A 144,179-nucleotide genomic window follows, 5' to 3' on the forward strand; every position below is an offset into this window, starting at 1 on the left:
ATATCCATGGTCAAGCAGGGAATTTATCTGGAGAAGTGTTTTCTTGGAATTCTTCCCCTCAAACCCTGAAGCCTCTCAAGATCTTGATGTCACATATAGCTGCAATATAAAGATAAACTTGTTTGGGACTCAGGAGTTTTTCACAGAAAAGTTAAAATTACACAGATGTACAGTTGAAAATTCTGTCTTGTTTAATTGTGTGCCTGGAGATGGATTTTTTGGGTACTGACATTTGAAAATGTTGGCCTTTGCCTAGAAATTATTCCATGATAAATCTGTTCAACTAACAAAATTTCATGTCCAAATATCTGTCATAGTTAACAGAACCAGCATTAATGCCCTGTCTTATATTCAAGTGATTTCTTATATTTTGTGAGTTTCTTTGTGTTTGGATTTTCTTTGCCAGTAATCAAGGTGGGTAGAACTGTACAAGAGGGGTTTTTTCCAGTACTCTTGACCAAATGAATTGGCAAAAGTTTTTAGAGCTTCAGGCAATTCTGCAGATGCAAGAAATTTCTTGCATAAGAAAAACTAAATATGTTAGGCTAGAACTTACAACTTTTTCCACTTAATAAGTTTATTAGTGATGAAAAGTGTGAGCTATATTGGAATTGAAAAACAACAAATATGTAAAAGATGCTTTGAAGCTGTTTTAATATTTCAACTGAAAATTCTAAACTTTTGAGATATTTTTATTTATTTTATTTATTTTATTTTATTTATTTTCATTTCTTTCTTTATTTTCATTTCTTCACTTCCTGTTTATTTCTTTTCTTTCGGTGAGAGGGTTGTAAAGATGGAAAAGCAATGTATGAGAGGTGGGAATGGAAACAACGGAACAGTGGGTTGGTTAATTTTTCTATTAGTTTTATTAAATGAAACTGCTTGCAAGAATCTGCAATTTAAAAGCATATTTTTTGTACTTTCATTGGAAGTGATTCACTTTAGTGCAACCATATTGTCAGTGCTGGAAAACAATATTCTGCTTATTTTTTAATGTTTTCCTGAGCATGCAGGAAAACGTGTATGTCCTGGGAGACAACAAGAGACAACAGTTCAAACTTTATTCAAGGAAAGCCTTTTCAACTTTAGGGCATTGGAGTAGTGGAACCAATTTTCCAAAACAATTGTATATTCTCCATCTTTGGAGATTTTTCAAGACATGACTGGTTGAAGTCTGGAGCAACTGTGCCTCATCATCTGGCTGGCTCTGTTCTGAGCAGAAGTTTGCACTAGATGAACTGCCAGCATCTCTTCCAATCAGGGTTATTCCACTTCTTGTTCCTGTGTTCAAGCTTTTGTTGTCTGAATATCCACAATTCTTTTAAGGCCCCTTTTTTTTCCCCCTCAAATTATCGAATAATACATAAATTACAGTGTATATATCCAAGAATTGAAATTCCTGCTGTCTACAAAATCAGAATGCAGGTCTTAGAGCACAGGTTGTGATGTGTTTTGGAAATGGACTGAATCCCTGAACCTGTGTTCTGGGAGCATGGTGATCCATGTGCTTGGTGTGTTCCCACTTTCCTGAACCATACAGGGACAGCAAATATTTAGAAAGGAAAATTTAGCTAAAAGATGGTCATCCCTCATTCCATCTGCTGTCAACAAAAGGAAAGAAAGAGTCCTGCTTTCTGTCAGAGATGAGAGAACTAGTTAGCTGTGTTAACCTAGAGCTAATCTTTATGATTAGGCCTCAAGTCTCTACCTTTGAACTTATTTTTTACTTGGACATCTATAAGGCCCTCGTCTCTTTGATCTCATTCTTTGTTTTCCTTGTAGACCAAGCTGTATGTGGAATGGCACTATGTGCAGGTAAAAACACAATTACACAGATGTAAATAGTTTACACTGAAGTGACAAGTTTGATTTGAGCCTTCATGAATATTTAACAGAGGTAAAATGTGCCAGATAAATACAACTCAGGTCTGAGAGTCGAAAAAAAATTATTTTTTCAACTCTCCATGGGAAAAGTATCGGTTGATTTTTGTCCACCTATTAAACTGACTTCTGATAAAATACAGAGATGTTTTCAAGAAATCCAAGAAGAAACTTCCAGAAGCAAAATATATTGAGATGACAGGTCAATGAAAGCGATTCTGTTTCCACAGATAAAGTCATAATTTTGGCTGTCAGAACTATGAAATGTCTCTGTGACTGTATGCACAAAAGTGAATAAAGAAAGTTAAGTCTTTACACTTCTGATAAATCCTTATATTTGTGGCGTTCTGTAAATAAAACTCCTGCAGAACTTATATTCAGACAGTAGCTGATTTTATGCCAACATTTTTAATCTATTTCTTCTGTGAACTTTTGCAGAGTTACTGTAGTTATTTTCTTTTAAATGAAAAGAGGATCCCATATTTAATTTCCTTCTGTCTACAGATCAATAATTTGATATTCTTTATGACATTGGGTAGAGTGGATTCTTTTTATACCTCCCACACTTAAAATTAAGTCACTTTCATTGTAATGAAAGAAAATTTAAAAGCATAAAATAGTGCATTTTGAACATAAATGTGTGAAAAATATTATTAAATGGTTAACCACCTGTTCTGGTCAGGTATAGAAGTACTCAAATTAGAAGTGAAGTTGAACACATTAAATTTTTTTCGTATTGCAAAGTTCAGTTCTGTATCCCAAAACCAAAGTAAGACACCTACTCTTGTATCTGTTTGTATTGCACTACACAACTTTAAAAATAGAGAAATTTAATTATGTGGGTATTTGTTATGGAAATGTAGGTTTGATTCTTATCTTTTGGGGCTCTAAATCCTCTGGGAAATATCCTTTCTATTTGGTGATAGATGGGAGAATTCTATTAATAGAAATAAGATTTAGCCAAGTTATTAAAATTCTCAGAATCTAAAGTAAGGCCTAGAAATAATGCAGCAAGGCCTCTTTCCACTTCAAGTCCATAGTAATTTCCCAAACTTTGAGGAAATATTTCCCTGGGAAGGCGGGGAGAGGCTGAGGGTTAAATATTCTGTTTATTCTTTATTTGTGTTTTGAATGTTTTATCAATTCTAAAAGGAACTAATTGTCTTGTTTTGTTTTGTTTCTCTCTCCTTCAAGTTACATCTATCTTTAAAGTCCTATTATATTTATGAGTAAGTATTACAGATGTCTTATTGAGGTTTGTGGTAAGTTTAGTTAATTTAGTGATTCCACTGTAAAGACATAAATTGGACTTTACAAGTGGGAGACAGTTTCCCATTACCAAAAAAAAACCCCTGAAGAAATCGAGTTCACGTCATCAGAGCTGTAGAACAACACACATCTTATTTTTGCTCTTATTCAGTACTCCTCCCAGTCCTGACTGCTCTTTGCATGGGGAATGTTTCTCATCTCCATGCATGAAAAAGGCTGTTGTTCTTCTTGGAGTCTGAATCACGAGCTTTTACAAGCAAATGATCACTGCTGTTGGGTAAGCAGGGATTTATGCTCTGCAATTAGCAATCCACTTCAAGTGCATTGGCCCTCCCTCAGCTTCAGGTTTTTTCCCCAGTAGGTTTCATTATGGCCAGGAAAGCACAGCCAAAATAATTAATTGATTTATGCATGGAGTAGCTGAAGGATTTCTACCTTAGCCTGCTACTTCTGTCATATATGACAAGATTCAGGTTTGGCTGCTTCTTGAAGCATTTTATTTGGGTAGGTTTGGATGTGCTTCACATGGTTTGCTTGCTTCCCCATCATCCTAATGTTTTCAAAATAAATTTTAGATGAGCCTGTAGATAATAAATTGCTGAAGTCATCCTGTGCAGATGATAGCAGCATGGCATGCCCCATGCAAGAAATCTTTGATATTGTGATCTCATATTTGACATTTCCAGAGGTAGAAGTAATCTCCATCCTGTCCTTGGACACAGAGGATTCTAAACGAAATGGAACTCAGAATTCTGTAACTCAGAGAACTGATTCCTGGGGAACTTCCCAGTTCTGTTCTTTCCTGATGGGAGGTGAAAATATAGCTAAAATGAATCAGACATAAAGGGAAGCTTCACTGTCTATTTATTCTTTCCCTTTTCACCTCCTAAGTGAGTGAAAACGATGAAAATCTACGACCTCTTGTCATTCTGTTGTAGAAGTTTATTCTTTCCTGAATCACATCTGTCACGGCCTGACTTTTGTTTCTTTAAATCCAAGCTTTGGTGACATCTCTGTGTAATGAAATATCTTTGTGGTGGACACCAGCTTCTCACCTAAACAGAGGTATCCTGCATGAGATGGTCAGAGGGAAGGAACTGTGGAGCCAAGGCCAGAACTGGAACAAAGTATTGTGAAAGATCTAGGGCCATCAAATTCAAATTATTCTTATTGTAGATGCCTGCATCATCTACCTCCGGTAAGTTAATGAAACCTTATCTTATAATAAATATTTTTGCTCCCACTGAGGATCTTTTCTGGACCCTCAACTCTTCTTTTAAACTTATTTATGGACAGCTCAGGCATACTTGTCCTGTTGACACATTGACCTTTCACAAAACCCTTTTTGTCACTGCTTTCTGCTCTCTGGCATGTTTCTAGGGAACAAATTTATCTCCTTCATTTGCCTCTCACTCTTCTCAAAGTTTTTATTCTGTTTGGAAAACTGAACCATTTTGGTCTCATTTTTCTCTTAATTATTCTATCAATTCTTCCATTTCTTTGCTCTGTTGAAGTTGTTCTTATTAATGATGGATAAATGCCTTATTAATGATGGATAAATGGAGAATTCCAGGTAAGACTTTCTCTTTTGAGAATCTCATGTTTAAAATTCAGCCAGTGCTGCTATGAATGTGCCAGATTTCCTTCTTTTTTTTTTTTTTTTCAGAGAGACCTGACCAAACATCAGTGGATATTTAGCAAATAAAAGGTTTGCTTTTGCAAACACCGATGCTTAAGGTGGCATACATAATTATATCCTCTGTTGTCAGTCAAAATTATTTTTACTCCTTAAAATAATGTTTTTACATCTTTACTTGGGGGGGAATGTCTTGACCCTGGTACTTGGTCATCTTCAGCAACTTGTGTACAAACAGATATTATATCTGTATATAAACAGGTATTCATTCTTTTAAGCCCAAAACTATGGGCCTGATTCTGCCTAGAAACCAAGCACAAAACCATGCATAAAATGCTTCCAATCCTGGAAGCATTCAAGAGGAGAGTCAGTCCACTTGCATCAGCTGATCCAGAATTTGAATGCTATGTATATTGTTATTTGGGTAGCAAGTTGTATTTTTCCATGAATTACTTCATGGACATAAAATTATATGTTCAAAATCTCTTCATAGGCCATATCCCTGTTCTTTTGCTTGCCTCACAGGTATTATCTGGGTTTTTAGGGTTCATCTCAAGAAGGATTTTATAAAGGAGGAAATAATCTTATACTAGTAAGGCAGACTGTGAAGTTTCTCAATATCTGTGTTAACACATATAAAATTCTGTAACCAGGACCCAAGGTAATTGTTAAAGAAGAGTGGCCTGAAAGAGGATGCCAAGTCTACAAAAAGTTTGAAGGAGTTAACTCATGACATAAAAAAAGGCAAAATTTGATGCTTGACAGTGGGCAATTTAACCTGTTTAAAAAGGTTTTGAGTCTTAGCTCTAATTATTTCCTCTTCCTTCTTTCCAGATACCAAAGCCAGGAGAACTCCAGAAGTAGACTGTAAAGTGCAGTGGTAAAAAGGAGGTGTTGGACTTACAGACAGCAGCTTCATCAAATGTAGATAAAATTAAAAAGAAATGTAAAGGGAGCAATGCTATTCACACACCAGGATTTAATCTAGCCTTTTGTCTTTCCTGAGGCAAACCTGATGCAGAACTATTAGAAAGTAAATGTTTCTGTTGAGACTTGTGGAAATAATCTAACAGTCAAATAATTCATGTCCTTGGAAATCAAATGCTGTCACTTTGCTTAATATGCTGTTTGGACATGGCAGTTCACAGCATCTCCTACAAGACTTCACTGGAAAGCAACAACATTCTGTCTGTGAATTTTACCTGCTCTGTCTAGACATTATATTTCCCTTTCTCTCAGGTATTTTCAACTGCTGATGTTGTAATGCAATCAGTAGTACTCCATGAACCGAGGGCAGCAGTTGCATTATAGCTGATGCTCACCAGAAATAGAAGAAAGTCTGACTGAAGTTCATGCACCCACGTCATCCACTGAGACTTAACGAGCTAAGGGAGAATATTTTTATCTGGAATGAAATTTAAGGCCTCTTAATGCATTACTTATCATTCCCTTGAAGAGCATTGCTGATTTAGAAGTCATTGCTAAGGATTCAATGGTTTTGGGATCAACAGGCTTTTTTCAACAGCGTCCTTAAAACCTGGTCAAAAAGAGCTTAGTTTAGGACCTCACTTTCAACAAATATAGGTCTAAAGAAATAACATTTTCACATCTATCTAGCTATAATGTATCCTAGTGAAGGCCAAGACTATCACCTCAGCTAACACAGGTTAGCAAACCTCTGCTGATTCCACTTGCTTTTATGATGCTGTTGCAGGATATGATCTGTCAGCTGCAGAAAATAATGTGGAACAGACTGGGGCAGACACACAGTGAACACAGCTTTTCAGGGGAGCATAAGGACAACAGTTTTCACTTCTGAGCAGTTCTGTTTAGAAAATGTCAGGAGAATGGATTATTTATGTGATAAAATTTTGAAGGATTAGGCAGAAAATTAATTGCCAGTATAGCATCAAAGCCAACATTTATTTCTTTGAGGTGCTTTTATTTCATTTGTGTAGGTCTGTATGCAGGATGTATTATTCACTGATAAACTGTTTGGTCTTTCTTGCAATGAAAATTTAATACTTTACTAATTTTATTGTGATTAATTTGTAATAATTGCTTTTAGAAGATGTTACCATTGATATTTGAAAAAAAAGTAAAATTCCATTTTGGTGACTTAATGTATCATCCTCTTCACCTTCAGACTTCTTAGATGCTGTCCCATCCTAAAAGTCAATTTATTAAAATAATAATATGAATTTTATGTGTTAGGCATCACTTTGTACCTGTGTAATGGACTGAAGTGACATGACAGCACTGGGAAGGTACACTGTATTTCCTGCCTGTTGGCTCTGTTTCTGCAATACCCCAGCTGGCATTAAGACAAGCAGCTCCTTATACATTTTTAGAGTTATGTTGGAATAATTTTGGTCAGAAAGGAAAAAACGAAAGAAGAAACCCTGTGGGTTTTGTCCTTCTCAGTCTGAGGTCAAAGGTTTTGTCGTTACAGCTTTCTAAAGGCAGGCACCCTGTGAAAATGTAGATATTTTGCAAGATGTGTATTGGGTGAAGGATTATTTTGACTTCCACTAAACTGAATGTTCAGCAAGAAGTTTAGGCAAGGCTTCTGTGTCAGAGGTGTTCACCTTCAGTGGTCTGCTCATGGTCCTGTCTGCTACCCATAACATGGGATTTGGCTGTTGGACATAACAGCAAGACATAAGAGAAGAGTTTATTGGGCTGGATCCAGCTACCTGAAGAAAGTAATTTTATGACTGCTGAAGTACCCATTTTCAGGTGAGTGTTTTTATCTTGAACATATTTCTAAGATGAGACAACAGTCCTGATTTTTACAGTTTGCTGAGTCCTAGAAACTAAAACAGTCACTGGGCCTTCCTTACTCTGGGTGTTTGTGTGATGTTTGTCAACTCTGAACAAAAAAACTGTGTTTCTTTCTTTCTTTTATGAATTATATTGTCTTTCCTCATTAGAATACATTAATATGTAAATGAGCGTCTCAATTTCACTGACATTCTTGTATCAAAAGTCAGATGCACCATGGAACATTTTATTTCCCTTTTCTCCTGTAGCCTAATCTTCATTAATCTCATTCTACAATCCTATCTCCCTGCAGTGCCTCTAAAGAACATCTTATTAGCAGTGTTTCCAGATGATATTTGATCTCTTGCTAGAGGACTATTAGAAGATTACGAGATTAATTTTCCACAGTTAAAATTGGTCCTTAGTCACAGCCTTCTATCTGCTGCACCTCTGTCAGGAATGGTAACTTTTATGCAGCAAAACACCCCAGAAATCCTGATTTGCTGGAGTTGTTCTTCCTTCTTGAGAAGCCTGCAGTGTTAAGCTCCTCTACCAAGGCAGTTAAGATGGAAATACAGGTTCTAGTCTGGCTCAGTCTCCACTGGAAGCCTTTTTTGAATATTAGAAAGATCAGAACACTGTCAGAGTATTCAATTGTAAGATCAACTTTAAAGATCATATTAGTTCTGTGATGGGAGCATTTTGACCACAGAATCACAAGACAGATTAAATAAATTGTTCTGGTTTCAATTTATTGAATTATTTTGATTGTTTTGAAAAATTAAGAGGATTTTATCTTCTGTCGAACCTTTTCTCAGCAAATACATTACCTCTAAAGTTAATACATTTAAAATTTATATATAAAAATAATTAATCAATTCATTCATTACTTTATAAGGCAAAATAATAAATACTACTATCCCCAACAGAATATTCAGAAGAAAAGTTTAAAATATTGGTGGCATATGTTGCCTTTGGGATAATTTCTTCTAGTATGTCAAATTTGTTCTTATAGTATTCCTTTTTGGGAACCTCAATTTGAATTTATTACAATTATCTTTCTCTTCTTTTTTTGCAGCAATACTGTATGCAGGCATGTTATTTTTAGAACATTTTGTCCTTAAATCAAATCTGATGCCTGTTCCTTTTATGACCCCTTTTTGAGATCTTTTTTCAGCAGCAGTAGTCATTCTGCAATCTGTAGTACATGTGCTGATATTTAGCAAAGAGATATGAGCAATATCTCCTCTGAATGCTTAAAAGAGCCTTTCCTCAAAGTATGCATTGCTACTTTAAAAAACTCTGACTTAGATTCTCCAACTAAATTTAACTAGTTTCTCTGAGATCTAAATGTGCTCAGTTTATTGACATCCTAAATATATTTTAAATTGTAAAAGAATACATTTTATTTCTATCATCTATCTCATTGTTAAGGTTTGTGTGGAGGTAGTTTTTGGTGGGGTGAGGTAGTTCTTATTCTGTCTAATTAAAAAAATAATAATAATTTGCCCTTTTCAACAGCATTCCATGAAATATTATTGTCATGAGAACAATACTGTACTCCTTCAAAACAGTAATGCATACAAAGCAGCTTTATTTCCTTCTGTGGAATTAATTAAGTTCTTAATTGTACATGTGTTCAAGGACTCTGAGATAATATCTCACAAATCAGACTGGCACTGCAGAATCTTGGAAAAAAAAATGGTTTTTCTGTTGTTCCAGTCTCATTTTCCTGTCTCCTGAACTTTACTGTGAGAACTGGCAACGATCTCCTACAAGAAAGCGAGGGAAGTAGATGTACATCCCCTGTCATGACCACAGTTGCTAAAAACAGATTATAGTGATTATTCAGGATTATGCACTGCAGTGATAACGTGAATAGAAATTCACATCACACGCCTGGCATTTGCAGAGTGGTGGCAGTCACAAAGAAGTGCCTCCAGACCACAAAACCCACATTTGCCACACGGGCTCTGTGATGTCCTGTGCTGCACAGGGAACTTGACTGTGTCACTGGGAGTTAAGCTTTACTGACACTTCCAGCTGCCAGAGCCTTTTCATTCGCTTTATTGTGCTCCCTTCCCAAAGCCGATATTTTTAACTTGAGACGAGTTGCCCGAAGCTGACGTTTTTTGGGGAGTTTAGGATGAAACGTTTCAGCCATACCTGAGAGCAAATACTGGCATAAACCTGAATATTTTTTTTCTTAAAATAAAATAAAAAGTCCTTCTGGACATTTCGTTGACATCAGCTCCATACTCAGGAACAAAGATTAAAAATTAATTAAAAGGCTCTGAAAACCTTGTTCAGCATTCTCTGACATGGGTTTTTGAAGTGCATGGTCTGCGTGGTACTGAAGTGGCACAGTAGTAAAACTCAGAAGCTGATGAGGATCCATTACTGCAGTGATTTTACTTTATTCAGATGTAATAGTTCATTTTAATATCAATTAGTTTTAATACAGTTGGTGCCATGACACAGTAGCGAGCTGTGAGCAAGTCACCTTAACTTCCACAACAAAAAATCTGTAAATTGGAGAAGAATAGCGTTTAGTGTTTACAGAATTTTGTCAAATAATTGTCTTGGTGAACCGGTAAATGTGAATTAGCATTACATCATGTTAAGTCATATAAGGTATACAGATAGGACATATATATCTATAGAGAGAGAGGTAAAGAATATATAGGTTTTTTTAAGTTTAATGATTTTGCACCGTTCTTTTGCATAAGTGCCACATTACTTTCTATGAGTGGTTCTCCAACACTGAATGCAGTTCATCAAATATAATGAGTATCATACACAGAAGTTTGTCTTTAGCTGAGACAAGTATTGCCTTGGCAACTCCAACTCTCCAGTTGTCTTTCCTGTCATTTTTTGATAAGTGAAGTATGTCACTGAGGTCCATCAGTGGGAAAAGCACAACTGTTGCCTCAGAATTAGAAAAAGGACTGTTCAGCAGTTTTTAACATATTGCTGAAAAACCTGGTCTAGACAATTTAGAAGGCATTAAGATATAGAATGAAAATCCAACGTAAAGTGCCTTAACAGATCTTTACAATAATCACAGGAGAACTCATGATGCAGTTCTTGGTATAAATAAGGTACAGCACAGATTTAACTGAGAAATAGCCAAAGACTGAGGTTTGTTGTCCATGACTTAATTTTTTGCAGTTAATTTTTATGGCGGTAGCTCCTTGTTTTTTGCGATGACAAATAGACAAAGCTTTCAAATATTTTTCGTTTTGTTTCTGTCTGATCTGGGTTATCCCTGGGAGAAAGAACTTGCAAGAGTGGCAAAGCTCCAAGTGGAGATGTATTATGCACTGTGTGAGAGAAGGTATTGCACAAACTAAGAGGAGGACGAAAGACAAGGACAAAAACCTTTTTTTTTTTTCGATCTTGACCTTGAGTAGTCTTTATTACAAGAATGTGGGATTATTTTTATTTTTTTTTAAAGGGTGCAAAATAAGAACATTTGCTGCTGACCTGAACAAACGTGTAGAAAATGCTTTGCACTGAGAGGTATGACGGGTAAGTTTGGTTTGTGAAATGTCAGTGTGGGTGGACCTGAGATGATTGAAAGGCGGGATGTCATGAATTCTTTTTAAAGATAAACTTACCCCAAACTCCATAACATTTGTGAGAGTTGTTCATGGATGGTATGAATAATTATCTTTGGAGTTGGTATCATCTGTGGTAATGTCTTATTATCATTTCCCTGCAAACTCAGAGAGAAATGAATGTTCCATTTCTCTTGGAGAGATGTCTTTGTTAAGCACTGGCATGGCTGTTGAGCTTTGGAGTTCTCTCTTTCTTGCAGGTTCTTTGTGGTGCAGAGGAAAGGAAATACTCCTGTATGGATTGAAATTCTTTTTGAAATGTTCTTTTACCAGAAATTGAGCCATAAGGAAATATTAGGAGTAAAGAAATGAAGGAATCTGCAGTTCTAAGAATATTGTCAAGGGAAAAAAAAAAAAAAAAAAAGATTCTGTGCAAGGAGAAAACTGCCACTAAACAGGTATGAGAAACGTGTGGTCTGTCCTTCCTAGCACATTGAAAGCACTGCCCAAAGTAAGTGAAAAGGGTAGCTGGCTGAAAACAAACCAAAACAGAAACAGGGAACAAACTAAGACTGAATGCTTCGTACTGAATATATATTAAAATAAGGTTCAGGAAAAAAAACCCTGAGTTTTGCACCAATGTAACGTTCCAGACTGGGTTTAAAATGGTAGCTGGGAGCAGTAGCTGTGATAGTGAGTTAAGTTTCAGTTCTCATGATGTATTGCATATTTTTGTCAGCTCGGCATCACTATGGAAATATGACTTTCAGAAGGCACCAAAAATACTTGCTCTTTTAGTGAGTAACAATTTGAAGCACAACTATATATAGGACAAACAGCTCCTTTAAAAAAAAAAAAAGAAAAAAAAAAAAAAGTAAAACTCATATTACATGTCCTAGGAGATAGTACATGCCAGAAAGGAGAGCAGAGATAATTTTCAATTCACTAGCTCTGGGATCAGTTAAGGACCTGAGTTAAAGCCACGTTTTTAACAGTTAGCAGAATGTTTTATTTTCCAAGATAAGAGTATGCTGATATAAGGTGTGACAGCACGGATGGAGGTTGCATGCTGAAGTATGATGGAAATCAGTGACTTCAGGAGCCAGCAGGACTGGCAAATGTTACTGTGGGTTTTGTATAGGCCTCAGGGTCCAGCTTTTTAGCACTGGTTGGCTGAGTCCTTCAGGTTTCTATAGAAACCTTTTGTATGAGACTTTAAATAGAGGCTCTGCATGTACCCAGAAAGTAAGAATTCTCTGGTGTCTTTGGTTGCAAGTGTCCTTTCACCCAAAAGTCAACTCTGATAATACTGAGAAGATCAGAGCTACTCTGGAAGGAGCAGTGCTATAGAGATAACAAATTTCTGTATTATTGATAGCATTCTGTGATTTTAGTTTATCTTATACTGTATATACACAAACTGCCCAAAGCATATAATCCTCCCAAAAGTTTGTATGCCTTATTTCATAATGCATTAACTAATTTGTCATTTCTTTAGGAAACACAGCTATTTCTTACAGTTCTGAATGTTCATTATGCTTAGAGACCATGAGGCAAATTCTGCCATCATCTGGGAAGATAAGACATGAAGACTCACAGTGAAGACAGACACTTGTGTTTGTTACATGGAATCACAGAACATGCTGAGTTGGAAGGGACTCATCAGGATCATCGAGCCCCAAGAATCCCACCCTGTGCCTGGGAGTGTTGTCCAAAGGCTTCTTGAACTCAGGCAGGCTCTGTCGTCTGAATATTTTTGACCAGGAGGATGTAACTGTGCTGCTAAACACAACCTCACCAAACAAGCTCATTCTAATAAAAATTGGGTAAGTCAAAATACTGAGCCGTGGTTCTTTGATCCCAGACCCAGATTCCTTTCGTAAGTGTCTCCATCCAAGGAAGTTCAATCATCTCCAGTTCAACAAAATATTTAATCTCAAAAATAGCTGTGCCTTCTACGGTTCTTCTCATTTGTGAAATTTTTCTCTAGAGATGTTTTTTACTTGGATGGTCCATTTTTCATGCAACAGCTGAGGATAGTTTTTTTCTCTTGCCTTTGCTAAAAGGTAAGTTCAATTAAATTTATTCCCCACCCCCCCACCCCGAACAGGTGCTTTGAAGCTTCACTTTTAAAAAATACCCTAAAAATTGAAACTTTTATTTTCTGATAGGTATTTTACATTTCCACTCTTTTTCAGGGAAAAAAATTAAATAAATAAAAGGCATACAAACTTCTTTTGAGAAACAGACAGGAGAGGCCACAGAGACAATGAAAAGTGATTATTTTTGGTTGAGTAACTCACTACACCAGCTTTTGGAGGCACAATTGCTGTCTTCTAGAAATTGGTTTTGAAAGGACTAGTTGGTTTTGAAAGGATTAATTATTTATCAATCAATAAACTCTATTTTTTCCTTTATTTCCTATAGAACAGTGAGATTATATTTGGGGTCTTGGGGTGGAGTTTTTTTTGTTGTTTTTTTGATTGGTTGGTTGGTTTTGGTTTTGTGTTTTTGTTTGTTAGTTTTGGTTTTTGTTTGGTTTGGTTTTTTTTTTTTCTCTGTGGTAAATTGTTTGTCTGTTTGGGTGATGGATAAAATACAGTTATAATAACAGGACATGGATTTTAGAGGAATGTTATGCTGTTTAGATGTCCTAAACTAAACCTAGGCTCTTCATTCACTTTGGTATTATTCTTCTAGAAAGTCCAGTTTGTTCAAACAGGCAATTTTCTTGTTGCAGCATGGGAAGTCCTTAGTGATGAAGATGAATGCAGTTGTACTTGGAGTTGGGAACTTCATGTACCTACCACAAATTAAAACCCAATGCAAAGAAAACTTTCTCAACAGGACAGGTACAGTATTCATGAAACTGGTCCAAATATTTATCTTTCTAGATATAGGCACGTCAGTTATTTCCTACAACTCCACAAGTCATTTAAAGGACAGAGTGGAAGAGAATAGAGTTGAAGAGTTCCAATCAGAAGGGACCTTCAGCAACCATGTAGTCCAAATGCAAGTAGTGGTGAACAGATGAATCTGTAAGGGTTATTTGGATGAAGAAGTTGGCTGTGTGCTTTTCTACGAGTGTAGTAACAAAAGGGGGAAAAAAAAATCACTGACATCTGCCTAGTGGAAAAACAGACTCAAAAGCAAAACAGCTGCTGTCAGATAACTTATCAGCTGAGCCCTCTGGAGCAAATTTGGAACTACTTGTAAACTAGAACTACTTGTAGACTCTGATAAGTTAATAATAAGTGTATTTACATAACTCATGATGCTTTACAGATGTAAAATCACAATGACTGTACAAGTGAGGGGCCTGCTGCTGGAACAATTCCATAGTCCATGGATTTATAATTCATGATTCCGTGGATGAGGTCTGTTTAAAATAAAAGCACCGAATAATACTAAGATTATCCACTTAATAACCATGTGTGTTAGAGAGATGTTGTGCTGGTGATGTTGTGCCTGATGCCCCCTGGGTTTTAAAAAAAACTTCTGAGAGGTAAAATATTTTGTAGTTGTACATGGAAACAGCTAATAAAACACTTCTAAACCACTAACATTTTCAAATATTAATTACTTGATCAGTGCTGTGCATGACTTTGCATGCCTCTCAGCTCAAAAATCCATGAGGATGAATCTTTCAAACCTTGTCTTGCTCATTCTCATTTAAAGACAAGATTGTATCTTGTCAAAATGCAGGGAATTATAGATGAAGGGTTCATGACAGTGTCAAAGAAAGGTGCAAGTTAATTTGGATGAAGTTTCAACAGCATGTCCTGAGACAGGACAGAGGAGTAATGGCACTGTGCTGAATTACACAAGTAAATCAATTTGTATGTCATCTTACATTCAAAATGATTTTCAGCTCCATGATTCAGGTGGTTCTGTCCCTGTATGACTGTACTTCCTTTTTCATCATCTCAGTAAGATTTTTGCCTTAATATGGCATTTGCCAAATTCCTCACACATCCTTTGGTAGATCTTTCTCCTGTCCTTTGTGTAAATTGAGCACTGCTCGGGTAGAAGAATGTGTATGAGTGTGCTAGAAATGCCACACTCCCAGAAAGATGCAGTAACTCTTCCATGTCGTGTTCTTTCTTGGGAGCTGAGTACCTAGAGGGGGACGTATATCTGAGATTTTAAAACAGGAGTTTGGCACATTTCACAAGAAAGCCCCTGGTACACAGTTCTGATTACAGCTCTGATAGCTTCCTAGCTAGTGTAATAGTCACTTCCCAGAAAACTGATTTCCCTGTGGTTAAGTCTATGTGGCATATTTTAGATGAAAACACTGAACTAAGTTCAGTGTTCAGAAAAAAACCCTTACCAGCAGTACTTACTTTCTATTTAAGCTCCTGTGGACTTGCTTAATATGGAATTTTTTAAACTTTATATTTTCTTGTTCGGCACAGGTAGAATGTTTGCCCCTGTAAATTTTCAGATTCTGTTGGAAAGATACATGCAAAGACTGACAATTCCTTCTTCTATTTGACCTTCAGGATAAACCTTCGTCGTGACTGGAAAAAAAATGTCAGGCTTTGAAACAGCGCTTGCCACCTCTAAAAACCGTGTGTGCATTTCTGCGAGAGAAAACTGCACACAATTCTGATAGAAAGTTCCGAGACTTTGTCTGCCATTCACGTTTCCTAATTAGTAAATGTTACATTCCCAGGGAACTCTAATTGAGTTAGGAAGAGCAGTTCTCCGTGGAATCAGAGTACAGGACACCAGAGCCAGGCAATTACAAGCTTTCCAGACGTGTCAAGCAGAAGCCCTGTCAGCAAGGGGCTCCACAGGTAAGAAATCTTAGGTCTTGAAGGAAGTTTTTCGTTGCTGTTCTCTCCACACAGAGTCACATTCTGGGATGTTTCCTGCGTCTTTCGTGACACAGATCAACTTTCTGCAGTCACTAGAGAGAGTAGATTGGAAATGACTCAAACCATTACATATTCCTTCTAAAAATGGTATTAATAGTTCATCTAAGAATAATATGAACAGAAAATTTTAACTGAGTTGGCTTTGCAGTGCTAATGTTTTTTTCTTTTGCTGTAGAATTTCCTCCAACATTTTTTTTCTTTTTTCTTTATTTTTTTTTTTTTAACTGTCATGGCCTATTCACTGCCTACTGACTTGGCATCTATTAAAATGATTCATAATAATATTTTATTTATTGCTGATTGCCTCATGGTTTGTAATACTGAGCAATTCACAGAAAGAATAATCTTATCACTGTGACCTTAATAACTTTGTCCACCGGGGAAAGAATTACATGTATGAAAGCAGTTACAGAACTAATTTCCCAGTAGATTGTTTTGTTAACTGTATCCTATTTGAATTTACTTCTTTGAAAAAGGGAAAGGAAGTTTTTTTTCCAAGTACTGTTTAAGTTCTGTTATAAGCTTCTTTATTAGGCTACATAATTATTTTTCAAAATGGATGCAAAGATGGGCCAAGCACCAAAGCTACATAATATATTCATTTACTGAATGATTCATAATTCCAAACCTTGCCAAAAAGCCGAAAACTGCACTATATATTTAGAAAGCATTAGAAAGATTATGCTGCAAACATGCAGGTGTTGCACATGAATGGCCAGTGGCAAATGTGACGATGTAAACAAGGTAATAACGCAACAGTCTAGATCAAAAAGTCTGGAAAATAAATAAAACTTCAATTAATGAGGTCTCAAGCTATGTATTATTTAAAAATTGCATAAGCAGCTGGCCTATAACGAGCCATGCTTTTAATCAAATTAATGAGTCTACAGTTCAGCACTGCTCATGACTCAGAATAAAGTCTTTCCCTACAGCACAACTTCCTAACAACCCTTCATGTATCATTCATTACACACAGCCTGGTAACACCATGTAAAGCATGAGGACTTGGAGGGCAAGAGATTTTGAAAACTTAACAATACACAACTTTGGGAAGCCCAGCTTTGTATCAAGTCCTTTAAGAAAAGTTACTTGGAATGCTTGCTATAAAAAAATCAACCCTATGTATTCACCCATTCTGTGACAATTGCATGTGTCTTCAGGTTTCTTTCTATGTGAAATACTAATGTAGTCAGACAGTGAGTGAAATATTCTTAATATCTGTTTGAAACGTGACAATTTTGCAAATATTATTGCAGAACTTCTTTTTTGTTTTTAACTAGGTTCAGTATTGACAAAAACCATCATAAATCTGAGTCAGCATCTACCCCAAGAAGACACACCTTTATGAAGTCTGCCTGGAAGGAAGTGATAGCAATTGCATCATCACTATGACAAAAGCTTCCCTGGAAGGGTAATAATAGTTGCAGAAAGAGGTAAATGATTTATGTTGAATTCAGATTTTTTTTTTTTGCCACCTTGTGCTTTCTCCTGCTTCTGAGAGGAGTTTAATTACTGAAGTTGTCATATTGACTCCTCCTATCACATGGTTAGACTTCCAAATGGAAGGCACAGTTACAGGGGTGCAGGTTTCTAGAAGAAGGTAGAAGAGATGAGTATGTGCCTTTAAGTTCAAAAAAGGTCTCAGAACTATCATCAGAGTGCTGAAAATAAAGCTATTTATCGTTAGCCCTTCTCCAGTAAACAGGTTGGTGTTCGATTTTCATTTCCAATAACCAATATTTGGTATGAAATTACCTTTAATCAAAAAGTGCAAATAACTTTGAATCCGGAGCCAGGTTTAAACCATCCAGAGCATCACTTTGGTTTGTGCAGCCCTTGTTTTGCTTACCAACCTAAATGGCTGTTTCTCTTCAGAAAGTCAGCAAGACAGCACACAGGAATGGCTTTGAGAACATCCCTGTGCTAAAACAGGGACTGCAGCAAGCTGGAGTTTGGATCTGACACTTGATGTACCCCCTCCCAAAGCCACTCTTCGTGGGGACGGTGAGCAGCATTTACAACTTTGCAGCATTACATTCCCCAAAGTGCCGCCTGACTCACTCATGTTCATTTGAAAGAGTTTCCAGCTCTGGGGAGAATTACAGAATGTACTCAATTGTTGTACAGGAACTCTGCTAACAATGTCAGTGTACAGCCGAAGATGATAGTATTTTTTTACAGAATATTACAGAAATACAACATTTTCTATACAGTGAGATTTGCAGGAGTGTATGGGACTTTTCCATAGACCTGTGATATGCCATAGTCTCCATAAATATGGAGGTATAAAATAAAAAAAAGCTAATGAATCTTTATTATATAAATCTAATGGCAGAGTTTATAGGAAAAGAAGCTTTTTAAGGTGGTATAAATTGTAAGTCTCTTTTCGTCATCTTCTGCAAGCAAGAAATTTAATGTATGTTTTGATTTTTAGTAGCATTGCAATGGTATTAAAATGATGCTTTCATTATTTCATTCTGTTTGGTTTTTTTGGGTTTTTTAACTATAAAATTTATGTTATTTGAATGTGTCAGGTAACACTTCTTTAATTTTGAAAAAAATAAATATTCCTTAAAGGGGAATGGAATGCTCTTCACAGGGACAAAAATACCAGTTTGTAATTCTTAGTAGTTTTGTGTTACTCTGGAAAAATACTTTCATTTTATATATGTTCTGAACATATTAGAATTAGAACATGTTAGAATGTAGAAGTCAGTTCTTTGATTTCATTTCCAGCTCCTTCACCATAAAAAGGTAAATTTGTTTCTTTGCTTTTAAAAGAAAAAGAAACAAAAAACCCCCTTTTTTTTTCCCATTTCATCAAAATTTGTCTGTTTAAGTTTTTGTTTGTTGTCTTGAACTCAAGTTAATAGAATTCATTAGCTACACAGCATCAGGCTCTGAATTCTGAATGCATAAATAACTGTTTAATAAACAATAAATTATTGTTAAATAATTTTTCTTTTCCTGGCAAGCTAAGAGACACCTTCCTTAATACAGGAATGCTTGGGTGATGTAAGTACAGATAAGGAGTATGTTTTCAGATGTTCCAGTGTTAATTCCAGTGGAAGACAATGGAGCAAGCCACCATAAGGAAGAGAACAATAACAACAATTCTTCCATCTCTTCATTCAGTATGTTCCCTTAATAATCAAAGAACTGAAAACTGTGGTTAGAATGACAGAAAAAAGCAAAGTACTATACTTTCATAGGTCAAGATCCTACTCTGTAATGGAAAAAATATAGGAGTTCCCCTCTCTTACAGGTAAATAGATTCTTTCTTTGAGTTGCAGATATCTTTATTCTTGGCTAGCAACTTTTTTTCCTGTATGTTAAGAAGGGATGTGGGAGAGAACCCCTGTCACCTTCAGGAAAGGAACAATTACTTTCTGATCCCAAATTCTAATTGTGAAATGTAATGATTGTAGGTGGAATAATGATAGCTGATCAGGGAGCAGTATACAGCTCAGAGAAAACACTGTTTTGAAATGCTCTTGTGATGAAAATAAATAAGTCATTCTGTATTTAATGAAGAAATTTCTGAGAACTGAGTCTCCCCTTTTTTTATGGCAAGGAAGGAAAATGGTCTTAAACTTTCAGTATAATTTTATTTTTTATGTTTCTGAATGAAAAAAGTGAGTGTAAGTCTCTGTGTCTCACACCTCTATGCTGTTATGTTGTGGTGTTGTGGGCTCTTCTTTCATTTTTCTTTTTTTTTTTCTTTTTTCTTAATTGTCTAAAATACATTATGTTCTTCTATTTCTTATTATGAATAATCTCTGCTGAAGGGAACTTCATCCTAATTCAAGTGCCACTAAAATAAAGCTTAGATTCTCTGTGTACAACTTCAATGGAAAAGCTTTTATAAATTACTTTATTGTTTCACAGGCCTTGGAGAGTGTTGTTGTGGATGGCAATGAGTGTGACTCATCTGGCTATAGAGCTGGAAGTGTAATATTAAAGAAAATAAATAACAAGACTGAAAAGAGCATTAAATGAGGAAATGAGGCATGAATGCGTGAGACAGAGGTTAGTCTACTGCATGTAAGTAGACACCACCTAATTACTTGGGAAACGCAACTTAGTGAGGAAAGTGCAGGATCATGAATGATCTAGAAGCCCTCTAGGATATGCTTGACTTCTCAAATGTAGTAATTTCCCTTCCAGCAGCAGGTGGCTGCCTTACTGCCATTCTGCAGTGTATGGAGGAATAGTCTGAAAATCCCAGTCTTGAAAGGAAATGCATTAGGATTGTTGAAGGAGAGATTCACACTGCCTTTTTTTTTTTTTTCCAATTGATTTTACTGCTTTTCTTATGTCTGCTACATCTGCTATTATAAGGAATATTTGTGAGTTGCTCATAAACAACTCATCATACTCAGTTTTCAAAAAATCATGGGGGTATTATTATTTAAAAAAAAAGGGGGAAAATGCCCCAAATCATGCCCTTAGTTTAAGGTTTTACTATGCAAACTTTTAAGGCACTAGAGCTGGACACTGCAATGCAAATTTTGTTGCATGAAGAACTGAGCTGTAGGCTATCAATGCAAATGGTGCATTTTTGGTAGAGTTCAGATATCCCCTTCTTAGCTAGGGAGGGCACCACCATTCTCATTTTTACCCTAATTTTTTGCATTACTTATAAGGAGCCCTTGCTGTTACCATGCTTTTTCCCCCACCCTAAAACCTTTATATTTTTAGAGAAGTGAAAAATAACTCTTCCTGGTCTGTAAAGGCACATTCAGTTCCCAAACTTGCCTTTTTCCTTTTTATCAGTTGACAATTGACTGTGGGTGGAAACATTTTTGTTTTCCTATATCACTCAAATGTGTTTATGTTATTAGGTTAAAGACCACCAACACCACCCCCCTATTTGATGCAAAAATTGCTTGGACAGCCTGAGTGTATCAAACTATACTTCCAGTAAATGTATTGTTCTATACTTACAAATGTATTATTCTATACCTATAAATGTGTTGTTCTATACCTGTAGTAAACAAATAATTAGGTCATTGGGGCATTTTATTGATGTGTGGTTGTGCTAATCTTGATGAAAGCACTGGCATGGCCAAACCTGTAAGAGATGTCCCATAAATAAGACTTAAATAAGTGGCATTTATGTCTTTCAAAATTCAGTGCTTATATACCTGTGAAAGCCAAGGACATAAACGAAGCTGCTTAATAATTTTCCTGTGAGACTTTATGAACAAGTTGTGTCTACAAAAGACACAGAGATTAATAGGGTGTGCTCATTAAAATTTTGCTGTTTGAGTAAATAGTTTTTACTCATAGAACCAAATGAAATTGTTGCAGTCCTTTTTTTTTTTTTTTTTTTTTGGAGACTGTAAAAGAGTCACTGCCAAAGCCTGCTGGGAAAACTAAGAATTAAAATTATGTGACAAGATGATTGATTGAAAATACTGTATTAAATACACCGAGTCTAATTATTTCTTATCAAAATGGATTAGAGGAAGAAGTTTTCATTCTGCAAATTGGACTTTGGATTTGGAAATAAGTGAGAATGATATGAGTCTAAGTCTTATGAGAATCTTTATTTCATCTAAATATTACATCTCAGATTTTAGCACAGTCTTCAGGCAAGGCAGAGGCCTGTAGGTCATTCCACAGCTGAAGACTAATATCTTACAGCGTTTGTTATTTGTCTTATACAAGCTGCATAATTTCCTATACATCTAAATATAAACAAAGCAAAATATTGGTTAGGTTCAACACTTTCTAAAGGAAATGGACCATTTGCAAAGAACTAAATACATCTATGCCTGTCAAGCACTGTAAATTAGAAACTAAATTTAGAGACACCAGTGGAGAAGACATTTTATACTAAAGTATTGGTAGTGGTTTATAAAACAGCTTCATTTGTAAAGAAGTGCTGGGTCCTGACTCTTGTTCGTGTTTGAAGTCTCCTCCCCCAGCAGACATTCACCAAACACAGAAAATTTTCTTCCTTGTGTTTAGTAAGAAAAAAGTCTGTCTAACCGAGGTAAACAAACCTGACAGAAATTAACGTGTGCAAGCCAAAACTGATCCAAATATCCAATTTGAGAGTTGCAGTTAGTCTCTTCCAACAAAAGATGGCAGTGCTCAATTTTCTTCAGAACTGATGTCCATTCACTGAAATTAAGTGCTCCTAAAAAAGTTCATCTTGTCTTTGCCTGGAATCTCCACACTTGAGATCAATATTTGTTATTACTGGTGAGTGAACAAGCTGGCCCTAGATATTTAAAAAAAATATGTATGCTTCCACAAGAAGCCCCAAGTGGAAAAAAATTAAGTGCCAATAATTCACAAAATACTCTTGCAACCTCTTGGAGTCCAATTTAGAATTAATCATTGTCTTATGGAAGCAGTTTTTCTACAATTAGGAAATGAAAGGAAAACAGTTTCCAAGATTCTCTCAGATCCATCTTTTTATATGCAATATACATTAACCATTTAGATACTAATTCAAATGCCTGTTGATCAAAATATGTCTTTTCCTTGAAAGTTTCTGCTTATTTTATGCCTGTACCTGAAAGCAGAGATTTTACATAAATTTGAAGTTCTCCAGTGCATCCTCCTCTCCAGTTAGTTAACACTGTGTTTTAGGGCTTTGCTAAATTTAAGTAATGACTATCATAAATTAAAAATTAGGAAGACAATAAGAAATAAATAGAATTTATTTAGTGTAAAAGACAATCTAGTCCCCACAGAAAAAGTATAAAATAAATTTGAAATAAATCTCTGACCCAGATTAGAACTTCTACCCATTACCATGACTAAAATGTAAAAAAAAACCCAACAAACAAACAAAAAAACCCTCCCAAACAAAACCCAAACCCAAAACATTAATAATCATTGTAATAATAATATATAAATTTCAGAAAGCAACTGAGGTAATAATTAGGGGAAAAAACTTGAAATACCTCAGCATAATGTAAAAATACACAAAATAATGTGATTTTTTTGTCACAGTCTTATTTTAATACAATCTAATGTGTTAAATACATAAAGGTAACTTGAAATTTCCCAAGGTATTTAAGTGCTTTATGTTAAGTGAAATCAAAGATGTTTGGAAGGGTTTGGACAAAGAGTACAATTTACTTCCTGTCTTTTTATTTTTATTTTTTTTCTTGAGAATCAGTGGTGGGGAAATTTCTGTATCTCAGGAGCTTTATTTTACATATTTTTTTCAGCTTTCCTACTGGGTTTGCTTTCTAAAAATACTGCCATGCTGTGCTTTGGGAACACCTTTCCTGCTCTTTTTCAATCCTTTCCATACTTCCCTCAAAAACCAAGAGTTGGGTTTTTTTAAATAGAAATAAAATTGCTATATTTTCTAAGAAGCTTCTTCAACATGACATCAAAGCTTTGTCAGAGAGGAAGATTTTGTTCCAACTATGAGAAACTATTCAGAGCACAGTCAAACCCAAAGTGATGGGCATCAATTTGAATGGGATCAGCAGCAGTAACTGGGAAACCTAAATTAAAAAAAATAAAATCATGATAGCTGTAATTCAAAGAAGACTGTGGAAATGTATGATAATGACTTTTTAGCAATTCAAACAGTGCTGTTTCAGAAGGGCAGTACTGAATTTTTTTCTTGGCAGAGTACCTAGCTCTTGGATGTAGCTCACTGGGTCATCCTTACCAGGAAATAGGACAATGATGCATTGATAAATACTCATCATTATCCTCATTGGGCAGGAAGAAAATGGTGTTTTTACAGGTCTAGGCACATTTGCACAGCAAGAAATCACCTTACCTCATTAAAAATACATTAGTGCTTTGTTTATCTGTTCAGAAAGAGGGGTTTTAATGAGATTCCTCCTAAATTACTGTTTTGAGAGAAACAGCATATTAGACAGTACACACATATTTCAGTATATATGCAGTAAATAAAAATAAAGCTTCAGCCAAAGGGAAAAAAACCCCACATAATACACTAAAAATTAATATTTAAAAATCACTGCCTTGTGGCTTTTATTGCTCATTGGGCATCTAGAACTTGTTCTAATATGCCAGTCTTGGAATTGGGAATATCTCCGAATGTGCACACTTAAATAAATTTTGGTTTGTCTTATGTTCCAGGGCAAACTCCTTGCTCGTGGAGAACTCTGCTGACTCCTGTCACAACCCCAACTGCCAGCTCCTGCCCAGAGACACAGCCAAAACAGGGGCTCAACTCGGGAAATTCCTGTAATTTTATTATATTTCAAGTGCTGAAAACATTCGTTTTACTGCCAAGGTTCCTCTGGAAGAAAAGCCAAAGTAGCACAGAGTAAGAGAACCCCGAGGAAGAGATTGAATGTGATGATCAAGATTAATGCAAAACTTTAACAAAAAGTCAGTCCTGTTTTGACAGTGAACAGTAGAAAACTGAAATGAAAACTTGGCCACAATGGCTTAAAAATGCATTTAATTCTTTACTAGGGGGATGTGATTTTTGCGGTGTACTGGTCTATCGTGATCCTACATCAGCAAGTGAAATGATACGGCAATTTTATGAGATTCATGGGTTGCAGATGTTTTCTCAAAAGTTTACATTCTTTCACAAATGGTATCACAACAGACAGTGATAAGCAGATTTTTAAAAATCAAACTTTGCCCCAAGCCATCTCTTTTTTTTTTTTTTTTTTTTAAATATGCCAGTTTAGATGTACTGAAAATAAAGAACTACTGTTAAATTTTCATTCACGAGGGAGATATTTTTAACACCATTAAGATATTTCAGGTAAAGGATATTCTGATTTTACACGGTCCACGAAAATAAATGTACATTAGATTTTGTGAAAATCTTTGAGACCATCTTAATTTCAGCATATCCAATTAACAACAAAAGTTACCTCACCGTATGTCTAAAACTATAATAATTATGTGTTCCTTAAGATCTGACCAAAATCCATATGCTAAACGGCCAAGGACAGTACAATGTAATAGAAAGCAGATTTCAGAGTATAGAATCACTGTTTTGAGGCCAAATTCCTTGAATAAAACTGTGATCTCTTATCTTCAGTCATATGTTATGGTACTGGTTGCAGAGCCTACTGCAGATAATTAAGAATGCTGAATAAGTGATAGAAACTCTCATTTGGGCATTTTAAAGACTGCTACTGCTTATCACAATATGCACCACTCTGTTAAATGAAAAATTACAGATTTGAACACAAGCAATACCTTCTTTTGTGCTGAAATAGCATCAAGCATCTGGGCAGAATAGGATAATTATTCCTAAGAATCACTGAGCAGGGTGTTCTCCCAATAAATCCCTTCACTCTGAGAAAAATCTATCATAAATATTTGTCAGATCATCAGAGGAAAAGTCATTTTAGTTCTTATCCCATCTACTGGTGCTCCCCTAAATTCAGGAGTGGTGCCTCTTTATATCTGGCTTGGCAAGCAGTGCCTCCTCTTCCTCACATCATATGTTTTGGCTTAAATACAATAGTTTCTTGTTCTATCAGGAAAGATCTTGGTCCAGTAATCTGCCCTGCCCCTGATGCTTCCTGACCCTGGCACTGGCATGAATTTCTGTTGGTTTTCCTCTGCTCTGTCTCCCAGCCCTGTTAAATTCAAACTTCACACACATGATCCAGGTATTTAGGGAAAAATTTGGTAAAGGGCTTACCAGTTTAGCACATAAATGAGATTTTAGATGCCCATGCCTAAAACCATCGCTTATGTGTAGATACCTACTGCTGGAAGTCCCTGAACTCATAAGGATCAAAGATCACAAGATGTCCATTGTATGCCAGCAAATCTGGAAGGAAATAAACTTTATACTCTTTATATATTCCTAAGTTTGTGTGTGCATTTTGCACAGAATCGCTGGAGAAAATATGAAAGCAAGGATAAAAAATTCAAGACTCCCACTGCCAGGAGAATGTCCCCAACCACTGACTATCACAATATTGTTAAATAAATGAGTAAATCCCACGCCAAGCCTCTGATCAATCAAAGCTGAAGGCACTTGACTGCACCTGAACACATAAGGTTTGGACCACACTGTGAAAAAGTTGAGTCTAAAAAGAGACCATAAAAAGAAAAAGAAGTTTTCTAAGGTCAAGGAGAAACTGCAATTTGTTTTGTCCAAAATGAGATGTATGAGACCATTTTCTCCAAGAGTATTTGACAACTCTGTATTTCTACTAGAAATAGAAAAAAAGAAATATCTAGAAAATTTCTGAAGCAAAATGTTTTCCTTTTCCATTCAACTTATATAATGAAACGAAAATTTTCCTTGGTTACTAAAATTCTAAGTCAACACTGTTTAATTTCAAACATATTAGTATTGTATTAAAGCTTTTTTTCCACTACAAGGCTCCTGAGCACTCAAGACTGTTCATACATAGAGGAAAACAGGACATTCTTTCAAGTTCAGGTTAATTTAATGGAGTTAAGAGTTTCTTTGGTAAAACAATTTTAATTGCTTCTCATTTATTTCAAACAGTATGCTTTCTAACACTTGGACTAAAATCAGAAATGTTAATAGTTAATTTAAAATAGTATGAAAAAATAAGTATATTCTTCTTGATCCTATAAAAATATTTTTTTTAATGAATGGTAATAAAAGTAATATAGAAGTACACTAATTGCAATACGCACAAAAAAAAAATATTTTAAATTCTGGTGTTCACTTGCAACAGGGGCAATTAGGAGTCAGTCTCAATTTCCATTAAATGCAATTTCCATGTGGTAAATTCATAAATTTTTCTTGTAAAATAAGGCAACTTTATGAGCTTGGGAGTCTCAGAAAATCACATGATTCTGATTTCTATGAGGTCAAAGAGAATAATGACTTTAATTCTCACATTTTCTCAAGAAAATTATTATAATTTAAAAATCAACACCTCGAAGTTTTCAAATGTTTTAAAACCTGTCTTCATTTATTTAGTTTTATGTTATGATTTCTCTCATATCCCTAAATTTGAGGTGTTGACTTCTTTCACCTGAAAGAAAGGATAAAGGAAACCTCAAGTTCCCATGTTGGGGTTTCACAAAATTATTCCTGTACTTTTGAAGCCGTTTGGAGCCAGACTGCGACTTTCAAATTCTATGAGTGTAAAAAATTCATTGTAAAGCAAAATAACTGTCAAATGCTCTATTAGTTGTTATTTCTGCTTTGACAGTATCATTTCCCCTAACACTGGGGCTATAAAACTGGCTCTTTCCTAGCATGACCAAAAAAAAAAAATAAGGTTTTATTATTCCAGCACAGCCTTAAAATGAATGACATGCTCTGTAGATTGTCTCCTACCCAACCTGTCTTTTTGGAGCCTTTTAGGAGAAAGGAACTGGATTCTATTCTATTTTATTTTATTTTATCTATTTATATATATTTAGCTATTATTTATCTATTTATCTCTATATTTATCTATTTATCTATTCTGTTTTCTCTATATTCATGTTTTTGTGGGGGTTTTTTTGTTGGTTTTTTTTTTGTGTGTGTGTTTTGCTTTGTTTTTTAACTTGGGTTCCTTGACTCTCTGACTGTATGACTTGAAATAAATTTTTTTCTCCTCTTTCTTAGCCTTCCCTCACCATATGGAAAACATATTGTGTAGGGTTTTTTACATTGCCTTTTCATTTAACTGGCACCTGTTTCTCATTTGAGTGCTGGGGGTTATAAGCTGCTAAAAAAACTTAAGCAGATGTGAATTTCATTTTCGTGGTGAGAAGGCAAACCTGGTCCAGACATGCAATAATAAAATTTCAAGTGGCAATGGCCATTCTGTTCTTTCTGGTCTGTCTGATGCTTAAAAGGGTTTTTTTTTTTTGTGGTGTTGTTTGCATATTCTCTTTAAAACTCATTCAAAGTACACATTTTTGAAGACTAATTTGTTCCAATCCATCCAAGAAAGATGTTTCTTTCTATAGGGATAGGTAATGAATGAAATTTGAAAAAATAATTTAGTTGATGGCACATACAGGATATTTGGGCAATTTTTTTTCCCCCCTGACTACAGGATAGCTAAAGGGACACAAAAATTCTATGCATTTAAGGACAAAGAATTAAATAGCTTGTTCAGTAATAGACATTTTATCTAGTACACTTAAAAGTCATGTTTATAAAGAAAATCAGGCCTAATATTTTTAGTGAGATTTCAATTTTATAATTGTGTCCTTGGGGTTGTCCTATGGATGTTCTGGAAATTAAAGGGACAGTCTAACCACTGACTCTGATCTGCATTCAAGTTCAAATTGTGTCTTTTCCATAGAATTCCTGTGACTGACAGACTTCAGACAAACCTTTCTATTTAATTTAGAACTCTCCATCTAAAAATAACAAAAATTTTTTTTTTTTTTTTAACATATCTGAGTTTGGTTTGGGTTTTTTTGTGGTGCCATACTGATCACTGGGAATGTTTTGTACTGGAATGGTGACAGTTTTCTCTCCTGGTCATTAGTCTTTAATGGTAAGACATATTTTCATATATTTTGGGGTAATTACATGAAAGAATGGGTTTAAGGTTTGTTTGCCTTCCTCATCATCCCCAACTCCAAAAAAAAAAAAAAAAAAAAAAATCCAAGAGATACCAGTTGGTAAATACAGAGTTACTCAGTTTCATAATTCTATCTTCCATCCTTTTTCTGGTTCTTCTCTCTACCTTGCCATTATTCATCTCCATATACATCAAAATGCTGAAGAGTGCTCACTATACAGACTTTCTTGCTGCCTTTAAACATTATTCCTGCTCACACCTGCAGTGCTGCAATGATCAGCCAGTAGAGTTAAAAATTCTTGATGGGGGAGACCCCTTTTCATGAACAAAATACAAACGTCAGGATAGGAATTTTGCCCATCTCAAGATGTTACATTATTCATCCTCAAACTTGTGATTTAAATCAAAAGAAGTACCTTTTATAGTTCATAGCAACCTTTTTTTTTCAAAGTATACACCTATTTCACAAGCTAACAGTCTAATTCTGATTTCAGCTTCCTCTTCTGGGGGGTGGGGGTAGGCACATAGCCCTAAAGACCAGCATTTGCTTCAAAAAGGCACATCTAAAGCTGACAACATCAATTCCATCTTATGACTGGAGTTTTATAAATAAAATTAATCGTAAGAAATCCCTTTGTTTCAAATAAGCAAAGTTTCTTCCTGTTATTACAAATAACACTGTTATGAGTAAGGAAAGAGGTGGAACAAAGAGACACAGCAGAAATGAGGACTCTCTCTTGCTGCCTGCTTCAATTCTCCATGTCAAACTACTGCCCATGACAAATTGTACTTGAGGGTATTCTGTATAACTTCATAGAGGTGTTTGAGCTGAAGGTCATCAGCAGAAAAAGGAAGAACTTTCTCAATTTAATTTTTTATAAGACTGTGTTGGAACTTCAGGGACTGTAGATATACCACCTTTGGTAGAGTCTAAACACACTTGAAAATTAGAAATATACCTGCATCTGTACAAGCCCTCTCTCTCTCTCTCTGTTTATTCAGACTATGCCTCAAATCTGTGTAGTTTACCTAAGGCTGTAAGGGCGCCTCTTGAACCCTTCTATATAAAGAAAAAGTGCACTAGAGCTCAGATTTTCTTGAGCAATACTCACTGCAGGCTATACATAAAACATAAGATGTTCCTATAGAATTCATGTATTTTTTAATTAATGGTCACTTATTAGAGATCTCTGTAAGTCAGAAAGTCAGTGGTAACATCTTGCTGGCCAGTAACTTTTAATGACAGCAGAAGTAGCTGTAGAAAACATGTTTAGATCTATTAATCATTAGGCAGTAAGCCTGTGTGTACCAAATAAAGGCACATGTATGAAGCAATGTGGGATTAGGTCCCTTTCTCCTGTCACACAGTAAAAGAAAATTCTCTAAGGCGATAAAATCTCAGTGAATATTTTTTTTAAGGGGGCTTGTGTCACTGTAAAATACACTGCAAAGTTACTTATTGACAAATCCACCAACTTGCCAGTATTTACTTACATTCTTTCAAGGTCTTATACAGGCAATATAGTGTCAACAGCTGATTTCAACAGCAGTGAGGAAATGCTGTCAGAAATCTGATGTGTCTTTGACAAACTCTTTGTCTGAAGTAATCTCCGTGACATATCTCAAGAACAACCCTCTACATGATCACAAGTGACCTTTTTTTCTTTTAGAAGAGAAAATTAAATTTAATCTCTTTGGTAAATAGTTAGTAATCCCTGAAAGATGGTGGTTTATTTGGTTATACAAAGAGTCACTCTCCATGTGTGGAATAACTCCATGTGTGGTTAGAGAGTCTTGGAGTTTGACAGAGTTAAAATGGCTATTTGCCTCGTTGATAGTAATACTTAAGAACATCTATTACCTAAAAATGAGCGGGTTTTTTTGCTTAAACGTGATTAATTCCACAGAGGACTCTTTTGTTCTCCTTTTTGATTAATTGCTACCGTACTGATCTCTGTTTAGCTGGAATTAGCCTTCAAGTTGTGTGTAGAAGACAGGCAGACCATGCTAAGTGCCACATGAATCACAGTCCTTCATTTGATCTCAACACTTCTAGGCATACTATTAAAAAATGTCAGATTTAGAAACCTTTCATTTGACATTTATCTGAAAAACCATAACGTAACTGTATTTAAATGTCAAATGAGAATAAAGCTGTATTCTTATCTGTATAAATATCAAATGAATGGTTGTTTTACCTCTGATATTTAAGGTTCTGAATGGGCAGAGGTCAAGTGAGGTGGATCCCCTGACAAAGGTTGATACTGCAGAATTCTGAAGCAATACCTCACACCTGTACCCTGGGGTTTGTTGCCCCAGGTCCTCAAGGCAGTGACAGGAACAGAACTTTTCTGAGGCAAGCTCTACCCTTAGCCAACATAACACTTTATTCTTATTTCCTTCCCCAAATTCTGCTTGTACACAACATGATTTGGAGAAGGAAGATGAACTCAGGTTTACCACTTTCCAGGAGAGCACTTAAATCACTAAATTATTCTTTGTTTTATAGGGTGCCTCATTAACTGTGCAAAACACAGTTAAAAATGAAGTATATTTGAATAGGGCCAGTAGAGAGATAAATTAATATATCCACATTGTGTATGCCGCTCAGACTAATGGGTCTGCTTTCTCTCAGGTATCAGCAGAATAGAATTACTACCCAAGTAAATCTTTTGTTAGCCACACCATATCTAAGAACACTGACTGCATTTTGAGTAATCTAAAATGATTACATTAACTATGAGGATCTCAAAAAAATTTAAGATGTGTACTTTGACACCTAAACAGGTCCAAAAGTCAGTTTGCCCATGAATAACAGAATCAGTGAATCACAGAATCATTTAGCTTGGAAAAGACCTATGAGATAATTGACTCTAACCTTTGACTGATCACCACCTTGTCAACCAGAACATGGCACTAAATGCCACATCCAGTCTTTTCTCGAACACCTTCAGGGATGATGACTACACCAACACCCTGGGCAGTCCCTTCCAATGTTTAACAACACTTTCTGTGAAGAAATTCCTCCTGATGTCAAGTCTGAACCTGCCCTGGTGTAAACTGAGACTATGTCCTCTTATCCTGTTGTCTGGAAGAAGAGATCAACTCCTCACCTGGCTACATCCTCCTTTCAGGTTGTTGTAGAGAGTGGTGAGGTCTCCCCTGAGCCTCCTTGTTTCTGGGCTAAACATCCTGTCCACACCCATAACTAAACTGCTAAGTAGAAAATAAATCAAAAGGACCATTTTCTATAAATGTGTATAGTATTCCCATGTGATATCCTAAATATACTGGTGGAATGCCTAATGCTATTATAAAACTGGAACTGTTCAATTCACAGTTCCAGTTGGTGATTCTCCTATTCACTCTAAGTGGAGACCGTAAAATTTAAACATTATAAGGATTTCTATTTTACAACAACTTTCTGTTTCAAGTACATTAACATTCTGTAATTATATAATCATAGTATTCAAAGAAAGTGGAGTTCAGGAAAAGGGCTGTTATATCATCTCATTCCCAAAATCCCTTCCTCACCTACCTGGCAGGTAAATGACATTATGCCTTCCCCCTACCTCAAAAAAAAAAAACAAACAAAGCAAACACAACAACAAACCAAACAAACAAAACCCAAACCAAACCAACAAACAACAACCAAAAAACCACCAAATACCAGACTTTAGAAGACTTCCAGGAAAAAAACCCTTAACATTCCAGCAGACCATCTGTTGTGTGCCCTATGTAGCAGTCCTTTCACCTATCCAGAGCAGGATGCTAGAAGAATGCTTGAAACATGAAAACCCCTCCAGAGTCAGTCCTTAGCAGTATCTTGGGAGATTCAGAGTTGAGAAGAGCCACCTCAAACCTTTTGTTTCTGTACTGTCTTCTTTTCCATTCACTCATCACAAAGCAGGATTCTTTTTATATTGCTGGGACTGCATCACCCGGAAAACCACAACACACTCTTTGGAGTCTAAAATGTATGTTCAGGTGTGTCAAGACACATCCAGAGCTAAAGCAGGGCTGTCCCTGCGTGCAGCAAGTTGTGCCAGGAAGCTGGCTCTGAAAATCACCCCTCAGACCCCTCCCCAGGACAACCCAGGCATTAAACCAAGCAAAATATTCCACTCAGTGACAGGGAATCTAAAACTCAACCATGTAATGCTGCCTAGGGATACTTTACATATGGCTTTGCATAAAACAATAGTTTTTCTTAATTTCACCGAAATTCTACTCCTGTACAAGCAAGGGAGTTTAGGTTGGATTCAGACAGTCAGTAAATACCTTATGGCATATTTTTCAAGTAACCAGTGAGTAAGGATGACGTAGAAGGGCCTAGATAGGAGCTGGAGTCTCTTCTTCCCCAGAAGATATATAGTCAATTCAACTTCTCTCCCTATTCCACTCTGCAAACATAGGAAGATGTGTGAAATGAACAAAGTATGTGTATATAAGCATGACGGGTAAAGAGTGTTGATGTTGAACCTGAAATCAAACTAAGGAAAGCATATGAAGTGTGAAACATATGGCAATGCATATGTATGAAGTTTGGATCAGGATATGCATCACAAAATAGTAATAGGTTTTTATTCTGGGAGAAGAGAGTGATAAATCAAAGGGGAATAAGAACCTCACACTAAAAACAAGAGAAGTTGGAATCTCCTTCCTCTTAGCTGTTTGGCATTTCCTCTTGAAAGAAGCGGAGGAAGTATTTAAATATTTTATAACCTTCATTATTGGAACATACATCTCTTTATTACATTTTTGGAAGCATGTGTTCTATTTGAAATCAGTATGGATGTATAAATATTTTTAGGAGATGATTATTCTCTGTATGTAGGTGGAGAAGAACATCGAATTAGTGAGATCTTGCTTTCATGAGTAACAGAGCAGCTGGCATTATCCTTCCTTTCCCTCCGCCTCCTGGCCAAGGGAAAACACCTCATATCCTCAACTTTAATTCCCAATATAAAATAAGAAATGGTTTTGGCTTCCCTCTTTCCATCTGCTTCTCCAGGTAATATTGAAATTGTGTCTGCTATGTTTGCAGTTCTTTTACCAGGTCACTGCTGAAGTGTAGGGAAGATGAAAAGGAATGGCATAAGGCTATCACAGAGCTGCAGAAAACAGAGGAAGAAAAGATCTTTTAGTCTACTTCCCTGCCTAAATATCTGGTTTGTTATCAAAGACATTTAGTTGTAGGGACTCAAAAGTGTTGCCTAATCTTCGGTATCCTTTACACATAAGCACGTAGGTTCAGATGCTTAACAGGAGGAGCAGCTCCTTTTTATCTAACATGACCACACAACCATGCTTAGACCACACAATTATGAAGATTAGGTAGAACTGCCAACCTGTGGCAATTCAGTTTTCCCCTTCTGTATTTAGGCAGTGCTAGTGAAAATGAAAATGTCTGCTGGGGGTGCTGAGAAAAAGAATATACTCCACCAGTACTGGTAGAACATAAACTTTGGAAGGGCTCAAGTCCCTGAAAGGTACTCAAGATTATTATTTGGAAAAGTCTCCAAAGATTTCTTTATCCCTACTCTGTATCAAGATGTGACAACAGAACAGTAGACTCAAGAGATACTATGCCTCAAGTTTATCCAGCTGAAGTCTTAATATCTTTAAATCTCTTTTTTTTCATATATTTATTTTTAGACACTCAACAAAGTCCAAAGTTCATACGGCTCAGAGACCTATTCTGTTCAACTCTCCTGTGTACTGTCTTCCTGACTGCATATTTTGTTTGCTTGTATTAAAAGAACCAGATTTGATGAGTTGTTGCACCTGAAAACCCAGCCCAGTGTCTTCTCTAAGAAACCACTGCAGAAACACAACAACTTCAGCTTTTTAGAAAGGCATGAGCTCCTTCTCTCATTGTTGCTCATGGACAATTGTATAAATCTCACCAGAAAAAAAAAAAAAAAGATATAGTCATGATTCATAAAAGGTTTGAGACAGGATGAAAGTTAAACTAGAATATAACCAAGCAATAAAAGAAATATCATTCTATTATTTTCAGCCAATTATTTCTACTGGAAGACTATGACTACTGAAGTCTCCCTTCTAAAACTGACCATGGTTGACACTGCAGAGTATTTTCTAATTGCTTATATTATCACATAATTCAAAATATTTGGATATTCTTCTGAAGGCTAACTCAACATAATTCAGGCAAATAGAGATAGCCATGAAGTCCTCAGGATAGTTGAGTATTTCATTTGAAATCAGGCAAATAGATTTAGCTGTAATTTAACAGACTGGAAACGATTTTGCTGTCTTCTTACTTGTTTGACATCAAAGCCTTAACATTAAATATAAAAATAAATGAAATTCAAAACTGGATTCAATCATTAGAAAAATGTGTAATATAAAATTTCTCCTTTACTCATCTATTTTGTTTTCAGAAAGACGGTGATCAGCTTCATAGACACTGATGAATCTCAATTTTGAATGGCCTGTATGCTTTGGAGTTCTGGTGCAGTTTTTGCTTTGGCTCCTTACAAACATTTGGGTAATAAAAAACATTTTTAATCTAGAACAATGTTTGGAATTTTGAATGATGTCATATTCACTGCTCTTTGAACTACATGCTTGGATGGTAGCCATGGAAATCTGCAGATAGTGAGCTGCTTCAACAAGCACTCTGAAAAGTCCCTAACACTTATGTGCCTTATTCTCAGTTAGCAAACAATAAAACCGAGGGGCTTAGATTAAATAATCATTTCAGACTTCTTTACTTTTCTCAGCAATTTACTTTAGCCCTCACTTTTTACGCCTTTCCAGGATTTTTGCGGTCACTGCTCTGGCCATTCCTACTGCCTGTGCTTTCTGTTATATCTCCTCCCAGATAAAAAAACAACATACAAAACCTAAAACCCCAGTCACAATACATAACTAAAAAAAGTTATATCGATTGTACTTTTTTTTCCTTTCCTTTTGTTTGCACGATGCCAAGCCTATTATTTGCATTTGTGATCTTAAGACATCTGGAGATAAGGAACATGTATTTTATATTCATACAGCTCAGCACACAACAGACATTAGACACTGATTAAACCCTAATGTCATATATCTACTTCATCACTGTCATCCATACTAAACACATACATTTGCTTGAAACTTAAGCATGTTGAATGAGCAACAGCATTTAACAGAACCTTTTACTTCGCCACTAACAGGCGTGTTAAACAAATGACACTGATGTAAATCTGGAATGATCCTATTATTTTTAGTGGAGTTAATCCAGACCGATATAAATGTTAACTGAGAACAAAAAAGGTCAGAATCCACAGGGAAACAATAGAATAAATGTGTTTTAGATATGTATATTTATTTTGCCCAGGTTGTGGAACAGACTCAGGGCAATTCTCTAGAATGTGAAGCTCTCTGATAATGTTGTACCACAATTTACTTCAATTTTAGAATAGTTATTTACTGCCTTTCTGCAGATGCACATGTTAATTAAGTTGATTTTGATTAATATATTATTTATAAACCCACAGTACTAAAAGGTCACAAACTGCAAAGTCTTAATTTCTTGCAATTTTGATTCCAAACTATTTATTAGATATGGCTACAAGAAAGAGCTGGCTGCTTGTGGGAGAAGTGTCACCTTCTGGTCATTTGAATCCAATTATGAAGTATGTACAAGCAGAACATTCCAAAATAGTATCACTGTCGCTCTGACTGCATTTCCCTTTAGTCTCCACATTGTTACATTACCCAAAATGAATTGCATCGAGCTTTTGTTCCTTTTTCTATCCTTTTTGAAGGCAGCCTAGGAATCTCCTGATGGAGTTGAAACAGAGCAATAAGTACAGATTTTCCTGAGTGTCCCACAGACACGTAAGTCATTTGGTTCATATGTGGGTGGTCTTTGACTTATTCAGTGAGCTCTGTTATAGACTCTCAAACACATCCAACCCAATTAGATAGATGCACAGTATGGTCTTTACAAAATATCATTCAGCCATGTATCCTGCAACAAGCAATTACAAGTCATCTTCAGGGCATTGATTTATTTCTCACTGCCCTACCAATTTAAAGACCTTATGATTTATACTGATTATGGAAGTCTCTCCTTGGCAAGCAAAGTAATTATCCATCAATCTCAAATTCTTTAAGGGAAGAAAAATGTTTATTTTCTCCCTGCATAATCAGTTTTATGTCATTTCTAATGTCATGACTCCCACATGCACTGAAGATGTATGTAGTAACTTCTAATGTCTCACAGAATGTCAATTGTAAATGCAATTTGACAACAGGCTTAACTTCCATTGTCTGATTGTTTGGCATCGTGTAATGAAGGTGGTTAAGTTCCCCTCTGCTTGGAAACGCATGCATTGTCCTAGGATAAAACAATGGACAAATTCTGGAGTCCAGCCATGAAGCCTAACAGTAAGAAAATTAGTAGATTTTAAGTACATTTAAATATCACCTGTACAAACAGAGGTTGAGGAGCAACAGGATGGACCATGCCTCAGAAGAAAAAGAGTGAAGCACAAGACCTCTCAGTGCCCCTTCTGCTACTGTTTTCCTATAATTGTTTGATTTAGAATAGGGATTCCAGCCTACTGTGTGTGAGTCTATTTTGAAAGAAAACAGGTTTTATTTGGGTTTTAGTAGGAAAAATCTAAAAAGCATTGCATTAGTTGCCAGACTAATATGTTCTATGTGGGCTTCTGGAAAGCTTATATTATTTGGTTGGGCATTTTTTGGTTTGGATTTTTGGTTGGTTGGTTGGTTTGTTTTGTAGAAAACAAAAGGTTCTTAAAACCTGAAGACCAAGGAGAGGTTAACATCCAAGGAAACGGAGTTTTACAGATGTGCCAGCGAGTTTCCCAAATTTTACTCCTTCTAAGCCTTGCTCCTCAAAGATTATTCACACACAGTAGGCCAAATCACTGCTGAAGCCACCTTATCCTTTTCATTCTCTCCTCCCAGTCACTGGAGATTGATTGGCATGTCTCCTGTATTAATAACCTTTACAAATTAAAAACCACAGTAAGATGATGAAGTCCCTTCCGCATATTTTGAGTCTGATGGCAAGATTCACTCTTCACAAGAGTTAGATGGATGATAGTGATGGTTCAAGGTGGGTACAGAAATGAAGGAACAGAGGTTCCAACATGTCCAACATCAGTGATACAAGCAAGATTCTAGAATTATTCCTGTCCATGCACTCAAGTAACTTGAAACAAAACTCTTCCACTGTATGCCAACAGATTTTTGATTTTACAGCTAAGCTGCTGCTCTTTACCCATTCTACTCTTATATTGAAGCTGAGAAAGAAAATCTAGGCAAATTAACAAACCCTCTTTCTCCCTCAAATACGAAATCACAATTTTTTCTTAAAGTTAATGTCACCAGGAATGACGCACCACATACAACTTTTAAACCCTGAAAACGAAAAACTTCATACTTTTTTAAAGCAACACTACCTGTCATTTGACTGGCCTGGTACAGACATGACACATGAGTGGCTCCTACTACACCTTTCATCACACACAAAAACCTATTTTTCTTCCTAAGATCTTTAGAACAGACTATTTTTTTTAATTAAGGCAAGCAAACACAAACAAACAAACAAACCCCCCAAAAACCCCTAACCAACCAACAACAAAAAAACCCACTAATACTTAACTAGGAATGAGACCAAAATTTCTGCTTTAAACTACTTACTTCCCCCCCATGCAAAATGATTTAGGTAGAGCAGAAGATCAACCTTGAATGCTTCTTTTCTTCCCATTCTCAACACTACCAACACCTAAACAAATCCAACACCAAGTGGAGTGGATATGGTAAATATCCACACCCACTTATGGTAGACTGCCCACATCAGGTAGATTGCTTTTGGATTTCCCCATGTTCTGGGCCCCAGGGGGTGCTCTGTTTTCATAATACATTATTATTATTATTATTATTGCACACTTTTCAAATTTCAAAGTGTCTGTAATAATGCAATGGCTCCATTGCAACCTACCAGACAGGCTGATTATATAGCACAAAACTGAGGTGACAGAAAGGCCTGAGGGAGTGCCATGAGGGGGCATGTGAGGGTGCTAAACATTTCAAGATAGTTTTTTTTTAAAAGACTGTGTAGGTAGAGGAAGCTAAATTTGATGCACTGATTTGATTCATCCTGCTTTTTTTTGGGAGGACTCCAATTCCAGCTTTTGCATGATCCACAGTAAACCAAGGAACTGAGTGAATGATCAGGGATCCAGTGCTTCAGCCTGATCCCTGGTCATCATTAACAGTTTACGTAATCTCTGTGTAACAGGATCTAAAACACATACAGGACACAGTTCAGAAATGTTAACTTCCTATTTATATCCTTAACATGTGCTGTGAAAGGATGTCCAGCTCTGAGAAAATACTGCAGTATTAAGAATGACAGTTTTGAATCAGGCCCAAAGAAGCTCAGAAAGAGGACAAAACCACAAAAAAACCCCACAGAGACTGAAACACAAAGAATAGATGCATAACAAATCAGTCTCAATTTCACCGAGTTAAATATCATCAACCAAACTATGTAGAAGTTTTGAGCAGATTAGTTTGTTCACATAAAATTTCTCAAGCTTAGGCATTTCATTTATTACCGAGGAATATGCCTGGAAAAATCAATACAGAACAGAGGATGCTGCAAGCCACTGTGTTAATGGGCAATCTTATGAATTGAAGTTTTTCCAGTGGAGTCAGATGACTTCATTTCTACGTTCATCCCACTGGGCCAGTTTGAAATGGAAAACATCCATGGCTTTTTAACAAACTTGCATTTTAACACAGCTAGATGCAAGGGGATGCATGCAGGAACTACTGCTGTGCACTTTATTTACAGAATGCTTGCAGATAGATGTCTTTTCAAGGCATGGATCTGTATATAAACACACCTGGGGTTATCATTGCTCCCAAAGTGATGCTTTGCCAAGGTATTTCATTTAATTCTGGGATTCATAATTTGAAGACAACAGATTAGGATCAATGGTGTAGTATCTTGTGAGATAAGGAAAGGTATTCTATTGTGATACTCTAGAAAGAGCATTTTATCAGCAAAGTCTATTGTAGGTTTGTGAAAATAACTGCCAGGGAGACTGGAATTAGTTGGAATTGTCCATTTTTGCATGCAAGGCAGCAATCTTCTTGGGAAGCGTGTCATGCAAAAATTCCATTCTGAAGTTTCTTTTTTCTAGATTCCAAATATTTTTTTACTCCTTCTAAATTAAATTAAGGCACATTTTATAACAAACCACTAAGTTATTATGTTTAGACTGTATATAAAAAAATATTTCAACTGTATTTTTGTATTTTTTCAGATCAGAGTATTTGTGGAATACTTATAAATTTATATTTATAAATATATTTATAAATATTTTTTGACAGTGAGAAATCAGTTATTTCCCAAGCATTTTAATACATCTTTAACAGTTAGTAAATTCTAATATGAGACTTAAAATAATGAAATGTCTTTGTGGTTCATGAATTATCCGAGTGCATTTGGGGAAGTTGGGTGTTACAGCTCATTGTGAATCTCCACAGCCTAGAGATTTGTAAAATTTCATCAACACAGCTAATAACATATGTACCATTGCATATAATGCATAAATAGCAGTCTAACCATTTTTACATTCATTATTAAAATGCACCAGACATCTGAATTCCACATTTAACGCATACCACATCTTGAAATACAAGAATATAACACCATTTACAGCACCCTGAAACAGTTATTTCCATTTACATTTCTGCATTTGTCATCATCCTTCAAAAATTGTTTCCTACACCACTGACAAATTGCACTGAACATTACTGAGGTCCTGATTTTAAGTAACTTTTTCTAAAAGACAAACACATAACCATATTTACAAGACTATCCTGCCTCCTTACCTTTCCCACTCAGCTTCCTACCTGCCCCATATTATGTATTTCTAGATGTTCAAGCATCACTTGATATCTGGAAGCAAACACAGTTTTTCAGGACACTGAATTTCACTACAAAACAAGTCTTTGCTCTTTAGGATCTTTTTCCTTTTTCTGTGATTCACTCAGGCCTCCCATACAGCACATGGACTTCTGCAGATTCCCTCACCCTTTATCACAGAAGTACTTCATACCCCAAGCATACAAAGACCTAAAAATGGATTGTTTTGCAGATGCACTGAACAGAGAAAGGAAAAAAACACAACAGAATTTAAAAACATACTTGAGATCTGAACAGTGATTCACTAGTTATTTTTATATTGGAAGTAGAATTTATACAAAAGTTAAGTATGTCTCATGAAGCACAGGTATGTGTTCCTTCATGAAGGAACATTCATGAAAACAGGAGACAAGGACAAAAATAATACCGAATTCCTAATCTACTATTTCTCCCATCCTTTATCTCTGCAAATTGTACAGTATGATATAGAAAACTATGAGAACAACTGTGCAATGTTTTTCTTGTGGATCTTGTTTTTGGGGTTTGGCTGCAGTTTTTATGTGGGTTTTGGTGGGGGTTTTAATTTTTGTTTGTTTGTTTTGTTCTGTTTTGTTTTTTAATACTAATGAGATTCCTCCTATTGACAGCTTCAAGCTGTTTTATCATGAAAAATGTAAGAAGGTTTGGTTATGTTGGAAATATCAGGGCTTTTGGGAAGAACACGAGGAAAACAAATGTTTGTTGTTTGAGGTTACAATGTAAGTAAGTCAATGGGACTAATATTACTGTTATTACTTAAGAAGCATGTTCGTGCATGACAGGTTCATGTTGTTTCACATGAGCTCACAATAGTTCCCTAAATGTGAATTTAGCACTAGTGGCATCCAAACTAAGTTACAGGCTAGCAATTCCGGAAAATCTGCGAGGAGCACGTACAGACTCCATACCTTGAGAAGGACCGGACAAAACAGAGCATCTGCATAGGTATCAGTAGCATCAGGGGAAGGGCAGTGGCCTAGCAGTGTTTATGCTTCTTGGACTAGGCCAGCTTGAGGAACACAAAGACCACCAAACTGCACCCAATTTATCGCCTACCAAGTACAGATTCGTAATTGTTACAACCACCAACATATGATAAATGCAAATCCCACGCTATAAGAAATTTATGTTGTCTTTATAGTTTTTTTTCTCCCTGTGAAATCCTGGACTTGTTTACAGAGGGAAATTTATGTGGAATAACCCATAGTGGAATGATTAAGCAAGCTGCTTATCACTCTTACACAATATTATGATACAAACAGTTATAACAGTGTCTTACTTTAGGGAATTACTGTATTGTTGCTAGCTCATAACAAGTTCTGTTCTTTGCATTCTGTGAACCAGTTTGCCTTTGTGGAGCAGCCCAAAGCCTATTCTACAATTTCATATAAAAATGGGTGGTCTCATTAACCATTAAGGAGCTGGCATTTTTTGGTTGCCAAGAAGTTCATGGTCTGTGTTAACTCACAATATAGAGGCTGTTTAATATCTGTACAAGCCTCTAGCAGGGTGATTAGTTAAGACATAAGGTATTTTTATTACCTTAAAACTCTAATCATATAATGACGGGAGTTCTTCAGCTTGAGTCTAAAAATGGATTGAATAAAAGCTGTGAATCTTTGTGTCCTCCATTGTTTTGTTTGCTATTACTGTACCCCTTCTTAGTCATCACTTATCAAAGACACCCAGCATTTTCTGTTTCTCTGCATGTTGACCATTTTGATGTTTACATTTGCTTTTACTGTTAAGATCTGAACTATTCTTCTCAGTGCCATTATCGACTCCTATTTGAAGACACCCCTGCAAATAAGTATCTAAACACTGTGTGTAAAAAATATTGTCCTGTGATTAATCTTTCTATAGTTAAAATTATTATATGCAACTAGCAAGTTGGTCAGCTCAAGCTGTACACCTGACTATTCCAACCATCAGATTTAGAAAACTTAGGTTACAAATTAATTGAATGCATGCAATGATTGTCTACAAAGACAATACTGAAAGGCAAGAAAACAAACTGGTTTAATTGCTTGTGGTTGTAATAGTAGGAAAACTTCTTACCAAAAGAGTTTGGTATTTTGTTCTAGTATCTGTATGGTTACTTTTCAGCAGTGAAGTAAAATAATCTAATGTTATTACAACAGTAACTAACACTGTTACACATATCCCAAAACAAACAAAAACATCCTTTTTCCTGGTGACAGGATTTTGTAAGTGACTAAGGAGAGCAGTATGCACATTTGTAGGGTGCTTTTTAAGGAGACTCCAAGTAATCTAAATTAATAAATTTCTAAATTAATTACTGACAGAATTGGTCCACGTTTAAAAACAAATGTTTTGATATATATATATATAAATGCTTAGATGGGGCTGCATGTATATTATGTGGGGGGAGGAATATTAAAAGAAAATTATAAGCTTTTAATGCAACATGACACTGATCATACAGTGCTATCATCTGCCATGGCATTAGCAGGCAAAATATTTGAAGTACCTGAATCCAAATTCTAATATGTATTTAGGCCCTGTTGTGTCTTTGGCCTTTAAAATTTCATCCTTTTTGGATCTTTTCTCTGGATTTTTAAAGCAGGTACCATGTCTGTTGACTTACTACCAAATTAGTCCATCAGCCTAAAAAGACGTAGCAAGTTAGAGCCCCTTTTTACCTTAATTATACAACTGGTCTGTAGAACAGGAATTTAATTTCTAAGGCAAATTAAATCTTGTTGTTAACATAAACCATCCCTCTAAGTGTATGAGCAAAGCCACTCTAAAATGGCCTAATTTTTTTACCTCTTTGATGAACGGAGTGTAAAAGTGTTTTAACAGAGATTCTATTCTTCTTGTAAAGTGAAGAGATGCCACTAATATTAAAGCAGAGTTTTGATACCTGGGCTGCAAATTAAGAAGATGTTTATAGTCATCTGAGTTTCTGGAAAAAGATTTACTAAAAGTCCTGGGGTCCAAAAATGCCTGATGCTGGTGAATCTTGAGCAGGGTACACAACAGACTGTATGGAAGAGCTGCTGGCTGCACTAGAGGACTGGGCACAGGGATCTCAGAGAAGTTCCTTCATTTGCTGCTATGGAGACACACTTGAAACTAGGGCTGTTTCATCCCTTGAAAAGTGAACCAAGAACAATTCAGAGCTATTTGATTAATTACAGATAAAGTCTACTTACGATTCTTACAGGTTTGACTTCCATATTATGAAGTATATAAAGACAGTGCATCTAAAAAGTTAGAAAGTGGACTACAAGTACAGCCAAAATTTCCCTTATCAGTTGATAGAGAGTTCTGGCTTTTTGGTATAAGGGACAGACTCATAGAATCACAGAATCATCAGGTTGAAAAAGACCTTTAGGATCATCATCCAACCACAAACCCAGCACACGGCCCTAAGTGCCACATCTGCACAGCTTTTAAACATCCACAGGGATGTGACTGAATCAGCACTGGAAAAGTTGCAGAGCATTGGTTACCTCAAGTTTGTGTTTGAGTTACATGCTAATAATATGAGATAATTCTTCACACAGGGGAAGCTACTCTATCAGAAAATGTTATCACCATGCTGAATAGAGGGTAATGGAGTTGCAGGTGAGGTCAGGACCAGTACTCAGAATACAAATTTTCTGAAGAAACTGCAGACAGTTCACATGTAAATGCTTTGAATTCGCAAGCACAGTCTGTTCTTTCAATTCATTATCTCATATTTTATGCTCTGCCAAATTGCCAATTATAATACTCAAAAAAAAAATCAAATCTTAAGCAAATTGTAGAGAACAGTGACATTCATAACAATAGATTAATGCCAAGTATTTTAATATCTGCTGAAGGATACGTGCAGTTTGGGTTGAAGGAGGTAATGACTCAGATCTGGGGTTATCCATTTTGGTACTACTTTTTTTTGGTTTAGTTTAATTTTTAGTTTGTATTACATTTACTGCTACAAACCAGAGTATTTTCAATGGAGATTCTGCACTATGTGAAAGGCACTCAAGTTCCATTCAGGGGACTCCAATTTTTATCAGCAGCCCGAGGCACTTAACACATGTTTTGCAAACATACTGAGGGCCCTTGATTTTTCCCGTGGTTTCAGTGAAAGAATCAGGTTTCTCCATTTCTTTTGTGCTTTTTTTCAGATCAACAAGAAGTTGAGTGTGTACCCTCATATCTCATTAAAGTAAAACTGAAGATGCATTGCACTATTTGAAACTGGACTACAAAAAAATAAACACTCAGCCACAGAACTACAGGCTTATCTCAAGCTTTCATTCAGCTGCAAAACACTCACTGACCTCAGTATTCCTTTGGCTACTGAATCCTGAATTTTTGTTTTGTTAAAAATAAGGGAGATGCAACACCGGTTTTGCAACATTAGAAAACATATTTATGTTTGGTTCACGTTAAAGCAGTCCTTTGTTATACAGACTACTGTTAGTGCTTGGCAAGAATTTGCTCTGTGAGTACTTTGTAGGCATTTATATCAGTATGTTTATTTATGTTCATGCACGTACAGAGGCTTTACAATCTCATCAAAACACAATCAAACCACCTCAGCTGCAAAATTCTACTCGAGTTAACAAAGCTAGATGTGTTTATACTTGCTACAGACCCAGCCTAAGGATTTTTGTCAGTAAGGCCTGATGCAATGCCCACTGAAGATAGCTGAGGTGACCTGAAGAAAATACCTGGAATGCATAACTACACAAAATAAATACAAGGAAAAGGGTATTTTCCTTTCCAAGTATCAGGAAAACACTGGATGAGAGATATCCCCAGTTGTGTGAAAAGGTTTGGAGAAATTTCTGTTTAAACCACAACACAGAATAACCATTATGTCAGGCTTCATCTGTAGAATTCTTACTCATGTAAATATTATAGGGCTTCATGTTTTCTTTAATGACTTTTAAACTTCTGCATTTCTTTTGAAGCAGAAGATAAAAAGGAGCCTGCTTTTTTCTATTTTTCCCAGGATGGAAAGGGGCAGGGGTAAAAGGAGAATATTTTTTAAGTGAAAGAAAATGTAAGGTTGTGAGCTGACATGAATTTCAGATGTTATCAATAAAACGACATGTTTAGTATTGAACATCTGTGAAGTCATGCTTTTCATATGAATATTGGATACCCAAGAGATTGGTCAAATTTATAATAATTTGACTGCCATAAATGAGACCATTCTTAAAAACCTTATAAGTTAATAAGTCTATTGGAATAATGGATCTGTTTTCCATGAAAATTCCTCCTATTTGAAGCAAAACATCTGTCTGCTCATTTGTGCAGAGAGACAAAAACTACAGAAGGCAGTAACTGATGCCACATAATCAAGTAGGCAAGAAACAGTTATTGAAATAGAGAAAATTCAGAATGATGTGCAATATTTGTATTGCACTTTGACAACTTTCATATTATCAAAAAGCCTGAACGGTCACTGTAGGCACAAAGACAACGGCATGTGGAAGGACAGAAGGAAGGGAAAGACAGTAACAAAATGTTTGGAAGTGGTGGTTGCACTGGATGGGGACTGGTTTGAGATCCTGTGCTCAGAGATCCTAAATCCTAGCACATGGATTTAGGTTTCCACTTCATTTAAATTCTGATCAAATTTCAAATTCCTTTTTATTTTAAATCTTACCAGAAAAGATCTGCTTCTAGAATATATATCCCACAAAACCTTTCCATCTCCTCACAGTCTCTGCAGTTCATAGTTGGGGATTGAATAGTTAAGCCATACAAATAGTTGGATTTCATTATATAGGAAAACATGAATGACACAAAAATATGCTACTGGGAAGCCAAAGAATTTTTTTTAAATTCTGACTATGTCAAATTAAAAGATATTAAAGAAAAAACATCAAACTCAGAAATAAAAATGACCAGTGATGAGTAGGAAAGCTATCCCATGAGTACATTAATAATCTATGTGACTGAAAACAAAACTATACTTGACTGAAAACAAAACTAGAGGAAGATGGCTGAGATTACATAATAGAAAGTGAATTAATGAGAGGTAAACTTGCTACCCTCCCAAAAGGTAGGGGTGGAAGCTAAAGACATAGCTAGTTATTTTAAGTGTGGGATAATAGGCACTGGAATTTTTAAGGGTGTGAAGAGAATGTTCTTACATGAAAACAAGTTTTGGGGAAAAGATTACTGAAAATACTAAAGCAAGCTATTTTGTGGCTACGAAAATCAAGACTAAAAAAAGTTTGTCCTGATGTCAAAGTGTAAAGAGCAGTGGCCTGCAGGGATTTACGACTAGCAATCCCACACAGAGCAAAATGAAACATGAAAAATGTAGACCTTTTTGGGAAAAGAGAAGGGATTGGTGTGGAGAAAGTCACTGATTCTAGCAGGTCCATGTGTGGAATTTTCTATAGCAAAAAGTCTATCTCTGTCCAGTACACAAATAGGACTGCAGCTCTCCTCTAAGTGATGTCATCCTTCCTCTTTCTATTCATCACAGGTTATTTCATCATCTTTTGCCAATATCAGTTTGATTAATTGGTAATTAATTTGGTAATTTTCTTAATTTGGTAATTTTCATCAGTGGATGGAGGAAGGATGAACCAGCAGCTTCACATTATTTTGTAGATAAAGAAAATCCCAGATTATTTCCAGACATTCTACAGATTTTTCTTTATGATTTTGAAAGACTTATCCTTTCTATACTCCAGTTTGCCACTTTTTAGGCAGAAAAAAGTTTCTCACTTCACAGATCTGCAGATGAAGAATGATTATGATGCTGTGATGATAAAAGGCATATGCACACTCAAGATAGATACTAATCCAAATGTCTTCAAGCATGAATTCATAACCTTCAGGGGGTTCCACATGTGGAAGTCGTGGTGAACTGAAATATTAGTTATTTAATTTTTAAAGAGCTATTTCAGGTGAGTGTTATTTATGTGAAATAAGTTTTTTGGTGATTGAACTTCTTCTAAACCCTCTATTTTACATGTCTTATCTGCTGGGGTGTGATTATTATTATTACAATGACCAAATTCATGATCTGTAGAAAGAGAGAATAATGCAATGGAAATTATGACCCAGGCCATTAAGACCAGAAAAACAAACTTTTCCAGATAAAATCATTAAAAGCTAAAAAAAAAACAAAGTGATAGAGTGAAGAAGTGAACCTGAACAGGTGTTGCATTTCTACATGCAACAGAAATACCAGGAATAAAATTATTAAGAGCATGTCTAAAATGTGTAGTGCTGAGAAATAGGACCAACGACTAAAAAAAAATAATTTTCTGACTTTTACAAAACACAGTTTAATATCCTCAAGAAAATACATAATTTGATGAAAAATATCCTATCAATCTTAATCTATCTCACAAAACACCCTCCTGCTTTTCATACGTCACCCTTCACTCTTGTCAATGTTTCCTGCCCTTGTGACAAAAGTATTGTCAACTGAGTTGTGGCAATTCAAAGCATTTATGGAAATATGCTGTGGAATCATTCAGTTGAATTTTTCAGATTAAATAACAAACCAAAAAACACTGAAAGATTTTTTTTCTAACTCAGGTAACTCTATTTGCAGAAGCTGGCACGACCAAATCTGCAGCACAGGGTCAGGAACAAGTGCCTAGAAACAGAAAACTCTTAAAGCTGTTTGGTTTAAAAGAAGAAAGAATCCTATCAGAGCATGCAGGTAGGAAGGCTGTATAAAACAGAGATGTTGAAAAAGCACTGTGATACTTATACTCTAATACAATCTGTAAGTGGGCCTAAAATGACATCATAACTCACTCAACTGAAATAAAAGTGTCTCTGGCATCTCACAGAAATACTCATGATTAAAAGGAAAAAAAAAATCTTCTTTTATAATGTTAACCATGAACATCTTATTGTGGCTCTTAAAATCCCATTCTTATGCATAGAAGTGAATAAACAAAAGAAAGAATGCCCTTCAATTTATTTGCCTTGAACACCCCTCAGAGAGCAGAGATAATAGACTTTTTTCACCTTCACAACCTTTTCCTTTTTGTGTGTGTGACCAAGGACATATATACAGAAAAAAACAATGCACTACATAAAGGAAAAACCTCTCTGTAAGGAGCCAGTGGGACCCCAGCGTGGCTTGGTCTGTTGAGGTGGGTGTGGTACCCAACCCTGTAGATGTTTCCATGTGCACTGTGACCATGACAGTGCCCTTTTCTCAGGGCAGGAGGAGATCAGTGTTGCTGTGCTGATGTACTGTGGGGTATCAGTTTGTGACATAATAACATCAGGGGCAGTGAGGGTAATTTGGGATGTGTATTCAGAGTTACTCTCCTACCCTCACCTTGGGCGCTGCCTTTGAGGGTCCATTAATAATCATCCCCAGTCTGTGGGGGGAACAGGGGAGGATGATTTTACCCAGTTTTTCACCCCCTTTTGTCCTTCAGGCCTATTACAACAGCTTTTGAGAATCTGAAATTCCCCTTGGATGGGGGGGTCCTCCTCAGTGCAGTCCACACCATATTTAGAGTCACAAAAGAAATTTTTAGGCAGGTCTTTTAGAGATCTGACCCAAGGGTGGAGAGTCATGAGTGGCATGGAATGTGGGAGAAAATGGGCCAGATTTTGAAGGACCTTTCTGTTCCAGTGGTTTGGAAGTTCACCCCTGAACAACTACAGGACCCTGATGAAGTGGCAGAATATTTAAAAGAAAAATGCTGTGCAATTCCAGAGAGGTACAGAGAATACTATTCCCAAACCACAGCAGCCTGGTTTGTTTAGTCCACTCCTTCACAATATTTTTATAAATATATCAACCTATACATATATATTAAAAAAAAAAAGAAGTTCTTGATGTACATGTAAGGGTAAAATATGGATTATTTGATCTTGACCAACATGGGAAGGTGTGAAAGGTTTCTTTACTGTCTCTAAAGCTTTCAACAACCTTTGGCCAGTTAAAGCATCCTGGCCTCTCATCCCTGCCATTTTATTCTCTCTTCTGTGCTCCTGCTATAAGTGTTTACTCATCCACCCTGTGAACCAAGGCAGGGAGCTGATCTCGCTGACAGGTATCCAGCAGAGAAAATAATAGGTTTGAGTTGGTCCAGCTTCTCAGCTGCACAACCAGCTGCCCCAGCACACTGAAAGGGAAGGGGAGGAATTAAAAGCTGGAGGGGCAGCCTAATTAAACCAGCACTGCTGTTGCTGTGTACATTCCAGAGCAGCCTCAGTCATCTTGAATATTGATTTAATGTTAGACAATACCAGAATGCTGTGGTTTACTTTGATGATTTAATTATTTTTTTCTAGCAGATACCTTGATTCCAACGTACATCTTTTAACCCTGGTTTCAGTGGTGAACTTTGTAATTTTTTTTAAGTATTGTGGCATTTGTCACAGGCCTTCATTGAATTAATAGCTGAGATGTCGATGTTTTAACAGGCATATCATTTAAATGTCTGCATGGTTTAAACACAACTGGGTTGTTCTGGGGTTTTTTTTCTGTGCAGCTGCTCAGTAAACTGAGAAAGAGAAAGTAAAAGGAGTATATTTAACAGGCACCCAAAACCTGTGTACTCCTTTGATGACATGTGGAACTGATAACTGGACTGAGGATAAAGCTGGAAATGCCTCAGGATCTTGAAAGACGAGCCAAGGAAGTGAACTATATAATCCATGTGAAAAAATAAATAAATAAATGGCCTAACAAGAATGCACAATGTTCTGATTTGACCAAAGGAAACTAAAAGTTTACTTTTGCAGGGATTTAGGGCAAAACCATTAGAACTGCTTTCCCTGTTGGTGCTGGGACTCGTGATGCTTTCATGAGACCTCATGTGTTTTACAACATGAAATGCCTTGATGCAGAGTTATTACATTTTTTAACCTTTTCCTTTTAAAGCTCAAAGGCAAGATGCAATAAATCTTACAGACTACTTGGCCCCAGAGTGATATGTATGTGTGGTGTGCATGCCCTGAACCAAGAACCACAGTTATACTAATCAAGGTTAGCAAGTAATGGTACCTATTAACTACTAAATAATGGGACACACTCTTCCTTCACTGACCCTTTATTTGTCTTTAAGAAATCTGCATAAAAGGAAGCTCAAACATCCTGCTTATTTATTTATTGTCTCATTGTACATTTGTTGAAAATAATAAAGTGCTTTATGCAACTTTATAACGGATATTTTTATAAAACCTACCAACATCGTAGCTTTCTACGTAAAGTTAAAATTAATATTGCTATTTGATACCATAATACTTAACTAATTAACATTTGAACGGATTAACTGCTGGGACATTGGATGTTATACAAACCTTAGGTTACACAGGTAATTGGAGGTTGAACAGGGCACAAATAAGAACAGCTATGCCAGGTTTCTGCTCTATACTGCCCTTTGGAGAAGTTCCTCTCTCTTCGTTGACTGCTGTGAGAAGTTAGGGAGATTTGGCCTAAGCTACAATTAGCTGATGTTTATTCTCCCTAAGTACCAATGCAGAGATATCCATCAACATCAGTCAAATTTTTACTCCGTCCTTTGTTTATACAGTGCAATTTGTGAAACTCTCTCATCTTAAGTATTCTGTTACATTGCCTGTTTGGTAGGGGAAAAAAAAAAAAGATTCATAGTCTCAATTGATAATTCCCATTTAAACTTTGATTTTTAATATTAAATATGTAAATCTGCTACCCATAAATAATTCCTAAATGATAGTAAAATAAGTTTGAACACTGCTTTCAGGTACATGGAGTGATTTTTTGGAGTGGTCCTGTGCAGGGCTGGGAGCTGGACACTGATGATCCTTGAGGGTCCCTTTCAGCTCAGGATATTCTGTGATTCTAATTTAATCTTCAAGTAAAACAGAGAAATAAAATGTGTTCATATCTGGGTCTGGAGGGTGAAATCTGTTTGAATAACTGCAACATCCATATACAACAGTGTATCATTACAATTCCAGACAACCTGGGAAAACATGTAACTGGCCACAACGAAGTATTGAAACATTAGACAAGAAAAATCAATACACAGAAGTAAATTAAAGAAAACAGTCTAAAATGTTTCCTATGAAGCAAAACAAATCAGTGCAACCATCTAAATCTGAAAGGGAACTATTAAGAACTCTTGGAGAACCAGGTGAGACGAGAAATCAATATTGAATACAGGCTGTCAAACAGAGGACACAGAGCCCATGTGTAGCAAAATGCCAGAGCTGAATTCCAAGATAAACCTTTTTATGTGGACACACTGTGAGTCTTGGATAGGAGGCAGCAGGCTCATCCTAGCAAGGACAGTTTGGAAGTCCTGATTCCACAGATGTCCCTCTGAGTTCTGCACCAACTTTTCACACAGGCCCTTTCCCTTCTCCTCTTGTGGCTCTCAAGCAGCTGCTTATGAAGTCATGTAAACTGCATCAGGGAACTCGCTCAGCCTGAAAATAAGCCTGGGGAAAATAACTACACGGAGCAGGAATGAACTGTTGACTCTGTGGCAAGAACAGCCTGACCTGGCACTCTTACTGAGAGCAGCAGACTAAACAATGTGTCCTAAACGAGCAAATCATCGCTAATTGTGCTAATCAAATATAAGTCCTCAGTCCACAATAAACAGTTTCCATACAAAGCAAACAGAAAGAGCCTGTTTAGTTTCCTTGGAAGAGATCTCACTGATCGGACTACAAACGTGGTGTTTACTTAACACCTCTTGTTGTAGAAGAGGAAATGCTGGGTTTGTGCCAATGCTGTATTGCTTCCTACTTTTTTTCAACAGGGAAACTAATGTTTTTGCATGGGTCTTTCAAGCCTGTAATAAGCTGGGCTGGCACAAAAGAGATGTTTGAAATGGATGAGTACTTTCTTCTGAGCTAAATCTGAATGGTAACAGAAACAAAACAGGTTGATTCTGGTACTTAAATCGCACACCTATTAGTTCTTCAACCCTGAGGGAAAACACAGGGTGAAACTAGAATGAAAACTATTCAGCTTTGAAGGCTGATCCTCAGACCCTGTAGAAACCAGTCTTTTAACCTACCTTGTGGCAATTAAAGTCTGAAGAGTAAGTGCAGGTGAAAACGATCAATAAGCACCACAGATTCTCCAGACAGATATCAGAAAAGTTTGTGTTTACCTGAAATAGATTTGTAATTCATAAATATAGAGCTCAAAATTGCCTGTCAGTGAACCTTCCTTCCCTTTTCCCCCAGGATGCTCAATATTTTTCCTTTATACGGAATGTTTGAGTATTCCTCTTGTCTTCTACTTATCAGGGGAAGGGGGAGAAAACAAATGAGGCACATTTTTACTATATTTATTTTTCCTTATCCTTTCCTAAATTAAAATTTTTTTCAAGGAAGTATTTATGTGAAAGTAATACTAACAAAGATGAAGACAGGAAAAGCCTAAGAGGTAATTCAGATATCTGTGCTACAGAAATTGTATAGGGAAAAAGAGAGAATCTTTGTCAGCAATCTTTACCCATCTCATCTGGACAGTGAAGAATGACAAAAAGCACATTAATTCCACTTTTATTCCATCACAGATTTTCCCATATACTAAGCTGATAATGTGTTAATACAAGGAACTACCCAGATGTACCATCATTCAGTATCTTACATTGCTGTGATAACTGAAACTCCAACACTGAAGAAATGTCCTTTATCTCTAAGTGTCAGCACATGCTTATTTGAGTTTAGAGCAAATAATTACAACCACTGTATGCATTCCAAGCTTATGTAAATGTATTTCCACAAAACTAAGCTATCAATTAAGAAAAAGGACTTTTAAAGCTTCTCAGGATTTTCAGGCAGAAGAGGAAATAAACAAACAAAATTATTCAGTTAATGGCAGCTTGTGAGGCCCCAGTCCCTGTCTTGGAAGGCTGGGGATGAGACCATAAGCCACATGTTTTATAGCTTTTAGGATTTTGTCATCCTTTATGCAAAGGATAAGACAACCAAGAAAGATATCCCTGCTGATACTTAGCCTGAAGCAATACTACTGCCAGACAAGCACTACCTGAAACGGAGGTTTATGCAGCAGAGTTGTACACCAGGACAGAGATCAAGAGCACATTGTGTGTCAAATGCTCTGCAGCCATATATGCTACATATTTATTTTCCCAGGAACACATTTTTAGCCACTGCAGCATGACAGTACCTCTCATGATGGCTGGTCCCTTGTTGCCACTGGTGTGGTGAAGGGAGAGAGCTCTCTGCCAACAAAGAAATTCTCACACCAGAGGGATTCCCCAGTGTCAAAAGTCAGTTGTTTTACCAGCTCATGCAGCTAAACAGAACAGCTGAACAAAAGTAAAAACTGAGAATGTACAAATAAGGCCCTAGTTTGGCTCTTTGAAAACAAGCAGCAGGTCTGTATGATGCCCTGTATCACTGCCAGCACGCATGGAACAGCAAAGGCAGCAGAAAAATTGAGGCAGTAACACCTCAGCAAGAAGTGGGTTGGAGGGCCACTCTCCTGTACCAGACATCAGCTCAAAACCTGCCTGTTTTCACCATTCTGAAGGGGTGGGACCTGAGGATGTCCTCCTGTATTACGTCTTGGCAGCCAAAAAGCTGCCCTTTGAAGTGGTTGCCGCTGAGCTAATTAATTGAGTTGCTAAATGTTTGGAGTAAAAGTTATAACTATTTGTGTTTTGATAAATGTATTAGTTATCAATTAAAAAAAAAGGTCTCAGAAAATCTTTTTCTCAGGAGTTACTGTACACTGGTTTGTGAGGGTGTGAGGAAGACAAGCAGCTCCCCGTATGATCATATAGTTTTAAGTTACTCAAAGGCAATGAGATGTATGCAAGCAATCACAGAGGAGATACACCTTTGCACTATATTTGGGACAGGACTGAGATTATCAAAGGAAACTTGCAATTACAACAAATCACAGGAGCTAGGTATAATCTCTCAACGTCCTGGGCAGGCAGGAGGAAAAAAATCTCACCTAAGGGCCCTGGAAAACAGGCTCACCCACGTCCAGGTTGCTCCCTCACAGCACAGCTCTTCCCCTTGTCACACGAGGATGGAAATTCGGCTTCATTCCACTGGGGTGATGCTTGAAGTCAGAAGCAGTTCATTCTCCCCATGTCTGTGCAACAGAGCTGACCCAACCCTGTCCCCAGCAAACTTTGAGGCGTGTACACGTAAGACGTTTTACGTGTGAGCTCAATAAACGGATTTCCATCAAACACAAACTACCCAACAGAGGAACAGCTTGTGTAGAGCTATGCACACATCTGCCGTCATCACAGACCACTCGGGCTTTGCTCTCATGGTTACCATGATATCATCACAATCCCTCAGAGTGCGCACTGCCTTCTGTCTCACCACAAATGTCAATTATTAATGCCTGCTCATCATAACAGCGCATCATCCAGAAACGCTTCTTCTTTCTCCCCACGTATCTTAAAAAAAAAAATAAAAATTTTCTCTCATGATTTCTTATTAAAAAAAGCACATGTAGGGGAAAAAAAAAGTTGTTTGCAGATGTCCGAAAGAATTTGCCTCTCCTGGGTTATCTGGCCTGCTAATTACCCACAAGAAGTATGGTGTGTATTTATCACCAGAGGAGAGATAAGCAAGGCAGGTGGGAAATGTTTACACAGGCGAGACAACTAACTGTTCCTGGTGCCAAAACAAACAGGTGCAGGTTTTATTGATGCAACAAACATGGAAACAAACCCAAACAAATACACAGCTGATGGGGGGGGGATATTTCTGTATCACAAAAACAGTACCTACAAAGTTAAGCAAAAGATGTCCTGTTTCCTGGTGGTAACACTTTTGAAGTTGGGACTTCACCCTCTGAATTCCAACATGAAGGTTTACACCTGGGGGGGTTTAAGAACATTATCCCACAACAGCTGTTCCAGTATACCTGAAGAAAATTAACTGGCATATTCAGATCACCCTCTTTCTTGGTGGTCTGATCTTAGATAGCAGCCAGAGATGCATACCAGTAGCACAGCCAATGGAAAAGCTACTTTAACAGCCTCTTCCCACTCATCCAACGGATAAAATACACTGGATCACTGAGGATTTTATTGGGTATCCCTCCATCACATCCAGAATCACATCAAACTGAAATGCTAATGTAAATGCAACCTGGAAGCTTTTTTGTGTGAATCCTTTCAACTGTCCCCACGTAACCAGTGTGGTTCACACAGCAGAGCTCACACATAGAGCTCATCCAGAGGCACTCCCAAAACAGGCACATAGTGAATTCTAGATCATCAGCTCCAACTGTTTTACTTAACAAACTCATTTTATTAAATAATAACTCCTACTGACTCCACTGACAAACTCTAACCTCAGTTTTCACCATCTGTTTTGGACCAAATTAATTTTCTCTCTTTTCACTGCTTTCAGACAACTTAGATTAGTAATTTACCTTCTTGCTAAACAGTTTGTTCCATATAGGTCAATGTAAAATATTTGGGGTTTAAGCTTATTTTTAAGAAGGAAATACAGCTAAGAGTAATGAGAGCTATGAGGGTTGTGTGGCAAAACATGCATGCTTACTAAAAAAGAGGTGCAATAAAAACTTTTTAAGACTGTACAAAGACCTGAGCTGCTTTCCAAAAGCAGAGGTTTGATATGTCTCATCAGAGCAGCTTGAAATTGGTGCCTATAAAAATCATTGAGTAACATTCCATGTTCAAGGCTTATGCATGTTTTAAGAAGTCTTGTAAGCTTGAAGGAAGATGTATTTCAGCAATTCTTCTGGCTGAAAGCCTGAAGGGGATGGAGAGGGGCAGCTGTTTCACACCTGAATAATGATGAGATGTGACAGGGTTGTGTCACTTCTGGGGAGCTGGAGGTTATGGTATTTCATTGTAAATCACTGTCCAGTTGCATTTCCTGGCCAAAGACAGACAATGGTATTATCCCACACATCCAGCCTCAGAGCTGACACTCAGCCTGATGAGCCCACTAATAAATGAACAATTAATGGAGACAGCTGAAGCAATATCTTCCCCTACACCTGTGAGACCCCAGGTCCAAGCTGCAAGCTCACAGAAAGAGTTTTACTTTAAAAATATACAAGGTTCCAAAAATTCACCCACTGAATTTTTAGAAGAGGTGTCAGTTCTTTTAACATCTCAAGAGAGAGCACAAAGGAGAAAAAGCTGCACATGTTTTCTCAGGGGTTCTTTTACTGGTAAGCCTTAGAAAATAAGAGAAGTTGACAAAAGTTTTAAAGGGTACCACCCTTCAACCAAAATAAAGCATTCCACAAAGCACTGACTTAGCGCACACTAACACATACAGCTTAGCAAAATCCAGCCCACCCCGTCCCAAGTTACCCAAAAAGGTCAAGAAAAGAGATCAGGGGGAGAGCAGAGAGGGAAGAAAAAGAGAAAATTATACCTACCGGAGTTCTGGGAGAGTCATGTGCTCAGGTTGGCGGGGTTTGATAACCACAGGGAGCGCCTGTTGCTGTTTTTACTTGCCCCTGTGCCAGGTGAGACTTGTGTGTGCCAGCCTTTCTGGGGCTGGGTGTGGTGTAGGCAGTGCTCTCACAGCCCAGGGATTTACAGCTGCTCTGGGAGGAGCCAAGGGCTTGGATTGGGATGGGGCACAACCTCACCTACATGAAATTTGACCTGCTCCTTCTCCCTCAAACATACACTGATTTGAGTTGGTCCGAGCCAATAATTAATATAATAATCCATCATCTCACAATACCTATTCTCCAGTGATTATTACTCACAGCATATCTACTGGGCACTTTATTTCACCAGTCTGGGATATGGAGAGGCCCAGACTGAGGAAGCTGGGGCAATCTGCTTATGCTACTGTGAAACTTTGGACATCCACTCATCAAGAGACCCTTTATGGTATTTGGCTCTAGAGAAGGTCAGATGGGACAACCAGCTTCCACTTCTGCCAGAGGAGGAACATGCCAATTACCTTTAAACAGCAGAATCACTTTTGAGAGCAGTCAGAGCTCCCTTTTGCATCCCAAAAGCACGTGGCTGTAGATGTAACATGGGGTAACTGGTGCATTGTATTTTAACTCCCTGGCTGCCTCTTCACTCACATCTGCAGTCAATCCTTGAAACCATTACCTGACCTGAACTGCAAAACAGTCTTTGTTTCTGATCTCCCCTGCTGCCCAGAAATGCTTCCCACCCCTAGAGAAGGGAAGGCAGAAAACAGAACAGCATAAAGACTACTGCTTCATTAAACAATGTCAGGGTCTTGAAAGGATTTCCTGCAGTACTGCAGCATCTGGCTGTGGAAAATCAGAATAAAAGGTAGGTGCTGTCTTAGCCACCATACCCTATCCCTTAAAACATTTTCTAAGTTATTCAAATAGAATATTTTCTTCCCCTCTTTCGTATGTAACTGTGGCCTGTAAAATAATTCTCAAAAACATTCCCAGCTTCTCTTTCTTGTTATTGTCTCAGGAGTCCATTTTAGTGATTAGTACATGACAACTTTTAGTGTATTAGTCTGTGTGGACTCAGTCTATTCAAACCATTTACCATAATTGCTCATTTCACACATATTTTGAGCAACCATCTAAAAACAAAAATGAAAAATCCATATTTCAGAGCATGCTACCAGCGTACACCAGTAGTCTTGCAAGTGTTAGTTTCTCTAAGTAAAACAAGAAACTGTTACATTAAAAAGAAAATAAGAATACTTATACATCACATACTTCATTCATAGCAGCCAGCTCCTTTTCTTATCAGTAGTGCTTAGAAAATGCTTCCTTATGACACCTTTAATTTCTTTAGGTGGAACAGAAAAATCTGTACCTCTGAATATTCTTTCAGATTTCTGTCTAATGCTACAGGAGGAATTCCTTTCTTGTCCTGGGACAACTAGTGACTACGACAATGCTAACTGTTCAAAGAACAGACAATTAGCAGATTAACTAAAGAATTAGTAGACACTTGAGCATGCAGAATAATAATTTGCACTTTCTTAGGAAATATTTTGCTGAAGTCAATCCACAGAAAGTTTGGGGAGATCTGCACTGCTATTTAAAACAAAGGCATGACTCATTTGTTAAACAGTCAGGAAGAATCAGATTGATCTTCCTATAGTGAAATAACTCAAAGTACTCTGCCTGCAAGCTGAGTCAAAGTTCTTCCCTATACTTCAATTCCCTGCCTGAAAGATGTGTGATATTTAGCTCAAACTCTAGGTAAAGGCACTGTAACTCCTCGAAACTTCTCCTTTGATACTCCTGGAGAGCCTTTTCAACCTAACTATCGTGTCTACAAAAATCTTACCAGAGTACCTGCAACAACAGCCTACAAAGCCAAAGTCCTGGTCTGTGTGTGGCTGTCCTGCAGCAGAAGCACTTGAGGACATGGTTGAACACCTCAGCAGGAAAAGCTGTTATCTGCACAGAAAACCATCTTTTTCATAGACACGTTTAAAAGTTTCATCTGCTTTTCATGAGATGCCCTGGGGAATAGAGTTTCTATCTGGACTGAGAGAGACAAAAAAAGAGATAAATACTCTGTAGGGGAATATAATACTCTGTGAAGAGGCACTTTCTCCCTTGATGAGGCAGATATGTTCACAGACTGTACAGTTCTTCACTCATGGGAAACGTGGCTGAGACGATACCCAAGGTAATCCTAATTACTCACCACAGTGTGGCTGGAGACATTCACACTTGCACTCCTGTTAGCAAATGGACAGCATCTGCCAGTTTGATCTGGGTGGTTACAAGTCCTAAAACACTTGTAGGCAGGTAGGCAGAGTGACCAACCCGATTATCAGGCTGACTGACACTCAGGAATCAAAAAGTTGTGGCATCCACTGAAGTTGTTTGTTGGCAGGCAGGTTGGATAAAACTAAGATCCTATGGAGATAACTCAGGAGCATCTTATTATGTGAAGATAGTCCTAGCTGGATTGCCATCACAGGAACAAATTTTGGGAATTCTGTTGGGGGGCAGAAGTGAAATTTCCCTCTGTTATGCCTGTTATGGAAATGAAATGTCGAGATTTTAATCTAAAGCCTTCAAAATGCATTTTGTAAGAAGTACTGCTGGCTTCAGGGGAATATCTTTGCATGTTATGCCACACATTCCAACATGTCTGTCAGATCAAGGGTTCTGTAAGCATTTTCACTTGCAACCAGAATGTGGGTTCAGGCACTTAGGGTTTTATTGTGGTTTTTTTTTTTTGTTCTACACTTTCCAATTCCAATCAGAGCTCAAGATTGTTTAAAAACAATATCATAGGTGCCTTTTCTATTTTCTCTCCCTTCCTTCCTTCCTTCCTTCCTTCTGGTTATCTTTGTAGAGAAAAAAAAAAGACAAAAAATTAGAATCACAGAAACATTAAAGTTGGGAATGACCTCTCAGATCATCGACTCCAACCTTTTGACCAAACACCACCACAGCAACTAAACCAGAGCACTAAGCCCTTCAAATGGAACCATCCAGACAATTCCTTATCCACCAAGTGATCCATCCATCCATCAGATCCTTGTCTCTCCAGTTTAGAGACAAGGATGTCATGCAGGACAGCGTCAGATGCTTTGCACAAGTCCAGACAGGTGATGTCAGTTGTTCTTCCCTAATTATAGAAGGGCACCAAATTTTTCAGGCACAATTTGCTCTTAGTGAAACCATGTGGGCTGTCACCAATCACCTTCTTATTTTTCATGGTTTAGGCACAGAGGTGAGACTAACTGGCCTATAGTTCCCTGGGTTTTTCCTTTTTTTCCCCTTTTAAAAATGATTTTGCCTCCACTTTTCCAGTCAGTAGGAACTTTGCTGGACTTCCACGACTCCTCAAGCATGAGAAGCTACCCTACAATTTTGGAAGACATTCAGCTGCTGCAGTTAATAGGCTATTGCAGGAATCTCTTGCTATTTGAAAGCCACAGAAAGCTGAAAAACAGTCTTGCAGGCTGCAATTCCAAAAACACGGCAGATGTTCCCTGTCCTGAAGCCTCAGTTGCCCAATAGAGATCTCCGTGGAGTGTAAGAATTCACTCTAGATGTGTAAACATGCAATAATACACAAGTTAATTTCAACAAGTATCACAGAAGTCAACATCAGAGTTCCTCAACATATCATCTTTACCCGATTAAAAAGTGTTATGATCTTTTCACACACAACACACACAGAGCAAATCACCTAATTTAGTCTTATAAAAAAAAAAGAGAACTGATATCTTGATGGCTTGTTCCATTCACTAACCAACTTTACAAGTAAATCCTTTTGTATATTATCTGAATTTAACTTACTTTCTTCATAATGGGTTTTTTTGTACCTTATATTGCTTAATCCTACCAAGTTTATTGCCATTCCTTGAAAAGGTTAACTGTAATGTAAAATTTAGAATCTCAAAAAGTTTTCAACTGGTTAGTTAGCTCCTAGCAAACAGATGCATGCCTGCAATCATTTTACTTTATACTGGTAGAAATACTAAGGCTTAAATATGAAGTTGTATATGCTTTTTATGGTGCTTGTTTCTTGAAGACTAAAAATGGTTGCCAAACTGAAACAGTGACAACATATTTATTCTATTGTTAGATCAGAGCTTCCCACTGCAACTTTGAAAGCATAATGCAGCATGACAGAGCTTTAATATTTCATATGTAAGGATGAACCAGCATACTTTGTATACACACAATTATTTGTTGCCACGTATGATAACAGGAGACAGTGACTATTTTTTAAAATCACAATTTTAAGCTTTGCCATTTAACATTTTGTCTGTATACCAGAGAGAATTATGGCTGGTATGGCTGGTACTTCAAAACTATAATACTTCAAAATTTGTAAATGATTGCTGTAAATTTCAAAAAAAAAAAAAAAAATCAACACAGAGCTTCAACAAAATTCTTAAAATACAGTTTACGTAGCTGATTTCAATTCTTGATAGCTATTTCAGATTTGGATAGTAACAAAAAATAACAAATCACAACAGCACAAGTGTAGGCTTTTGGTTGGTAACAGCAGTGATTCTCCTGGAAAATATTCACAAACTGCTCAGAGCCATGAACTCTCCTTGTCATGAAATCCTGAGATAAAGTATGAGCTTTGCTAATAAGGAGACAGAATTGCATAAAATTTGTAGGCATACATTTCTAAAGAAGAGAGTATTGGCCTCATTGTATTCCTGAAAACGAGAAGATCAGGGTCTGGCAGCACTGAAAACTTCAGAGAAATCTATTCAAAATAATCTAATAGAAATCTGATAATCTAGTGATCGTGCTGGGACTGTTACTGATGCTATTTTTTTCATTTTTTTCATTTACACTATAGGTATTTTTACTTCATGGAAACTGAAATACTCTTCACCCTCTATTTCTTTATTAAAGGAAGAGTGACTTTTAAACATCTCATTAGTTTTCAAGATATATCTTTAATTTCTTCTATAATCAATCCTTTGTCAAAAACTATTCCCAGCAGAAAACATTATCTGATGTTGAACAAAGCCACTTAAAAAACAGACTTATTTTGTATCTTTGTGTCTTCACTTTTTCAATAGCTCTGTATTTATCTTTTGAGGAGTTTGAAGGGGAGAATATATTTGGGATTTTATTTTCTTCAAAAATAGGTACAATCTGAATTTTTAATCACTATCTGCACCAATAACAGCTCAGGTGCTAGGAAAGGTTGTGTTTATGTGTTGTATCACAATGTTTGTGGGCATATTTGCTCCCGTGGTCTTTCCTAGAAAACTTGACCGACAGTTACAAAATAAAACACATCTCGGTAAGGTCTTCAGTCTATTCACATTTTCTCCCATGTAATTTGTCTGCTTTTCTGCTTCTTCAACCATTGTCTTACCAGTTTAAAGAAATATTCAGGATGCAATATTGCATCACCTTTGCTGCAGCTTTACATTTATGTGGTCAGCTTCACTGGCTATTTAAATATCTGTTATCTATATATATTTACATGTATATATATGTGGTATATCTCACTAGGATTCCATTTTGCACAGACAAAACCAAGAATAACAGTTCTGGCTGCTTTCTGTAATGCTCTTCACAATACAGCCAGTTTTCACTAAAAGACAGTACTACATGTGTATGCCTTGGGGGCAACACTGCTCTTAACACCTCTAATGCTACCAGTGCATTAAAGTAAGGCTGGCTCTATTTTCTGAGGTATGCTGTGTCTTTTACTCTAGTCATACCATCTCTGCAGTTGCAAGCCTACCTGCATTGTTTCATTCAATGAGGAGCTGGCATTTTCCCTGATTACTGTCAGTCTGTAGCATTGACTTTTTCTTAGTGCTTTAATTAATGTGTGCATTGCAAACTCTGATCCCCTAAAATATTGGTAGAGACACATAAAATAGCAGTGCTCAACAGCCAGCCTTGCTGCCACTCCCATTTTCTGCAAAGGTGCAGGGGAAAGTTCCTCTCGTATACAAAGCACAGGTGAATAATTAAATGTTGGCAAATTCCTGGTCTGCACCTGAAAGTGAACACAGTTGGCTGTGTTATAAACTCTAAAAGAGTCAAATCAGACTTACTAGCAAAGTCAACTGGTCTTACACATAGATTCAGTCTTAAATTTGGAGAGGTGAGCAAAACTAAATCCAATCTAAGTTCAGAATAGTGACTTCCACAACTTCAGGATAACTAAAATTGAATCTAAGTTCTGTTCTCAGAGTCTTGAAGAGCAGCCAGAAGAACACACAGTTTAATAATAAAGCCAGAAGAACACGCAGTTTCCCCCAGACTCTTCCCCTGCAAAATATCTGCCAGTCAGATTCATTGATGTGAGAGCAGAACGGATTGATCCGTGGGTGAGAAAATTACTTTTATGGGGAGTCCAAGACAGAATGTTGAAGACTTCAAAAGAGATTCAAACCCATAGGTTTTACAGAGTTCCCTGGCCACTGTGACAAGTCTTTCCACATAAAGGTCAAATGTGTTCCACATGATTCTTCCTACCAGCTGTGTAACAGCTGAGTAAGATTGTGAACATGACCCCAGGGGCTGGTGAGTAGGATGTTTTCAGAGAAAAAATGTAATCTGTTTTGGAAACAATATCCTCCAATATACATAAGAGAAGGACTTGAGATTATTTGCTAACTCACAGCTCAGGACCATCTATTTTCGCCCTCCTTTGGCACAAAGTCACTGAGAAGTAAGGAAGCAATTACTGTGGGATAAAAGTAATCTGAAGGAGAGAAGACTACAGAGGACTTGGTGCGGCACTGTACATTTTGGAGAGTTCCTGAAGGCTTCACGCTGGGACAGCTCAGCTTTGCAACAACAAAACAGACACGTCTTCCAGTTTAAAACTATGAAAGAAAAGTTTAATTTTCTTTGGAGCATTTTAGAATTTCTCTCAGTTGTCTGCACTCCCCCAGGCCATGTCAGGTAAGAGGAGTGTGTGGGGGGAGAAGAGTATCCACTTGCTGGAATCTGGGCAGAGTGAGAGCAAAAGCAAAATATACCAATTACAATGCAATTACTCCTCAGGCATGACTGTACTGGAGCGCTACCCACTCACCAACTGCCCATGTCTGTGGGTTGTCTCTAGTTTAGTTTTACTATAGTTAAGGAAATATTGCATCACCGGTTGTTCAGATAGATGGCATGACTTTAACTATGTTTTCTCCTTGTTATTTTAAAAGACATGTTGTTTTTAAGCTCTTTTTTTTTTTTCTTGGAAGACAGACAAGTACAGCTAGTTTGACAGCACAAGACAAATTTATCACTATAGACGCATTTGTTTTGTTATTTTTATACCTAAATAGCTGTGCAGATAATTCCAACATGGATAATATGCCACTTTACAAAGCAGGTTACACTAGGGCAAAATTAATCCAGAACTTCCTCCCACCTTCAATTATGTTTAAGAAGACTCATCCATGAGTTGTTTAAATTGGAATAAGCTCAGCCTAAATGGCAGAGCTTTGCAGAATAAAACATACATTTTTTAGAGAGTGCTGGAAACACAGTAAAAGCCAAAGGGTCACTCTTAGGCAACTGAGCTAGATTTTGAGCTAGGAAACATAGGAGTTTCTCTGATATTGAGGAGCATTAGAGCACAAGAATAGAAGGGAGAGCATTAAAGACCACTACATTTTCAAACCTTGTCTCAGACACAGAGATAAAAAATAGACACTGTTAAAAACAAACAAACAGCCAAAACCAAAAGCACAGTAAAAAGAAACCAGTGGCTGATCATGTTGTTCCAGGAACAGAGAAAGGCAGGAGACTACAGCCCTTCATTTGTGATCATTGCCGTGGTTTAGCTCCAGCTGGCAATGAAGTACCGTGCAGCTGCTTGACCACCCTCTCCATCCACCCAGTGGGATGTGGAGGAGAACTGGGAAAAAAAGTAAAGCCTTGAGTGGGTTGAGAAAGAGACGGTTTAATAATTGAAATAAAATGAAATTTAATAACAATCAGAGTAATGAAGAAGGAGACAACAAAGTGACAGAGAGAAATAAAGCCCAAGAGAAACAATTGATGCATGGCAATACCATTGCTCACCACCCACCCACCGATGCCCAGCCCATCCCCTAGCAGTGATCTGTGGCTCCTGGCCAACTCCCCCCAGTTTATGGACTGGGCATGACCTTCTCTGACATGGAACATCCCTTTGGACACTTCAGGTCAGCTTTACTGGCCATGCTCCCTCCCAGCTCCTTGTGCACCTGCTCGCTGGCAGAGCAGGAGACCCTGAAAGGTCCTTGACTTAAGTCAGCCCTCCTTGGGAACAGCCAAAACATCAGTGTGTTATCAGCATTATTCTACTAGATTCAAAACACAGCACTGTACCAGCTACTAGGAAGAACATTAACTCTATTCCAGCTGAAACCAGGGCATTAATTCATCTGCATGATCATCAGTCTGTGGGAAAAACAGCACCCGTTCCTTCTTCTCTATTTTGTACTCAAGAAATCCTGTGGATTTTTTTCTTTTTTAATCCCTTATCACTTCATAAGAAGAAGTTCCACTAGGCTTCCAGAAGACCTGTAAAAGATACTTCTACCAGTGTCTTACAAGGACAGCATCCACTGGACAACAGCGTAATCTGCTTAGGTGGGAGGATTAAAAAAAAAATCAGTCTGCTACAAACATAATGAGCAGGCATTTATTTCAGGAGGACTCAGTGACGTCAGATATGGTCTATTGAAGGTCAGCAGTTGAGATGATCTACATTGTTACAAGTTTAGAAAAGGACCAAAAGTTCTTTTATCTTTTATCTTTTTTAACCTTTGCAAATAATTAATTTTAAAATGCTATATGTTTTGGTGACCTCCCTAAAAGGAAAGAGAGGTTCACAATCCAGCAGAAGGATGCAGCCATTATTCTGTGTTCTAATTATTTATAACTGTAGATCTACAACTGGTCCTAAGGGTGGGGAATGTTATTATGACAGGCACGTTTTGAGATTTTCAGCTTTTGGCATAACAAGCACATATGATGCAAAACAGGTTTGGAGCAGAGATGCTATAACAGACCTAGAAATAAGTATGAAATCTCTGAGGGTTTCTTGATATGGAGGTGATGCATTTTCACTTCTCCAAAAAGCAAGGAGAAGATAGGTCAAGTGGGGAGGAAAAAAAAAAGAGAGATAAATTACAAAATGTCTACATACATTAATAGGAAATAAAACCAGAACAGAGTATAAAATGGAAGCTAACACAGAAATTGCTAAGAAATAAAGAGGAGGTACATGATTTTGTGAAGAGAAGAGAGAGGAAAACGGTTGGAAATGGAGAACAAAAGAGAAAAAATGTCACAATGGGTTGACTTGATTCCCTCTTAATCAACATACTGAAATCAGACTTACAGCTGACCAGAGGGGAGATTTGTCATAATTAAAAAAGTTTTGCTTTTTATCTTAAAAAGCAAAACTGAATCACTTTTGTTTCCATTTAATTATGTATATTAAAAAAAAAAAAATAAAAAGTGTGCACCGTGACAGAATTCATTTCAGACTAAGCAAGGGGAAGAAGTGATACTGGTATGTCAGCGTGTCTAGTTCATACAGCAAAAAGGTTATATTTTGGTACTAGTGCTGAACTTCTCAACTGCTCTTTCCATCATATGAGTCATATTAGTGACATAGATCTGGTTTTTTAAAGAGTTATAGAAACATATTTGCAAAATGACCGTCTTTGAATGATCGTCGTACCTATCGACGGTGACATTCAGACGTGATTAATGTCCTAACCTGGGAGAGTTATTAGTCACATGCTGAAATACAACTTAAAAAATGTGTAATTATTTCTCAAAGATTATTCATGCGCTTGAACTTAAACAAGTGCTTCTCCACAGAGAAACCTAAACCCCTCTGTATTTCTCATCTTCACATCACTCTGTTTGTGCACGCTGCAAAGCATCAGCCACTTTGCTATTGATATTTTGGCTACTTGGTGTAACTCATCGGGTCCTTTGTTGACAATGCTCCTTCGTCCTGAGAGTTTAGGGAAATAATTTTGACTTGTACTTCCCCATGCTCTGGGGGAAGGTGGCAAAGAAGGGTTGGCTAGAAAAACCCTGACTGAACACTACTCTGGAGGCAAAACTAATAAAATCTGAAATGCTGAATCTACCATCTGCAAAACCTCTCCTGAAGGTGGGTACTCACAGTGTCTGCTCTTCAGGACACACAAAAGGAACCAAGGAGCATCGCAGTGCATCTCTCATTTTTCGGATAGTATGATAGTTAGGAACCTCACCCACTATTTAACACATCCAGGTTCACCTTCCTTCATGAACAGTTCCACCAAGACAATAACAGACTTTAGGTTTCAATGACGCAGCAATTATTCCCTGAGATGTTACCTGTGCCTGGTGAGACAAACAGCAGGTAGTTACTTGCACAGGTAATTGTTGAGAAGCATCTAGGCAATGACTGTGGCCAAGCTCTTGTTAGCAGAGAAAAACATTGACAAAACAGTGCCTTTACTGTTATTCATTGTTATTGAATAAAGACATTTTTGAATCAATAGCCATTTTGACATGTACTAATCAGCAAAAAAAAAAAAAAATTTAGGAAGAAACATATTTCCTGACGAACATCTTTGCTGCCCAGAGGCTGATACTCTGAGGAAACATGAGAGTCCTCCAGTTATTTTCTGAAAGGGTTGATTTATGAAGAGTGAACTGTAATGAGCTAAAATATCAATTTTCATAATTTACTGGTTTTATGAGCTTTAAAACTATACAATTATGCATATTGTAGTAGCTAATACATATACAGAAACATAAATGGAAAACTGTGATTTCTGTTATCTACAGATAATGTTATAATTTAAACGTATAAAAGATGATGTGTTGTTTTTTCTTATCACACAAGGCTTTAGGGTTTAAAATAATTTAATAAAGATTTCTGATGAAGCTGGAATAGTTGGTGACTCATAGGTCATCAGTGGGTGGCAGGTGAGAGAAGGGAAAGCCTAAAGCAGTTAAGGTTTTAATGAGACCCAGAGCTAGTTTTCAATTCAGAACATTCTTAGTTATTATTTTTTCCTGTTATTTTAACCAATACACAATGTTAATATATTCTCTTTTCTCAACTTTCCTTTAGTCTAATTTGTTCTTTCCCTTTTCTCCAGAGAGTTTCCAAAAAGCAGAAAGATTCTATTAGAGTTTTAAAAAATAAAAGCTCTGGTAAATAAAATGACATTTTAGCCATAGCTACCCTTGAAAAAGAGGACTTTAGAAATTTTTAAAAAAGAGAAGTTCCAGTTATTGGTTTTGCTTCTTAAAACTTCATAAGTTTTGAGTAAAAAATACTACTATTAAAGTATCATAACTTTAGGGGTGCATCTTATCTTATTCAGCATGTATTTATCTAGAATTGAACTTGTGAAGAGAAGCCAGAATTTGACAAGCTTCCACAAATTCCCAAGTAAATTCAACTGAGGACGTTAACCATTTTGCATTTCCAGAAAGCTGTCTGCACCAGTTTAGCTGAGATTTCATGACGGGATTAGGATCCAAACTTTTGGATGTTATATTTTATCATATCAGACAGTTCTGCCTAAATTATCCCAAGTGCATCCCCAGCTGAATTGCTGAAGCTGATCCTTTCCTAATCTTTGGGTTTCAGCCTTAATCTTGGGATGGGGACTCTCTCCTCTCACGGTGCAGATGGGAGGCAGCCACGTCTGCAGCAGCAGTTCCTCTGGAGAGGCTGATGACTGCATGAGTCAGTTGGACTGACTGAATAACAAGACAGTGAAAAAAGCATGCAGCGTTGTCCCCACTGGCAAACAGAAGCCAAAGATAAAGTTTAAGGGGTTTTTGACCACGCAAACTTTTTCAAATATCTCCTTCTTTACTGTTCGTGGGCTTTTCCCATAGGGGAAAAAAGGCCTGGCCTCACAATTTTTTCCCCTAGAAACAAATATCACCATTGAACACTGGCAGAGTATCTGATTCATTTACTCCTCATTTAAAAACAACATAAATAATATAGTTATTTTAGGCTCCATTCTTCTTCCACTCTCTTTAGCTTCTCCAGTCTATCCTGCTATTCTTCACCATCACCTCAAGCAGCAAACCTCAACTCATCTCAAAGGACCTCCACAGCATGTTGAGTATCACCCCCAAACTGAAGAGAGGCAGAAGATTACTACAATCTACAGGACTAATGATTAAATCCCACTCAAATCTTGAATACTTCCAGGATTTAAAATTATTGGATCATAACTCCTATTCTACTGCTAACAGTCTTATGAGGACTCCATCCTGGTCACCACACTGACTGCTGGGTATTGAAATACCCAATATAATTTTAATACACCAAAGAAACCAGACCATCAGATTTTAACCAAAGACAAGAGTGTGCAAACAGATTCATCCTTCCTGAGCTTCCACATTAGCATCCATGGTGTCTGAAGGCAAACATTAATGAACTTCATATTTTAAAATCTCTAATGCGAAATGGTTGATTAGAGTGACCCCCAAGGCTCTACCTTCTGTTCACGTCTGTTTAATAACCTCTGTGCACAATATTTCATGAAGGCCTCAGGAGCAGTAAAAGGGATTTTGTGTTTCTTGATTTTATTTTATTTTTCTGCAGAGCTCACATTCAGTCCTTTTAAAGGACATGTTTTCCACACTGCTGCTTCCATGCATGTACAAGTGTCTTATGCAGGAAATAAAAAGAGGTGCTCTGCAGCATAACAAGGTAGGACTAGGGATTGCTTTGAACTGGATTTCATTAACAAAAACTACAAATAATTCAGTGACTCTTAGTATAGATTTTTTTTAAATGTCATTAACCAATGATTTGTCATTCTTACTATTACTTCACTAGGCCAGGAAAGGAAGAGAGCATTTTTCTAGGTATTGTACACAGTAAGGAAGAGAGTTCCTTCTCTTTTAAAAAATAAATTATTTCAAATATTAAAGAGAAACAAGGAATTAAACAGAAGAAAATTAAGAGGTCAAGAGTGAAACAAAGTTATACAGCGAGACGTGGCTATCTTGGTGCTCCATGAACTCACTTTTTCTATGCATGACAGTGAAGAAGCTCGTTGAATCACAAATAACTTACCATGATTTTATGTTTAGAGGCAGGCCCTTCAAAAATATGCATGCTGTTCAATTTCTAGGAGACAGTGGCAAAGAGGTGGTTTTGCATGCAAAGAATCAACCAATTCATAGTCCAGTTACGATCAAAAGCAAAAACCCTATTGAAGAAAAACAAAAAAGGTCAGCTATAACCTAGATCATGGTTTCTGGACAAAATTTTTCCTGGTTTTCTCCCTAAGTTTAGTAAGATAAATTTAAAATTAATCAGAAAATAATGTTGCTGTGGCATTATCAAAGTTGTAGCAAATTTAGGGTTAATTTGTCGCAACAAACAATATCTTGGGACTTGTAATTCCTTCAGTCTGCAAATACAGAATTCCCAGCGAGCCTGCTGTTACTATGGAAGTTGATACAGCACTTTCAAAATCTTGCATATAATGATGTCCAAACATCAAAGGAAAGAATAATGTAACATACAAACCGGGAAGGTAATTTTAGAGTATTAATTAATGATAAACCCTGTAGCACTGAATTTTGTGCATTTGTTTCAAATTATCCAGAATCTATGCACATAATGCTGTCATTATGTTGGCACTGTAGTTATAATTCAACATTATTTTTATTTTACTAGAAAACAGATCTTTTCCCCTCTCTTCTTCACCATTATTCCATTTAGCTGCCTGCTAGCAAAAACACTCCGCAGGAAAGTAAAAAAAACCCACAAACATAAATATCATGCATGTACTATCTCAGAGCAATGAGGAAATAGAGTTTAGGCTTTCCAAGTTGTCCTTCATAGCAGTGATAGTATTAGTGCTCTTACCTGAATTTCTGAGAAAAGGTAGTTGAAGTCAACTTTCTGGTGCATATCAAACGTGTTCAGGGCCCTTTGGAGACTTAAAAAATGTGATTCTGTGGAAATTAAACCATAAGTATTCGATAGGAAACAGGCTGAGGAACTGCTCTGAGAATCAGGTGGAATGGCAGCAGGCATATTGAAGAGTGGAGAAGGAAGAAACATCAGCTTTCTGAAGGGTTAGTCAAACCACCCAGTGGGCCACTTGATCATCACTGCAGCAATATCTCCAAACTAGATTGTGTTGAAATGCTCTTGCTCTTCTGGTAGAACATATAATCCTATACTTTTTTTCAGGGAAAAATTGTCTTGAGATGCAGTCCTGTTGGAAGGATCTATTCATTTAAGAGCAAACCTGAATGTCATAAGTATGTCAGAGGAAAATGTGGAGTTATTCTTTCTGCTAAACAAAAATCGTGCTAGTGAAGTTTTGAGAATAGTCTCAAAAAATTACGTATTTATATTGATTCCTAATATAAACTAGGCCAATGTATTACCAAATTTAATTGCAATTTAATTGTAAATGATTCACTACTTACCAGAGAACGGTGTTCCAAGTTTAATTTTTAAATCTTCATTGTTTCAAATTCTTACTGTCTTGAAATAGATTTCTAAAAGTTTCAGATTCCTATTGTTTAAGGAGTACTTTTAAAATGAGAGCATATAATAAAGGGGCAGCAGTTGTTCTTGTGTGCAATGAGCCTAAACCAGCAGGTAAACACTTAGAACTTTCTTATTGTTAAAGTCCTCTGCTTAGGTAATACACAGCTGCTGTCTGAACCTGCTGAATGAATGCAACTAGTTACAACTTCAGTGCAGTATAAAAACATTTTACTTTTCCTGTTCCTCCCGGGAAATGCCTACAGTGACCTCTAACTTTGTGGAATCTTCACTTCAATCATATCTTTGTGTACAAGAGAGATGAAGTGAAAGAGAAATGTGCCAAAATCAATAGAACTCGCACCCCAGCGCTCAGCCTTTTTTGAACTTGCAGCTGCAGACTTTGCATTGAGGACTAAACATTCTTCTGCCAGGCAGTTGGGCAGCAGTGAGAGAAGGTGGCCAAATAGTTCGCAGCTTTCTGATCTTTTCTCCCAACCTCACTGTAGGAACCCAGTGTTTAGTTTGTTGCCATGTAAGAAAGGTTCTGCTAGTTGAGAGGAATCCTCAAACAACGACTTCCTCTTCTCTCTTTCCTGGGTATTTCCCAGCCTACTCCCTGCCTTCAATTTGCAGCACAGATTTCACAGGTCTGGGCAGTAAAGCAGGTACAGAAGCTAAAACATTATCCCAGGTACTCTCCGATGCATATTGTGTTTTATGATGTCCTGTGAGCTCAGAGAGAATATTTGTCCCTTTACTGTCATTTCTGTGCAGAGTACCAGGGGAACAAGTGATCTTAATGAAATGAGAGTCGGATCCTGAGGTGGTATGAATCAGTATACAACTCATAGCAGTGAATGAACCAAGAGAAGAATACAGTCCTCCAAATCTTATATTGCTTCAAATGTTCCTCTGCTGATTTCGTTGCTCATAAACTGATCAAGCTAGGAAATTTAATAAAAAAATTATTTTAAGAGGCTACTCTGAAGCTAATAGGAATCTGGTGGGCTGGTATTTTTTCTATGCTCACTTAGTTCCACAAAACTATTGCAGAAATCTCAAACTTAGGTTGTTTTTACGTGAACTCAGTTTCCTCTCCCCCCTTTCCCAGCCTTCTCACAAACACAAGTACAAAATGAGACTCCTAGAGTTCTCTCTCATACCTTCTGATAGAGCTGGTGATAAGTTTATCACATAGAGATGGAGCTGCATTTTCTAGTTATGAATCATACTACTAGGGTTTACAGTAACAGCTATAATGTCTCTTTCTCTCTTACTGGAAAAAGTACCAGATTTAAACATATTGAATTTATCCCATTTCCAAGAATCTGACTAGATTTCAGACTGAAGTTTCCACCATAGTAAGTCTCTCCGTATCTGTTGCCAAAACTTCAGCATTTGCTTGCACATTTCTCTTAAGCTGGAAATGGATCCTGAGCATGCAGCATCACCTTAAAATATGTTTCTGAGGTGTGGGAGGAATTTCAAGATCTGAAAATGAACAAATCATGGAAAATCTCTTGAAGCCAAAACCTGATGATAGAATGACATAGTGACTGCATCATGATTTTTTTTTTCTGGCTAGAGCTGCCAGCATTCACTCTTCTAGAGATTTGGTATGTGTTAAATAGAGCAAAACCCTAAAGCTCCAGTAAAGTTTTATAAATTATGTAAATTTCTCTTAGGAATTAATCATTCACGCTTTACTTTGAAATAAACTAGATTTGATACAAAGTACAGGTATAGAAAAAGTCTTTCAGTCCTAACTTTCAACAGTTTAAGAAAATTTATTCTAAATGGTCTACTTTTAATTCCCTACCCTCAAGATTGAAGTTAGAGTAACTTGTAAGCTTCATGCTTGTAGTAGGTTAGCTCCAGCCAGCAATTAGGTCCACATCAGCCATTGGCTCACTTCCCCCCACCAGAGGAGAAGGAAATTGGAAAAGCAAAACAAAGAAAAAACTTGTGGCTCAATAGACTCTTTAATAAGTGAGAAACAAACAAAAAAACCCACCCTAAGTGATGCAAAGGAAATCACTCAGCACCTTCCACCACCAAGCTGATGCCCAGCCAGTCCTTGAGTCATGTCTGCCCTGGAAATACTACTACCTACTGATTTTATTGCCAAACATGATGCTGTATGGCATGAAATGTTCCTCTGGTTACTCAGGGTCCACTGTTCCACTGTGTCCCTTCCCATTGCCCACTCCCAGCCTGCCCACTGCAGGGGCAGAGTGAGAAGCAGAGAAGGCCTTGATGCTGTGCAAGCACTGCTCGGTAATAAAGCACTGGTGCACTTCCAAAACACTGTTTTGGTCCAAAATCTGAACCACAGCACCACACAGGCTCCTAGGATAAGAATTAACTACGTCCAAACCAAACCCAGTGCAATGCTTAAGGCACCACAAACACTAAGAGTGACTTCACTTCTGGAATGTTTCCCTGTGCTTATTCACATGACTTGTGCAGTCCTGAGTTACTGGCTTTTACCTATTGACAATAACATTTCACTTGGAAAATTGCACATCTACTGCCTACCAAAGACTTCCCATTTCAAGCACTTCAGGTTCTGCCCTTGATGAACAGAGAACCACAGTTCCTGATGAAAAATCCCTCCCTGGTTCCCTGTAGGCCCCCTTCAGATACTGGGAGGTTGCTGTGAGGTCTCCACAGATTTCTTATTTTAACCTTAATTTCCCTGTACCATTCATTAGCATTCATAGTGTGGTAAGTGTTGTCTACATGCTTCACTTTCCCACTCAAAAGCAGGCTGCCTGTTCAAGCAGCAGAGCTTCAGACAGCAGCAAGATGATTGCCTGTAAAAACTGCAAAGAGGAGTCTAGACATTTCATGACTTTGTATATTGTGAACAAACTAGGAAGCATGTAGATAAAAAAAAAAAATCACTAGTCTGTCACCACAGAACATTGGTGGGAACTGATATTAAATCTATTGATTGTAAGACTGGTTTTCCTGATTTCCTTTCCTAAATACTGATTACGCTTTTTAGATTATGGTTTTTAGATTTATGGTTTTTACTGATTATGATTTTTTTACTGATTATGGTTTTTATTTTTTTTTTTTTTTTAATGGTTTTTTTTTTTTTTCCTTTCCTAAATACTGATTATGGTTTCTTTTTTTTTAGTAAGAAAAAAAGAAAAGGAGAGGGAAGAGGAAAACAGAAAAACAAACAAAGAAACAAACAAACAAACAAAACTGCCCAGCTAACATGAGACTGGACTATGTCAAGGTTTAAAGTTGATTACAAACACAAGGTATTTTATCTGAAATGCTTGAATAATTGATGGGCACTGCAATGACCATCCAAGTTGGAAGAGGGTACAGATGTAGCAGGACGGTGCCCACCTAAAACTGAACTGGGGGAAGAATCAAGTATGTTCCTTGGAACAATACCAAATGCTGGATGTCTCTTCTCTTTGGGTGACATTTACTCCATATATTGCTGTTTGCAAAATTCATCAGTGAATCCTTTTGACTCTTTTATATGAAGACACAACCATATACAAGGACAAAATTCATAATTTTTGACTGTTTTCCTTTTTTTACTTCCTAAGTGAATTTCTAAAAGTTAGGAGAACTTCTTGCTTCAACAAGGATCTCAGAATTTAGTCATATCTGGACTTCAAGCAAGCTGGTACTTTACATATGGACTACAGAGGAAATAGATACTTAGCAATAGTTATAGTGCTTTGTCAGGCACCTTTTTAATGGGAAAAAAAAATCAGTGCTTTTTTTTCCTAAAAGTAAGGCAACAGTCTTTCAAAATCTCATCCTAAACTGACATAGAAATCCATGGTGAGAAGTCTTTATACTTTACCTTGGTTTCATCATACCCCTCTCAATTTCTGATTTCCTTCTATTCTGGCTCTTTCCTTTTCTAACTCCTACTTCACCTTTGATTTTTCTCTCTCTTGCCTATAGCCACTTTTTTTTTTTTTTTTTTTTTTTGGCTTAGATTCTCAGTGCAGGAGATAAAAACCCAACTGCAACTCAAAGCATTAATTCAGAGTCTGACAGGATATTCAGAGTCCTCAGCTAGCCATGGTGGATCAACATTCAAACTAATATATAAACAGTCACAGAAAAAAATCAAACAATAGTCCACAAAATCAATTTGTGTTGAAGACCAATAAAGCTTAGTTAAGTCTCATAAAAGATATGAGAATCTGCAAGCCATAGAAATGTTAGGGAAAAATAGTTATTATTAGGTGAAAGCAACTGCAAGCAGCTAATAGATGCAGGATATGGCCTCTTGAAACCCAAATTTCAGTCAAACCCCTTACACTGCAGAGTTGCATCCAGAACACAAACTTCTTAGAGACAGTCTCCTCCTCAGAGAAAAGCAACCATAGCAAATAAGGAATCATTAATAAAGTTACTTTTTAATATTTAAACAGTAAACTCCAAGTTCCACCCAATAAATATTCATATCAATAAGCACATATCAATAAACATTAATTTTCATACATGATGCCGAAGCCAAACATCATAAAAAGTATCCATATAAATTAAGAACTCCAAAAGTCTTTGAATTATACTTTTTTTCTCTAAAAAGAAATTGTTTTTAGAGATGAAGTTGATGTTTTCCTTTTAATAAAGATTTTTTTTTCTGTTTGTAAAGAGAGACCTTTTTCATAATTCAGAATAAAATTTAATCAGGCTATTACAGATGTATGTTTTCCTCCAGCAGTTTTCTGAAAGATCACTGTGTATTTGTATGTGCAGTATGGCATGTATAGGAGAGGGAGAAAGTCGAGAGTTCATTCCTGTGATTCTTTATCAAACACTCCTTTTCTATTTCTTAAAAACTAATTAGAATACCTTGTCTACTGGGAAAAGGAATAATTGGACATATCTGCCCTCACTGTGCCATGCCACGAAGTGAAAAATCCTCACTAATGGTTCCTGAAACACCAATCCGAGGTAGGTGGCATTAGATGATTCACAGAAGACAACCATCTCCGTAGATTAATTATTTTTATTTTGTTCAGACTTGGCTGATTTATTTTGAACTAGTCATGGGGTAGTTAATAAATGTCATTCACTTCATTAAAAAACAAAGTTCTCATCTGTTGTAAATAGTAATCAAAGTACATTAAGAGAACAAAAAAAAGTGCTGCCTATAAAAGTGCTGTCCCTGCTTAGTATTGCAAACCAACAGGAAATTGAGATTTAAAATGGTAGAGCTCAGGCCTCTCTAGAAGGTATTTGCCTGGTAGTTTAGCAGCAACTGCACAGAGTTTACAAGAACAGGACTGTTTCATTTAGACACTTAATTCAAGTACCTAACACTCTCTTACAGCCATCTATAAACACTTTTGCTGAAGAGATAGCTGAGGCTTTGGGAGATTTAAGGCCCAACACAAAAACCAAAAGTCATATGGAAGACAGAAGTATACTGAGATAATGGGACACTTAGGCTTTATTTGATGGCTTGCATGTGGAAGATAATTCCACAATACACAGCTTTAAAAGCTGAACTGACACGAATTTTCATCTCTTCTGTCCTCACAATCTCATTTTCATCCCCACAAACTGTTCTGCCTCCTCTCTTCTGCCAAAACAATTGCTTTATATAAACAAGTTTTCTTATAGCCAGGATTTAAAAGACTACTAGTAATAATATATTTTTAAAGTTTTCCTTAAAATTAAGCTCCCCCTGACTACCTTAGGTGAAGGTGACTATCACACACCGGATTTTGATTACTCCAGAGTAATCACTGTAGAACAGATTTACCTTACTGTGCAAATCAGAACATTTCCCAAATCTCATCTAACCCTACTAGAAAGAAAGAACTAAGAAAAAATTACTTGTTCTTAGAATGCAGTCTTTTTCTTTGCTGTATAGAAGGGGCTACTTGATAAAATATTTCCCAGAGCAAGGGACACTTCTCAGTTGCTTTGGCATAAGTGAAGAGCAGATTCTTTGCTTTCCTTTGCCCAAGAAAGCAAACTAACTACCTGAGACTGGACAGAACAATTGAATCATACTCTCATTTCAAGTGCAATAATAGTTTGAGACTGCTTTTCTTCAACATCTGAATAAACTCTTGTGAAATTTCCCACCCTAGTTTAGGTACCCTCTTGGCATCGAAAAATGCACTTACTACTATAATGTTCCATTTTGGTGAGATTTTTTCATGTACATAAAGTATTTGAATAGATTTCTTAAATACATAACAATATTAGTAATTAAAAATATTAGGAAATATTAATAAACTTGTTCTTACCTCTTTGCTCAAGGTTTCCCTCATACCTTAAATGCTTCTTTTCAGACTCTAAACATTAAGAGAGAGAGCAATTTAATAAACCAATAAGAAATATGACTATCATATGATGAGAAAAATTTACCATAACATAAAAAGAGCAAAATAGAAGCTGTATGACATTGTTACAGTGGATTTCTAAGATGATGGTTTCTGTATATGAACCAGAAAACAAAAATTAAAACAATTCGCTTTAGATCAAATGTTTCAAAGGACTGGTGTTAAAATACTAAGACATGTTGTTCAAGAAGTAAAATAATTCAATAGAAAAACAACGTACTGGCTGTATAACTTTAATAACCTTAAGAAAGGAATCTTAATAGTGACATTTTATTAGTCGTGCTTAACATCTCAGGATTTACAGGTAGCCAAATTACGTGGTATAAATACAAGGTGTAAATACAAAACAAGAAAGAAACAAAAATCTTGCAATAGTGAGCATGAACCTCACATGAACACAAGATTACCAGCAGCTATATGCTGTCTTTGGGAGAAGCCTCTTCCATCATCTAATCTCTATTATAAATCTCAACACAAAGACAGCACACAGCTTTTACCTAATTTTGTTACTTTAAAGGTAACTAAATTAGTCTAATTCTCTACCCTCTTGTAAATTTTGCCCATGAGTTGAAAAGTTAACTGGTTTTTTAGGTTCTTTTCTATAATTAGTCTTTTTAATTCTTCTGTGTTTGATAGATTTATTTTGTCCTAAACTAGGCTAAAGCATTATGAAACATAACTTACAAAGTGTGCATTTCAATGAGACCTAATGTAAGAGCCTATCAGCATTCCTACTTCCACCAGATTTCTTTGCAGGCCCTACTCAGTCTCTGACTGAGGTCTCTGGACAAGGTATTTGTACAGAAAGGTTGATTAGAAGCACGTTTGACACCCTATTATCACCTCATGTTCCTTTTGCCTTTTAGATATCTCTATATTTTAATATAAATAAATCAATCAATCTTGCCTTTGAGATCTGGTTGCTATGTGGTCTGAATCATGTTCCTCCCTACTGTAGCTCCTCACGTCCTCTAAGACACTACTAATCACAAACTAAATCAAACATGACAGACAACTCCATTTCTCAGGTCTTCATGCCCCCAGAAGGCATTTAGCAGTGTGCCAAGGCAACAAAGGAAACATATTTTGATAGAACATCCGTGGTTTTAGTCCTCAAGGAAAAATAGGATTAGATACCTAGAAAACAGAATGTCTCCCTAGAGCTGCCTTCCCATTTCTTCAGCTTTGCAGATCAACTGGCTGGATGCTGAAGCCCAAAACTTATTTGTCTTCCAGTTTTTTAACTGATAGCCTGGAAAGGGGAGTTGGGGTGGGAACCAAAGGTGTTATAGGAATACTTTTAAGAGTATGACTCACATTATAAAGTGAATGGGGGCTGAGCAAAGAACATTAAAATAACCAAACCCAAGTTCTCTAAAAATGTGAGTGCTCTCATCTCTTGTTAGCTTGCACATACACACTAAAAGACTTAAAAGTAAAATCCCAAAAAACCTGCACCCTACTCAAAGCTATCTTTTCACTGACTGTGTATCAAGAAACATCAGCCAAAAAAATATTATATGTATTGCTGGAGTTAATATAACCAACAGCAAAATTCCAAGAGCTGCATACTAACACAGTAATAGAGCAGATTAAAAAAAGAGACTACTGTCTTTGAAACTATTTTCCATACTCTTCCCAGTGAATGCAAGACACGGACCAAATTTCCAAACCGTTTAGCATTTGATGACACGAGCCACGTAATTTGGGAAATGAAGACACCCACCACTCTACTCCCTGTTTCTTGGGGAAGTGACCCCTTTGCGGATGAGGCTTCAGACAGGCAGTAATGCCCATCTAGAAAGGAGCCAGCGGAAGACAGAGATGCTGAGAGTCTGTGTATCCCAATTATCACATCTGCTATGCCAATACAACTCTTACAAGCACCCACGTCATTTTAGCTCAAATGGTCAGGGTTGTTCTATAGAAAACAGTAGGGGCTGTGACTTTTCTAGCAGCAGGAATGGTGTCCTGAGCAGGAATAGATGCGGGCTAGAAACAAAGACTTACGTGACCAAGATCACACAAAAGCTGATGAGCAGCTGTAAATAGGAGCTCCAGGACAAGGTGGATTTATGCCTATCAGTCCTGCATGCCACTGAAAAAACCTCAAAAATTCAAATGAGGGATTTCATCTTTGGCCAGTTTTCTTATTTATTTTTAAAATTATTAATTCAGTAGTTCAGTAGTTTAGTAATTAAAGAACAAGAAGCGTTCCACTGCAGACAGCTCTTTCCTGGTGGACTAACTCTTATGATGATAATAAAAGCAAGTACTGCACATTTCTTTGAGCTTTGAGGAGAGAAAATCATGGTCCTGAATTAAGCCATACTAGTACTGAAGTCCCTGCATTACAATATGTGACGTGCTCACATTGTCCTAAAACCAAAAGGAGTCAGGACTTTCCCTCAGTTTATCTGTTTGCAAATAGTTGCAATAGATGGGAAGTGTTCTGGAAAATAATACAAAACAAAAATTAAACCCAAAGCATGTGAAGAGTTTTAATAATATCGACCAGCAGCGTTCAGCTTTATTTTAAAAACTCCTATTTCTCTGTTGCTTTAAAGTGGAATTTAGCTTTCCTGGTTTCCTTTTTACACACTGCTATTTATGAATTTGATGTGGTAGTTGGTTTGACAGATGATAGGACTGTTTGCAAGTTACTCATGTTTGGATCTGTATGTGAAAACTTCTATCCTTTTTTTAAGCACTAACCTCATCTTTTTTTTTTATTTTTAATTTTTATTTTTTCTTTTAATGAAAGCAGAACTACCCTAGCTTTTTTTTTTTTTTATTTCCCCTCTAATTAATCTTCCTTAAACATATGGCAGCAACTCAACGATTATAAATGACCTCTAAACTCTCCGTGTATATTAAGGCCTAAAGCTCATCTTGTGGGGTTTTAAATTTAGTTTCATTCTTCTATAAAAAGTCTGACTATTGTAAAATTATTTTAGATTGCTCCATGCACTGATGGAATACCGTGCGTGTGCGTGAATTGGTGTGCACGCCGGGGCCAAGGACAGAGCCAGAACTGCGTATTTCTCATCCAAAGGAGAATACAGGCAGTGAGAAAGATGTAGCACGGCATGTTCTTGTCAGAGATCACACACACAAACTGCCTAAAACACAGCTTATGATCCTCCCACAATGGGATATTTTTGCTACCCTTAATGACGCCAGGCAGGTGTTTACAGTTATGATGTATGTCCGTCTAAAGTTGGAATTAAGCACAGACACAAAATAGCAACGCTTGACGCACTAGACCATGACATACTGTACGACTGCAATTAAAATAAACTCTACTCCTGGCTTTTTTTTTTTCTTTTTTTTTCTTTTTTTTTCTATGAAGATGCTTTCTGGTTTGTGGGAAAGCTGCAAACTATTCTGAGAAGTGTAAAAAAGAAAAAAAAAAAATAGTTTGCGGAATGAACTACATTTCTCTGAAACACCTTTCCAGCCTTGGCTCGCTCTTTGCCAGGTGATTTTGGAGAAGGAGGAAGGAAGGGAGCTTTCCATCTGTCGAGGTGTTAGGATTCTAAACGCGTCCCTGAGTTAATTTTTGACTCTTTAAAGTGGGAGATAAGTTAATATACCCTAAACCAATATATCGTGTCAATCAACAGCGCTTTTCTCAATATCAGCCCACTCACTTCCGCCGCCTTCTTGCTGGCTCCAGAGGCTTCTCGCTCTCAAACTGTGCCTCCCCTCAGAAATGAAACGTTCGAGGGGCATCAACAAATCAGAGATGTCTCTGATAAAATAAACATGAATAGAGTGAATGGAAATAGAGAGGCTGACATTGTTTGTTCCCTCATTGTGTTTATGTAGCGTTTTACCTAAATATTTGCAAACATTCAGAAATACGAAGTAACACCTCTTTTTTTTTTTAAAAAAAAAGCAGAAGGCAAAAAATCTTATAAAGAAACATTACCTATATTATAAAATAACACTAAAATAGATACATCCCACAGTATCTTTTTTCTTCATCTATTTCCAGTCTTTTCAAAACAGGCATAGAAGTCTCTGAAGTATATATTAACATTTGCCAAATACTATAAATCCAAAATATTTGGAATATTATATCATCATCCTGTCAGAATGTATGAACAAATCTACTAAGTCTAGGTCTGCCTGTTCCAATGTACTTTCCTGAAGGAATTTAAAGATCACAGTGAGCACACAATGTTATGCTTTAAGAATCTAGAGATTTACAGAACCTTGAAGTTGTACCTGGACCATCAGGTTTAGTAGGAAATTCAGGAAACACAGTCCATAAATCTACCTAATCCTTCTACATATTTGTTCTCTACAATGTTCTGTGCTAATGGGTTCTACAAATATAAATAGTGCAAAAATAAGTTTCTTCCATTAACTATAAATTTATTTACAAACCAAGAATTTTAGTCAGTATATCAGTTTGCATATTTGCATATCCTTCTACCTTCTCTTCTTCTTCAAGCTGCAAAAATGTAATGCATTATGTTTCACCTTACAGTCCATATGAAAGATATTCCAAGCTTTTGGTCAGTCAAGGACTTTCTGATTTTACTAGATTCTTTTCTTAAGTTAATCAAGCAAAATTGCATGCAGTATTCAAAATTTAAATTTACCAAATGACACAGCTTTACAAACTGATTGATCCTGCACCACAAATTATTTTTCTGATTTGCTTTAAATTTCTCTGCTAGTAATACCTGATACTCTGTTGGCTTTTTGACCAGTGATGAACACTGGGCTAATTTTTCAGAGAACTATTTGTAACTATTTCCAGTGGGAATTACCCAAGTAAAGTGTGGAAAAAGGAAGTGAGCATTAGTAAGCACAGTATAACACCAGAGAACATCTAGTTTATTAACTAAAATGTCAATTTAAGCATTTAAATAGCTGAAGAAAAACAAAATTGTCCAGTAAATATTAGGTTTTCACTTCTCCCCTCCCCATGTTTTAACATAAAAGGGAAAAAAAGCAAAAGCAAAACCAACACTGCTCCCATCACCTCCCCACCCTACCCCACTCTCCCCCCAGAAAGCCAAGCAACCCTAATACTAATTTCAATGTGAGCCTCTGATGCAGCAACATCTTGGGGACATGTCTAACTTTCAGGATGAGTCACATCACTGTGACTCAGAATCAATAGTAATTTTAATGTGCAAAAAAAAAAATTAAAATGGCTCAAGATCCTGAGTTAGTTTAGCATCCTGTTTCACTAGGTATTGCCTTATGGCTTTAGTGGTAGAATGAACTCAGCTCAGCTGCCTTGATAAAGTGGTCATGGGAGAGAACTCTCCTCTGTGGAATCCATGGATTCTTGAAACAGGGGAGATTTATATATACACCCAAAGGTCAACAGACTCCATACTGCTAGCAAGAAAATAACATAGATTCTTTTTTTTGATCAAAATGAAACAGTACCGTAAACCAATTGGAAATAATCATATAAGTTTGCCCTATTTCTTTTTGTTTCTTTCCACTAAACATGTACCTCTAAATTGCCAGCTTGCCATCTGTTTAACCTAACGTGTGTATGAGGGCAAAGCTGTGTTCAGGTACCCATTCTGTCTGTTTTCCCACTATTGCAAATCCCATGCAAAAAATCCTATGGCACTGTCTCCAGTGCGTTCAGAAGGAGACCCAAGGTTACACACTGAAGGATGTAAATTTATGTTGTTGTTTTCTACCTGGTAGCAAGCAGAGTATTACTTCAAGTTTTAAAAATGTCACCATCTTCTGCTTGCACAAATGCAATACAGGAAATTTCACATGCTCCCCAGGGACCAGCTTGGATTCCTGCTGGAAAGGAACTGATATGAAGTTGACAGAGGTGACTGGAAAACCCTAATAATTATCAATCTGAAATTGAAGGATGAAAAGGAAATGCATATTATTGGAACTCACAAAGAAACAGATCCTAACTAGTAGTGTTTCCAGGCAGACCTAAAAATTGTTGTTTTTTTTCTTATAAAGGGGACAAAGTATTAGGAATTCATTTATTTAGCATTTTAAAATATTGTCTTGCTTTTATTTTTTTTAAAGAAATAAACATATACGTACATAAAAATGTTAGTAGAAAATATTATCTCTTTATTTTGATAATGAGAACTGAGCATAAGCATGGGACCTAAATATAGAAGTTTAAAAAAGTAGTAGTAATAATAATAATAATAATAATAATAGGGAGGAGAGGGGCAGGGAGAGTGATTTCCTTATCTCCTCCAGGAACAAAATAAGACATTTAAATTTTTTAAGTCTATTAAAGATAGAGGTGAAAAGTTGTTTCCTTATTCACCTTTAATATTACAACTTTAACTAACTTGAGTCATTGAGTGGTTCCCTTCCGTCCACGGACTACTTGCACCAGAGTCATCAACCATCTTTAAAGATATCAAGGTGCTAAACCATAACACTTCACTGAAAACCCCCCTTTTGTACTAGAGTTCCTCAATTTGCCTCATGTAAAACTAGAAGAGTGTTGATATTATAATACTAACTTGAATAAAAAGTTCAGTAAGATGTAAACTGAGGTCAAGAAAGGAGAAAAGCCAGCCTGTGAATTATATCCAGGAGGTTATCTGTTTCCTGGACATTTGAACATATTAAACCAATTATATGTGTAAATATATTCTGTGTGTATACATACAGAAGTATCTCTTATATGTGCTTCTGTATTTCCACTGTAAATGTCGTGTTGGCTGTTAAACTCAAATCTGTTTTGAGGAAGGCTTTGGTTCTCAACCATTCTTAGCTGCATAATACAGACATTTCTCTGACTGAAAGCAAATATGATCATTCATGTTCCCAAATTTTCCCCTTATTGTTGTGTGTTTGTCTTGTTAATATTTAAATATGCTTTCCCAATCATGTGGAGCAAACAAAAAGAAGCTTCAACCATTTAAATAAAGCCCTGTAAAAATAACTTCAAGTACTTTGTAATAGGAAAACACTAACAATCCAATTCTCCCTCTCTCTTAAAGCAACATCACACAGGGAAAATAAAATTTTGAAAGGCTAGCAAGGACAAAAAGTAATCTTTCATAATCAGAAAATTATTTTGAGATGTTTAAAGAATTCTAGACATAGTATTCCCTGTACAATTTTAAATTCAAACACTGAAGTTACAAAGGTAACTCTTGCTCACAGTGTCATGCTGCAGGAATTCTACAAATGATTCCTCAAAACCTCAAATACTTGTGCCTTTTGTAGACTGGAAAGCAGGACCAGAGAGTAAACAGTAAAGTCTTCTGTTTATGGAATAGAAAGAAGTAAAACATCATAGAAATAATAGGACTAAAAGTTGAAGCTGCATGAAACACACCTTATGCTTACAAATGAAGTTTGCACCTTCAAGAACTTCAGCAACAGTAGCTGTAAGCAGATAGAACAAATATCTTACCAAATTCAACAAATGAGTGATTCACAGCCTAAATTTCATGCTACTTATTTCAAATTAAATCTAGGAAATGTCACTGAAGTGAGTAGAAGGCTGATCACAGAGAACAAAAGCTAGCCTACTACATAACATTTAAAAAAAGCATGGACACAAGATCACTCTAAGCTAACATGGTTGTCAAGCAATCCAAAACCACAGGGTGAGTTCAAATATAAATTTCCTTGAATCTAATAGTGTGTAGGGGGCATTCAAATCACCAAAGACAGCATCTGACATTGATACTCTCTCTCAGACAGAGTCCAGTTGGTTGTGCTTTTTTGTTTTTAATAAAAATTCTGTTGCTCAGCTTTGTCTTTGAACTTGGACATTCATCTAACTTTGTTCTTATTTGTTCCATTTTTTAAAATCAACAATGAAAATGTCCCACAGAACTTACGATCTCAAAAGAGCCCAACATTTTTCTTCTTTGCCTTTAAGATATAATAAGTGTTTTCCATTCCCTTGACTTCAAAGGGTGACAAGTTCAAGATTAATACAGTGATGGACTATTCAATACTCACTATTTTTAGTTGCATGCATATCAGTTCAGTGGCGACAACCTTTGCTTTTGAAATCTAAGCACTTGAGAATTTCTGAAAGAAAATTAGAGTAATTATTACATTATCTTCCAGCACTCAGGCACAGAAGGAGCAGAGTTCATAATGAAAAGTGACTAAGTGTAGTAATTAATTTTAATTCAACAGTCTAGGACCCATGCAACTTTCACTATTAGAAAATACATAAACTATCTCTTTGCTTGTCTGTACAAAATTTCCATAAACTAATATATGATATAAACTCAGTCTATTTAATAAACTAAATAGGTTATCTACAGTGTCTTTCAGACATATCTGTGGCATAACTCAATGTGTTTTCATCAAATAATCCACCAGCACCTTGAATCAAGGGAAGAACATTCCTTCAGCCATAAGGGCTTAGATTCCTGGAGTTTTGGAAGTGATTAAGTGCTAGACCATACAACTCATTCACAGGAAATGAAATCCAACACAATTTCATTCCCCTCAACATGTTTACATATGCACTGAACTTCAACTAGCTAGAGTAACCTGACATCTTCTTTAAAATTCACATCACTCATCAGCAGAACTTCCCAGTGTATGCAGAGAATGTAAATAAAGTGCTGGTGATATCACTATTTTCCAAAGCACAGTTTTTATGGGCTGACTGGTACTTTCTGGCTTCTGTTGATGGTGGGGTAATCCCAACATAATTGTCATTGAAGCCCAATTTTTACCAATAATGGAAAAAAACTTAAGCAAAAAATATATTAAAAAAATTTAAAAACACAACAGCAACAACAACAATAACCAAAACAAAAACCACAAACAACCAAACCAAACAAAAAAACCCAAAAATACCAAAAATACCAAAACCAAACCAAACAACAACAAAACAAAACCAACCAAACAAAAAACCTCACATGACAACAGTTCTGAAGACTGAACTCCCCTACTAGCTGTCCATCTCAGATGGTACTGTTGGTTTAAGGTCATATCACCAGAGGGTGCATTTTCTAATAAATACACGATGCTACAGAAATTAATTTTATTTTTCTTTAATAAAGTAGTAACAGCACATATTCTGTTTGCACCACAATGGGATAAGTATCTTCATTACTAAAAAATAATTTTTTTTAATGCTTAAGTGGGAATACTGTAGGTTACGTTAAGGGCTGGCCTGTCTGGCAAGGCACAGTTGACACAGTGAGAAAAAAATATTCAGAGCAGACAGGTTTACAGGTTACCCCTGGAAAATTAAGGTTTTTTTCAGTCTTCAGATATGTGCTCTTGTAAGGCTACAGTAGATGATGGCAAAACCTCCCTTGTTCCTTAGGGCAGAATTTGGGATACATGAGACATTTCTTTGACAGATTCACTCAAGCAACGCAGCCCTCACTGAACCACCCAGCTCCTGTTACACCACAGAGCATCTGCCAAGAAAATACAATTACACTCCATCAAATCCTAAGGCTAATCTGAAAAAAATCACACCTAAAAGGGGGAGAGCTGGTAGAATGGAGCAGTCAATAAACATTAAGAGCTGAAAGCTGTGTGGATAGGTGCAGAACTTGGTGAATGCCCCTTTTTACTACAGTCTCTTCCACAGGCTCTGTAGGCAATAAGTAATTCAAAATAAAAGGCATTTTGAGATGTGGCTCTCCTGTACATAAACACAGGAAAGGAAAACCTGGAGCTGAGTACGAGAGCAGTCATTCATCCCATTCTTTTTGAAGCAAGTCCACTTAGCTCTAAGACAAGCTGAAAATCAGATGAACAGCAACATGGCTATTGCATTTTATTAAAGATTTTCTCCAAAGCTTTGTCCCAACCATTAAATGAGGGGAGACTAAGAAATTCATGTCAGTGATATTGAACAATCAATCACGTAAACTAGTTGGGTCTATACTGTAATAAAATGTTAAACCACAATTACATACACTCTAAAGCAGGGGGGGAAAATATCAGTGAAACTTTGCCATGGGAAAGCAAGACAGACATTTGACAGCTTAAGAGGGCTTAAGAACTTAGTTCTTACTTCTGGTAGTGAGGCAACTCCAGTTCACAGATGGCTCTTAAGCACCAGTGGCCTGGGTTTAATTGTCAGGAAAATGTTTCTTTGCTGTGAAATATGCCTCATAATCTGTTGAACAGTTACCAGTACATTCAAATAATATAAAGTGCCACTAGTTAGTTCAGAGTTCAATTGCAGTATAGTTATATGATTAGGACTTTTATAACTCTTAGATTATGTCCCTCACTAGCAAACAGTCGCTGCACAACAAGATCTTTAAATTATGGTTCCAAGCTTCCTTAGATTTAAGTGGTAATTTCAAGAATGGGGCATCTGTTCTTGTTATTTTAACCACTTTTTTTTTTTTAATATGAAAGTTTCTGTTTACTTTAGCATATGCCATGAAGAATCAAAAAAACTGATATTTTTTATACCTGTAATTCTCACTAACTGGGCACCAAACAATTTTTTTTTTTTTTAGAACTTCACTCCAGTATAAAAGTAACTGATCCATTAACCAATGAAATATTTTCTGTGTTACAAATACATGTCAAGAAGCCAAAATACTCCTGAAATACAGAGACCCTTGAGAAATTACATATTGCTATAAGATAGCATTTCATCTGTGTGATGCTGCTCGTGTGATCCCAGCACTGACAGCCAATAGACTGTGAGAGAACACTGAATGAATAACGGCCTGTCCAAAGACTCTTGGGTTTCCCAGTACTTTTTCCATCTATCTAGTGAGAAAGTTTAGCATTGACACTCATGATCAGTACTGATCTTAATTGTAACCCTCTGATTTCAGAAAGTATCCAGGATAAGCTGAGGTGAACCGAAAACATCAGGATCACCATTAAGTTGTTCATGATATCATAGCAACATTTTTTCTTTCCTATTGAGTAAAATGGAACTCTAGACCCTGTGAGTGCTTGTTCCACCTATTTGTCTAATAACAGCCACGTTTTTGAGGAGAATGCAACACATCTGTGGAACATCTTATTTATGACAGCGATCCTGTCCTATGACAAACCTGCTGGTGACTGTACATTTCTATGCACTGACCATTCTTTCTTCTTTAGCCTTTTCATATTATGTGCTGTATGGATTTGTGACATTTTAACCCATCAGTCCTCTTATTGAGTAATTTTGGGGTTTTTCCGCAGTTTGAATGAGAGAAGAAACATACTTCAAAAAAAGATGCTTGTTTGAAACCTATGTTTGCTCAGCTTTTGGAAAAACAGCACCTAATGACAAAACTGCATCTCCCTGCACTACAAAAATAGATATGAGAGCAAATCAGGTCTGTTTGCTTCAAAGTCAAAGAGCCAAAACCAGCTTTAAAATAGTCCAAATCCCCACCTCATATCAGAACTCTAAAAAGCACATATAATACCTATTGACATATAATGCTCATGGGCACATATTTGTGAAAAAGACAGTACCTGGAGAATACAAGAAACACACAGCAGTGAACTATACAAATCCTGAATAGTGAAGAGAGGAACAGTGAATGAATTGAACAGCAATTGAATTTTGTTCACTGCCAGGGCAAGCCTCACTAGATGGCACTGCGACACATCCAGAGAAGGTGCTGGAGAGGTTATTTCCCTTAGGGTGAAACCAACGTTGTAGTTTGGGGGAAAGAAGAACTGAATGTTTGCAGTTGCTTGTTGGGAGTCTGTGTTTCTGGGATGCTCTCTGAGCTGTAAATTCCTTAAGGTGTTAATAAAGCAGACAGGCTCTCTGGGAATACAGTTTAGGTAGAATATCTGAGTATGGACATTGTCTGAATGCTCTAAATAGGACAAGTGGCATCTAGAATATACCAGACATTATTTTTCATTCAAGTATAAGGTTCCTGTGTACTTATGTACATACTTTTCAAATTTTTGACATGGTATATATTTTAAATTTACCCACACTTCATTTCAGCTATGCTGAGACCCACAGATAATTTTTGAGGCACTAACTTAGTGGTTTGGGCAATGGCAGGGAGTGCCGAGAAATTTGGAATTCGAGCTAAGCAGTGATGACAACATTTCTTTGGGACAGCCCAACAGTGCGTTCATCCCTGAGGCTTTCAAATTGCAAAGCTGTGGAGCCTGATTTTTTCCCAGTGTACCAAGATGCTCCATCCAGTCTCCTCTCCCATGAGACAGTGAGACAGAACAGGGAATTTACAATTCCTTAGGACACTGCTTTAGACTGATGTAAATATACAGATGCAAGCAGGTTTTTAAAGGTGCAGACCATATTATTATGAAAGCAGACAAAAATGATGATAGTGTTCCTAAAAATGAATGGAAGCTGGATAAAGCATCTTAATATAGACAGACTTGTCTATATTAAGAAACATCAAATCAGTGTCTACAAGGCTGGGGGGAAGGAGTAATTTGGCAGCAAAAGTTATCATAAGAAAAAAAAAACAACAATGCAATTTAAAACAGATCTATTACCTGGCACCAAAGTACAGACCATTGTCAGGAATAACAAATGCAGAAATAAACTGATTAAGATATTTATATGCAAACTAAATGGTTTGGAGAAAGAGGAATAGGCTTTGATTCCACTCTGTTTTCCTTTGTTCAAAGAGATTGCTCTGTTGGTATTGGTTCTGTTATTATAAAGCAGCAATTCAAGCAGATGAGACCCTTTCTTACTAGAGATGCTTGTCTCCATGATTACATTAAACCCTGGGGAACTCACACATGTTGACAGAGGAGAACCAGATCTCCAGTCTGAGTAGGCTGCACACTGCATAATTTTGTATTCTGTTTGTAGAGGTAAGACCCACAATAACAATCATTTATATAAATCTGATTATGTACATTTTTAACTTATTCACCAGACTTATCAGGGTTCATGCTTTGAGCAGGGGTAAACACACTTGGTAGCAACTTCATACCTCCCCTGTACCTCATTTGAGATTACATCTTTTGGTATAAAGAGAGATCTACTTGTTCATTTTCTCACAAATGATAAAGAAGAAAATAACTCTTCTTTGTCTATTGGGAAAAAAAAAAAGCTTCAAAGCTTAGGAAAATGTTTTGAAAAACAAAATTTGAGGATTATAATCATACTTGCAAGCTCACTGAGAAATTCCTAAATTTCTTAGTATAAATTGTTTTCTAGCTTCAACTCATAGCAGACTTTTTGACTTTGTAGGTCAAGTTTCATCCAGAAAAATTAGAAACTTTGAACTCAAAACTGATGCCCATTCTCAAAATCTTTTTTGCTTTTCTTTCAGATAATCCCATTCTTCAAAGAGATACCCCCAAAATTCCTGATTCAGTCACATTCACCACACAATCATTCTCTTCTCAAAGCGAACACCTTGTTTTCCCCCATTTATGGCTTCCTCTGTGGATGACTAGTATAAAAAAAAAAAAAAAGACAGAACTGTAAACAAAAAAACCCACCCTAAATTGCTGAAATCTGTTACTCCTCCCAGAAAACCATCTCACAGAGTAAACACACTGAATCAGCTGATCTTTGCTGGAAAAAAGAAAGATAATGGCCATAGAAAAACAGGGCGATGCAAGTCCTGATGTAACCTGAACAGCAATTCCACTGCACAGGCCACAACAATGATAAAATGACAACACAAATATCACTTTATACGTGCCTGTGAACTTTGACAAGTACATGAATTTGCTATTATGTGAATTCCTTCAAGAATAAAAATTAGAGCATCCAACCTCTACGTATGAGCACTTCAGTTAATGTATTCTCCTTTCCATAGGACAGGTCAGAGATTGTTAGAGGACATTCAGGTTAGGAGGATAGATATAAAAAGAGACCTTTTATTGAGTGACATGAGGGTCTAAGGCAACTTGGCAAAATTTAAACATATAAAGAAATAGATATATATACAAATATAGATATATAAACCTCTTCTAGCAAGTCCAATGTGCTCACAGATATTCCGGCTCCAACGACAAAAGTTCAAGCCAGCACCTTGAAACAAAAAAATTAAGTGGAAAGAAATACTTGAAAGTTCAGCTGTGCAGGGCATATTTAAGTCTATTTAATATTTTTGTGCCAGATGGTCCCTTTAATAGAACACTTTGTAAGAAACAAACACGTAAGGAGACAAATCCACAAGGAAAGTTGCTATATCTTGATTTCTTACAATTAGATATATAATAAAATGTCTACAAAATTATCAAATTCTCTTGGCTACAAGCAATGCTTTTCTTAATAAGAGGCTGTGGGTTTTTTCTGCTTAGCTTGAAAATTATGATTTGCTAGTACAGATAGCTGTTTTGGTCAGTAAGACAACAACACATTTGGTTCAAATACCACTGCAACCTCTCCTTCTATCACTTGTTTATAAAAAAAGAGGCAATATTTACCTTTTTTCAAACTTCGTTAACAACCTAATTTTCCTCAGTACAGTTCTTTCAAACTTATATCCATGCAAGAGAGAAAAATGGGACAAACAAGCTTTACTCGCCTAAAATTGACAAAAGTGAGAGAATAATGAGGTCTATCACCTTTAACTGGCACAAACTGATTTATGCTGCTGGCACTGAAATCAGGACCAGGTTTACCAGATTTATTTTTAATACCTGTTGGGCAAAAAAAAAAAATAAATTACAAGTAGCTCAAAACACACTGCTCTAACTGGGTACAAGTAAAGGAAGATAATACTTCAAGAAGAAAAAAAGTCAAGATCTTCCATAATAAATGGAGGCTTGTGTCTGTACTGAGAGCAATTCTTTTAAAAGGCTACCTGTGAAGCTTCCTGAGCAGGTAACTGGCCCACGTTATACCCTCGGGGCATTTCAGCCACTAATTGGTTGATGAGTCATTCTTTGTTTCTCCCCTGGTTTGTTGCTGGAAATGCAGTATATGCCAAAAAGATATATTTGTTGGAATTCCTTGTTGAGAGGACATATGTCAGTACACAGGGAGAGGAACTACTGAAAAGGCCCTTTTTTTTTTTTTTTTTTTCAAACAGTGCACTTTAAGGAGAGAGTGCACCAAAACAAACACATATATTTCCTTTTGTTTTTATTCTGAAGTTCTTCTAACAACTTTTATCGAGCTCATTAAAAACAAACAAACAAACAAACACAGAAAAAACAGACTGCATCATGAACTTAAGAAGAGGGGGGGAAAAAAAGAGTTGATGAGGAAAACCTTGGAGGTTGAGAAGAATGATAAATAAAGACAAATCTGCTATCTACCATATCCTGGAGGCTATTCACGAGAGGAACTCTTTCAGTTGTTCAAAAATAACGGGCTCCAATCATAAGTGAAATGCAAATAGAAGTGAATGAGCAATTCTGTCTATTTTTCGCTAAGGAAGTACCTTCAGAAAGGCAATATAAGCAGCTGATATAAATTGTCACATCACTCTTGACATCAACTAAAAGGCAGTAGTTTTCCCACATCTGTAACCTTATCAATTGCTATAATTTGGGTGCAAAAGTGCTCTACTACATTTGAAGTTTGTCAGCCACGTTAACATTTTCCCCATAATAGCAGGCCCATGCCAGTGGAAGAGCTGTTGCAATGCAAGGCCTATTGGCATCACCTTTGTACTTCTATCTTCAAATCCAGGCAGATGAGGAATCAGAAAGAATTGCCAAATTCTACTCCTCACCAACCACCATCAGTTCTGATTTTGCTCCCCTGCACAAAGCAGGCAATGGTTTGCAGCTCCATCAATGTGGATTTTCTAAATCCCATTCAACCAAAAGAGATTTGAAATTCAGCAGACTTTCAGCACCTTCCCTGCCACAAATGGGGTGTGTACAAATACATGTCATGAAGCATTTAGGACCAGTTTATTCTGTAAAAACAAAAACCCAACAGTATGAACTGTGATTTTGTTATGCACACTTAGATTGATATCTGTGCTTCTTCCTGTTTGGTGAACCACATGACTGACAATGAGCATGAACCTGAGAACATCTGCAATTTATGTACCAGCTTAAAGAGGCTAAAAATGCTTGTGTTATAACCAGCCATACCTTTTCTTTTAATTTCTGCATTCATTTGCCAGACTAAAACCTTATTGACCATAATAACCTTCATATTTAATACACTTAAACCACAAAATATAATTGAAATATTTTTCATTATTTTTAGCATTCCAGTGTCCAAATTTGGTTTTAAAAAAATCAATGAATCATGACTATTTACACCTGCCAAATTTGTTTCTTTTTATGGAAACCATAAAAGCCTGACAAAGCAGGGGATGTTTGTAGTATAGAGTATACAAAACAAATATACATTGGTTTGCATAGGACATTTCTTAACACCTCCCTGGACAATGTTTCTGATAAGCTCAAGAGAAGCTTAGTTCAGGTGATGTTTATCAAGACCAGGGTCTAACCAGCCTTTCTCACATCATGGCATGGCCTGGAGATGGGGATGCACCCCAACAGGCTGTAATCCAAATAAAACATCCATTAAATAAAACTAAATGATTGTATCTACAACACCAAATGTGCCCCTAGAACTTTTTGTTCTCTTGTGTTTACAGAAGTTGTAAATCCCAGTTTCCCAGCAGTCTGATCACGGGAAACATGATTTCCATAATCTCACAGCAGATATGCAATGTGGCAGCAGCCATCTAAGAGACATCAGGGCTCGGAATGTTACCACACATGCCCCTTTAGGAAGAATATGTTTAGGAACACCGTGTTAGAAGAACTAAAAGAAAATACATGAATAATAAATGGCTCACTGATCCACATGCAGCTAAGCTTTTTTGTGAATAACTTCAGAGAAACTTAAGAAAAGCAGCAGGCAGCAATATGAGTAACTGTAGAGTGATGTTGATTCAGAGTAATATTACACTTCCCTTGAAAATGTAATTAGGAGAATAGAACAGAATTAGAAGAATAAAATAAACAAGGGGCACCTAAGGAAGTCAAACAGAAAAGAATATGAACATTCATTGGACATATGAAAATGCAAGCCAACACCTGGAGAAGATGTATTTATCTTCAAAAGATGAGGAGGCCTGAAAGGAAGAGCAAACAAGTGGCTAGAGATTGTGATATTCCAGGCAGAGGGAGAGAAGTTGATTTCAAAGAGAATTTTGTTTGAGAATTGATATAGGAGTCATTCTCCATGAATGAAAACAGAAAACATCACTGTAGAGCCTCCCTACAACTTCATGGGAAACATTATATTCTAGTCTGGCTGTGTAATTTGACACACATGTGAAGGAGTCAAGGGCAATAGTGAGGGTGAAACAGATAGATGAGGAAAAAAAAAATAGAGGAAATCTCTATCTTACTGCAGTAAACTAAAATTTCATGATAGTTTCCAAAGGAAAAGATGGAAATCAGTAATAGCATTCAACCTACTTAGGATGCTGCCATCAACTACTCTTTAGGAGGAAACTTGGAGATGTAGAACAGCACTGATGTTTAAGAGAGACATTGCAGAAGTACACACTACAGACAGAATCTCATAAATGAAGAAAACTGGAATAAAGCTTGCTGTCCACCATCTACTTTTATGGGGTCATTTTTGTAATTCATCTAGTGTAGCATGGTGATCCATTTCACTTGAGCATATCCATACAGGGATAAACAATCTGCAATCTCGTGAAGGCTTTTAAGCTCTTATTTTTAGCACCAAAGACTTTGACTCAACATGAGCAGAAAAGCTTTAAAATCCTTGTCCTTTATCCCAGAAGTATTTGCAGCTCTGGAGTTATACTTTATTTAGCCCACCATATTGATATTAATTTTCAGTGCTGCAAGTTGGAATGTCAGTGTACATTAACACCTGATCTATAAAGGGAATGCTGAGATCTCACTGGAAGTATTAGTCACTGTGCCCTGGGAATGCAGGGTGTTTTTGTTTGTGTTCTTGGCTCAAACATCTGAGCTAGACATGTCTGGATTCTTAATAAAACATACACACACCATCGTATTCATTGTCTAGAAACACCTCAGGATTAGAAACTTTCTCCAACTTATTTAGCTATTATAAGCCTCCATGATATGTTAATTCTTTTTGAGGGGCAAGAGGTCAGACCAGTCTATCAAAAACACAGCTCCCTGGAGCATGTATTCTTCACCTGTATGTGAGTAACCTGTTTTCCCTTTTTCTCTCTTTATTTTTTAAGAAAACCCTTTGATATTTTTGCTTTTAACAGATAAGAAGGTAGTTCAATATTGGCACTGTCACTAAGTCCACAGTTAACTTGAGATCTCATACAGAAATCAGTCTCATCTTGGATTTATTTATTTTTTTTTTTTTAGGTTCATAATTACTGCATATCACAACAAGGTGATTTCTCAGTCTTATTGATAGTCACCTGGCTACTGCAGAGGGCATTTATACCAATTTGCCTTCCAGATACAGCTCTAGGTAGCATTTCATTGCATGGACTACCTCTCTTTCATCTGCTCTCACTCACCAGCAACCTGGAACTCTCAACTATAATACAACCATCAGAGTTATTCTTAGTTTCCCCTTTTTATCCCATATTGCAATTTTACAGCTTTGCATCCAACTTGCTCAAAAGTTATTTGTCTTTGTTCTACAGTGAAACCTTTTACTTTTCTTGGGAATCCCCACCCCAGAATACATTTTTTCATAAATTCTTTGGGTCCAACCATACTGACGTCCTTTTTTGTGACCCCAACCCTTTTTGTTGTTGTTGTTTTGTTGAAACAATGGTCAAGTACCATGTCCTCTACTTCCAAAGAGAGGCTTTGCTGAAATGGAAATAAAAATAATGGAGCTGGTGCCTCTTGTATTGCTGCAACTAGACAACTGCCATAGTTAACTAGTCACTAACCCTTTAACCAAAAAGAGGATTTGTATTTATTTGCTGATGTTTTATATATAGTATCAATTGCATAATAAGTTGTTGTATGCTTACACATGATCATAATGAAAACCAGGAAGGAAAGGAGAAGAAACACGGGGTAATTAAAGCCAAGGGAAAGGAAAAATATAACATCAGATACGGTTTCCATGGAAATAGAAAGCTATGAAACCTTTTCTTAAGTGTTTTCAAACAATTCTCTCTATTTAGACACCTGAACCAGGACTTCAGCTATTATACAATTAAAACAACTAAGCTGATTTTTACTATCAAAATATATTCCATTATATCATGCAGACTTTCTGACCAGGAAATGTATGAAGAGCACCTACACATTCTATAAGCTCTTGAATACCAGAAAATTCTGGAAAATATCAGGAATTTTCAGGAAAAAAATAAAGAAAATTGAAAGTTGCCATAAATGTACTTGTAATATTCTATTTCAAAAAGTTACCACATTCCAGGTATCCACTATCATCTAAAAAAGGAGATGCATAACAGACCAGGAAAAATGCCCCTGAAACAATGAACTGTCATAAGAACACCAGTCCCAATCAGATTCCTGTTTGATGATATAATCTACATCTGTTGCTTGTTGAACATGCCTTTTTTTGGAATGTAGAAGAGGCCTGGGCACTGTTAGAAGAGACTCTGTGTTTCATTAGCTCACTTGATAGGTTGAAGGTTTTATCCATCTCCATGCTCTCCAAGTGCTAGGAAAAAGTTTACATAATAGTACTAGAAAACCACAAACACACATTCTAAATTGTTAGATCTCACTTAAATCATTCTATGTCGACATACACAGGAAAATATTTCACTTTCATGAGCTTAGTCTGGAGTGCATTACATATCATTCCTAGAAATTAGCTCTGGAGTTCATGTTAAGACTCCTGTAGCTGCAAGTTTAAATCTACAGTTCCCCAACCACAACAGCACAAACTTAACATTCCCTCTTTTTGCCTTGTTCAAGTAGCATTGACAGGATATACATACACACATATATATATGTATTTACACATAACCCCACTCATTTCATAAACAGTACAACTTTTATAAATTCAGATGCATGCACACAATGGGCACACAGCTGCCAAAGCTTAGGCCCCAACAGGCAAGAGGAAAAGAATAAGAAAAACACACAATATTTACTTTGCAATTAACTTAAAATATTTAAGGGGTTATTTTTCTTTTTCAGGATATATGATTCTTTCCATTATCTGACATTCACAATTTTTTTCAAATGCAGATAATTTTTACAGAAATTAGAAAAAAAAAGAAGGAAAATCATGATCAAACAGGGAGTAAAAGACTCGTGGACCTCCACATTGGCAGCATTTTGAAAGAAGCACATACATTCAGCTTCAGAGAACAACTTTTAGAGAGCAGTGAAAGAAATCATTCTTTCATTCATTAATTTAATGTGAGTACATTACATGAGATTATTCATTATGATGAGATGTGAGATGTATATTTCCTTCACTAACAAACCACCCAAGTGGATTTCAGCCTGCTTTACAAGCTACAGAGATCTTGTGTGGCAGTCAATTAATGACTTGCAAAGCTACAATCAGAAGCCTTACCCACATTGCAGAATTTTCCCTGGGTATTTGTCAATATTTGGTACTTTAAACATCCCTAGGAGCTTTAAGCAAAACTGGAAGAAGAAATATATATTAAGGGACACCTGGCTGGACTATTCAGGAAGGCTTTGGAGCAACAACATTTGGAACTATTCTTGGTGAGGATGTTACACAAAGCCAAGGCAGAAGTCTGGGATACAATAATTTACATTTGCGTGCACACGTTATAAAATAATTGCTTCTTTATTAAATTGAAGCCTCGTGGGAAAGACTTTTCTGCTTCAAATATAATTAATCTCGACACCCTTTTTTAAGAGCAAATGAGTGAGTAAAATGAAAAGCAACGTTTCTCACTTGTCAACAGGTTGAGAATCAAAGGAACCTTGGATATCCTATGATCAACAGCCTGACAGATAAAACAGAAGTGGAATGTTAATTGGCATTTTAGAACAAAATTATTGTTTCCATTTAGCTAAAACTTATGGGGGGAGGGAACCCATTATTACAAAAAAGCCTGTTCAATTGATGCTCTGTGTGTGTACAAGGATGTCCAAATTAGGCAAATCCTTATTTCAAGAAGCACTGTGTTTAACTAATTTTGCATTCAGAAAAATGGATTTGTTAACAGGTACAGAATTTTGTTAACAGTTACAGAATAATAGATCACATGTTGCTTTTGTTTGTTTTGTTTCCACGAGCACCACGTGCTTGGATCTTTTCCAAGAATGTAACCTGTAAGTGGCCAGATATTTTCCTCAACCATCAGTGCAGTTTGTGCCCTAAGTGAGGGGAGAATGAGAAGAGCAAAAAAGTTCAAGTGGTCACTCCTTCACAGCAAAAAATTCTGCACAAATGAGCAGACTTGACAGGAATGTTAATTTTGAGTAGAGGTGTATCTCTTTTCGAAGGCTGGAGGTACAACACAGGACAGAGCCAAACAACTGGCAAGTTATTAACTTATGCTAAAGGACAAACAGAGAGTACTGCAGTCTTTGGCACGATTAAAATTCTGTGAGATCCCATATTTTTTTATGATAAGTGAGGGAAGAGAATTTTGTAAAACCTCCATTAGGTACTGCTGCTTTGAAAACCTTGTGGACTTGTACAGGTTATAATAAAATGGAGATCGGAGACATAAGTCTGCAAAAAAGACATTTGCAAGATCCAGAATTTGGGCTAGAAATAACAACAAGCCTGAGATCCAGCAGGGCTCAAACAAATGTGTCAACAGATACGATTAAAAAAATGATAGAGGAACTGGCACTATCAGATTCTTCCACCCTCCCATTTTATGTTTCATCGGGGTTTGGAATAGGCCTCTGAAAACAAACAGTACACAGTGTTATTATAAAACACCTTTTGGAAGCAACTATTACTTCAGTTACTTTTTTTTGAGTAATGCAGTTCCTAAATTTCTGTACTGTTAAAAAAAACCAAAAAACAAAGCAATCAACTGCTGAAGCAGTCACTGTAGCAAAAATTCTGTGAAAAATTAACAATTGTAAGAGTCCTGCAGTATTTACTTTCATTGTAGACTCTATGCCAGGAGTACATAGTACATGCTTCTAAATAATAAGAGACCTAAAAATATACTTGCAGGATCTGAATGAAATCTGAGGTTGACATTAAAAAAAAAAGAAAAAAAAGGAATTTTTTTTTATGAAAGCACAAGCAGTTGAAACATTGATGCTTTATAAAATAATAACCCCCAACGAAACCCAATTCTATAGTAAACAAAAAGAAAATAATAATTGCATCTAACTTTCTTCAAAAGAAAGAGAAAATTAATCTTTTCTCTTGAACCACGAAGAGCTGAAATGAGTGCTCACCGCATCCCCATTCATCTCACCAAGATCCTCTGTCTTCTGTGACGTGAGAAACTCACTGAGACAGAGTTTGCTAAACTGCCTGCACTCTCCTCACTCAGATTTTTTAACTTGTACACTGCAGGTTCAGCCCTTCTACTCCCAGCACAAATAGCACGAACTAGGGGGAGGTCTCTCCTGGAAATCAGTTATTCAGGAGTGAACTGCTCTCTCAATCCCCATTTCACACGTGGTTTCTACAGCACACCTCAAAGTCACGGAGAATCTCAGATAAATAACCAAGGCCTACAAAGTTTCCTGAAGTTTTAGCTCTTGGAACGCTGTTTGGTTTTGTTGGTTTTTTTTTACTGTAGATCTGCATCTACTGCTGGGTGAAACAGGGGTCTGTCTGATTCCAGAAAGATCCTCTCAAATGATCATGATTACATATGAAAACACAAAGAACAGCAATCTTCTAAAATACTTATAAAAGTCTGTTTGCAAATCCCCATATTTTAGCTTATGGTTTACACTGTTGTTTGGGCACCCCTCACATACCAAAACCCTCATTTTATTTAGTCTGAAATCCAGTTTTAAAAGGAGTATTGTTAGGATCTATAACTCAAGATAATGTTATTATAATAACCTCATTTGTATGACAGATATTAAAGGACCCTAGAAAAGATCTGAGTCCAAATAATCCCTATTCATTGAAAAAGTCATATGAACGTATACATATCACCAGACTCAGAAAAAAATATAGAATAGATTTTTCTCCACCTAAATCTATACATTTTTAAACTAATTTTGGGTAGGAAGTAGCAAAACTTCAGAAATAACAAGCACATGCTACAACTCATGCAGCTCCTGAATTAATCATACTAAATTATATTAGAAAGTGTGCTATTGCTTTTCTTCCTTTGCAACTCAGCATAATTTGGTCCTCTTGTTAAAGAAATAATAAAAAAGAATAAGCTCGTCTATAAAGAGAAAACTTAGAGTAAAAAAGTAAGTAAAAAAAAATAACCTCTAACACATAAAATTTATGTTTTCTGATAAAACATAGCAATTTTTCTAAAAGGAGATAAAACTGTTTTCTATGGAAAAGATTCCAATGAACAAAACAAAAAGAATTACTGATGCTTCATCACATATTCTTCTCTTAAATAGTGAAGACAACAAATCTTACTTGAGAAATTTAGACAGGACATGCAAGAAAAATGTTATTTAGAAGCTATTAAGTACTAAGAAAAATTTCTCAATAGGTCAAATGGCTTTGTGCAGTACAGATGTAACTGATAAAAGGAAAAAAATTGGGCAACAAAAAAAGGTAAGGGTAAAAAAGGGGATTCACTGGGAGAAAAAGAACCATTAATATCCTAATTATATATTTGTGATGTGGACTTTTGTTAATTCTCTGAAGTGATACAGTCATCAACCTCTGACATTTAGCAAAAGACACCTGTATATTCATAATGAGGATTTGTGACATGAGACACTTCAGTATTTCTTTCCTACATTTCAGGATTTATTTTGAGGATTTCCTTTTAACCTTTTACTTATAAGCCATTCCTGGCCCTCCCCCATTGCACCAAACACCTCTCCCACAATGTCACATTATTGTGTACAGCTTCATTCTTCTCCTTTATTGAGTAAGGAGAAAAAATAATAATAATAATAAAAAAAGAACACACTATTTCGAGCAAATAACCATAAAACATCAGTTTTCCAAACAGCCAATGAATGTCCAGGCAGAGAGGAGAGACTGCATTGGTGAAAGCCCTTCCTCTCCCTGGCTGAGCACCGGGCTAGACCCACAGTTTTCAACACCTCAAGTAGTCAAGTAGTCATGAATAAATGAGATCTCTGCAAATAAAAGCACTTCCATATGATTTCTCAAAATGAGGAAAAAAACCCTGTTTATGGGCACGTGCTGTTTTACAGATGTACGTGCAAACACGACAGAAAGGCAACAAGTCTGAGAAATTCTGTGGAGAGCTTTCACTGAGGCCATGCTGAATAATATGATGTGTGAATTGTTCTGATAGCACATGAGGAGAATTTTAAATGAAGAAATGTCACATACTGTCTGCTGCAGAGGAAAACACTGTTTATTGCTTCCTCATTAAAATTTTACCAGAGAGCTAATGCTTTCAACATTTAAGAAAGTTAAGTAAGGATAAGGTTTTAAATACAGAAAATCCAAAAGGGTGTTTTAACAGTCACACGAATATTTTGGGGTTGGGGTAAAAAAAAAATCACTATAATTTATACTTCATTTTCTTATATTAATAATTACATGCTATATCACAAGGCAAATGTTATGATGAAAACACTAGCCAGTTGATCTCAAAATCCAGCCCAGCAGTTCTTACGTATTCAGAACAATATATAAATATATACAGAAATCTCTTTTGTGTCAACAGGATGTGCTAAAATGCTCTACTGTGTCACTTGGCATATTATTTTATTTGAATTGCTTATTCCTATTCTAAGGCTAAATAACAAAAGGGGAAAATAACAACAAGAAGTTCAAGAATAATGCAAAGAACCTACCTGAAATAAACATGCTCTTACTGCAGTCCTCTAAGTGGGCTAACTTGGACCTTGGATGCAAAATCTAGGAAACATCAAGTAGGAGTAGGGAAATGATTTAATGGCCACATCTGGCATTAGTGAGGCTTCTACTGATTCATTTCTCCATGATTCAGAAAGGTTTCTGACAAACTAGGAAGCTGCAAAAATAGTCTCAAGTCTAGAAAATTATGTGCTGCATAAAATTAAAAGTTAAATCCATATATTTTAGAGCTCAAAAGGTAATGGAATGGTTGTAGTATCACAGAAAGGTATGTATACAGAGAGATTGGGTAGCATTGTAATTTTGTTTTGCCTCCCCACTGTTGTGAACCAAAGATATGAAGTCAATTGTAGATATATTTAGAATAAAATAAGCCTCAAAATTTTAAACAACAGGCCAGCTAAACACAACTGAGACATTTTCTATTACTGAAGGTTCTAATATAGTTACTAAAAGAAACATACATTAAAAAAATTCTAAGGATTTCACAATGCTTGGATCTAAGGATTTCACAATTTTCTTGGTGAAATCTCCATAGCTTGTAAAACAAAGATATCACCCTAAGTCTAAATCTAAAACTGACTGTGAGAAAGGATCTAAGCACCTCTTCATGGCTGATTTTACTAGTCATTGGACCTGACTGGATTCGATCAGAGACTGGATAGCATTAGACTGAAGTTCAACTTTACATTCTAAGATTACAAAGCCAACATTTTTTCACTGTAAATCCACTAGAATGCTTTTAGTGTTTCTTATACTTCCTGTGATACAGTAAATGAGACCTGGCCTGGGAACATCCACAGTCTTTAAACATTCTTACATGCATTTATTATCTGCTACTTTGCCACTGACATTTCTTTCTATATAACTTCACAAACACACTTGCTAATTTGATTAAATCACATTTTTCTTCGTGTCTTTGAAATAAATTTAGATAAAAAACACAATGCCATACATACCATTCTCCTTTGCTAAGGTATCTTTGTCAGCACTCCTGCTATTTTGAAAAAATATCACGCCAACATCTGCTGCCAAGAGGGAAAAACAAAAGTACCAAATAGCCCTTCAGGTTGGAAAACAAGTTGTTATCCTCTATATGTCTCTCTTCAAGTAATAAATTATGCCTCAAAAAATTATCTACCAGAGTTCTGTTAGTCTTAATGTGCCTATGTTAGGTAGGTGTTACTCCACTGTAGTTTGCCTGTATCATGATGTATTTTATTATTGCTGGATCCATTAAAAAAAAAAAGAATTGAAAATATTAATAATCTCTTACATATCTCTGCTGCCACAGCTTCATCCTGATACATTCATGTGTCATCTGCAACACACTCCAAAAATAAAGGCACAACCAGTCAAAATATTTGCAGACTTCCTCGTGAAATATTTCACACAAAGACTTAACAGGCACGAGTAAGCCATGATGAGTATGTTCTCTTATCTTCAGAAAAGTACTTTAAGAATTTCCTAGTAGGCAGAAATAAGAAAACCAAGCCAGGCACCAATTTCTGGAATGCAATCATGCATCAGCCTTCCTTTTCCTCTGTCCCTCAGAAAGGATAATCACAGAATTCCACACGAAGTGGCCTGACCCACCGCATCAAGCGAGCACATACCTCAACAGGACAGAGAAGTTTGGGGTTCTTTTATTTTGATGGACAATGGCAGTTCACACAGGTCTTTCCTTCATTCCACTTGCTAGACGGGGAAATGAAACAAATCCAACATCCATGTTAGCTATTTTAATTTAGATTCACTGCAGGGAACTAATGGGAGAGAGGGGAACCATGCTACTCTCAGCTGTTTGATATTTTCATCTTCCAGACATAGAAGAAACAATATGTTTCTTGTGAAATGGAAAAAAAAAAAAAAATCCATACAGAAAGATCCATACTGCTAACCTACTAAATTAATTTCTGCTGCAAGTAAAGTAGATGGACTGGTAAAAGCATGAGCATGTAAACTTCTGTTTAAAAAATAAGCCCTTGCTTAATGATACTTAACTCAGTGGAAGAGCCCAAACAGGAATATTTATTTCCTAATTGCCTTGTTCTGTTAAGTGCTCAGCACTCATTACACAGCAAAAAAATAAGAAGCATTCAGGCACCTTTAAGGATCAAGTTCCATCACAGAATATAGATATCAGCTAGTGTTACAAATGAAGGGCATAAAGCAAACAAATGAATTCATGTACCATCAGAATTGGTGTACAGAGGTTAAAGAAAAATTGATTACTAACAAGTGATACATATGACAAAGGCAGAGGAAAACGACCAACCCAGAAAATTAATCAGCATATAAATTAATCTTACCTAAGAACAAATTGGAGCCTGAAGGATTGCTTTCAATATACCAGAATGTCAAAACTGCTGGAGGAATACTGACGTGGTATAGCAGAATTCCTAAACTCCTGAGGTAGGCAGATATTGAAATTAGAAGAAGGAATAAGTTTTACAATTTTCCCCCATTCTATTTACCTAATTCTACAGTTTTGTTTAGCTCATTAGAGACAGTAACTCCATCTTGATTGGCTTGCTCAGAGGGTTAAGACTGAACTTAGCTATAAACTTTTTAGTCATTTATACCCCAAATATATTGCTTCCATAATGCTATAAAAGGAGATTTAAAAGGAGGAGAGGCTTGATTACAGAAAGAGGGCGGCAGTGCGTGTGAATTAATGTCATTAATTACCTTTATTTATTCACTTACCTTCTGTTTAAAAAGTTCTAGGCTTTAGACATTTACTTGCACATATTAAAATGCTTCCTTCTCATAACTCACCCTGCATCTATCAGTGTACAAGTCATAACTTGGAAACAACCCGTTCAGACATTCATTTGGACGAGCACAACCCGGTCAGTGACACAGCCAGACATTTGAAGAATGTGATTTTTTTTTTTTTTTTTTTCTTTCACTATCTAATGGACAATTTACTGCATGACCATATTTGCTTGGCTGGCTACTTTGCAATTGTTTTCACAGTTCCCACCTGCCTGGGAACATAGGTCACCTCTATTTATTAATTTTTAGCAGCAAAATAACAATGCATATTTTGCCACCTCATGGATAGGGCTGAAGTATTGAGGTTCCTTTAGCCAGCCCTTCTGGCTTCCCACTACAGAGAGGGACTTAATATCTATATTCCCTTGCATATCCCTGTCTCCAAATACTTCTACAAATCTTAAATAAATTGGAAAACATCTTCAGGAAGAGTTTTAAATTACTTTAAATCCCTCATAAATTTTATAAGATAATCCATCGTGGAGATTTACAGTGATGTACTTTTATTTGTACTTTATAGGCAGGGAAATGGAAGCCAAATATACTCTATAAAGCTATAAAGTAATTCACCCACAAACTAAATTTATAGACAATCATGTTGTGTCAACATTAAAAGCAAAATGTCCCCTCAAAAGGATAGAGCTTAACAGTGATTATCCATGATTGACTAAAATCAAGACATATTGAGTGTTTAAAGTCTTAAACAAAATAAGGATAGTTAAAACATGATACAAAGATGCTTGGTTTTGTTTTTTCCTTATGCTTTTCTATCTGTGAATGGTTTCTGGCAAAGATTACCAAATAGAAAGTTCTCATCTCACCCTTTCCACCATGCAAGTGAAAGTTTGAAATTAAAATCCTTCTGAAACTTTTCCAAACGTTTTAGGGTTCATCTGGAAAAGATTGTGAATAGACATTGATAACATGTAGTATCTTACCAGATAAAGAAAAGAGAAGGATACCTATATGTCTGCATCAGACTATATTGAGAACAGCTGTTTTCACATCCTTTTGTAATTTCTAAGTTACCTTTTGCTCTTCATTTGAATATTTCCTTCATTTTACTTCTTGAGGAAATCCATTCAGTGACCACTAGTACCCCTTTGTGTCTTTTAAATCAGGATAATTTGAATTTTCCATTTACCATCACAAGTTCTTAAAAGTACTTTGATACAAGTGAGTGGGAGCAAGCATTACATGCAGATTACATGCAACCTGTGTGACTAGCAGCTCTGAGGAATGCTACTGGAAGCAGTGAAAATGCTGTGTCCTTAGGGCTTCCCTAGGATGGCTTAACTTTAGAAGCATCAGAGAGTTCCATAGGTCTATTAAGATTTACTAAGATATTTACTCTTCTTTAGCTGTTAAAAGGAAAGATCTCCCTTTGACCTTTCCTTTTATTTGCCTGACATTCTCTTACAATAAAACACCTCCAAGCCATTCACAAATAAATGCCTACTTAATGTTTCTGCTGCCAAACCTTATGATTTACTGTACTTACTTTACATTTACTGTATGTATTTACTATACTTCACTATACTTAACATGTTACTTAAAAATTTCATCTTTCAAAAGCACCAGCATGTAAACTTAGAGATAAAAAGAATAGGCATTAAGAAACTACCTTTTGCATAACTCTACAGACATGAAAAAGGCTTCATGAAATCAAATTAGAACATTGGATAAAACTATTTAGCGTTGAACATTTTTTTTCAGATCAGTGGATTAGTGATTTAAAGCCCCTGTTGTATTCAAAGAAAAGAAACTGGATGTAACTGTATAAATTCCATCTTCCTTAGCCATGTTTGTCAGACATGCCTAGCCTTGACAAGCTTAATGTAGAATATAAAAACTATGCACCAAGTCTGACAAAAAAAATTGTGTAGTGATTTTGGCCATAGAAGTTCATAACAAAATATATATATATATATACACACACAGAGCAAGGAATGGGGGTATTCTTCCTACTAAACTCAGCCCCCAGCCACTTTGATGGGACTTCACAGATCACATGTGCTTTCTAAGAGTATAAGAAAAATGAGGTTCTGAATAAAAAAGGAACTCTCTTTAAAATTAGGATTCTTTCACGTTGCCCATATCTCTTACACAGTTAAATTTTATAAAGATGTCAATCACCAAAGTTGTGTTTTGTCACTATATCATGTACAGGAACAATTTTTTAAAAAAATTCCTTTCGTATATTATAGATAAATTTTTTATGAAAGTTTTGCATTACTCTTATTCATTTCATCTGATTATATTACCTGGATTAGAGTAATAAAATAAAAAAAATTTAAAAAAGAAAGAAATGCGATTCTTTGCTTTTTTACGTAAGATTTTGGTAGATTTTGTTGTACAGTATAAATCAATATTTTGTGTGTTGCCACAGTCCATGGAGCTATTTAATTCAGTTTGGAGATTTCTGGAAGGAATCTAACCCTGTTTCTAAGCATATGGAAAACCTAGAGGATGCTCACTTTAGATTCTGAATTAGTCATTATTCTTACATTTGGCCATTACCATCATTTGTCTGGGTGCGGTGACAGAATTGCCAGAAATAGGCGGCTTCACACATGGTACGAGATGTCTCGCTAGGATATTTTCCTTCTTCTGAGTCGACAGTTGCTATTTGTGGGGTTTTAGATCTTGTTTTTGCCATTCAACGCAAACGTTTAAAAACGTGCTTGTAGGAGTCCTTTAGGACACAGTTCTTCTCTCCCTGAAATTAATAGAAAAACTCCTACTGATTTTCAGCCCTGTTACAAGAAGGAACCAACCAAAATAACTCCCTTGCAATTCCCCTTTCTCTTTTTTTCTTTTTTTATCCTTTTCTTTTGGCTGTCGGGTACAGACAAAAAAAAAAATCTATCAAAGGGCAGACACAGACTTCCTGAATCACTCTTTAAAGTTCATACTCTACATCATTCTCATCTTCCTCCCTTCCACCTCCCCTTCCATCATGAGCATACTAAAGAGCCACTTTCTTGCCACGAAACGTTTTCAAATACTGACTCTGATCATTATTTTCCCTTTGATGTGAAACCGACATCATTTCCACAATCTTTTCTTATCAAATCTCCTTTATATAGAAACTGGGCTTCCTTTCTCTCAGTCCATCTGAAAATGCTGTTACACATCTGGCAACATCAGCAATGACTTAAGAGACAGAAAGAAAAAAAGTACATTCCTGCTCAAATAAACTTAATCTTCAAGGCAGGTTCCTAATTTGAGGCAGGCACGGGCACCAGTTAAATACAACAGGATATAAGAAGAAACACAAAGCATTAATAATTAGTTTGGATTTCAGTGTGAATAGACACATTATCCTTCTGGCTCTTAGAAAGGCCATGAAAGGAGGTTGAAGGTTGACACCTTCGAGAGGGTTCAAATTTGTCTAGACAGTTGGAGAAACAGATGGTGAAAATAGAGTCACAGAGTGAATTCAGTTGGAAGGGACCTCAGGAGGTCATCTGGTTCAAAGCCCTGCTTGATGCACAACCAGCTTGTTGTATAGTGAATTCTATTGCTGTACAATGAGTTGTACAAAAAATACCCAGCTGAAGTTGATGACATCAGATTCCAGTTCTACAGCAGAGAAATAGAAGCTGTTTCCTCAGGACAAAACACACTAAGGAAGTAGAGAGCACTATAATTCTGGGGAGATTTAATTTCAAGAAGAGGAATTATTCTTACTGCCAGAAAGAGAAGAAAATATTTTTTGATCCTCGCATTTTCAGACTTGAAAGCATTTTATGATCTGTTAAAATGAGACCTGAACTATTCCTAACTTGCTACTTTTTTGTGCTCCCGGTGGGAGTCAATGGGGCTGGAACCCAATCCCTGTCCAGAGTGCTGAAATACAGCTGTGGAAATATCCAAAGTGTGCTTCTACCTTATCACTAGTTTCTAGCTTAAGTATGCAAAGCATAATAACTAACACGAATTTAAATGTCCAATAAAAAGGTGGGATAAAAAAAAATCTTAGTTTCACAAGTGAAAGATTTGGGGTAATTTCTATCTTGATTTTCTTCCCTTATGTGGTCTCACAGCTATTCAAGCTTTTTGTCCCTTCCCCACAGCTGGTTCTAAACACTTTCTGTAATTTCTCTTCCATTTCAACTGTGGAACTATCCTCAAATACATCTCCAGAAACTTGAGATCCATGTACCTACTAAACCTTTGTACAAAACTCTTACATTTTCAGGTCTGCACAGAACTAAGAATAAAATTGAATGTACTATGTGAGGTGCATAATTCATAAGCTGCCCAGGTAGGGGGGTTCAAGAGTGACAGGCATCTTGCTCTAAAGTAATCACAGTTTGGGTGATCTAATTACCTAGAGGAACTGAAGATACAGGTCTTCACTAACAGAATCCATCCAGCATCTTTTGCTCTTCCTGCTTCCAGCTAGAACAAGAAAAGTGCAAGAAACTTTTGTCTCATGAAATGTTTTCAGCCAGCTTAGTACTTTGGGGTTTTCAAACAGAAGTAAAATTTCAAGTTCAGTTCTCAAGATCTGTAAAAAAAACAATCAAGACTTTTCTTGCACATTGTGTTAGGGATGAGTTACTTAACAGAAGTATTAATGTGCTCTGTTATGATGACTAATGTTTTCAGTACACATTACATTCCTGTGAAAGAATTATTGGTACAAGAACTATTTAAGCAAGATCCATAACAGAAGATTTATAATACAAGAGCCAGTAGAATTTACTGGTACAGCAATTTTAATACTCCATTCCCTCCCCCAGTTGGGTATACATTAACATTAACAGAAGGGAACTGATTCATCTTTTATGCTCCTCTGTTTCTAACATAACACATTAATGGGAACTTACTAGTTTGTTTTTTTTCCCCCCTTAACATGTTGTTAACACTTTCTTGTCACTGTTTTTTTGATTTGTGCTGACATATCAAAAGAATATTAAAAAAATATAAGAGCAAACATAGAAGTCTACCATCAATTAAACTGTGAATCACAGAATCACTGAGGTTGGAAGGGACCTCTTGGGATCCTCTGGTCCAACTTCCCTGCTCAAGCAGGACCAGTTGTAGCAGGTTTGCCAGGCCAGTGTGAGGTTGGGTTTTTAATATCTCCAGAAATTTCTAGAGCACACAGCACAAGAGTGCTCTTCCCATTTACTCATTTTCTTCAAAATTTTGTAGACGTCAAAGAAGAGAAAAGAAAGAATTTGGCCTTCATCTCTAGCATCTATAGAACACCCTTTCCTGACATTGTGCAAACACTATCTCAGTGTTTAAAAAAACATAACATGAATCATTCCAGAGTTTATGAAAGACTTCCTTGAAATCTAAAAGCAACTTTGTGGAGCTTTTCTGATTATAAAAATTTTGTTGTTGTTTTTTTGTTTGTTTGTTGAGGTTTTTCTGGTGTGCTTTGTTTCTGGGGGGCAGTGGTGGGTTAGGTGCAGGCTTGCTTTTGCCAGACTTAGGCTACAACTTAATATAAACAAAATATTTTCAAAACAATCAGAAAGCAAGCACCAACCATACAGAACTTCTCTTAAACAGTTCTCACCATGAACTTTCATCTTTTAAGAAATCTTGATAAAAACCTAAATTTTATCATATTAATTCAAGAATAGCTAAAAACATGAGTAAAAGGCATCAGTTTTGCTGGTCCCATCTCTAAAGATTTTCTGTACTTGGTGAGCTGGAAATGATATCAAAACAAGACCTATGTCATTCCTGTTTTCTGTCCTAAAGAGAAATGACCAAACAATATATCCTTTTCTACATTTAAGTTTTTCTGCTTGAAATATTTAACCTGGGACTTTTAGACTACCACAGATCTTTGAATTTAATACCATTCAAAAAAAAAAAAAAAAAAAGAAAAGAAATATCTATCCCAAACTCACCAATTACTTGTTGACAGCATTTCCATGTACTCATGATGAAAAATAAATAAATAAATGAAAAAGAAAAAAAATGACTAAAGAAATAGAGTACTGCAGCATCTAAAATATAGCTTGAAAAGTATGCAAAAGAAAGTGACAACAAATGCCTGGTATTAGCTGGATAATGCAATAGGTGATAATGACATTCCTGGCAAAAGGTCAGCTCATCTCAAACATCTGTTAGGAGTGAAGCCATTAAAAACAAAGCAGCTTCATATTGTGGGGGTTTATGCAGACATTTGCTTCTGTTTGGATCTGCCATGGTTTTGGCTCCCTGTACTTTATCCTTCAGTTGCTTTGCTTCCCATTTTCTTGTTTCATGGAACTTTAGAGTGTAACATGCAGAACCACAGTGACTGGCACTTTTGTCAATGTTGACCAGTTTTCTTTAATCTAAAAGATGTGCTGAATTTGTCTGATCATTGTTTCAAGACTGTAACAATATCCTACCAGAGAATTGTGATGTTTCCTATTTTGTGAACATTTTGCACCGTTTAATTCACAATTCCTGTCGTCCTGACCAGTGTTTTCCTTCACCCTGTTATCTTCCATAACACCCATTTTCAATTCAGTTCAAGATTCATAACAAATTGGTACCCAGAAGCAATTCCCCTACTTCACACTGTAATGTTTAAGTGAAAAAAATAAAAGTTATTTTTATAATTTAGGAAAAAAAATTAGAAATATTTCAGTAAAAACCCTCATCAGATGAATTCTAGACTTCAAAATGCCTAAATTTACCTTTTCCTAAAAATCTCATGAAATTTTTACAACTTGCTAAATGTCCATATCTGAGGGCAGTACAGGGGTTGGAAATCAGCAGAAAAACAGTTTATGGACTGAATCTCAAAATTAATTGACTTCTTTGATGTAAAAAGGCTTTTTCTAAAACCCTTGACTCCAGATATTCATTAAAGGCAAGATAAACAAAATTACATGCCTCCAGTTCCCCCAGAAAAGTGACCTTAGATTCCTATAATCAAGAGAGGAACGATAACTGCACTTATGCAAATAGTTATCAGCTGAAATGTATTAGCAACACTGGAAGCACAAATAGTGGTGCAGAACTCCATCACACATCTTTGGCCTTCCTTTTTTTGCCATAATTTCAATTCAACTTTATGGGCCAAGTCTGGCTTCACATCCACCTGTTGTATAGTCTGATCACTGAAATATTCCTGGGCTGCAAGAGCTCCAGCCATGAAAAGTGTCAGCCTGATGGTGGCCAGGAACTCAGGTCTCCTCTGAAATTAATATGATGATTATAAAATTATAACCACTCTTTAAATACTTACCCTCTTTCAGAAGCAGATGTTCACTCTTAATCTTTAATGACTGCAAGAGGATGGCATGAAGCCATGATTTAAGTATCTCTGTAGTCCAGAGAGCATTGGATGTTCAGAACATTCCCCTATCAGTCACACAGAAATCCTTATTTGGTGAGACAGTGCAAAATCCAGATTTTTCTTCAAAATCCTGCTTTTTCTTCACTAAATCCATAAAGACCATAAGCCCTTAGCTGAGAAAGCTGGCATACACACAATCAATCTGTTAAGAGGAGAGGCAAGCCTGGAAAAAATCAGGAAGACTGAGGGGCCTCATGATGCCACCTCATGAGAAAAGACATCAATGGGCACCACATACTCCCATATCTTTGTTTCTCCACCATGGCTTTTCAAGGAGCACCAACAACCTGAAAATGAGCTGGAAACAAAAGGTAAGTGGCAGGAATTACCGCCCCAATCCACGCCTCCTCCAACTCATGCTGGGCCTTTAAGATATCTCAGCACTCACTGAATGTGGGGGACTATCTATCTCGAAATTTTATTCACATGATCTTCCTGCTACCCAGAGCAGAGCTCTTTAAAGGAAATTAATTTGTGGAAATCAATGCGCTTATTGTTAAGCCCCCTGCCCTGCCATTAAGGGCCTTATCAGTAAGGACATTGGGAAAATGTTCTTACTTACAATGAAATTAAAGACTTCTTTAAATAGTTGTGTCACATTCTAGAGTTTCTGATGAAAAAAAAATAAAATAATATTATTTTTAGCAAAATGTAGTCTGTGTACAAACCTGACCCAGTGGAACGTATCCTTGCCCAAGGCAGAGGGCTTGGAACCAGGTGACCTTTAAGGTTCCTTTCAGCTCAAACTATTGTATGATTCTATGTACAGGGCTTTTAGACCTACTTAAAGCAGTCAGGTGTCAGCTGATGGTCAGTTACTTACAAGAAATACACTATGGCAAACAAAAGAGGCAAATCTACAGAGCCTGAAGACGTTATCAAAATGATGTAAATGAACTGTGGTTTTGGAAAAAAAAAAAAATCCCCTTTAGTAGCAAGCAGAAAAACTATTTTACAGGTGTAACTTTCAGTAAGGGTCAGAAAAAAATTCATTCATTAGAGTTACGGGAGGTAAAATTTTCTTATAAATATTACAGGACCATTAAAAAGTGTCATCATTTTAAAATGGACTTAAATCATATTCATTAATTATTAAACATTACTCTTGGTCTTCACTGATGTTTTTTAATGGAATTAAGTTTCCTCAACTGCAGTAACGTAACATACCTGCTATAAACAACTTTTCTTTAGGTAGAGAGGTGCCTTTTCGTGGTGGTATCAAAGCAGGCTTTCACTTTGTAGCAATACTTCTAATCTTAAATGAAAGTAATCCATTACTTGGTGAATGAAAGAGACAGATCTGAGGATACCTACGAGTTTAGTAGCATCCTAGATGTTCATTCACAATACTACTGATAAAACAAAGATTTACAGATGCCTTCTTTTTTTTTTTTTTTAAGGCAGAATTCAGTGCCTTATTTACATTTTAAAAGGCCTAGAATATCTGAACAAATGATGTCAAAAAGCAACCCATTGCTAACTGTTGATCTTTCCTTTTATTCCTCTAAGCTATTAATGTTAAACATTTCCAAGGTTAAGTCCAGCTTCATGAATTCATTAAATTTTTACCTTAAATAGAGAACTATATTACCTGTCCATCTTAATTTACCTTATTACTGAAGATTTGTACCTTTACAGAGAACAGTCCATGATATTCCTGGTCTCCCCAAATATGAAAACACTGGTAATGAAAAAAAAAATAAAAAGGAATAAAATTAGACTAAAAGATTTGCTTGTTTAAAAGTCTGCAACAAGGATTAGGAGCCAATTTGTGGATACTAGTAGATACTAGATGTTAAATAGAAGTGCCATCTGTCTGAGCAAATTATAAGTTCTATATCTCACTTTTTCTATGTGTGCAAGAGCAGGAATTGCATCCTCATCTACCCCACTGGTGTGCATTCACAGCAGCTCCAATATAGCTTAAAAATGCTAGTCTTGGAAAGTGTAGAAAGCCTTCAAAAGGAAATTCTTATCCTAGCATTGCAATTAAAATTGCATTTGCTTAAAAGGATCTCAAAGTTCCTGCATCATACTGCCTAAGGTTCTCCTCAACCCCTGAAATGTTACTACTTTCCAGAAAAACCTACTATTAAAAAAGTTGCCACGATGAAAGGAGATAAAATGCAAAAGGAAGTCTGCAAGATAATGCATTTAACTAAAAACCCTAGCAGAATGTATCTGTGGCCCTAGACTGAACAGTTCATTCTTCAGGGAGAATAAATCCAGAGCTATTATGTAAGAAAGTACATTAGAACAGTTCCTCTGGATTACGTGCATATCTAGAGGCTCAACTCTTTTTTTTTACTCAATACAACACCACAAACAGCAACCTGAAAATGAAAAAAACCACAAAAAAAAAACAAAAACAAAAACCCACAGCCACTGCAACACAAGAAGGCGACCACAGCTTCAAAAAAGCTGCCGGAGGTAAAGTCTCAGTTCCTTCAGCTTTGTGCCATCTTCAGACAAACAGGTTTTCATTCTGACCTCAGCATTTGTGTGCGTCAGCTCTTCCAGTCCTATTTTTGCTTCACTTCTCTCATCTAACAATATCAATGTCCTAGAGAGTTCTGCCTGTTAAATTTAAGTGTACTTTCCTTAGTGCCTGAGCTTTTTGTAGTGAAGAATTCTCTGTATTATATACAGGTTATATACAGATGTGGAGTGCAACCACGTGTGTTGAATTGCAACTGGTCAGGTTTTTAATTAAATGACTGCCTTAATGTTGTTATTTACACCATTTAAAAATAAAACTCCCATAGGATACAAGTTTCATTGCCTTTTGGTTGAACTGACCACTGCCCTGAGAGCCAAACTAGGCATTATGTACTTTTGTGACCCTCAACCAGCTCCTTTTAGGGTGGCTCCTTTTAGGTTTTTGTAGACATTACAATCCAATTTAGGCTAACAGCACAAAAGCTGGCAAGTCTTTAAGCTGAAATAGAACAGTACTGAAAACTCATGCCCAGACTTACAGTTATTATCAAAACCTGAACTGTACAATGCCATAGAAGACCAACTTTTAACCCCCCCCCCCAAGAAAAGAAGTAGAAACAGGCTGTCTGCAAAGCAATAAAATCACCCTAGGTTCATAATTTATTAATACAGAAATCTTACTATCTGTTAAAAGACCCCCTGTCCCTTCTATTTACAGTGGCTGTTGTTCCCCTCCTGCTCCCTCAGGTCAATTCTTGCAGGAGGCGACAGAGCCTCCCAAAGGTCTCATTCACAGGTACATTCAGTTTGTCTGCTAGAGACCCTAATTCTTCCACTGGTGAATCTATACACACACACACACACTCCTTCCCTTTTTAAGTCTTCTACTGCCAAAATAAATATTTCTGCTAGTCAAAGAGAAGTATGTTTGGACAACAAAGCCTTGGGCAGAATGAGGACAGCAACATACTTCTTCTTAGCCACCACGTTCTTCTCTTAGACCATTCCTGGCTTTCAGGCTACAGATTCCTGCAGACTATCAGTGCCCTAAAGGGTCTCTACCTGCTTGCAAAATGTTGTAGGACTGACTCAATCCCCTCTTCTTTCAAGTGAGGGAACAGTGTCAATCAGGTTTTACATGATCCTGGGATGACTCCTGATCATACAGGCTTCTGTATGATTGCAGATGGCACTTACACTGAAGTCCTGCCATATGGAATCAGAAACAAATATTTTCCAGTCTGTTACCAGGCTGATGAGAAGATACCAGGAGACACTCTGGAAACAGTCTCCCAAAACACAGACAGGAAGAGCCCTTTCAGAGTCAAAAAGGGACAGCTTTCCTACTCTAGATTAAACACTGTGATGCTGCAGCTGCACTTAGATGTGTGTTTCAGGGAAGAAAATGACCCCTTAAAGATAAACATTTCTCACTTTTCCTTTTAATTCCGACTCCCTTTGAAAAACAGGTGATGCAGACATTTTTTTTTTTAAACCAAAGGAAAGACATGAGTCCTAATTGGTCCTTTTAACCTTTCAATGCAAGCCATATTGCTCAATAGAAGAACCAAGTTCAAGGCACCGTTTTTTAACCCTTTAGCTGTCTTTGTCTTTAAACTCTTATGAATATCAGTATTTCATGACATCAACTATCAGTACATTATGTTGAAGTAAAGAACAAAGTGAACTTTGCTAATAACAATGATTACTGTAATTCTTTCGCTATCTCAAAAAAACCCATGAATGACAGGAGCAATTTATATATATATGAAAACCAAAAATAGTTTATAACAAATATTTTACTTGATGAAGAACTGAGAGGTGTTAAATCATTTAATTCACCAGTCACTGGGTTACCCTGAGCTCCTGTCTGATGAATCATAGAACATTTTGTGTCGAAAGGGACCTAAAAGTCCATAGTGTTCCAACCCCCTGTCACTGGCAGGGACACCTTTCACCAGACCAGCTTGCTCAGAGCCCAGATCAACCTGGCCTGGAACAATTCCATGGATAGAGCATCCACAGCTTTTCTGGGCAATGTGTTCCAGTGTCTCACCACCCTCACAGTCAAGAATTGCTTTGTGATATCTAAATTAACCCAACTCTCTTTTGAGTTTAAAGCCATTTCCCCTTGTTCTGTCACTACACCCCTTGTAAAATATCCCTCTCCAGTTCTCTTGTAGCCCTTCAGCTACTGGAAGGTGTTAGAAGTTGCCCCCAGAGCCTTTTCTTCTCCAGGATGAAAAAAACCCAGCCAGTCTTTATAGGAGAGGTGCTCCAGCACCCTGAGCATCTTTGTGGCCCTCCTCTGGATTTGCTCCAACAGATCCACATTAAATACATTGCAAAAAGTTCATGAGACCTGAAGGAAGAGAACCTGTCCCACAATGTTAGGATCATGAGCAAATGGCATTTCCTAACCCTTGGAGTAAGTAGCACCTATCTTCTGGAACTAGCCCTGCTTAAACAGCCCAAGTACAGCACAACTGAGCATGGGCCTAAAACACCCAATATTGAACATTCCCAAAGCTCTTAAATGAAGCAGAATTAAACTCTGCAACAAAATTTTTAATATCCTGCCACAACACTGTTCTTTTTAAGATAACTCTATTTCTATCTAGCCAGAAGTCAACTTTATTCTTAGTAAACTTTTCTGTAGAAAAGTAAACTAGGCCACTTTCCACGTGTCAGTGTAGAATTACACCTGCATGGCAACAGTACATATAAATAAGGGAGTGCAAAACATTACGTTGAAATCTCTGACAAATTAATCAAGTCTCTCTTTTCGACTGGAATAAACTCACAGGTCAAAACATTTTAAGCACTTACTATATAACATTCGATAGGGTAAACATCAGCTCAGTTTCAAGTAAATTTTGGCTATATCAAGGCACAAGGTCACCAAAAAGTCTCAACTCTCTAAGTTACTAGCTTCTGAAACCTGCTTTTACATCATATTGAACTTCCATATGAAGTCCTAAGAATGAAAATGTAGAGTTTTCACACATATATTTACCACATGGCTGTCTTGGCAATATCCTGAGTTTTGCTCACAGTGACATCCACCCATGAACCTCATCCTTAGCATTACACAGTTCACAGGTTAGGTCACAACTTTTAAACTCTACACAAATTGCTGATTTGTCAGAGTCTGATACTGCCTTGACCAGGTGGGCTGGCTGGGGGTGGGATGCAGTTAATTTTCTTCATAGTAGCAGTTTGGGTCTATGTTTGGGATCTGTGCTGCAAACACAGTGCTCTTTTAGATATTTCATACAAGAAAGTTATTTATATAACATTGTATTTATATATACAGCCTATATGTTAATATAGACTTTACTCATTTGAAGAAACCTGGTGCTACGTGGGTTTTCTGCTTTAGTAGAGTTATATAAAATATGATGTAATAACAATACAGATGTAAGTTCAATCTGATTCCTATTACTGACCTTTATAATGTGCTCACTATCACAACACTGAGCATCCCCAGTCTCCAAGAAGGGATACATAGGTTGAAAAACCTATCTCTTCACAATACTTTTGCTACTTGCCTAGATTTTGAAGTTCATATTGGGCTGAGCCACCTATTCACTCCTCCTATGCTGGTCTGATCAACTCAGGGTGACATTTACACTCCTTTAATGAACTTTTAGTGGGAGAAATATTTACAGCTGTTTAACACTGGTTTATATAAAGCAAAGAGCTGCCTCTGGTCCCCTTCCCAGGGAGATAAGTCAGCTTTTTTGCAACAACTGTGGTCAGTCACACCCCTCATTTGGAGTTTCTGAGCCCTGCTTTGCCCCTGCCCATCTCCTCTGAACCTTCTTCCATTTTAGGGGTTTATTGGTCAGTCACACAACTTTAACAAGGTATTGATAAAAATCACTGAAATTGGGCTAAAAATGACAACCCAAAGTGTTTCAATACAATCGTGGATAAAGCCATCAAGTTGGTGCAACAAACAAAGTATCAGCAATGGAAGAGAAAGATTAAATTAGAGTTTGATGAAGTAAGTGAAACTTGCCATTCTAAACTGCAGATATTTCCATTTGTAAGTAGAATGTATGTTTACATGGCCTGTCCCAAAAAAAGCAACTGGAAAAGTTCCTAGTGGCTCTATGTTATCTCAACCCAACTGTACTAAGGTAGATTATCACAGTATAGTATGAAAAGAGAATTAAACATGCTTAAGAGCTTAAAATCTCATAATCTCTTCCCAACAAGAATTCAAATCCCAATTTATCCATAACCCATGCACATTTTAGGGAGCATACAAAATGCTAGAATTATTCCTTATCAAGCAAATTCTATTTGGAAATTTGCACAATACAAAATTCCAAAATTCACCATACCATTCTGATAACTGTGAAATTGTCATAATTAATATAACAATAGGTTTCATGATACAACTTTTTTTCCAGAATTTCCAGTTCAACACTTTTTCATAATTATTGTGTATCTTTGCTAGAATTATAACACACTGCACCATAAAGTCATTTGTCATAAAAGAAAAGTAGAGTTTTCTTCACTGAGTTTAGCATCATGAAAGTAGCTCAGGTGCTTAAACTTTTGCCTTATTTTTGCTTTCCATCCCCCATCTCCACCTGTTCACTTCATTACATTTCATTTTTAATTGGATATATGGAAACTGTTATGGAGCATAAGAACATGAAGTCTTTAGAAGCTTCAATCACACTTTCAGAAATGAAGCACACTGAGGAAATTCTGAGATAGAAGCTACAAACATGCTGGCACTTTTAGAAACATGCATGAAGCAAGGTAGAACTGAATTTGAAAGGACACATTTAGGAGTCTCTAGGGGTGAACACCATTTCATACCCCTATAATCTATTTTGAAACAAGCAAGTTTATCTTAAGACAGCGTTAATATGCTAGTTACAACAGTATCTTGGATTTTCCTCTTAAAAGTCACTTGGAAAAAGCCAAGGTGATTATGCCTTTGCCTGCAGCTGCAAATGTTAGTGTGCTGCATCCAGCTCTTAATCCCTCTCTGAGTGCAGACAGATCACAAACACCACACCACGCCTGTGGTACAGTGCTTGCTTCTCTGATTGATGACATCTATTAAGCTATCTGCTGCTCCTCTATTGCCTCTCTACACTTATTCAATTCTTTCTGCTCAGACAGACTGCATATTTAGCTCTTTCAGGACATCGACTATTTTGCTTTTAACTACATCAACTGCCAGACTACAAAGGATGGACTTCTCACTAAATTCGTCATTAAAACCATAATACGAGGGAAGGGAACACTCTAAAATGATGCAGGCTTCCAGTGATTAGAATAGTTAAATTCCCTGCTTTTAAGCAATGCTCTGCCTTTAGAAACACAGATCCTAAGCACACAGACTCTCAATTTACAGCTGTTTCTATATAAATTTAATTAAGGACTGTTGAAGTTGAACTACAAAGAAAAACAGTGACCTGACAGAAAATAAAAAGAAATAATCTATCCCTATCCTCAGCTCTTCAGCTACAGGCTTGCTGCTTACTCATTTCTAACAGGCTAGAAGCTTTTTCTTTTATAAACTAAATTCTTTAGACGCTTGGTCATATTTTTCCAGGAACTCAGCATCACAGTTCACATCTCCTTGTGCTATGCTAACAAACCATGAGAATTGTATGAACTGCTGTGCAAAGGTGACAAAAACTGTTGTGGGTTTTCCCCCAGCCCCCCCTGGGGCTGAAAGTAGTATTTTTCCAGGTGGATTTCCAGAGAAAAAGCCAATCAGAAGTTTTAGTAACAAAAACTCTTGAAGTGCTGAAGCTTGAAACTTGAAGAACACTTGAACATGATAAACTTAATAACACAGTGAGTAACAAAAGTTATTCCAAAAGCTTTCCAATGCTCTGGGAGAATTAATATTCCAAGATGTTGTGGAATTTTTTTGAGACACAATTAAAGGAGAAAATCTTACGCTGCTAGTTAAAATTTACAACTTTCTGAAAACTACTGGCAAGTAATTCACTTCCTTCAAAACTGTCTAAAGAAACCCCAATAGCACATGGTGTTTTCTCTCTAATGATTGTGTGGGTAACTATGCACTTTATTTGGTATTTAGACTATAATAATTTTCATTATTTAGGAGCTAAGCAAATGAAGATACTCATGCTTTTGCTATGCATAAATATTGAAGACTGTTTACTTTATTTCATTCAAACTAGTACATGTTAAAGAAGACTTTTTCTACACTGAAATATAAAGATGTACAGAACCTCTTAGTACTTTACTGATTTAATGACCAAGAATTTATAAAAAAGCACAATGATTGTTGGTCATGACTGCCTATTTGACACTTGTCCTCTTACATGACTAGTTCCAAGTGCTGTGGGAAGGTAAGAATCCTGTGCTGGGTACAAACCAGATCCTTCTGTCTTCATTAGCTGTTAAATTTTCATTGCTGCCACAATTAATGCTTTTCTCCGCAGCCCAACAGTTACTCAACCCCATTTAAAATGTTAATTAATGTTTCAATCCAGCGCCCACCTGTGGCCACAATTCACGCAGAAAAACACCAGCATTCAGTGCTGAACTTCCTGTTTTTCAGACATTTTGAATGATAAACCATTGGAACCTCCTGGCTAGAGGATAGATGGTATATTTATGCAGTGTATCCTGCATCATCTCCCCACACCTAGCTGGGGGCTTTGGACAACCAAAGTCTTTTTTTCTATCTTCACATCTAATTAAGAACCTCATTTTCTGTCAGAGTGTGCTCAACTAAATGCCAGGCCTGAAGCTACAGGTTCAAGCTCCAGCCAATGAAAATGAGGCTGAACAGAAAATATACCAATTAAATTTCTACTGAAATGAGGGATTACACAGCAAGTGTTGTAAGTTTTGCAGTGACCTTAAAGAGCACACAGTATATTCTATTATAATTACATCTAGTACCCTATTTGATAACTGTTCTGGTCATGGAGTTTGCAAGCAGCTACTGTATACTGTATTTCATACAATGATTCTTATAGTGTAAGAGTTTCTGTAAATTTAAATATTATTGATTGAGATGGTTAAAGTTGGTTAAAAGAAAAAAAAATCATGTGTTTCAACATTTCTTTTTAAATTCAAAAGTAAAGCAATATGGTGTTTTAATTTATTTTTCATCTTCTATTTGCAAAATTTACCAATTTCAGAATCATTAACTTTGGAATTCTAAACTTTCAACGTAAAAATGGAGATATTTCTCTAAGAAAAGAAAGGGTATTGACTGATATCCAAAAACTAGTCTTTGCCTTTTAAGTTTTATGAAAAGTGAAACGTCAACTTCACAAAGAGTCACGGAGGGGAAAAAAAGCAAACAACTAACTGTTTAAAAGGTAAGAGAAAGAACAGCAAACTTTGAAAAATGAGATGTTTCCTAAATATGTTTAGAGAAAGAGAGAAGGAGAGAGAGAGAATAATCAAGTCTGTTGAGTCATACACCAGTTTGACTCAGTGGCCACAGTTATGCTTAATATAGCACAGTGACAATCTAGAGACCATTTCTAATGTACAGGATGGGAGGGGATATTTACAAGTCTCGTTCCATGATGGTCAAGCAAAAGTTAAGACAAGCCACGGTGTTATAAATAAATCCCAAGGAGTTAAAAATACGGAGTCAGGTCCTTGAATTTGAGCTACCAAATATTTGTTTCGGTTTGGAAACATGTTTGGCTCGAGGCCAAAACTAAGAAAGGCTCTTCAGAATTCTCTCTCGCTAGGACCAAAAAGAAAAGCCAGCCTCAGAAACTTGCTTAAAATCTCAGTGAAGCAGAACCTCAACTAACCCTTTCTATGACAAGGCACAATTTCTTACCCTCTGACGAAGTGCAATGATTGTTATAGCAGAAATTTCATTCTAAACACTCTTTTTATGAAGTCTCAGGGGTTTTCTTTTTTCTTTTTTTCTTTCTAGTAGTGAACTACTACTAAGCTAAATTGCAGCTTTGCTAGAAAATCACTTCTCCAGCAGCTCAACATTACTTAAGAGAAAACCTACACCATACCCTGTACTACAACACAGTTCTAAAAATACACAACAACAACAACAAAAGGCCTGTTCACCATAAAAAGTGTGATCTGCTTACTTATCTCCATTTTGCTGTTGTTTTTTTGCAGCAAACTACCACTGCGTGCAGACAGAGTAATTTCCCAATTTCTGTCTTTCACTGGAGATTTCAACCAGGTGCAAAAAATCAATGATGCTTCATCAAAAACACGTGTATGCTGTAGATCAGCACTGGGACTTGCAGGCTACTAAAATCCATTGCAACACGGTAATAAAAAGAGTCACATGCAAAATTAAAACAATAGTTTCTGTCCTCTTATTGTAGTTAATATAAACTCTCTGCATAAGAACAAAATTTTATTCTCACTGTCAAGTTACGTTGTTTTTCAAGGTATTGTTCACAATGCATAGAACTACCATTAAAATATTTATTATTTTTGTGAGAATACTTTCTATGAAATTTCCTAAATATGCACAGAGTTCTAAAAGTATACAAAAACTTTCTTTTCGCAAGAAAGCACCACAAACAAATAATAAAAAATCTAGAACTGAAAATGTGTGTGAAAAAAGGAATTTATAGCTTCTGATTTGCATTTAATAAAGAGTTTGAAGCAACTCTGTTATTAACATTCAATATCTGATTCCACAAATAAAGGTTCTTTTGTGCTAACATATTTTGCTAGACTTTAACATGTCAAAGCAGACCAATTTGTGAATTAAGTTCTTGAAACAGATACTTTTCATGTCTAGGAATAGAACAAAATGAAGAACTGAAGTACCCAACTGCAAAAGATCTGTCAACAATTCCTTTATAAAGGCCCATTCTCAAGAGGTTACAATTATCACAGCATGACATTTTTTCAGGAAAATAATTTTACCCTAAATAGCTTTTTGACTTATAGTTTTGGGGTTGGTTTTTTTTTCCCCCTCTCTTTAAGTGAATAATGACAGTTCCCATATCTATAAGAGGAAAATTGCACATTATTTACCACTCACCCTTCTCTCAACAACCTTAAAAGAAAGGACCATAGAATAGGTCTAGATTTCACTCATTTCAGCTTCTCTGATATTTGAACTGAAAGCTTCAGAATAACACAGTATCATAAAATCTAATAATAAAATTTAGAGGTAGACTCCATTATCATTCTCTGCTTTGAAGATTTATCTGTGCTGTAGATCACAAAAAAAAAAAAAAATCTGGCTTTGAGAGTAACTCTTACAGGCTAATTAAATGAACCTTTTTCTTCCATGTATGTACTCCCTCAAAATATGTCAATAATGCAAAACATCCACTGTTTGGGGAAGGTTCACCCTCTTGTTCATGGCTTGACTCAAAATTCCCTCAAGACAAAGGCAAGTCATCTGCACATCAGCATTCTAAATCACCAGGGAGAACGTGGCAAAGCTCTGCTGTTGCATTGTTGCGAAAACTATTTTTACAGAATTCTTTCTGCAAAGGGCAGAAATAATAATAATAATAACAATTGATTTTAAGTCACTTGCTATTTTTGGAAATTGAAACAAACTGACATGTTAACCACAGAATCACAAAGTGTTCTGAGTCGGAAGGGACCCACGTGGATCCTCGAGTCCAACTCCTCTGACCCTGCACAGGACAGCTCTGAGAGTCACACCACGTGCCTGAGAGTGTTGTCCAAATGCTTCTTGAACTCTGTCAGCCTTGGTGCTGTGCCCACTGCCCTGGGGAGTCTGTTCACTGCCCAACCACCCCCTAGGGGGAAGAACCTTTTTCTAACTTCCAGCATAGACTTCCCCTGACAAAACTTCAGGCCATTCCCTCAGGTGCTGTCACTGGTCAATACAGAGAAGATGGGATACAAAATATTTTCCATTTTTCTGAAACTTCATATTTTGTAATTTTACGTTATCCTCAGAGTTCTGTCACATATTCTCTAGATAAAACAGAGTTTTGAAAGAATGGCACGTAACAAATGCTGGAAATACTCTTACTCAGCTACATTTTTCTTCACATGAGAAAGAAAAAAAGAATTCCAAACATTAATTGTTTACATTGCTGAACTGCTGTACTTCCTTTGCAAACACAGCTCTTCAGACAATGTGAGGCTGGAGCACATGACAGGTTTAAAGAACTACCATTTCTAGTACCTTGTTAAACTCAGGGGTTTTTTCTGTACACTGCAGACAACTTAATCCTTTCCATACAAAATTCTCAAGGTCTTTTTAATACGCAACAGCCATGAAGCCATTTTTTCCTTGCTATTTTCTCCCGAATCATAAGTGCACTTGGCAAGATCTCAAAGCATACATGGCTGCTGACGCTTCATACGCTGGCAGAGAAGGTGAAGGTTGAATCACTCTAACGCCCAGGAATTGATTTGGAATAGCTTTTACAGGTTTGGAAAAAAGCTGCTCGCCCTCCCAGCTACAGAAATGTTATGCTATACCCTCACAGGCTGAAAGAGATGGAAACACAGGGTTTACGAAGGAAAACCATTGTACTCCGCCGTGCACTCCGTTCCCCCAGCCTTGGCAACAAAGGAGGGGTTGAGCCGCCTTTGTGGGAGGATGGTTATTGAATTGTGCACCTGGCATGCACAAGACCTTTCTGTCCTTCATTGATTGCTGTGGGCATCGGGAATGAATGAAGCAGGGGGAAGAAGACAGATTGTTCTAATACTGAGTTTCCCAGCAGATAAGCACCAAAGACGAGGGCGCTCCTTCCGAGCTCCAGATAGACCTCCAGGTATCTTTTGAATTCTGGAAGGAGTTTATTTATACTCAATCCTCTTAAAATAAATACTGCCTCACTTTCAGCTGTCTCAGAGTAACAGCATCGTTCTCTCGCTGTACCAAAGCAGTACATTCATTGTCTTGCTGAGGGCCATAAACTCCCTCTTGCTTGGGGGCTTTACAAAGATCCCGCTTTAAGTACTATCTTAAATTACTTCTTCCTCCTCCTCCTCCCCTCTTCAGAGCTGCTGCAGACCCGGTCTGCAGTCCCCTGCTGAGCCCCCAACCTCCCCCCCCCTCCTTCCACTGCTCATATCTTTCATCTTTCCCAGGGGCATCTCCTAACACCAAACACCTGGGTCTCTGCCAGCTGGGAGAGGAGCTCTGCCTATCCCTATCCCGCTCCTCAGGCCCCTACTCCCAGTCCTGAAAGAAACAAGCAGTTGGGAATGCTTCCCATTACCTGTGGCAATATTCATCAGCTACCTCTAAAGATTAAGCAGCTAAGAAACAAAAACCTCTAGGGATTCATGAACAATTCAGAATACTAAAAAAAAAAAAAAAGAAAGAAAAGGCCTTCAGCCACAGAGAAAAGAAGCTCAGCAAGCAAATAGAATTTACAAATGTCTTTTCTCAGATTATAGAAAAAATGGTATTTAGCTCATGGTAGCTGCTGCAGGGAACTGGTTGGTAGACATGGAGTGGTTTCAGTTTATTATTGATTCTTAAATCGTCTTCTTTCAGAAAATAAATGGCAAAAAATGTTATATCTTTGAGAGTTTTTTCCTTTTTTTATATATAAAATACATTTCATTTATATATAAAATACATTGTATTTATAAATACATTGTATATATAAAATACATTGTATTTATATATAAAATACATTTATATATAAAATACATTAGCCCCTGGTGGTCTAATGGAAAGGCGCCGCGCTGTCACCGCGGAGACCCGGGTTCGATTCCCGGTCAGGGCCACTCCCGGGCAGGTGGGGCTCGTTAGCCCTTAAAGGCAACCCACCTACGTCCTAAGGACCTCACTGCCACCGTCCAAGCTCGCTTGGCCCCGGCAGATGAACCTTAGGATTAAAGGGTGGGCTCAGTTCCGCGCACACTGTGTCTCACCTAAAAAATCCAATGCGCAGGCTGGAAGGTGGAAAGACCTTCCCCGGATCTTCGCTCGCGAAGACTGGCCATTATTTATTATTATTATTATTACATTTCAAAATTGTTTTAAAGAACGGTCTTCAGATTTATTTTCCCCAAGTCACCATTTTTTTTTCTCTGACCTCTTCCATCTAGTTGTATATTAGTAATTTTTTTTTCTCTGAACATTATGTGGAAAAGGAGCCCTTTCCAGGCGTTGCATTTTTCTTTTCTTTCATAGATTTGGACATCAAATCCTGGGGAGGATTTCTTTTTTTTCCCAAGCCACATTCAGAGTGCTCCGTGTCAGTTTTACTAAGTCATGCCTAGCAACATTTATCTGACCTAAGCACCAAAGAAGATGTCTCCAGAGCATCTCGTTCCATCACGAGATTCATTTGTGAGGCAGGTCCTCACGTGGCATAATTCTGTAAACTAAAAAAAAAAAAAAAAAGGGGGAGAAACAAGCCTGTATTCCAGAGCTCCCAAGCTGAAATCGATATTTTAATTGACACAATTACTTTTTCCAGCCAATAAGTTTCTACATCTTCATAGGAAAAGAGAGGTGTCGTAACAATATTAATTCACTTTTCTTAATTAGATGTGGACATTTTCTCTAAAATGTTGTGCTTTGCTCTTCATGGTTTAGAATTAGTCAGCAGAGTTTTTACAGTCTTTAGTGTGCCAATTAAAAGACATGTAATTATGAAAGAAAAATTTATAGACAGCCTTATCTGCATATGATTCCTTTAGTTCATCTGCCTAACTAGGAATGTCTGAAGAAAATCCACTTCTCATACTTGAGTTAAGAAAAACCTACTGTGAGAAGAGATACATGCTATTACTATGGTGAGAATACTTAAACTACTCACACACTGTCTTGGTAAAGTACCTGTCATCATCCCCTATTAACACCTCCATGAAAGGACTGCCACAAATCTACTTTATAACTAGAATCACGGTAATTTTTCTGCAGAGGGTGGTGATTTTCGACTACAATACAGACTGAGTCACTACTAAGAATTGCCTTAAATGTTTCTCATTTTCTTCAAATATTACCTACCCTGGCTATGAAAATCATATCAAAACATGCTTTTCAACCATTACATTTAAGCACACATCTGCTGAGTTTTACTACCACTATGGTTATGATGACAGTAAAGAATAATTTCTAGAAAAAAATGTTATGCAATGACTCACAAGGGGTTGCTAATAATATGGGAATCAAAATGCAGTCAATTGTTCCCTCACAATCTAATTTTTTTTCAAGTTGTGAAGTCTCACTTTAAAGGCTTTTAGCCTTCCTGTTGAGTGGAGGATTTTTTTTTAAATAAAAATTTCAAATAAGACAACGTTTTTTTCAGGACATCGTTTTGAATGTCATCTTACAGACTAGTCCTGGTACAACCCTCCTTTCTAGAGGGTAGGAGAAAACTGCTTGACAAGAATGCTTCCTTGCAATCTAGCACAACACAGGAGAAATACACTTGTATTCTTTTATTATGGGCTTTTTCAACTGCTCTTAGAATGCAACACAGCAAACCCAAATTTGCTGAGATGGCCAAGGATCAGAGCAACAGTAACACCTTTACCTGTTTTGTTAATCATGTCTCAGACATCCAAAAGCTATTAATTTATTTTCATATTTCTTCAATGTTTATAAGCTCTACAGATTTATATAATAAAAAGAAAAGAGGGCTTGTTGCCACTGTGCTTTCTTCTCTAGCTAGACTTTAGATTATGGGTGTATTTTGGAAGTCTTAATTATAATAACATGCACTTGAGATCTAATCAGTTTTCATCATCACAGCACGCAAACATACCTGCTTATATAGTAAACATGTCTTATGCAATTAGAGAAATTAGAAGCTGTTGATAAATTCCTATAAATGATAATTGATACTATCATAATTTTACCATCTGATATAAAAATAATCTGCATCAAAAAAATATGGAAAATAATTTAATTTTGACAGGATATGGGATGTATACTCTGAGGGTCTTTAAACTAACTTCTGTTAACAGAAAAATACTAAGTTTTTAGAAGTATATTGGGCATTGCCCCTCCCTTGTGCTTGAAGCATGATCCTTATTCAAACCTCACAAAAACTTAACCTGTGATCACCTTCATCATTTGAGCTGACTATTCTGCAACAGCACATAAAATGGACCAGATCAGTGAATAATCCCAACAACAAAAGAATGGAAAGCACCTTTAAGTATTATTATAACATTTCACTAATAATGTTTCCATATGAAAAGTGTCTCTGCACTTAGAAAATACTTGAAGACAGATACTGTCAGATAAACAGTACTTGAGAAAGGAATTCTGACATCTTCCACGGTACCCCACAGAAAAGTCATGAAAAACTCATTCCTGAAAACCATTTCAACAGAGCACAAATGTGATACTGCTGCCAGCAGCAAAGGGAGCACAACAAAAACCTGGGCTGCTGAAAGGGCTTTGTGAGCCTGTACAACAAAGTGGATTTAACAGAGTTGTCTTGAAAAGGTGACGAATACAGAGTCTGTCACCATGCAAACTCTCTGACATATGGCCGGTAGATTGTTGGTAAATATTTAATAAAATGAAACATTAGTCCCTGACGTAAAACCTCTGCTATACAAAGAGGCAAGGGTACAGCAACAAAGCACGTGCTCTTTTTTGACAATGGTGCTGTGTTTCAGGTTGCCCATATCTACAGACCAAAATTAAAGCTCAGTCTGTTGCCACAGTGTAATACAACTCAGCAGAAGAGGCCTCTGTAGATTTTCTTTTTAGTTAAACCTGGCTTCTGTGGTTCAACAGCTTGACAGCAGTATATTGCTTTTGCTTGAACAACTGTCCTGCAAGTCATTACTATTCCTCCTTTAAAATCTTTACTGTAAAAGCCAGTAGAGTTTGGGTGTTGGGTTTGTTTGGTTTTTTCCCTTTATTAATATCTTATACTTTGTATAAGGTTAAGATGCACATAGAGTACAGGATTGGTGCTTCTAAACAGAAAATTATAAAACATATTTGCTAGTCACTACTGCTTATGTGATAGAAGACTAGATTTCGTAGAGGACCAATTAACTTTTTCCTTTTGAGCTGTGATTTAAAATCAGAATTAGTAGTAAAATTAGTTTAACAGCTTCAGTTCCAGGAGAACTCCGGAAAATTCAGCAGCTCCTTTTACAACTGGAATGAATTGCCAGAATGCAAAATGAACACATTTAGATGTAGCATGCCAGAATTATGTGCAACATTGCCAATCCAAATCCTAAAATCACAGATGGTTTTAAAAACCTTTACTTTTACTGATAACGAACATTGAGGTCAGGGTTTGTTTTTTTTCAAGTTTTCATATTTTTGCACACTTAGGGTCACACTTATTTAAGCCTATTCTAATTTTAGACCCAAGTCCTATCAATACAATTTCTTCAGTGAAAACAAAACCACCAGTGTCATTTCTTGATTTCTGCAGCTGAGTTTTCGAGATACCAAATTGCCTGAACCAAAAAAAAAAAAAACTTAAAAAGCGGTACAAGATAAAAAGATCCACAATACAAGATCCATTATGAAGGCTGACAATTGGCAACATTGTACGTGGAAAGTATAAACAGTGCTTGCCAAATTTCTGTGATGGAATTAATCAGCCATCAGACACGTTTGTCTCGGCCCATTTGCTGCAACTGCTTTATTATCCTCTAGAAGCAGCAACTTACTGCTATACAGACCTACTACAGACAAGTCAGCACTTGAATGGATAAATATGTGAATGGATATGCTGGAAAAATTGCCTGTCTTAAAAGCTGCTATCCACTAACTTTTTTTTTTTTTTTTTTGGTACAAATTCACGCTTCACCATCAGCACTACAGATTAAACATTTGTGAAATGTTTGAATTCCCCTTCAACGTATTTTTAAAAATAAATTCACTCTGCAGGACAACAGTATTTCTTCAGGACAGTCAAATAGTCAAATCCCAAAACTGCAATTATATCTCTTTGTATAATACTGTAATTCTTAAACACTCCACACAGTGCTATCTCATTGGAAGTTATTTTCTGGTCAGCTTACTTATTTCAGCGCCTCATTACTCATAGTCAAAATTTCAGTGAGACTAAGAACAAACACATATGTAACACTGAGGAAAAAAAAAATCCTGGCATCAGTTCAAATTAGTAATAACATTTTGAACATTTGTTATTTAAGTTTGTTTAATTCTTTCCATCTTTAAATGTGTAACAAGGCAACTTGTCCTATTCATCATCATGCGATCTTCCATTATCCAATCATGTACCAAGAAAACATGAAAAAGTCACATTACAATAGCATCTGTTAATGTGTTTAGAGCTCTGCAGTTCCTAAAGCCAGTGCTGAATGCAGAGACCACTAGATGGCATAAAGTAATAAATATAACGAGAAAAAACATAATGTACCCCCTGATTTCTTTTATGGCATTTACTGATTTCATTTATGATAAAAAATCATGCTCTGAGAGAACTAATTCCTGTTTACTAGAAATACTAATCAAAATTAATACCTTTTTTCTTCTACACACAAAGACCCATAGAGGGAACTTTGAGGACACAAGCTTATCTAAGGAAGTCAGGTAATGCCAATATGAAGGTTATAAATACAACCTCAACTCTACCCTTTAAGATTACCTGTTCTGTTACAACGTTACTACATATCCACACAATAATTCAAATATAACATGAGACCATAATTTAGGGTTTTATAAACAGATTAAAAAAAAAACAAACCAAAACCAAAAAAAGTAGCTTTTTTTCTTTTTTTTTTAACATTCAAAGGGCCTGTGATTCACACTCTGAAGAAAAGAAGGTTCAGAGGAGACCTTATAGCTCTCTACAATTACCTGAAAGGAGGCTGTGGTGAGGTGGGGTTCTGCCTCTTCTCCCAGGCAGACAGGAGAGGAGAAGCAGCCTCAAGTTGTGCCAGGGGAGGTTCAGGTTGGATACTAGGGAAAATTTCTTCACTGAAAGAGTAGTTAGGCATTGGAAAAGGCTTCCCAGGTGGAGTCATAATCCCTGGAAGTTCAGAAAAAGAGTGGACATGACACTTCACGACATGATTTTGTGGGCTATGGTGGTATTTGGTCAAAGGTTGGACTTGGTGATCTCACAGGTCTTTTCCGACTTTAACGATAAGAGATCTTTGCTAACAACTTAACAAGAGATGTTTGAGATCGAGACCTGGTCCGTAAAATTTCTCAAGCCCTCACGAACCTCTCCCAGTCACCACAACCGTTCAAAACCACCCTGGCCTCGTCAGGACATCAATCTCCTCCCTCTTAACTCGCAGGTACATCCCATCGAGTGCCGTGGACTTGCGTACATCCTTTGTGTTTTCAGAAGTCCCTTGATCTGATTCTTTCATACCAAGGTTCAATGGGTTGACCCTGCTGGCTGGAGATGCAGGCACGCACCAAAGCCACTCTATCACTCCCCTCCACAAGTGGACAGGGGAGAAGAGTCACGAGCTGAGACAAGGAGCAGGAGAGGTCACTCACTGAATACTGTCAGGGGCAAAACACACTCAGCTTGGGGATGTTAATTGAATTTATTGCTAACAAAATCGGAGCAGAACAATGAGGAGCAAGATAAATCTTAAAAACGCCTTCCCCCACTCCTCCCCTCAAGAGGCACAGGGAGAAGGGAATAGGGATTACAGTCAGTTCATCACAGGTTGCTGCTGTTGCTGCTGCTCACGGAGAAGAATCCTTCCCCTGCTCCCCGTGGGGTCCCTCCCACAGGAGACAGCCTTCCACAGACTTCTCCAACATGAGTCTACCTCACAGGCAACAGTTCCCCATGGACTGCTCCAGTGTGGATCATTTTTCCACGGGGTCCAGTCCTTCAGGCACCAGCTGCTCCAGTGTGGGTTCCCCACAGGGTCACAAGTCCTACCAGGAGCACCCTCCTCCCACTCCTTCTCCACTGTCTTGGTTTCATCAGACTTGTCCCTCTCACATAATTCTCACTTTGCTCTTCCTCTGGCCACAATATTCCTGTGTAATAACTTTTTATTCCTTCTTAGATATGTTATCACAGAGGCACTACTATCATTCCTGGGCTCAGGTGGGTCCACCCTGGAGCCAGCTGGCATTGACTCTGCCGGACATGAGGGAAGCTCCTGGAAACTTCTCACAGAAGCCACCCCCGTAGCCCCCTCGCTACCAAAACCTGGCCATGCAAACCCAAAACACAAAGGTCAGTCTTCCTTGATCAAGACTTCCCTGCTGGTCTCTGGGATTTCTGAGGGGAAAACCCCAGCAGGAAAGGCCAAGGAGAGGGAAGCACTGAATACCTGAGCCTTTTCCATGTCCTTTATTGCCAGGTCTGCTGTCCCATTCCACAGAGGATGCACATTTTCCCTAGTTTTCCTTTCACTGATACTATATTTAAAGAAACCCTCCTAGAGAATCTCTCACTGGATTAAATTCCAAGTGAGGTTTGGCTTTCTTAACTCTGTCCCTGCACACTCAGGGGAAGAAGGAAAAGAAAAATAATTATTTATGTAATTGGTTTAAACACTAGGTGGTGTGTTGAGGGTTATTTGGGGGTTTTTTCATTTATTTTATATTTTCTTATAAAATTGTAACTTTGCTTATTCCGAATGTTATGAACAAATGTTTTTATGTGCATTTAAGCTCATCCAGCCTCAGACTAATGTGATTTAAGATAACTAAGCAACATCATCCCTCACCTCAGGTCATGACAAGTCAATAAAGCAACACCCTTGGGGCACTTTACCAGTAGTCCCAACACTCCAGCTCATCCTCCATTGTTTCCAAAGGTAGAGTTACAGCTGAACTGCTCAGGCCAAGGAGAGAAAAGCCACTGTAGGAGTCAGGAGAAGAAAAAAGGTTTCAATATTGCTTACACTAAATTCTCTCTGGAACACAGGAAGGAGTTGAGACACTGCAGGAGTTATGGATATTCCACTTCTGAGGTATAGCCTTTGGTTTCACTGAAATTTCTCTTGTCTGTATTTACCCACTGTCCTCAGTTCAGCACTTCTATGCCTATATGCTATTCTTTTATATTCCATCTGTATTTTATATTCTATCTGTAACACTGGTAGTGCCAAGACAGAGCAGGCTCCAGAATTAGGGATCAGAATGCTTATGAAAACGTTTGCTCACCAGACCGATGGTAAGTGAAAACTTCATAACCTCAGATGATGCTTTTTCAGAATGTGCTGCTTCACTTCTACTTTTAAATGGTTTCTGTAGCTGAATCTGACAGTTGTAAACCTGTGGACTTCCAAAGACAAATTTATTTCCAGGAAACCGGGACAACTTTTTGTTCAAACTTGAATTATGTTTTTCCCCATACATATATATCTATTCCATATATATATATACACACACACACACAAACACACATATTCCTTATGCTTCATATACATATTATTCAAATATGTATATGCCTTAAAATGTGCATGTGAATATTCACATATGTTTCCATTACATGTTTATACATAGATATGTGTTTTCAAAATTCAAAGATCATGAAATAAACAAGAAAATGTCCTTTGTAGACAGTAGGAAAAAGCCTTTTGCATAAAGCAATAATAAGAAGCAGACCATTTCTCCTCAGCAAAGTTTTTACTGGTAGTGACAAGTTCTTCAGCTTTTCAATTAGACTGTTCCAAAATGGGAAGCTTATTTCTAGGTGGTAACCAACAGACCTTCCCTGGTTGGATCCATTCCCTTTGTGCTTTCCCATGCTTACTCCTTACTTACCTTGTGTAGAAGTGTTCTTTTACACGCTACTTAAAACCTTTCAGCAAAGAGACACTGAAGATGTGGCAACAAAATGACTCTTCCTGTGAAGAATAAGTCGGATTTGGTACCTTCATGTTAGTTGTTCAGGCTCAGTTTTTATAAATGCCCCAATTATCATAATAGATTAAGGGTGTTAATATCTTCTAGATCTCTACTTACAGAGCTTCAAAATTAATTTAGGCTTGAGAAGTGTCAATCTCTTTGACTAATTAAATTCAAGCCCATTTGAAATGGAACCATTTGGGGCCATTAACTTTTTAATAATTGCTATTACCATAAAAAAAAATAAGACACGGCTGAGCTGTCACTGTTCTGCCTCTGATGTGCTGTCCTCAAAGATTGTGCCTATCCAAGCAAATGATTATATCATGAAACATGGCTTTTCATAACTGTGTATCCATGGGCCAGTCCAGTTATGAGCAGCTGTGAGGCATCTAGTTACGAGACATAAAAATGTTACTGTCTATAATTTTTGCCTCCTAATATAATTTTAAAACAAAAGCTGCTTCAAAGCTAATTGAATGCCAAGGAAAAAAACAGATGCTACTTTATTTAATGACCTGTTTTAATCTTTGGCGAGAAATACGTCACCTTATTAAAAACTTACTGGAATACTAGATGATTCCCACCCTGCCTGTAATGATACCCCACAACGGCCTGCAGTTGTTTCCAGGCTTTGTTTCAATTTGGTTGTGTATTTTAACGCTTCAGCAGCAGGTTCACTTGTTCATACAAAAAACATGATTTGGATTTCAACTTTAAAATTAAAATTCACTCTGATGCAACTAGAATGCCGAGTTTACAGCAGGCTGTAAATAATTTTTAAGTGTTACTACAAAAGATAGGGTACAGGGGAAAGCCAAAACCTAAGTTCAGTCATTTATATGCTATGCCAACTAGAAACACAGACAACACAAGGATGAGAGAGACAGAAAGAATATTTTTCTTCATCTCCTTATAAAAATAAGAATCAATACAATTAAAAAGGCCCTTAGAAAAGTCACCTGTCCACTCTGCACTCATGGGCTTTGATAAATTAGGTGGTAACTGTAAAATAGGTCATAAAATAGAGTTCTAATTCTACTAGAAATTCTGAAATCTGTCTAAAATTCCTCAAAGAGAATTGAAGTATTTTGGGTTTAAATTTTAATCTGGAAATACTATTAAGGAATGTTCCTAAAGCTCCTGGAAGATACTGGAGAGCTGTTAGAGAGCTTGCATACTGTAAATCCTAGAATCTGAGACAGCTGAAAACAAAATAGGCTACAGGCTTCCTTGAAACTTCATTATCCTACGGCAAGTTTAGTGAAGTGTTTCAAACAAAGATGGATCAGACTCGATACTGAATGGACAAAGGTTACTATAAGGCTTTTCTATCTTTTTTAATTAAGTAGTAAATCACCCACTCCTTAAGTTACTCTAAAAAGCAAAAATTAAAGTAGCTCTAAGTTCATTTTGATAGTAGAGAAAGAAGAGCAAGAATTAATATTTCAAACTGAAAATATCCTCCTGTATCTTTGTAAAAAACCTGTATCCCTACACACCACTCAAAATATTCCACTTTGCAAAGGTCTGCACCTGCCCTGCCGTACCAGCCTTCTCACACGGGCTGGCTTTGTGTGGGGTGGAGTTAATTTTTTTTCACATTAGTTAAGATGGGGCTGTGTTTTGGTTTTATACTGAAAATGGCACAAAAGAAGGGGTGGGGGGGCATGAAGAAGGAATTCCTTTGAAGAAGGAGTAAGGGGAGACATGTAAAGTAATGGCGTCTGTCTTCCCAAGTCACTACCACACATGATGGAGCCCTGCTTTCCTTAGGATGGCTGAAGACCCGCCAGCCCCTGGGAAGCAGTGAATTAATATCTTGTTTTGCTTTGCATTTGGTTGTTACTTTACCTGTTAAAATGCTTTTATCTCAGCCCAGGAGTTTTCTCACTTTTACTCCTCTGATTGTCTCCCCCACCCTGCTGGGGGAAGGAGCTGTGTGGGGCTTTAAACCACGACAACACAAAATTATTCAGCTCCATCCCCAGCTGTAGGACTGGCAGTAGACACCGAGTCCTTGCTTCTGGGACATGTTTGGAAACTCAAAGACAAAACTGCAAAGCATACAGGGCCTCCTTATCCTCTCTGCTCTACATTCTTCCTCTTTATTCCCTCTACTGTGTGAAGCTTGATGGCTCCAACTGCGTGCTACAATCCACGGGGCTCGTGACATGAAAGGATGATTGAGGAGCAAGAATATTTGATCCAGAAACTTCTGGGGCTGCCCCTGAAATATGTTTCAAATCTCTTAAGAATAAACGAAAACTATCATGAAAAGTCAAGACAAGCTGACAATACGCAACCATCCTGAACTTTCCAGCTTACTCACCTGCTTTCTGGAATTCTCACATGTAAAATTTCTCTTTTCCTTTAATACTACTTTCAACAGGTTGACATAAGCCAAAATTTCTGATTTCCCTCAGTTTTGGCTTTGGGATTAAAAATTATTGATAAAAAGTAGAAAAATATCAGAAATCCTCAATAACAATTCCAGGTCACCAAAGAACAGCTCTATGGGCAGCAAATAGACCATTATTATGGACTTGCATTCACTTTTCTTTTTCTTGAAGCACATTGATCACAACATTGTTTCTTAAAATCAAAATCTCAAGACATGAAAAGATCACATATCACCAGTCTAGCTTCATTTGATTCATTCCTATCAGTAAATCTATAAATCCATGAACAGCTTTAAGTAAAGGCTTTCTCTTCAGAATATTGATATTGGGTCCCACAGCCCTAGTTATGTCTTTCAGGTGCATATGTCTTATAAGCACTGCTGAGGCTAAATAAGCCATGTCTGCTCCATTAAATTAATAACATTAATTTTAGCTCTTTTTTTGCAAGTTTCCTAAGTTGGAAACAGAAAGAATAGTGGACAATTGCTTTATGTTTCGTATTTGAAATTTTATAAACCTTTTTCTGAACAAAAACCAGAACACCTGCATATGGCACACTAACACAACTTATGCTGTACATTAAACTGTTTTGAAAATTGAAACAGCAACAGACAAACAGAATGTAGCAAAGAAAAAATATGAACATATAACTCCAATATATAATATGTTATAGGAGATACTTTAAAATATACGTCACAGCTATCAAGGTAGTTTGCTTTACATTTTGCCTATTTACGAGGGCTGAAACTTTGTGTTCACAAATTATGAACTCTACTCAAAAGAAATAGACTCTTCAACACCTCTTGTTCCACACCAGGACATACTTCACAGATGTCAGAATGACATAATCACATTTTAATACGCTGTAGGAACGGATCAATTAAGAGAGCTTGACTTACGTATCACGATGCAAGTTCTTGGGATAGATGACTGCTCCCTAAAACGGGGAATTGTGCTATGGAAACAGAATAGCATTTGTTTACACTTGTTACAAACAATTTTGTTAATCTTGAGCAAACATTGTTCCTAATGAGATCACAGTTTGCCAAATGAAGCACTACATCCAGCCTCATTAGGTAAAACCCTGTTTCTTCTTCAGGCAGTACAACGAACAACTTCATTTGTTGCCAGATTACTCCATCTCTAATTTCTTTTGCCAAAGGAAGTTGGAATTGGCATACAGCTGAAGATGCCACAATGAAAATGGGTTGGCACAACTCTGTTGAGAAATTACTTCTCTTTTATGATGAATTTCCAAGTTAACACAGTGAGTATTGGCTTGAAACAGATATGTTTCTGATGTGTTCCTGCCTAAAACTGGATACTTCGGGGTATCAGGATACTCCAAGAAATATCCTAGCCACACTGATATTCATGCATTAAGAACAGAGGGGAATACAGAAAATCTTCTGAGATTTAATTTAAATTCCTTCTACTAAACTGATAGAATTGATTAAAAGCCACAGTTGCCATCAGAACAATATTGTGGTAAGATCATAAACGATCCAGTCCATTCCAGTGGAATTAATGGTACCATAAAAGCACCTTTGAAAACTCTTACTTTCAAGAAATCTTTTAACTCTAGAGAAGCATGTAAAACCTTTGGACTGAGAGGCAATCTTTGGCAAAAACGTTACATTTTATTCTGACTTTATTTTTCTACTGACACTATTTTTGGCACAAAGAGTTCTTTCTATTGCAGAAGATACATCTCAGACCCTTTGACCTCACCAGAGAGTAATAGAGAAAACAGCCCCCCTCCTTTTTTAAAAAAAAAACTTAAACTGGAGCATACAGCAAGGAAATGAGTAAGCAGGCAACCAAGGTATGTTTTCAACTTCCTAAAGATACAGCAAACTAAATCTACTTCATTAAAAGCGAGCTCTTCCTTTATATTCTTCCTCCCTATCCTGGCCACTGGCAAAGTTGCATTATTATCCTATGAGTCATTCTTTCTTCAAAATATCTCTCTGGGTAGTACTTGTTAATTAAACTTTCTCATCCTCCCTTTCTCTCTCTCTCTTACAGTTGTTAGCAATAGTCTTGTACCCTCTTTTTTTTGAATAGACATCTATATGTAATCTGCCATTATTACAGTAGTAGGAAGGAACTGACTATCTTTTACTCTGTGTGCCCATTGAACACACAATTACTAATTATATCAAGTATGCCTTGTGAGTGCTACTGGTGACTTAAATAGTACATTTTCTTCATCTCTTTAGGACAATGTTATCTATTGTGCAGTGTTTCTTTGGTGGCATTTTAGCTGGTGAATTTGAAAGGTTCTCCGGTTTCATAAAGAAAAATGTGGAACATCTGTCCCTTTTCCGTGGCTGTGACTCTGCAGCAGTTAAAACAGCCTGCTGTTCAGAAATGCAGAGTAGGAAATAAAATGCCATTTGAATACACGTGGTAAGAATAGCCTGGTTGGCAGCGCCCTAGCCAGAACAAATACCCACAGGAGGTGTACCCAGCAGAATCATATCTACTGATTTCTTAATTTAATTTTTACGAAATGGTAACAAAACATTTTTCACAGAAACTAGGTTTGATTCCCAGCCATATAAATAGACATATATACTACATGATGAGTTTGTCCTACAAAGTACAGAGAGAAGTAACTGAACATGAATGAAATACCTGAGTGCAAATGCAAGGATAATAGAGCTGTTATTTATGCTTAGGAAAACAAATTCACAGAGTGGCTCTGTAGATGGCCAAGAAGTTACAGCTTATATCTTTATCCATATTCATTTAATACCTAGTTCTGTACAGAGTAACAGCTCTAGCTTTAAGCTTGTGGTAGGACAGGGAAGGCAAACTATGACTGAAGAGTAGCTGATGTATTGGAAGAGCAAGGTAAGCAGGGAGAAAGCCTGAACTGAGTAACACCTAAAGCTCTTCATCCAAAGTCAGACCTTCACCATGGAGGCTCCTGTAGAAATGAATAATTAGAAAGAATGAGAAGTCTACAATTAGGGTGGAACAGGAAGGTAGAAAAATTCAGCAAATGATTTAACTTAGGCCAAGGAAATCTTGTAACAAAACCAGAAAAAGAATCTATCTTTCAAAAAGATCCATCCAGACCTCATTTAGAAAGTACCTTTTGTAAGCAGAGACAAACCAACACAGGCTGCTGTGCTCTGGGTAGCCATGACTGCCTTAGAGCTGACTTGGAAAACCCCCAAAGTCCCTTCAAGACCTACATTTCTATGGATTCAGCAACAAGATAAAGATAAGGAGGACGGGACAAATTAGACGCGTGATTTTTTTTGATCTTTTTATTTCTGCCGTGTACGAACATCAGAAGCGTTTGTTGGGACTGCAGTTGTCAAACTGCAAGCCAGGCATGTGAAAACAGCTGTCTATCCTCAGCACCAACAAACACGAATAGATCTGTCATCACAATTACAGCTCAGAGCTGGACTGCCTTCAAATACCAGCAGCAGCCTGCACCGCGAGCGATGTCAGATAAACCTGACTCAACTGGTTTGGGATCCATTTCTGCAGAGAACATCACGACAGCCCTTCCCTCCCGCGAAAGGTTGCAAAACTTTCCGTGGAAGGGAAACTTCCTGTTACAGCGCGCGTTAAATGTTTCACGGCTTGCTGAAAGAAGTCGTTCTAAAAAAAAAAAAAAATCGAAAAATGATTTACGCTTTTAATAAAATAATTATGCCGTTTATTTATGCGCGCGTAATTTTAACTTGATTACGCTCCAACAGCCTTGTTTCCTTATTACAGCAGTTACTGTCTTCTGATGTTGTTTTACAGATCTCTCACAAGTGTTTACTCAGATACATACAGTAGCTCAAGGGGTTATAATGGAACACTGATATTTTCATCCCAAAACAGCTACATATTGGCAAGAAGTGATCAAGAGACATCTGAAAGTACCTCTGGATTTAGCAGTGGTCTAGGCAAAGCTGATTTGGGAATCTTATTAAGAATGCAATTCTATAATGTAATTACCACACTATCAGCAGATCTGGTCAGCTGATTTAGAATGAATATTACGTTTCTCTGTATACAATTGACAATATGAGCAAGAAACAGGAGGAAAAAAGCTGGAGACAATCACTTCCCTTGGAACACAGAAGAAGCAAGAATCAAAAACATGACTATTTGAATCAATTCCCAGTCTCTTTCCTGAAACAAACCTGTGTACTGACTTCCCTCAGGAAAGCAGATTGCAGTCTTCAGATGTGCAGATTACCACTTTGAAATTACAACTTCTAATATTTGTTCTCTAAGGATATAGTTTCTCTCAAGTCAGGATATTGTTACATAGTCAGGCAAGCCAATGTACTCTGCCTCCCGTCGTGCATTACTTCTGCATTTCTGATTTTTTTTTTTTTTAAATTATCATAACCAGACAGTAAAGTACAAAACCATTCCAGTAAAATAAAACCATTAAGCAACCAGAATTACAGGTCACCTATACCAGTATCCACAAAAACCAAACTGGCTGTAGAGGTAAAGACTTTTGCCTCTCAAAACCGTTATAGCCTGAGGGTTTGCACATATTAGACATGAAGTTTTACTAGATGTGCACTTTCATGACAAACCGAGGTATTTTTAATGTGGAAAGTGTACTACTTTTAAATTAGTATACTATTATGCTATATTACTATAAAAGAAGTAGCCATAATTATAAAAGAAGCAAGCAGGAGAAAAGGAGAAGAATGTAAGAAAGGGAAAGGGAGGGAGACTGTAGTCGACTGGTAATTTAGGAAAAGAATAAACAAAAAGAGGAATTTCAAGTCCAAAAAAGGACCAAACAAATCTCTTAGTTTGATTTATGTATGTGCATGTACAAGTCCTGAAAACTTGTTACTGTGCAAGTGAACACAAAGGGAAGATGTAAATTTAAATATAGCTCTTCAGGAGTGGTTTTCACAGTGTCATAGTGTATACCTGCCCTGTAGATTCCATTAAAGAATTAACTGCAGCTTCTAACCATGGTGAAAACAATATAATCAAGGTATACAAAAAGGTATAGAAGCAGTGTGAGAATGTGCACATTAGTTGGCAATTTCAATCTTGAAAGAGCTAGCTGTTATTAATAGTTACTAATTCTTGTTTAAGCTGCCAGCATTCCACTCCACACTAAAAACAAAAACAAAAAAAAACCCAAAACCAAAAAACAAACAAACAAAAAACCAAAACCTACAAAAAACACAAAAACAAAACAAAACAAAAAACAGTGAGATGACAGGAGTTCATTCACATTTCTAAGGCCATTTTTTGTTTCTGAGATCTCAGAAAGGTAAATGAAAAATTAATCTCAGCGTAGTTTACACAAGGTTTTTGGGTGGGTTTTTTTGGGGGTGGTTGTCTTTTGTCTTTTTTCAAGGGGTCTTCATAATTTCTGGATTTGTATCCCTTCAGGATCTACTTCCAACTGATGATACAAAGATGTTTTTTATAAACATCTGATGAGGTTTTTTCCTGAAATATTAAGTCTCTGTTTACCTTTAGTGTACTCTAGAACCACACTGACTGAGGCATTAATTTTTAGGCTTCATTTCCAGAACAGAGAACTTGCATTTCAAAAGGACATTATTGTACAATGCATTATTCTTTCCCCATGACTAAGGTTTGCAGAATCTCTTTCAAATTTTCCACAGGCATATGTGAGGAATGTGCAAGGAACAGTGAATAAAACACACTATCACAGATCTACCAGTGATGACCTCAAAGGCAAAAAGTATCATCTTATTTGTAGGCTCGAAGCTGAGGAAAGGGAAGACCTTTGAGATTCAAAAAAAGCTATTATTTGAGACATAATAGGCCACAATCTCCACTTCTGATTATGCAACCCAGCAAGAATAGATAGATATCCTCAAGAAAGAACCTCTGAAACCCACTCATCTTTTATGTCAGCCTGTAGAGAGAAAGGCAGAGAGAGGATATGTTTCAATTCCATTCTGACTAGATGGTGAATAAGTCTGTAACAGTCAGTAACATTTCTTAGATATTCCATTTAATCACACACACAATAATGTAATTAAAGGTGCAAAACCACCCGAAAAATTAAAGTCCTGTCTAAAGAAGTGGTGATTCACAAGGAATTGAATACACTAAACCTGGTTTGAGTCTGAGTCATGTGGAGCTCAGTATACTGCTGACTTTTGCCAAAGGCAACTGTAATAACATTGGAAAAGATTAAAATTTTAAATATGATTAAACTCATTAAGAACTTGTTTTGAAGCTTGAGTGGATGTGGCAGCAGAGAACAGGCTGGGATGCAACTGTGAATCACGCCACTTCCACTTGGAAAAAGTGCTCTCCAAACACTTGAGTTGTACTCAGCATTAGGAGAAGGAGCTGAACGGGTCCCTCTGCAGTTTTCCCGGAAAGGGAGGAAGTTCAGTGACCCAGAAATGCTGTTTGCTGCCGTGCCTTTGCAAGTCCCATCTCCTGCCAACCGTGTAATAACCTGAGGCTCTATCTGCAACCGACAAAGGATGAAACCGGGGTGGAATGGTTGAGCAAATTAAATATGAAGCACTTCAGCTTAAAAAAGTTGTCAGAAGCTTGTCAATAGTGATTTAAATATGTGGGATGAGCCACATCCTGCACACGTCATTTTCTCATCACTTTCTACGCAGCTTATTTGGATTATACAACAACTTCTAAGTGTTTATATATAGATGTGAGGAATCCCACTTCCAGAAAATAGAAGATAATTAGAAAATGAGAGAAAAGCATCAGGTTTTTTTTTTGTAAGAAACACCATTGTGACTTTCTAATAGAGTCTTTCCTTCCCCTGATAGGTCTCATGAGCTCTGGTCTCCAACTAAACAACTCTAGTCCTTCTGCTTTTTGGTAAAAAGTTTGTGAATTATTCAGAATTATTCTTTCCCCTACTGTTGCTGAAAGAGAAGAAGCTACAGGTTCTCCTCAACTAAAATAATCTGCACTTGCCTGTAATATATACAGGAGGCTTCCACTTATAAAGCTGGTCACTGTCATTTATTTCCAAAAAGATTTAAAATAAGATATGCATTTACTCATACAACTGACAAGGGAAACCTTTCCTAAACAAAGGTTAGAAATAACCAGTTACTTTCCTAAGCCAAACACAGTAAAAGAGGTATTATCACAAAGCAACTCTTTTTTTCCCCATATAAAGTCCATGAATACGTATTTTAGCAAGGGGTCTTTGAT

Source organism: Myiozetetes cayanensis, unplaced genomic scaffold (genome assembly GCF_022539395.1).
Source record: "Myiozetetes cayanensis isolate MyiCay16 unplaced genomic scaffold, myiCay2020 scf6-25, whole genome shotgun sequence".
Taxonomy (NCBI): domain Eukaryota; kingdom Metazoa; phylum Chordata; class Aves; order Passeriformes; family Tyrannidae; genus Myiozetetes; species Myiozetetes cayanensis.